The 121,269-nt window shown below is 49.9% G+C and overlaps 6 protein-coding genes across 9 annotated transcripts; 3 read left to right on the top strand and 3 right to left on the bottom strand.

The window, feature by feature from the left end:
• Positions 1-3,729: 3,729 nt before the first annotated feature.
• Positions 3,730-24,111, top strand: TRAM2 (translocation associated membrane protein 2). The gene is made up of 11 exons (XM_039569359.1): positions 3,730-3,948; positions 11,773-11,836; positions 14,036-14,145; positions 14,380-14,496; positions 16,073-16,131; positions 16,675-16,759; positions 16,854-16,924; positions 17,572-17,676; positions 17,803-17,961; positions 18,944-19,113; positions 19,664-24,111. Exons 1-11 carry the CDS (start codon positions 3,829-3,831, stop codon positions 19,735-19,737), a joined length of 1,134 nt encoding a protein of 377 aa, XP_039425293.1. The 5' UTR covers positions 3,730-3,828; the 3' UTR covers positions 19,738-24,111.
• A 1,200-nt stretch (positions 24,112-25,311) lies between these two features.
• Positions 25,312-42,092, bottom strand: EFHC1 (EF-hand domain containing 1). 3 transcript variants are annotated; one of them, XM_039570072.1, is made up of 11 exons: positions 41,966-42,092; positions 36,799-37,020; positions 34,939-35,226; positions 33,078-33,227; positions 31,843-32,035; positions 31,394-31,614; positions 30,593-30,733; positions 29,230-29,443; positions 28,770-28,917; positions 27,764-27,968; positions 25,312-25,829 (listed from the first exon to the last, which is right to left on the bottom strand). In XM_039570072.1, the coding sequence occupies exons 1-11, from the start codon at positions 42,080-42,082 to the stop codon at positions 25,704-25,706; spliced, it is 2,025 nt and encodes a 674-aa protein (XP_039426006.1). In that variant the 5' UTR covers positions 42,083-42,092; the 3' UTR covers positions 25,312-25,703. The 3 variants fall into 3 exon arrangements, with proteins under 3 accessions (XP_039426006.1, XP_039426007.1, XP_039426008.1); XM_039570073.1 differs by lacking the exon at positions 36,799-37,020; XM_039570074.1 differs by lacking the exon at positions 27,764-27,968 and having other exon boundaries at positions 25,753-25,829.
• Positions 42,093-46,591: 4,499 nt separating this feature from the next.
• PAQR8 (progestin and adipoQ receptor family member 8) lies at positions 46,592-61,096 on the bottom strand. 2 transcript variants are annotated; one of them, XM_039569616.1, is made up of 2 exons: positions 61,038-61,096; positions 46,592-51,456 (listed from the first exon to the last, which is right to left on the bottom strand). In XM_039569616.1, exon 2 carries the CDS (start codon positions 51,410-51,412, stop codon positions 50,354-50,356), a length of 1,059 nt encoding a protein of 352 aa, XP_039425550.1. In that variant the 5' UTR covers positions 51,413-51,456; positions 61,038-61,096; the 3' UTR covers positions 46,592-50,353. The 2 variants fall into 2 exon arrangements, with proteins under 2 accessions (XP_039425550.1, XP_039425551.1); XM_039569617.1 differs by lacking the exon at positions 61,038-61,096 and adding an exon at positions 60,898-61,023.
• Positions 61,097-69,529: 8,433 nt separating this feature from the next.
• Positions 69,530-80,097, top strand: MCM3 (minichromosome maintenance complex component 3). Its single transcript, XM_039569941.1, has 17 exons — positions 69,530-69,768; positions 70,236-70,348; positions 70,946-71,154; positions 71,744-71,874; positions 72,094-72,332; positions 73,007-73,115; positions 73,711-73,864; positions 74,929-75,060; positions 75,549-75,757; positions 76,234-76,408; positions 76,534-76,660; positions 76,922-77,072; positions 77,219-77,359; positions 77,578-77,684; positions 78,065-78,147; positions 78,662-78,737; positions 78,953-80,097. Exons 1-17 carry the CDS (start codon positions 69,688-69,690, stop codon positions 79,149-79,151), a joined length of 2,436 nt encoding a protein of 811 aa, XP_039425875.1. The 5' UTR covers positions 69,530-69,687; the 3' UTR covers positions 79,152-80,097.
• A 6,432-nt stretch (positions 80,098-86,529) lies between these two features.
• Positions 86,530-90,199, top strand: LOC104685363 (interleukin-17F-like). Its single transcript, XM_010393185.4, has 3 exons — positions 86,530-87,006; positions 87,906-88,126; positions 89,198-90,199. Exons 1-3 carry the CDS (start codon positions 86,983-86,985, stop codon positions 89,433-89,435), a joined length of 483 nt encoding a protein of 160 aa, XP_010391487.1. The 5' UTR covers positions 86,530-86,982; the 3' UTR covers positions 89,436-90,199.
• A 6,984-nt stretch (positions 90,200-97,183) lies between these two features.
• On the bottom strand, positions 97,184-98,899 carry IL17A (interleukin 17A). The gene is made up of 3 exons (XM_010393186.3): positions 98,873-98,899; positions 98,116-98,360; positions 97,184-97,435 (listed from the first exon to the last, which is right to left on the bottom strand). Exons 1-3 carry the CDS (start codon positions 98,897-98,899, stop codon positions 97,198-97,200), a joined length of 510 nt encoding a protein of 169 aa, XP_010391488.3. The 3' UTR covers positions 97,184-97,197.
• Between the last annotated feature and the right edge of the window lie 22,370 nt (positions 98,900-121,269).

Raw genomic sequence — 121,269 nt, 5'->3', positions numbered from 1 at the left:
AGAACCATTTAGGTTAGAAAAGCCCTTTAAGCTCATCGAGTCCAACCATCCCCCAGCACTGCCAAGGCCACCACTGACCCATGTCCCCACGTGCCACATCCACACGACTTTTAAATCCCTCCAGGGATGGGGACTGGAGAGGAGAGGGACATACAGGACTGATGCTGCTGTGGCATTGCACTAGGAGCCAGTGGGAATGAAATGGGAGCTCTGGGATACTGGAGGTGGAGTGCACAGAGAGTGCCCAGAGGAATGAGACCCTGGCTGTGGCATCTCGTTTTACTTCCCAGGCGTCACCGGGCAATGGGGAATGTTTGAAAATCACTGGCAGGGTCTTGCCAAGCTGGTATTCAGGAAGAGTCATCCACGTGTAAATATTCCATGGTGCCTTCAGGTCCAAAGGTGTGTGTGTGAGGGGAGATGCCCCAGATCACACTGGATGCAGGATGGGACCCTGGCGGTTTGGTAGAACTGGCTCCAGCTGTCCCCACCATGGTGCTGAGTCCTGATTTTGGCACTGTTTCCCTGGAGCTGTGCCCAGGTGGGTGATCTGGTCACTCCCCACTCTGGTCTGTCCTCACATCAACCCATGGAGTGCAGAAATCCCACAAATTCCAGGTCACTGCTCTGTGTGGAGCAACGTGGAGGCCTGGGCCAGTCCAATCCCAGGATGGAAAACTGCAGCTGGCAGAGGGGCAATGGCCCAACTCCTCCAGGGAACCTGCTGGTGTATCTTCCAAATGCCCCAAATGCTTGAGGAGACCCGGCCAGACCCTCTGCTCCTTCTGCAGCATCTCCCATAAAGCTTTTTTTGGATGAGGAATGTTATCCTGAGCTAGACCAGGATCTGCCCAGCTTTTGGGGGTGCTCATCACCAACGTTTGGGCTTCAGCCACCCACAGAAGGGCTGGAGCAAGGGGATATCTCCATCCCACTACACTCAGACAGATTGTCCAGTGCTTTTGCCTGCTCTAGAATAGAAAATTTCTGCTCATTTGCCTCCTGTGAACCTTTTCTTTTCCATTTTGTTTCTTAAGGAAACCCTCTCCCTCCCTTTAGAGAGGTGGAGGGTCATGCCCCAGCCCAGGAGAGCTCAATGCTACAGGTGAGAGGAGCTCTCCAGGGAAACACAGGAGCAGGAACCGAGCATGAATTTTGACAATGCAGGGAGTGACCCACGGCTCCCCAGGAGAACTGGCCGTGCCACTCTCTGGTGATCTGGAAAAAGGAGCAAACAGGCAGGAACAAAGGCTATGTCCCTAAGAAATGAAACAATACCCAGGTGACTGCCTGGGTTTGGGAATGTGGGAATGTGGCTGTCCTGACCGCTGGCGCCGTCCCCTCGGCTTGTTATTTTTAATGGGTCACTCTCGTCCCTCTTTCAAGGTGAAATAAAGCAGGATGGAGTTGTACCAACAGGGCTCGAGGGTGGCAGCAGCCCTGCCCCGGCCCTGCTGCAATCTCACCTTCCAGCAGCCCAGTTTCTGAGTACTGTCCCTGGGTGCCAGGTTTTGGGCTGGATGAAAAACATTCCCTCCAGCTCCAAGATGATGTAACACCCCCCACCCCACCCCAAAACTAGCTCAAGAAAGATTTCCCCAGAAAAAAACAAACATCTTTTCACTTCCAACAACATTGAAACACAATACTTGGACATTACAGAAAACAGAATTATTTGCCCTGGGGCTGTTGTTATTTGTTTGTTTTTTCCGAGCTGGAACTTTGGATATTTTTTCCCCCTTTAATTAAATTTGGTTTGCTGCAAATCCCTTTCTGGTGCCTTCAGTGTTCCTGTAAAAGGCAGGGCCCAGGCTGCAGCTCTGTGCCCATGGCTCCAAGGCTAAACAATACCACGGAGGGGGGGAGCAGAGGGTAAGCCCAGCTAATCAGGACTTGCCTAATAGGACCGAGTGCTTAATGAGGACCCAGGGACTCTGCTTCCCGGGCTGGATTTGGCTGGAGGAAAATGCTTTGTGCTCTCAGCACCAGGTTTGAGATGGCTCAAGTTCCCTCAAATGTGCTGGAGTGGTGTTTTCCCCCTCCTGTGAATCCATCCTCACTGGACACAAGACGGATCTGTGAGGGATCCGTGGGGATCCAGAGATGTTTGGAGGAGCTGAACAAGACCCTGGAAGCAAAAGGATCCAGTGCTTGTTTTGCTTGAAGGGAGATCTTTCAAATCAAAACACTGTTTATAGCTTGATTTTCCTAAGCAAAGCCACCAAAGGGCCCTGCCCACTCCCCTAATGTCCTTGGAGCTCCCTGAGGAGCTTTGGGGAGGATTTTAGGGATTGACTTCAATAAATAACAGCAAATGTTCCACTGTTCTGCCCTGCAGACCTGTTTGGATTGTCCCCACTGCTACAGCCCAGGCAGAGCTGGGGTGTGGATTTGAGAAGGGGGTGGGATATGGAAGGCACCTCATGCCTCAGGCCTTTCCGTGGTTAATGAGGGAGATTTGGGATTCAGCACTGGGACTTTGGGTTGCAGAGCAAGGTGTCAGGGTGTGCACAAGGGGGTGGGTGCGGGGACACAGGTGGGTGCTGAATGCATGGAGAGGTGGGTCCAGATGTGGGTGGGAGCCCAGATGTGCATGGCAGGTGGGGGCAGAGGTGGGTGCAGAGGTGGGAGGCTGTCTGCACACAAACAGTCGGTGGGTGCAGGTGCAGGTGGGCATCCACACACGCACAATAGGTGGGTTCAAGCGTGGGTGGGTGTCCAGATGTGCACAGTACTGCGGTGCAGATGTGAGGTGGGTGCTGAGGCCAGGGGGTGCCTCCACCCGCCATGGAGTGCCAAGGTGTGCATGGGGCAAAGCAGGAGCCCAGACTGGAGCCGGGTTCTCTGTCTGGTGCTGGGCCAGGTCCTGGGTCCTGGTTCGGTGCTGGGTCCAGGGCTGTGCCAAGCGGGGACAGGAGCTGGATCCAAGCCCGGCGCTGGGACTTGGTCCAGGGCAGGGTCCGTGTCCGTAGAGGGTGCCAGGTCTCGGCTCTCGGTCTGGGTCCGCATCTGAGCTTTCCGTCCCGTGCTGGGTCCAGGTCCCGGCTCTTGGACCGGTGCCGCGGCTGTGCCAGTGCCGGGTCCGTGTCCAGGGCTGTGGTGAGGTCTGGTGCCAGTACTGGGGCTGGGTCCAGGTCCGTGCCAGTGCCGGGTCCTGATCCGGGTCCAGGGCCGTGTCCGTGCCCAGATCCGGGTCCAGCTCCGGGGCGGGGTCGGGTGCTGGTCCCGGTTTGGGTCCGGCTCCGTGGCCGGGTCACGGTGCGGGCGGGGTCGGTGCCGGTGCTGGTGCGGGTCGGGGCGGTGCCAGTGCCGGTGCCGGTGCCGGTGCTGGTGCGGTCGGGGCGGTGCCGGTGCCGGTGCCCGTGCCGGTGCGGGCCGTGGCGGTGCCGGTGCCGGTCCCAGTGCGGGTCGGGGCGGTGCCAGTGCCGGTGCCGGTGCCGGTCCCGGTGCGGGTCGGGGCGGTGCCGGTGCCGGTGCCGGTGCCGGTGCGGGTCGGGGCGGTGCCGGTGCCGGTGCTGGTGCGGGTCGGGGCGGTGCCGGTGCCGGTCCCAGTGCGGGTCGGGGCGGTGCCAGTGCCGGTGCCGGTCCCAGTGCGGGTCGGGGCGGTGCCGGTGCCGGTCCCGGTGCGGGTCGGGGCGGGGCCGGGTCCCTGTGCCGGTGCCGGTCCCGGTGCGGGTCGGGGCGGGGTCGGTGCCGGGGCCGAGCGGAGCCGGGCGGGCTCAGGCGGGGAGGGCTCAGGCGGCGGCGCCTGCGCGGGGCCATCGCGGCGCTCCGCGAAGTTCCGCGGGGCCCGGGGAAGTTTGGGCTCGGCTCGGCTCGGCCCCGGCCATGGCCTTCCGCCGGCGGGCCAAGAGCCACCCGCTCTTCAGCCAGGAATTCCTCATCCACAACCACGCCGACATCGGCTTCTGCCTGGTGCTCAGCGTCCTCATCGCCCTCATGTTCGAGGTGAGACCCCCCCCCGCCATCGCCCCCCCGCCGGGACCGGCTGGCTGTGTGTCCCCACCCCGTGGACGCGGTGACCACCGCCTTGCCCTGCATGGGGTGTCCCCCCTGGGGCTGTCTCGGCTCGGGGGGGGCCGCACCCGGGCCGGTGCCCCCATCCCGCACGGGGAGGGGGCTGTGGGGTGCGGGACTCCTCGGTCTGGGGGTCAAAGTGCCGCCCCATTCATTCCCCATCTCTCACCCACCGCCCCAGAGGTTCCCCACATTCCCACGGGGACCCAGCCTGGTGCTGGCTTTGGGGGTGGCACATCCTTCTCCCCCCGCTCCAGCTCTGCCGGGGGTCTCTGGCTGGGGAAGGGGGAGCACAGGGGGTGTCAAGCCCCCTGCCCCAAACCCACCGCAGCTGCCGGGGTGTCCCAAGCACTGAGGGGCACATCAGCCCCACGCAGCGAGAAGCCAAGCCTTGTCTGATATTCCCAGCTCTTGGAAATGGAAAGAATATTTTTTTTTGGGCCTTTTTTTCCGCCTTTTTTTTTTCCTTTAACAATAGCCCTTTTCCAGGTGTTTTCTCCGCAGCCCGCTGACCCCGCGCCGTGGGACGAGCACCGGCGGCTGCTGGGCCTGGGGCAGGCGCTCCCCGGCCTTTCCCCACCCCGGCCATCCCGCTGTGCTGCGGGCCATGGGAAGGCATCCCTGCTCCTCCACGGGATACCTTCACCCTGCCGGGGTGGCCGCAGAACCCCGCAAGGCCGCTGTCCCACCACCGCCATGCCGGGAACGCCGCTCTCTCCCGCTGCTCCGGCTGCTTCCCTCTCCGCCTGCTTTCCCTTTCCGTGCGGCTTCGCTTGGCTCCGGGCATCCCACGCCGAGGCACCGGGCCGTGGTCAGCGGCACCGCCGGCTGGGACCCCCCCGCCTCCCCCGCTGAACCCTCCCCTTCGGCAGTGCCACGTTTCAAAGCAAATCCGGATGGGAAAGGGGTGGCCGGGGGGCCTGGCGAGGGAGGAAAGGCTCCTTCTGGAGCAAATCGCAGCAGGAGGAAATCCATTTCCTTAATTTCTCCCCGCTGGAATCCCCTGCTTTTCTATCCCCCTCTTTTTTTACTACGAACTCATTGAATGAACGAGTCTCTTCCAGCGCTCGAACCCCTTTCAATGTCCTTGTGTATGTATATATGTATTTATTTAAGGGTTTCAAAACCGACCCAGGAGGGCCAGCTGTATTTCAAAGCCACATGCAAATGCTGCAAAGTTGGGCTGCAAGTTTTGTATTCGTACTTTAAAAAGAAAATGCCACAGAGGTTGCATCTCTCTCTCAGGGTTTCTCCCTGCAGATGGTTTTCTATGTTGGAAGCCCCGTCCTGGAGAGGTGGTACCTGGGCTTGCTGCTGTGGTGCTTTAGGTTGATACGGTGCTGTGAGATTTTGAAACGTGATGAACGCCCCTGTGGAGGTGGCAGCAGGGAGGGGTTTGTGGTGTTTCTGGGTTTTTTAAATGTCTTTTAATTAAATCTCCCTCGGATGCTGAAGGCAGCAGTTTGCTGCTCTCCCAGCAGATCTCAGGGAGACAATGCTTGCCATGCCAGGGTGGCTTCCAATGCTCCCTGTGCCCGGCAGCATCATCCCTGCCTTCCCCTTGGCATGGGCTTTGGGACAGCTCTTGCTCCTTGTGTGTATTGTGGTTTATTTTTATTTTATTATTACTTTTATTCCTTCTGCTTTCTTTTCCCTTGGAGGAGAAATCAGGCTCTGCTCTTGCCCAGCCCTCCAACCCTTCTGTGCCCGTTTGTGCCACCTCTGTTGTGAGTTTTCGTGGCAGCTGAGATTCCTTGTCGTGGTGAGGAGTACCTGTCACTGTCCCTTCTCCTGGCATCCCTGCTTCCCACCCTGCAGCCGGGCTTCCACCTTCCCCAGTGCCTGTGGCCACAGCCAAGCTCAGGCTCAGCGGAAAAGGCCGAATCCTGCTCACAATAGGCCGTTTCCTGCAGGGAAGGTTTTCTTGGGAAGACACAAATAAGGTTTTTAACCTTTTCCCAGGCATCCCTCAGGAGCTGAGTGCTTTCTTGCTCTGGCACCCTGCTCGGGGGGTGCCATGGGTCTCCTGCTCCTCAAGCACAGCACAAGCTACACCTTGAGCATCTTTTTGGGTGCACAACCTTTCCCCGTCCAAATGGGTTCACCAAGCTGGTAATTCCTCCGTGGCAGGGAGCAGGTACTGGTCATGATGGGATTTGGTGGCATGAGGCTGCTCCTTGGTGTTACAGGTGTGTTGGATTTGATTATTCCAGTGCTGTGTGTGTTTTTGAGGATCATTGAGTTATGCAGGGAGGGAAGCCCCAGGCTTGGAGGGAGTTTCCCCAAAAAGAGCTGTCCTGAGCTGGGCACTACAAAGTGTTTTTCCTTCTCGGCCAGCCTAAGCCTTCAGGGTGGGAAAACACACCTGGTGTGCATCTGCCTGGTGCCAGAGAGGGATTTTGCCGTGTGTGCGTGGTTGCTGGAGCCCAGAAAGAAAAACCTCCCCCTTTTTTTTTTGGTGAAAAACTATTTTGAGTAAGTCTGTACAGAAACACGAAACAGGTGCTTCCCATCCTCATGCAGAAATCACTTTGCATATCTTTTTCCACCCTGCTTTGCAGAAAAATGAAGCCAAGACCAGGCTGGGTTTAACCTGTGTCCCACCAGGGGTGGCTCCTGTGAGCGGTGTCGGGTCGAGTTTGGGGGAGACTTTGCTGATTTTGGAGAAGCTTCTATGTTAGATGGGGGCTGCTATCGTAATCTCTGAGGTGGGGAAACTGACGCTCAGTCTTATGTGTGGGGTGATGAAATAAAGTTATAAACTATTGTTTTAAAAGTGGTTCCATGGCCTTGCTGGGCTTCCCCCTGTGTGCAGATCGTGGGACGTGAGTCACGGGCTCCCAAACTCTGGGTTGTGACACTGTCAGAAGAAGGCGGCTGACGAATGAGCTGCTATTTCCAGGCTTCCTGCTAAATATACTTTCCCCTTCCCGGTCCCCTCCGTAGTACTCTAAAAATTAAGGCCTTCCCGTTGTTAATGAGGGAAAACAAAATGCGTTCCTGCCTCCCCTGATCTTTGCCAGATGTGGGAACTGAGGCACGCGGGCGGCGTAAGGGTTGAGTAGCGGGGGAAGAAGGGAAAACGGGGGAAAAAAAAGCAGTATTTAGGTTTACTTTTAAAAGGGGATAAACAGGAGGGAGGGTGAGGCAGTAGAAATCATGTGCTGGGGGATGAGTTTGTCTGTGGGGGCAGAGGGGCTGCACCGCCCTTGGGAAGGGCTTTTTGTCAAAGCCAGATGTTGACTTTGAAAGGCTTTGGTCCAAAGTTTGGGCTTCAGTTTACATATAGAGCCTGTGTCAATCCATGCTGTGGATCAGCAAGTTTGTCTTTCAATAAACTCTGTCTGGTGGGGGAAAAAGAAACCCAAAGTTGTGAGAAAAGCCTTTGGACAGCATTTTGTCTGTAATTAGTTTGAGTTGTTTTTCAAGCTCTGGAAATATTTTCCCAGCTCTGACTGCAGGAACTCCCCCAGCCTCCCCTGCCAGAGTTTTGGAGCTGCTTCCTGCCTCCAGAGTAGCTTTAACTCAAGCAGGACCATGGGGATGGTGGTGTGCCTGGGGGCTCCTGGCTGGGGTGAAGACAAATCCTGCTGGGATGAGGCTTTGGAGAAGGGAAGTGAGTTTCAGAGAATCCTGGAAGGGTGTAGGTTGGAAAGGACCTTAAAACTCATCTCATTCCAACCCTCTGCCATGGGCAGGGACACCTTCCACTAGACCAGATTGCTCAGAGCCCTGTCCAAACATGGCCTTGCACACTTCCAGGGATGGGGAGTCCACAGCCAATCTGGGCCAGCTGCTCCTAGAGTTCACAGAGTGTCCTGGGGAACGATGCTCAAAAATTATCCCTCATTCCTGAAAATACTAATGTTTGAGAGTTGCAGTGGGTAGATTTTGGGAGAGGTGCTAAACTGCCTGGATGTGTGTGCTTAGACACCTTTTTAAAAGCCACCTGCACGTCTGCACAAGTGGAGTTGGGATTTTGATGTGGAGCATTTCATGGCAGGGAATAAAGAGCATCTTCTAAATTTCTGGATGGGGCTCAGAGCACCCTGGTCTGTGAAAGGTGTCCCTTCCCATGTCAGGGGGTTGGAACATGATCTTTAAGGTCCCTTCCAACCCAAACCATTCTGGGATTCTAAAAAAGGATAGGGGGAGCTTTGCTGCTCTGCATTAGGCAGCAATCTCCAGGCTAGTCAGGGTGTGGATTTTTCCAATCACCACATTATCAGGAAGTAAATGCCTGGTGGGAGATAGTGAATGTTGGTAGTGCTGGGATTGCTTGGCTTTATCTATTGCTCTGCCACCCAGGGCTGCAAGGTGGATGTGCTGATTTGATTTCTGGTCATGAGAAGCAGCCTCATCCCTGTCCTGGCTGATCCAGGCATCTCAGGAAACTCTGGTCTTGGTGGACACGTTGAGTTTTGCCTCTTCACCATCCATCTGCACTTTGGTCTGTGAGTTAGTGGCTTTAACCACCAGAAACCCACTTGGCTGCTGAGGATGTGGTTTCTTCTTCATGGTTGTAGAGAGCTATCAGGACAACTACTTCCCAGATTTCCCTGGTTCGGCCACACAGAATCATCAAATCGTTAATGCAGGGAAAGCCCTCCAAGGTCATCAAGTCCAACCAATCCCCCAGCACTGCCAAGGCCACCACTGCCCCATGCTCCAGGTGCCACATCCCTCATGTAAGGCAGGATGAGGCTGGGATGAGGAACATCTCCCTCTGCGTGGAGGTGCTCTTAATGCAGGTCAGAGAGTGAATGAGAAATAAATCCACAGCCTTTGCTACATGGTCCCTGCTCTGTGTGTCCCATGGAGACAAATCCTTCTCCCACCCTCTAAAAAGTTGTGCCAGGAGAGGGTTAGGTTGGATGTGAGGAATAATTTCTTTGTTGAAAAGGCATTGGAACAGGCTGCCCAGGGAAGTGATGGAGTCACCGGACTGGGAAGTGTTCAGAAATTGTGTAGCCTGCCCTTGCAGACATGGTTTTGTGGTGAGCTTGGCAGTGCTGGGGGAATGGTTGGACTTTGTGATCTTAGAGGGCATTTCCAACCTAAATTATTCGGTGATTCCATGAATTCTGCCCCTGCCAGCAGCAGTTTAGCGGCAGCTCTGGCTTTACTCGCTGCCCTGCAGGGCAGAAGCGTGCCCAGCACTTCCTTTCCCATACCAGCATCTTGTTTCAGAGCAAACAGGCAGCGAGTCTTGTGCCTCTGAATAATCCTCACATTGCTGTTCTCACTCTGAACTTCTGCTTTCCCTGGCTGCCTGTGAAATGCTCAAGGCAGGCTCTAAAGAGTTTTGCCATCCCTGGTGCTCATCCCTATTTCCCAAGCCAAGGAAACTTGGTTTTTGCCGTGCAGGGGAGCTGGAGGTGGCATTGCTGGGGATCGTGGCTCAGGTGTTCCCTGTTTTCCAGGAGGCTTAAACTGCTCATTCTGTCTACTCAGGGCTGCATAGCAATGGGTGCTGATGTGGTGGAAGGGATATTGGGAGGGTTATGGGGGATTTTGGAGCCTGATGTTCACTTGGTGGAGCTCAGCTGTGACTTCATTCGAGTCACCTGTCCCTCTGTGCCCACCGGTAAAGGGTTGTGCTGTGAGCAATGGTCAGTCTGATCACTTCCCAGCTGGTTGCAGGAGACAGAAATGCCTTTGGTGCCTGAGAGGAGACTTTCCCTCTATGTAGGTTCTGTGGGATGGGAAGGATGCCAGGAGTTCAAGTTTTGCCACGGTGGCGTTAGTGAGTGGCTGCAGGTGTGTGCCTGACCTCCCCATCTGTCCCATGGAGCAGAGAGGCTGTTTGTCCGTGGAAATCAGTCTGTCAGGAGCCTGCCTGCATCCCGGGGGCTACATCTTTGGCTGTTCAAATATTTCACTCAGACTTTAGGAAACAACCTGCTGCCCCTCTGTAAGGAGGGGTGGAGAGGTGCTGAGGTGGCTGCAAAGCTGCTGGTGGTTCTTCAGCCCTGCTTCAGGAAGCAAAGGGACGTGTGGATATGGGACAAAGCATTGCTTGATGCTGGATTGGATGGAGGAACCTTCCTACCAGGCCCTCTGGGAAAGAAGATAAGGAGAATCTGTGGAAACTGTGTTGGGGCTGAGCTCTGTGTGGGCATTGCTCCCCACCCTGGGACACTCCAGAGTAATTTCCTTGGACTCACAGCTCTGGCCTGTGTCCTCTCCAGCAGGTTAGGAGGCTTCACCTGGAGTTGATGTCTTGTTCCCAGCTGTTTACAGCAATGGATGTCAGCCAGGTGCTCGGGGAGCTGTAAATCCATCAGTGCCTGCAGCTGTTGGCACATCCATGCCATAGCCACCCATCTCTGCAGCATCACAGCCACCACTGGCTCCATGCCTTTGTTTCGTGCCCTGTGCCAGCCTGTGGCAAGGTTTGGTTGTAAACTCCAAGTCCTGGATGTGCTCTGGGATGAAGCAACTTGGCTTTCCCAGCCAGCAAGGTCTGTAGGAGCCAGAAGTGTCTCCCTCAGCCAGCTTGAGGCCAGGTGATGCACTTTTTCCATTCCCACCCCAAGCTCTGCCCGTGGTCTCCATCTCCTGCATCTACTCCTCCACAAACAGAGCACAACATGTGGATTTTCTTTTTTATTCCTTTCTTTTTTTTTTTTTTAAGTGGAAAAAGCAATGAAATCCCCAAACATCACGAAAACACGCTGTGGAGTTTGCTGTCCCCGAGCCGGGGCTGCCTGCGCCGGTTGCTCAATGCTGGTGGTAACAGGATGGGAACGCTTGGCAAAGTCCCCCTGTCTCCCCCACAAGCTGTGGAGCAATCTCCAGCTGGGATTTTTAATACCCTGCAGCTCTGAAGCAGTGGCAGCCATGTCTGTGTGAAATGCAGCTCGTCCCCATTGGCATTCGACAGGCACAGGATTTTTTGGGGCTGGTTGTGTTTTAGGGTGGGTGCTTGTGAAGCATTGGAGGGTTGGCTGGGAGCCAGTGGAAAGGGAAAATCTGGTGACCAGTGTGGGGTTGGATGGGATGAAGGCATGTTTGGTGTCTGATGTCTGTGCACTGGGTTTTGCTGTGGCCCCATCTCGAGGGTGCTTTGGTCATGGAGGTGCAGTGTTGGGGCATCCTGTGGGGTGGATACTCTGCCCCATTCCCACAAAGCCTCCTGCTTTGCTGCAGGGGAGGGTCATTCCTTTGAAATAAGTGCAATTTAGTCACTGGCCACCTCTCTGGCTGCCATGGGCAGGACCTGAGGGAATGGCTGGAGCTGTGTCAGGGCAGGTTTAGGCTGAATATTAAGAAAAGGTTCTTCCCCCAGAGAGTGGCTGGGCACTGAACAGGCTCCCCAGGGAATGGTCACGGCCCCAGGCCTGACAGAGCTCAAGAAGGGTTTTGACCATGCTCTCAGGCACAGGCTGGGATTGTTGGGGTGTCTTGTGCAGGGCCAGGAGTTGGACTTCAGTGATCCTTTTGGGTCCCTTCCAACTCAGGATATTCCGTGATTTTATTCTATGATTGAATAAACGAAGAGTAAGCATCACAGCCCTGGGTTTCAGGTGTCCTGATGTCTCATCCCAGGCTTTTTTTTCTCCTTTTGGACGTGCATCTGGGGCTTTGTGGGAGACCAGTGCAAGGTTCAGTGTTTCTGCAAGTGAAGCTGGTGCTGGCACATCTCCCTGGATGATTTGCCTTTCCCGTTGTGGTTGGAAAAAAATAAATGGGTCCAGAGGAATGGACTTAACAACTGATTTGCTTTTTCTGCCTTCTGTGTGTCTTTGACAGGTCACAGCCAAGACTGCCTTTCTGTTCATCTTACCTCAGTATAATGTCAGTGTGCCTACAGCAGGTGAGAGATGCCTCTGCTCCACATATCCCCAGGGGAAGTTGAGTCTGGTCTGCCCCAAATCCTCACTGCCAGCTGGCCTGGGCTCACCTTCTGCTGATTGACTGCCCAGGACCTTGTCTGGTACTAAAGGAGATGTCAAAAATAAGGTATTTTGGGAAGAAGCAAAGTTTGAGTGGCTCAGAGCACTCTGGTCACGTCTGTCAGCCCTCATGCTGCCAGAGTTGGAAAGAAACGCTTTCCAGGGAGTTCAGGGGCTTCCAACTCTCTCTCTCTGCCATGGCCAGGCCACTCAGTGCTCCCTGCAGGGTGAGGATCCTGCTCCAGGCCTGCTCAGGCAGGATCCAGCTGTGTGATTGCCTGTCTGGAGCAGCTTCTTGTTGCCCTGAGGAGCAGCAGAGATTTACCTCTTTGCCAAGCAGCAGGGGCTGGACATGTCATCCCTGTCCTGCTAATTTTTGGGGATGACACCTGGAGGGGAGGGTGTGGAGATGCAGGTGGTGCACAGCATCCCTGCTCCAGGCAGGTTCAGATTCACAGGGAGTAATTCCAGGTGGTTCTGAGCTGGTGTAGCTCGGAACCAAACAGCCCAGAAGAGGTGTCCCAGCTTCCAGCCTGGAAGCTCAGCCCCTGCTCCTATTTTGGCTGCTGGTTGCTGCCTTCCTGGCTCAGAGCCCCTCTGGATCTGGCAGGGATCTGGGCACTGGCGTGGAGACAGCAGGAGGTGGTTTGGGTAAAGCCCTGGGTTCGGGATGAGCCAAACGCCTGGGGCACAGAGCCTGGCCTGGTGGCAGAAAACTGCAGTTAATTGGGAGTGTTTGAGCAATCATCCACAGAAGGAGCAGGGTGTTGGGCTTAGTGGAGCTACAGCGACGCAGACATGCGGAAGATAAAAGCTCTGCCCTTAAAAGCTTTGAATGTTATGGCTGAAGGAATCATCCAGACTCCAGATTAAATTGTGGTCCCTGCTCCCCTGTGGCACAGTCCAGACAACTTCTGCTGCTGGTTTTTAAGGGATTTATTCTTTCCTGGTACCAGAAATCTCAGGGGGCACAGAAACACCTCCCCAGGACCAGGTATTGGGGTATCAATATAGGGCACGGGGTAGTGGGGAGAGAGACCTTGGTGTGCAGCAGCTTGTTGGGAGGAACCTAAATTTTTCCAAGGCTTTTCCGTGTCTCCCACAGCTCCTGCTAGAGCTTCTGAGGTGCCCTGGAGAGAGGAGGCAGAGCCATTGCATGTGTAAATGATACTATTTTCTTTGGCCTGGCAGTTCTGTCTTTTACCTTGCTCTGGGATACAGGCACCATTTTTACCTCCGGGTCTGCACAGCACTGGGGGCTCCTAAGGACAGGGTGTTTTCATATCCTTGTGCCAGGTGTCTTCGTAAATCCCGTTCAGATCTTAGAAATCTGGAATGAAGCTTTGTTTAGGGTAAAAAGGGCTGGTGACAGAGCAGTCTCTTCCCAGCATCGATCTCAGGAGAGAATGGACTGGATCGGGGTGAGGGGGAGCAGCAGCCAGGGGTGGGCTGAGCTTCGTGTGAGGATACTTCCTGCAGCATTCCCAACTCTGCTTCTTCCCATAAGCTGCAGGGCTGCAAATAGTCACCTAAATGCAGATGATGTCTGGGGTATTTTGGGTGCTGTTGGGTCTCCTGTTGCTCCAGAAGAGCACAGCCTCCCGTGGGTCCTATTTCTCATCCACCAGCCCTGTGCTGCTGCCTCAGATCTTTGAATAGCACAAGGCATCTGCATTTAGGCAGCTGAATCCCGCTCCAGCAGTTTCCAGGGAGGAGTGGGAGATCATGAAGGAATGGTGAATCCTAACTGAGGGGGTGGAAATCCCGTCCCAAGCCCTGATGTTCCTAGTGGGGCATCCCTGATCTTGTCACCTGCTTCAGCCTCCCAGCTCTTCATCCCTCCAGGTGATAAATTCCCATCTCCACAGCCGAGCTGTCCCCAGTGGCAGGGGGAAGCTTTAAGTGTCCCCAGTGTCCCCTCCCTTGAGGTACACACCCATGTTAAAGGGGCAACCACCCACCTCTGCCATGAACTAACCCCGGGTAGAGCCCTTTTTCCCAGGCACTGGCATAGTCATGACCCCTCTCTGGTGTCCCCATCCAAGCTGCTCCCCACTAAGGCCTTACCTGGAAATCCTTTGGGCCATGGGGCTCTGACCCACCCTTTGGTCTCTTTGCAGATGGGGAGCTGGTCCAGTATCACTATGGGCTGAAGGATCTGGTCACCATCCTCTTCTACATCTTCATCGCCATCATCCTGCACGCGGTGGTGCAGGAGTATGCCCTGGACGTGAGCGCCATTCCCTGTCTTGTGTCCTCATATTACCTCAAATCCCTCAAATCTCATGGAGGGAGGTGGTCCTGCTGCAGTTAAATGCTGTTCTGGGGGTGGTCTGGTGGTTAAGGTGGTGATGGGTGAGCCTTCATCTCTGGAGGCTGCTTGGGATGAGGAGGATGAGGATGAGGAGAGTTGATGGTGGCTCATGTTTTCTTGTTCTTTCTCTCTCCCTCTGCTCCTTCCCAGAAAATCAACAGGCGTCTGCATCTCTCCAAGGTCAAACACGGCAAGTTCAATGAGTCAGGGCAGCTGGTTGCCTTCCACCTCACCTCTGTCATCTGGTGCTTGTACGTCGTGGTGACGGTAAGGCATCGGGCTGGCCGGGATTTGAGTTCCCAGGGGGGAATTGTGGCTTCTGGAGCACAAAATCCCACTGGCAGCAGAGTCCCCAGCCAGCCCCTGGGCCAAAACAGGCACATTTCAGTCAGTTTAGCTTTCAGCTGTGATGGATCTTTGCAGCCACTGAGTGAGGGCAGTTTTGGGAGATGCTTCTCCTGTATTGTACAAAGCACAGGCAGATGGGCTGTGAATTATTTTCAGAGCTGGGCCCCAGAAATCCTGTCTGGCCCCATCATCTCCATCCTCTGCTCCAGGACCTGTTGCCTTTCTCAGCTTCTTATTTTCTTCCTTACTTCCTTCAGTGCCTTGAGGTTTTGGGGTCCCTTTTGCAGGGTCGTGAGGCTAATGGGCAGAATTTTGGGATCACTCCTTGTGGTTCCTTCCTTGGCAAGCTGATGGTGAGGGAGTCTTTGAAAACAGGGAAACCACGCTGTTCCTTGGGAATGTGTCAACCCAAAGAATTCAGAGGGAAAACTCATTTTGGGGAAGAAGGGGGAGGGAAGAACAGGGGGTGTGGGAGAGATCTGACTATTCTGGCAGTGTGAAGTGATGATGATGCTCTGCTACCTGCAGCCATTGGGGTCTGGCTGTGGTCTCCAGTGGCTCTGGGGAAGGATCTTTGGGGACAGATCCCCACTGTTTGGAGGGTCCTGCCAGTCTCCCTTAGGGAACCACTTTTCCCTTCAAGGCCAGCATTTTTAGAGATTTGCTGGCACTGCCTCTGCCCCATAGGGCTCTGAGGAAGGAAACTGGCAGAATTGTTTATGCTGCTGCTTTTGGGCTCCCCTTGCCCAGTGCCAGACCTGTCCCTCAGCAGCTGCTGGGCTGGAGCCTGCTGTGCAGCCCACGGTGCTGTGATGTGCTCCCCAAACACCCCAGTGTGCAGAGCAGGTCACCCTTGTGCTTCCCTGGCCTTCCCCAGCCAAAAAAAAAGGGCTTGAGACAGACAGGGAATGGGTGATGGTGACTGGGCAGGACAAATTTCCCATGCCAGCATCTTGCAAAGCCCAGGGCAGCATCCTTGTGGCAGGGGTGAGAAGGGAGTCCCACCCTGTAAAGCAAGAGGTGGAAAATGAAACTATCCAATTCGTATCCAGCTATTTTTGTTGGTGTTTTCTGTTCCTCTTTCCCTTCAGAAGCACTTCTGGTTGCTGAAGTGCTACTGGGGTTGGAAATGCCAGTGCGGAGGAAGCCTCCGGACCATGCACACGGCTGCTTGAGCCGTGCCACAGGAATCTCACTCCTACACCTCGAGAGCATTCCAAACCCCAGAATATCCTCTCCTGAACTTGGGACCCTCTGTGCAACTGAGCAAGCAGCCTTCAGCCCCCAAACAAGGGGCCTGGTGAAATTTTAGAAGGGTGCTAGAGACCTACAAATGCAGAGCTCAGCCTTGGCCCTCACGGGGAACGAGTTTTTTTCTGCAGGCTGTGACGAGACTCGGGTGTCATCCCCCGTTCCTCGTTTCACTGTACCATCAGCCCACCCTCTCAGAACCTGTTCTGTTTTGCTGAAGCCTTGCCTCTCTTCTCTTTTTCAGGAAGGATACATTTCAAACCCCCGGAGTCTGTGGGAAAACTACCCGCATGTTTATCTGCCGTAAGCACTCGTGAGGGCATTTTGTTCTGGGGCTGGCCCCTTCCTTCCTCTCCACAGTTTTGCCTGCTGGGAGTGGGGTGCTGACAGCACAGCACCCTCTGCATGCACCCTGCTGCAAGGATGCTGCAGTGAGACTATGGGGAAGGGGGGAATATCTCATTTGTGAGCCCGGGGAGGGTGTTCTGGAGGGTTTCCTTCATGAGGAAGGCCCGGTGGGCTTGGTTACTCATCCTGGCTGTTTCCTGCAGCACCTTGGGAAAGTCTCTTTGCTGTTAATTTTTCGCAGCAGAAATGTAGTGGGGGGTGATCCTCCCTCCCTTCTTGGGTTTTTACAAAAGTGAGGTTTTCTGAGAGCACAAGCATCTGGATAAACTCCATGTGCAGCTCTCTCAGCTCAACAAATAACTTCAGCCCACAAATGATTTCTCCTAAATCCCGTGGCTCCAAACAGTGGAGGGATTGCCCAGTGCTGCCCTGGCACTCGGGTTCTTGGGGTCCTGCCATGGCCTGGGCTGGCTCACGTGGCTCCTCCCTGCATTTCAGGTACCAGGTGAAGTTTTTCTACCTGTGCCAGCTGGCGTACTGGCTGCACGCCCTGCCCGAGCTCTACTTCCAGAAAGTCCGCAAGGTGAGAGCCAGGTGGAGGTTTTAGGAGAGGGAGCTCTGGGAGAGGGTGGGTGGAGAGGGCTGAGAGGTTGATTTGGCTTCTGTGCCCCTGCCAGGAGGAGATCCCCCGGCAGCTGCGCTGCATCGCGCTCTACCTGCTGCACATCGCCGGCGCCTACCTGCTCAAGTGAGTCACCTGCCTCAGCATCCCCTCCCACACCTGGGATGGGGCTGGGCAGCTCCTTCTGCACTGGCAGTCACCTGGGAATCCTCAGCGGGGTGAGGGGCTTAGAGGGAATAAATGGGATTGTTTCAGTGGAGAGCAGGTAGGCAGGTAGGTAGAACAAAGGGGGATGGTTTTAAACTGAAAGAGGAGAGATGTGGATATTGGGAAGAAATTCTTGCTTGTGAGGGTGGTGAGGCACTTGGCACAGGTTGCCCGGAGGGTTTCCTATCCCTGAAAGTGTCCAGGGCCAGGTTGGATGGGGTTTGGAGCAACCTGGGATAGTGGAAGATGTCCAGGGCAGGGGCTTGGAATGAGGTGATCTTTAAGGTCCTTTCCCACCCAACCCATTCTAAGATAAAAAGTGGAGCAACCTTCCCAGCCATAGGGTTTTGTGTTGGATACATCCCAGCTCCGCTGCTGTTTTGGGCTGTGTTGATGGTTTGGGGACAGGAATTTTGCCCATTGCAGTCCTATCCCCACTGCTGCAGAAAGGTCTGGCTTTGGGCTGGTGCTGCAGCTTGTGAACAGCAGCGCAGAGGCTGTAGCTGGGTTTGAAGGATGAAGGTTGACCAGCCCAGTGATGCTTTTTTCTTCCTCTTCCCTCCCAGCTTAACCCGCTTGGGGCTGATCCTCTTGCTGTTGCAGTACTTGGCTGAGTTCTTCTTCCACATGGCACGGCTGGTTTACTTCACGGACGAGAACAATGAGAAACTGTAAGCAGGGGAGCTGCCTGGGGCTCCTGTCTTCCTCCAGAGCCTGGGAGAGCCTGGATTTCTCTCTCACCTCCTGGGTCAGCACTGGGGCTGCTCCTGCCCACACCTCTGCTTGCCCTCATGCAGGTTTAATGTCTGGGCCGTGGTGTTCGTGGTCACCAGGCTCTTCACCCTCACCTTGTACATCCTGGTCATCGGCTTCGGGCTGCCGCGGGTGGAGAGCCAGGCCTTGGACCCCGAGAGAGGGAACTTCTTCAGCTTCCTCTTCAACAATATTCTTTTCAGGTAGGAATGTCTGCTGTGTCTTCCTTGGCTGTGTTACCCCAGCGTGGGTTTTGCTGAGTTTGGAAATCATGGAATCCCAGAATGGCTTCTGTTGGAAGGGACGTTAAAGATCGTCTCGTCCCAACCCCTGCCGTGGACATGGATGCCATCGCTAGGCCAGGTTGCTCCAAGCTCCGTCCAAATGGGATCCAGGCAGTGGGGATCTGATTTTGGTTCCATTTAGGGAAGGTCTTAGTGAGCTGAAGGGGGTGTGAAGGAAGCAAGGAGGGGTTTAAAGGCTGCACAGAGCCACAAAGGAGAGGAAAAGCCAGGAAATAAAGTGTAAATCAAGTGAAATTATAAAGTGCAAGCCTATCTTGGAGAAAGGCTTGCAGGCTTTCCCTGTTGTGCCTGTAAGTGCATTTACCCAGATGCGGTGAAGGAAAAGGTATTTTCCCTTCTGCTTGGACATGTTTGGCTGCCCGTTGATGTGGGAAGCAGAGGGTGGGATGGGCTCCTTATGCCTTGCAGTCAAGACTGGGAGCCTTTCTCACCCTTGCAGCAGCTGTGGGTTCAGTTCAGAATTTGCTAGGCCTGGTCCTTCCCAAGCTTTTTGAAGCCATGGACTGCTGGCACACCTGAGGGTTTGAGGGACTTTCTTAGCTCCCTTCCACCTTTTAGATGTACAGACCATCCGGGAACATCGTACCTTGACTGTGCCATGTTGTGGTTTGGGCAGTGCTGGTTGAGATGATCCTGTTCTTCCATTCCTGCCCTAAAGTTGAAAGACTCAATGAGGAACACCTGAGGGCTTTTTGGTGTGCAGGGAAAGGAAAGTGGCTGCTCTGGGCTCAGGCTTGGCAGAAAGGAGAGATGGTGGCTGGAAGGATGGCGTCTGCCATGCAGGGGGACCTCGGCCACCAGCCCCGGTGAGGGGGGAAGGCTGGGCTGGGGGTGGCCTCGCTGCTGTGTTCTCAGCCTGCCTCTTCTCCGCCCCTGGCAGAATGAGTGTGCTGCTGTTGGTGTGCCTCTTCCAGGCCTCGGTGATGTGGCGCTTCATCCACTTCCAGCTGCGGCGCTGGAGGGAGTACTGGAACGAGCAGAGCAGTCGGAAGCGAGCCGCCGCCGCCGCCGGCACCAAGCAGCAAACCAAGCTGCTCAAGAGGGACTCGGGTGAGTGTTGCAAGGGTGGCACCGTGGAGGCATCAGTCCTGTGGTTCAGTGTCCTGATGTTGTTGGGGTTTCCCTGTGTCTGTGGGCCAGTCCTGAGAGGAAAAAGGGTTTGGCTTGTGCAAGGGACCAACTTTCTTTCTCCGTAGAATCACAGAATGGTTTAGGTTGGAAAAGACCTCTGAGATCATGGGGTCCAGCCTTTGACCAGTCACCACCCAAGAGCACCAAGTGCCACATCCAGTCATTCCTTGGACACCTGCAGGGGTGGTGACTCCAAACCTCCCTGAGCAGCCCATTGCAAAGTTTAATCACCCTTTCTGTGAGAAAATTCCTTCTAATGTCCAATCTGAACCTCCCTCATGGCAGCTTGAGGCCATTTCCTCTTCTGTCCCTGTTCCCTGGGAGCAGAGCCCAACCTGGCTGCCCCCTCCTGTCACGGAGGTGAGGCAAGTGAGAAGGCCCCCCCTGAGCCTCCTTTTCTCCAGGTTAAACACCCCCAGCTCCCTCAGATGACCCTCTAGACCCCTCACAGCTCTGTTGCCATCCCCAGGTTACCATGAAAATGGAGTGGTGAAAGCGGAGAACGGAACCTCACCTCGCACCAAGAAGCTCAAGTCTCTGTAGAAGCCGAGGGTTGTCTCCTGGGGAGGAGGGCGAGATACCAGGACTGAGCAGCCCCTCCTCCTGCTCCTCAGGAGCAGCATCTTGAAAGGCTCGGAATCATCTTCCCAAGGTGTCTCTCGCTCTCCTCCCTTTCTTTCTTGCTCTCCTGATCCGTTTGCAATAAAACCAAAAAGGCCCCGTTCCCCTTCTCCCATCCCCCTCATAGGAACCTTTTCCAGCCCTCCTGGTTTTGCCTTCCTCTGTTTGGTTGTAAACCAATTTTTTTTTTTTTTTTTTTTCCTATTTTAGTGTTCGGTTATTTTGGTTAATGGTTACAAATGTATCATAGATGGTTCCAAACAATCCTTTTTTCTCCTACAGCATGTTCCTCCCCTCTCTTCATGGTGCTTTCCCGAGTTCCTGGGACAGGGCCAGGACAGCTTGAAGGCACCAAATGTGTGTTATGGGATCAGGTTCCTGGGGGAGCGTGCTGGGGCTGTGAGATCTGAGGCTCAGGGGTGCTCTCAGGTGAGATGGGGCACACCTGGCCAGCGCTCAGCAGGATGGTGATGCTGCAAAGAGAGACCAGGGTCTGATGGAGGAAGCTCAACCCTGTCTTGTCTCATGGTGGACCTCTGGTTAACCTCTGGGGTTTTCTGAACCCTGGTTTTGAGAATTTTGGAGAGCTGGGCAACAGGGAAGGGGGAGAACTTCCCTCTTCATATGGAAGGTCCACCTCCCAGCCTTTGCTTGCCCCAGCTGGGTTTCTCTTGGCTGCCCCATGGTTGTTCTTGGGCCTCCCAGCCACAAGAGCTGAGCCCAGGGCTCTGCAGCTCTCAGTGTTTTGTTGTGGGGCAGCAGCATCCTCAGGTCCATGTGAATCCTTGAGTCCTGCCCCGCTCTGAGTGCTGGCCTGGCTCCTGTCAGCCCAGGCCCTTTGCCAGCTTGTCTGTGCCTCATGGACCTGATGTTCTTGGGGCTTGTGACCACATCCAGGTGACAAACTGGCTGCTGCAAAGGGTTTTCGCATCAGTGGGACTGTGCCCCTCGTGCTGTCACCTCAGCCTTCCTCGTCCCTTCCGTACCAGTCCAGCCGTGCCATCGGCAGCCACCAGCTTCACTCTTCGTTTCCAAAGGATACAGCGCTTGTATCCACCCAAGGTGCTATCAAATCCAGGGTTTCTTCCAAAAATCCTAGCCCCTTCATCCCTTTCTGAGCTGTGAACGAGATGACAGGGAAGGAAGGGGAAGGAGGCCGGGGCTGCAAGGAGCAGCTTGCATTTTAGGAAAAGCCTGGCTTGTGACGCGTAGCTGTTGGCAGATGGAGTTGTCTCAAATCTACCTCAGAGGCCATCTGTTGCTGCAGACCACTTTCCCCTCTCGCTCCTGCCTGCTGCCACCTCCACGTGCTGGCAGGAGATTTTGTGGAAAGCCAGATCCCACCGGCTTGATCCCTCGCTGACTCCGCTGGGGAGCAGCATCTGCTTGGGGTTTTGCGGGTCAGTGCCATCTCACTGGGCTTCTTTTTGGGGTGCCACACTTCAGGCTAGGTTTGGCAGGTGAGCAGTAGTGGCACCTCTGTCCCCACACTGTCCTCTGGGGCGGTTCCTGAGCTGGGCTTTGCTGTTGGTGCCTCTTGTGCAGCAAAGTCGGCCGTAGCTTTAGTTCTGCTTCGCCACGGCAGGAACAGGGGACTCGTGGTGTGTTCCCTTGGCTGGGTGAGGAGAGGGACACCGAGCTGGGGGGAGCTGGGGTGCTCTTCCATGTGCAGTCCAGGATTGATCCTTGCTGTGCCCCCTGCTCAGCCCTTCAGGCAGCTGAACTCCGGCTCTCTCCGAGTGCAATTCCAGCTTGAGGCGGGTGCTGTTGTCCTTCGCGCCAGTCGTGTTTTGAGGAACGGGTGACAGTTGATTTTCTGCCCCTCTTTGAGTTGAGTTGGGTTTTTTCCCATTTATCTGAGTGTCTTTTGTCCTTTCCTCCCCCTCGTTGAGGAGGTGCTGGAGGGAGAAAACGTGCAGGGATATGAGGACAGTTGGTCAAATTTCACTTGTTCCTCAATCCCCACAAGGTCTGAGTGTCTGAGAGATACTGGCAGGAGAGGGCTTTCCCTTTTTTCAGGGGAGCTGGGGAAGGAGGCTGGAGCAGATCCCTTGGTGGTACCTTGCCATTGCTCCTTGTAGCCTGTGCCTGGAGGATAAATCACTTTTTGGCTCAGAGGCAGCGACAGGACCCGTGGTGCAGTGTGATCGGGGGGAAAAGAGCTTTATGTTGGGAAGACATGGAAAAGGTCTAGTGTGAGAGGGTTTTCCTTTCTCCTACCTCTTCCCATCCCCTGCCAGTGCCCTCCAGGACTGACTGCTGGCTGACACCTCCCCAGAGCCTCAGCCAGGCCTTTCCTTCTGCAGCACCGGTGCCTTGCAGCAGCCGAGCTGCTGACTCTGTTAACAGGTGACACATAGAGCCCCCCAAGAACCCGGCTGCTGAATGATTCCTCCTCCTGCCTGCTTGGCTTCAGGCAGCTTTTCCACTTGCACAATCCTGTCTCGTCGTACAGTAGCTGGTGATGCTTTGTATCCCAAGTGCCTTATGTTGTAGCCTCTGCACTACAGCAGTAGCTGAACGCTCTCCCTCGTTACTATGTCTGTACAACATATGCTACATTTATGTGTGTTTTTCGTTTACTTTTTGATAGAGCTACCAGGAGAAGGGACATTTGTTTTTGAAGCATTTCCATGTGCTCTTTTTATGGTTTTTTAAACCTATAGATGATGGGGCTTTTTTTTTTTTTTTTTGCCCTCCCTATATTTAGTCCTCAGAAATCCCCATCCTTCTGTTAGACCCAAACCTGGCAGGTTGGGTTTTTTTTGAGCTGAGCCTTTGTTGTGAGGTGATATCCACTGTCATCCTGGAGGTTTGCAATCCCCTCTCCATCAGAGGGGCTGCCATGGGCTCCTATCTCTGTGTTGTAGTGCGAGCACAATCCCTGGGCTGCAAGCCCGCAGTAACTGCTCCTGTGTCCGTGTCATTTCTCAGCAGATCCAGCCTTCTTTTCAGCCCAAAGAGCTTTTTCTTGGAGCATTTTCATTCCAAGCCCTTACTGGTCAGTCTGTCCTTGGCCACTGTGCCTATGAAATGCCATGAGCTCACTTCCCCTTAGTGGATGCTCTTCCCATGCCCCATCTTGTCAAGCCCTGTGTCATCTGCAGAAAACACCATGGAATTGTTGGGTGAGGTTGGAAAACACCTCCAAACTCATCCAAGTCCAGCCTTTAATCCAACACCAAGATCCAGCCCTGAACAGGAGCTCTTGTCCACCACAGTGCAGAAAGTGATGGAGATTATCCCAAACTTCCAGTGGGACACGATTCCTTGCACCCTTTCCCACGGGCTTGAGGTGCTTTAGTAGTCTGCATCCATTATCCAACCTAAGGAGGTCAGGAATTAGTAGCCTGTGGTTTTTGGGGTGAAGTGTAGTGTTTTCCTGTCCTAGCCTAGAAGAGCTGTGAAATACCAGCACTTGGTTCTCTCTTGTCTTAGGTGGTTGGAGAATGGGCTTGGGAAGAGAAAGGGGTGGAGGAAGAACAGATGTAGCATTTCACATACAGTTTTTGAGTGACTCTTACATTTTGGGGCATTACAGTCGCGTTTTGTCTTCTTCTTGTTGTTGTTTAGGATTCTTCTTACTCATCATGTTTGGGTTAGCAGTAGCCAAGTTCCAGTCTCCTGTAGGTCCCCTTACCCTCAACTTACTGTTTTAAAAGGTATTTTTGATAGGCTTCCTGGTAGGAGGGAAGAGTGGCCACTCTGGGATGTCTCTTCCTTGCCTCCAAGGAAGACTCTGGAAGCTTGGAACCACCCTGCCTTGGCTGCAGTGCCTGGGGGTTTACAGCAGCCTCAGCCTCTTGCCTTTGGTAGATGGACCCCAAATTGTGTCAACAGTGGATGGAGATGATGGGGGGTGGTTTGCAGCCTTCCAGGAAATTTCATGGGGCATGAAAGGTTGGTTTAGTACTTTTCATGCCCAGCAGTGAAGTATGATCCTCATCCTCGGGGCTGCGTGTGGAGTTTTTCTGGGAAGAACGGCTGTTGGAAAAGCCAGGCAGAGGTGTGCAGTTTTTCCTTGAAAATGTTGAACTCAACTGATCAAACTTCAGCAAAGGAACTCGAGGAGAATTTCTGTTCTTCCATAGTTATGCTTTAGTGCAAATTTCTTGATTTTGGAGGGGGTGGGGGGAATTAACAGTCTCTGGTATTTTTTCCCGGTTGTTTCATTCTTCTGTCACTTCAGTTTTTGTATGGATTTTGTTTGTTGTTGTTCGTTATTCAGTGACTTGTGATAAACTCAGCAGAAGTATTTTTCTGAAATAAATAAATAAAAGGCATAGATTCTTCCAGTGCTCTTTCCACTGATCCTTTATTATTGCTAAGCTGTGCATGTGGCAGGGACACCTTCCACTGTCCCAGCTTGCTCCAAGCCTCGTCCAGCCTGGCCTTGGACACTTCCAGGGATCCAGGGGCAGCCAGAGCTTCTCTGGGCAACCTCTGCCAGGGCCTCACCACCCTCACAGAGAAGGTTTTTTCCCCCACTATTCAATCTAAATCTACTCTCTTTCAGTTTAAAGCCATTCCCCCTTGTCCTGTCACCCCAAACCCTTGCAGCTGGGGTTCATCTTCCCATATTTCCCATGTCCACAGCATGGGCAGCTGCTCCAGAGTTCATTATTTGTGGCTGCTTTCATCAGAGGCAGTGGAGGATAAGGGTATTTGCAGGAGGTGATTTATCTGATGTGGTTTAGGCACATATTTTTGGTGAGCTATATTGTGTATTTTGTGCAGCTGGCTCCAGGCACACATCACTTGGCTGAGGGTTAGGTTACGGTTCTGTAGCCTGGGCAGAAAATAGTTTCTGTCTTTCTACAGCTCCAGTAATTTCATCTGTAAGTTCTTGGTCTCTTGAAATCCGAGGTGGACCAGAGATCCCTGGAATGATCCTTGGTCAGGGTGAGCAGCAGCAGAAAATAGGCCCAGAAGGGAAGAGCAGTGACCTTTCCACACAAAGGGAGACAGGAGGGAGCTGGCACGTGGAGACTCTCAGTTGTCTGAGGGGAAGTGGGAATTCACAGCACAAAAGCTATCTTAAAGCAGCATTTTGTTCCAAAGAGCTTTGTTCTCTGTGTGCATGACAGCTGCCTTTTGTAAGTGCTCCATGGCAACACCTGGCAGGTGTCACTTGGGGTGAGAAGGCTCCTGCCACGTTACCTTCATGGGGAGATGAGTAATGTGGCTCTGAGAGGAGCACGAGTGTCATAACTTCATTGCTATGCCAACTGCCTGTGTTCCCTTTTCCTTGGAGACCTGTCAGGTGAGATGACAAGTGGGTAAGGTGGGTTTAGATGGGATCTCAGTCCTAAAACCATTCCCCCTTTAACTTTTTGTTAAAAAATGCAGAGCTGCTGTCAGCAGGTTTGTGCCCAGACCCCTGTTACCTCCAGGTAACTGAACTCGCCACCCGATTTTGAGTAGACCTAGAATCACACTTTGTGGGTTTCCCCCCCACTTAGCTATTCCACCATTCTATTTAAAACAGACTTTTTAACACTTTTATAGTAACTACATTTTTATTGCAATTTTAATAACAATTTAAATTGGCAGTCCTCACTACTTGAACGTGAAAGGCCCATGTGAGAGAAACCTGGAGTGGTTTTCACTCCAGGCTCCAGAGAGCTTTAGCTCTCTAAAGTACTGCACTAAAAGGTTGAGAAAACAACAGAAGAACCTGACTTTGGTTCTCAGAATTATTTTTTTTCCTCCTTTAAATTTCATTTCAACATCCAGCAGTTGTGAGATTGAGTTTTGTGGTGGCTAAAAGGGCAGGGAGAAGTTAGGAAGGGAAAAAAAGTTAAAGTGAGGGTGGAATCAGCTGGGTCTGAAAGGGTGAGAGAGTGAAGCAAGAGTGAAAACAGGAACATCCTTTTTGAAGTACGTCTTCAAGTCAGCTGAGAATTCAATTGCTGGTCCTGTCCTTCGGCTTCTGGGAAAAGATTACTAGGGAAGGCTAGAAGGAAGTCACGGTAGTTTACCTTGTCTTCTCCACAGGAACAGTAGTCAATCAGCTGTGGGGACAAAAAACACAGCAAACACCATAAAGAGTTGGAAAAAGCTGCAAAATTGGGGTTGTTTTTGGGGGAGAGTGCCCAGAGGTACTCCTTGTGTGACAGAGCAGGAGATCTTATTCCCCCATGTGGATTCCCCGATCCTGGTAGTCCTGAATCACAGGTAAACTTAGAATTATAGAACCATTAAGGGTGGAAAAGGCCTGCAAGATCATCAAGTCCAACCTTCAGATCATCGAGTCCAACTATTTAAGGGTTCAACTTGATGCTCTAAAGGTTCAAGTCCAACCCTGAATGCCTATAGATCACACTAATCTATGCAAGGAGAAGAGTTTTAATGTTTGAGTTCAATCCTGCTTTCCTTCTGGGCCTCACCAGGCAACAGAGCCACAAAAATACAAAGCATGGCCACAGACTGAGATGGGCACAGGAAATCTTGCAGAAATCCCTGCCCAAAAGTGGGGTGGGGGCACTGTATGTGAACAGTTACTGTCCCCTGGTGTCACTCTGCTGTGCACACATGGCATAAAGGGGAGACACAGATAATTGAGCTCGGTGACAGCCCCACTAATGAACCAGTTCTGGTGTCCCGTGCCTGACCCTGCATTGTGTTACAGAGCCACAGCCTTTGTGTGCTTCAGGGGAAGAAAGAAGGCTTTTGTTTCTTTAATTGCATAACTAATCTCCTTCTGACACCCAGCGAGATGGAAAAGGTCTAATATCAAAATTCCTTGAAAGGATTCTTCTTCCCCTTGTCGCCTGGAGACAGATTCACTGGGGTTTGCCCTGTGACTGACAGCTGTGCTCCTCTCCAAGCAGTGAACTCTCTGCCCTATGTTTAATTTATAGCCCTGCCACGCTTCCCAGGGCTCTGGGAACACTGGGATTAAGATTTCAGGAGAGAAGATGGATGTTTTTAGTGCATAGGTCCTAGACTGGGGCTCAAACTTGGGAGTTTAGCTTCAATTGTCACAGGTTCTCCACATAATTTTAGGAATGTTACTTCTCTCCCATTCTCAGAGTGGACAGGGACTGTCACCACTCCATAAATTCCTCAGGACAGAGTGAGCTCTGATGAACTCTGGTACAGCAAAACCCTGGGTGCTGGTCAGGGCCTTCATTCATCCCACATTCTGAGACACAAACCCCCTGCCCCTGCACCTTTCTAACCATGGCTGTGATGCTCACAGTTGGCTGCTTTAGAAAAGTTTTTATTTTAGCCAAGGAAATACTCCCTCTGCATTTGAGATTTCTCTAAAGTCTGAGTCCCCCTTTATTGGCCACTAATCTACTGCCAGTCATATGATGCTGAGGAAACATCCTTGCCAGTCATATTCCTGAAAGGATCCTCCTCCATCCTCACTGCAGGAATTTTTCCCTCAGTTTCCCTCCCATTTTCTGCTGTGCAGACTGCGATCTCCATGTGCTGCTTGTTGTTCATAGTGCCCAGCAAGTGTTAGCCAGGGGCTTATGATTCTAACTTATCTTTTGATTATTATTATTATTATTATTATTATTATTGTTTTATGTCACCTCTACTCAATCCCAGCTGTGCTTAAGCCATGACAGACACTCCAAGCTCTGCAGGAGCCTGTCCCTGATCTCTATCATGATTCCTGACCTTTATCATGTTATACAACCTCTTCTACTCATCCAAGACCTGAACCAGCAGGAATTCTCACACATAACAGTGCAGCCAAACACAGGGGGAAACCTGGATAACATCTCTTCCCTTTCCTTAGAGGACAGCAATTATTATCTCCTCTAAGACACAGGCTCAGAAATTTTTCTGAACTGGGCCTCTCTTGCTCTTTTCTTGAAGTTGTTCCCCTTCGTAGGCTAGAGCAGCTGGTTAGGGTTGGTTTTTAGAGATCTTTTGGAAGAGCTACGGGAGGGGAATTCCACATGCACAGCACCCCTTCCTTCCATCTGACCTTTTTAAGAAGAATGGTGCTGGTTGGCACATGGAACCTGTCACAAACATTTAAAAATCTTGTTTTATCCAGGAAGCCAGAGCCTTCTGTGTCAAAATGATGAAATGCCTCATGAAACTTCCTGGTGTTGAAGGGCTCGTGGTGGAGCTTCAGCTCTTTCTGAACCTCTACAATTAAATCATCCAGGTCCTTCTTGGGGAAGCCACTGCAGAAGGAAGGAATAACAGGATTTCATGTAAAAACTCATTCTGGCAGTCTGGCTGTGACACTTGTGTGAACAAGGAGCATTTCCTTGTGTGCTCCACAGTGTCAGAAACTGTGGGAAACTTGACTTTCAACCAGAGCCATGACATAAGTGCCTCCAAACCATGTTCTGAGGTAACAGGGTTGTTACTGCATCACACAAACTGGGTCCAGACAGCTAAAAAGGAGGATGTGGTCTAGGCTCTGATGAGCTGATAAGCAAAGAAGGAACAAATGCCCAAAAAAAGACTCCCCTCACCACCTGCTGAACCTGTAACCATCGAGCAGCTCAAGTTGGCAGCATCTGTTACAGTGAACTGATGCCTCTTGGGAAAAGATGTGTCCCCTATCCCTGGAAGTGTTTAAGATCAGGTTGGACAGGGCTTGGAAGGTCTGGTGGAAGGTGTTCCTGCCCCTGGCAGGGGCTGGAATGAGATGATCTTTAAAGTCCTTCCAACCCAAACCATTTTGTGATTCTGTGATTGGCTGAAAGTCCAAACACTTCTTGAACTCAGGCTTGGTGCTGTGACCACTTCTCTGACTCTGCTGCTGAGCCAGAGCTGTCCCACGAGGTTTTGGGGCCAGCAGCAGCCACGACATTTTACTTTACACATTTCACACCCTCTGAATGTGCCAAACACAGCCTCTTGGAGCTGAACCACCAGCAGAGCAGGAGGCTGGAGCCCAGGGAGGCTGGTGAAAATGCGTTAGCAGTCAATCCTGAGTCTTATTCAGCCCCACCACCCCCTTCTTTGTAGCCTACCTGCTGGCAGTCTCCACTACCACCTGCCGTGGGTGGAAATGGTCCCTTATGGATTGCAGTGTTGCTGCAGGGAAACTCTCTGCATTTCTCTCCAAATAATTCAGCACATATTCATCAGCATCAGTGATGACAAACCTGTGGCCAAACACTGGGGAAGAAACATTAAAGTGTTACCTGTGTTTTAGCATGGGTTAAAATGATTTCTTCACCCAGGAGGAAGCAGGATTCCTCCCCTGTGGCTGGGCTCAGCTTTGAGCCAGCTCTGCTACTTGTTTCACTGATTCAAAGGTTCAGACATTGACAGTAACAAAGTTGTATCAATGTACACCAGCTGCTGATCTGGAAACTCAAATGTGACGAGACCCAGAAGCAGCAGATCTTTCAAGTGAGGGGATACACACTGTCCGTGCAATAAATGACATCTCAGAGCAGAGAGTTATAAATCCAGTCTGGATTTTACCTTCAACTGTAGAACCGATGGTGAAGTCAGAGGGCTCATAGTATATGGGATTCTCAGGAGTAGACCCTGGCTTGGTAACTCTGGTTCTTTTTAAGTATTTCCCTCCAGGGATGCCAGAGTTTCTGACTGGAGGTTCATAGATGCCAATCGTGTCATCAGAGAGGAAATAAGAGAGGATGAAACGACGGTTTTTGTCCTCAGGCACTGGTGATTCCTAGAGGAAAGGTAGTGGGTTTGGAACAGAGCATTTGAACCAGGTTTTCTTTTCCTGGGGTACTTAGGAGTACCTAATAACCCACTCATAAGCACCCAGAGCCCAGAGATTTTTTTAATAGGTGACTAAACAAAGCACTTGGTGTGCTGACATAATGTCACAAAGCCCTAGACAACACTAAGGATCAGAATTTCAAAGGTTACTCGCTTTACTCAAGCCACTGAAGCAGAATCTGGGCTGAAGTTACCAAATATATTCAGTGTTTCCACAGCCTGAGTAATCCAAGAGAAAGGAATATCCTATATGGAATGATTCATCCCGGAGTGGTTGTAAAATTCAGATTGAAAATTACATTTTTCATTATGCTGAGTGCCTGAGAGAGGCTGGTGCTGCTTCAGCTCTTAGTCACAGGAAGTCACTCCCCTGACACACCAGTGGGTTTACTTACTTAGTTTAAAGCTAAGTGGATCTTAACTCCTCAGCTGTGACCTTTAGGGAACTCCTGCACAATAGGGAAAAGAAACCAGCCCTTATTCACCTGGAATGTTTGGAGAGGGCAGGCACCAGGCAGCACAGGAAATGCCATCGCTGCTGCTGGATGTGCCAGAGGCTCCTTGCATAAACCAGCTGGAAAGCTGGCACGAAGGCCAGGGCCTGGGTGCTGTTGTGGGTGGAAAACACCATTTCTGTGGATTTTCCACCTTCTACACTGACACTTGGCTGCTCTGCTAGGACAGCTCCTTGCTGGCTGCTGCATCCAGGACCAGCCTGGAGAAGGACATGTGCTGGAGCCAGCAGCAGAGACATCAGGCCCTGGCTGGTGGCAGTGGTGGCAGGCAGGCACAGTGCCCAGTGCTTCAGTCAGGGCCATCTGTCATGTAGCAGCGGCAGAGGGAGTTTTTCCATAAATGGCTGTGGGTTTGTAGCAGGTCTGGTTTGTACTTTCTGGCCTTGTTTTCTTTCTTCTAGTTTTGTGAGGTGCCAATTGTCACAGCAAGCACACAATAACCCCACGGCATCCCCCCAACTCGTGTTGGCTCGGGGACCGCTCTTGTCTCACTGGCACAAAGGAGAATTTGCCAACAGCCTTGTCTGGGCAGGCTGCTTCTCCCATCCTCCTGGCACTGTTCCACCAAGGAAAGCACTTACCAGGGCCACCTGGTACCGCAGGATCTTGAGGTTATTCTCCAGCATCTTAATGATATCTTTCCGTGGAGGCTTTGGAAACAGACTGAGACAGTTCTGAAGAGAGTCTTCAGGGATGCCAAAACCATTATAGGGAGGAATTACCTGCGTCCAGAGGAGGTATCAACCATCAACAAGACAAAGTTTACAAGACTTATCAAAGCGCATCAGATTTGGAAGGAAATATTCTGCCACCAGGTAGCAAGAGCTGTGACATCCTGCCCAGTAGAGATGATACCAGCCTGGCCATGTGTTGGACTTCATGAAAATATAAGAGGATTAAGGAAGTCTGAAACTCAGAAAACCAGGTAATTTCTCTGAATAAAGAGGTTATGGCTCTGTTAAAGAATCATAGAATAGCTTGGGTTGAGAAGGACCTTAAAATCACCTAGTTCCAACTAAACATTCCTGTGCACAGGATCTCAGCTATCAAATGGTTACACTGGTAGCCTAATCCCCATCATGTCTGTCGTCTAAGCCACAACTCCAAAGCATTCCTGGGCTCATTTTGGGAGGTAACACAGCAAGGGCTGTGACCATCCCCAGTAGGCAGTTTGGACTTGGCAACACTGTTTTGGAGAGTGAGGGAGAGTTCTGTAGTATAAGAGCAGCCATTCTTATATTGATTATGGCCATTCTTGCCTTATCTTTTTCAAATTACTTTTTTCTTTAAGCTGAACTTGTTTCCCACAGGTTCTTACTAAGCTGAGAGCTTACACCAGCTGCTTCCTTTCCTCCCTTCATTTGAGAAATTGTTTGCAGTACCTGTGGAGCTTTTTCAATTGGTTTCTTATTCACATCCACTGGCTGGAAGTCTGTGATGCCATATTTTTCGCGATAAAAGTCCTGCGTGAACTTGTCACAATCATAGATTAAGAAGGTGCGTCCAAGGAGGGTGACACTTTTGCCAACAGCAAAATCTTTAGGTGAGTACCACTCTTGTACCTCGTGGTCAGTGATCTCCAGCACACAGCTTGGGAAGTTCTCTAAGGACAAGGGAGCAGAAGGGAAAATAAATTAATCATGGAGATGTTAATATTTCCTAGTGAAAAGGGATATAAAAGCAAAGTGTATAAATAGCTCCAGGGAGATGTTGGCACTGCTGTCCTGCCACTGTTTCCCAAACAATAAAGAATTTAGTGATCATTTAAATAACTTTTTTTTGTCCATGAAATGACACTTTAGCACAGACAGATGTGTCAATCTAAACTTACTGTTCTTGTCCACAAAGATTTTGGGCAAGCGCTGGCGTCTCATCAGTACCGGGAATGGGTCTCTCCCATCATTTCTCCTGTGGACTTCCCGAACCTCCACTGTGTCATCTGCCAAGAAGTAATGGATGACACAAGGATGGTGATCACCAAAGGCACAGTTGGTGTCATCCCATATGGCATAGAAGCGAAGCACCTGGGGTGGAGAGAAAAGAAGCAAACATGGATCAGAATCATCTTCTGATGCCACAGAAATCAAACTCATCACACCGAGATGCTCAGGAGTTCCCCAAGGTTCAGCTCCTGAAGAGGCAAGAGAGACACAGGGAGAATTTAGTCAGAGCAAGGGGCATTTGTGTTTGTCTGAAATTTTCTGCTCTGGCACCTGGAATCAATATTTTGGTGTAGGAGAGGAGTGGATGCAGCAAGACCATTCCTAACAGAACTGCATCTGGCTGCTAAATTCCAGAGGCAGGTGGCTTATCTCATCCCAACAGAAAGCAAGAGAGCAATGGATGATATTGAGCACAGGCTCTGCAATACAAAGAGGAGCTGCTTACGAAGCACAAAGCCCAGAAAAAAAACATAAAAGGTTTTGTTTCTCACTAATGCCAAGAAAGAAGCAAATCTGGAGTCTGTTCAGCAGACTGAGATGATTTAGAATGAGTGAGGTTGCAGGCACTCACAGGACCTGGGTTTCAATAGCACATATTCACTGTAATCACAGGATCTTCTAGGTTGGAAGATTACTGAGTCCAACCTCTGACTGACCCCCACCTTGTCACCCAGCCCAGAGCACTGAGTGCCACATCCAGTCATTCCTTGGACACCTCCAGGGATGGTGACCCCACCACCTCCCTGGGCAGCCCCTTCCAATCACCCTTTCTGTGGACAAATTCTTCCTAATTCAACCTAAACCTTCCCTTGCAGAACTTGAGGCCATTTCCAGTCCTTTTGCTGGTTGCCTGGGAGAAGATACTGACCCCCCCCGGCTGCCCCCTCCTGTCAGGGAGTTGTGCAGAGCCACAAGGTCCCCGCTGAGCCCCTTTCCCAGCTCCCTCAGCCACTCCTGGTGCTCCAGCCCCATCCCCAGCTCTGTTCCCTTCCCTGGACATGCTCCAGCCCCTCAATGTCTTTCCTAAAGTGAAGGGCCCAGACCAGGACACAGGACTGAAGGTGCCTTACCAGTATGATGTGGGTAATTATACAATAATTTGGGTAATCCCCAGCTCTCTCACCTTTGTGTCATAGGTCAGAAACTGCCTGAAGGGGTCGGGACCTGCGGGCACGATGGGTTTTTGCACAGGTGTCCGACGCTGTTCTGTGTAAGGATCCGAAACCATTTCCTCTGGAGGGTTCACTTCAATTCCTTGGCTCTCCAGGAACACCTAGGAAGGCCATCTGAGCTGTTAGTGCTGCCAGGAGTTCTGAAGGTAAGAGGTGACTAGAGGTTACAAGTGGGCTGCAATGAGTGAGGTCAGAATGCTGCAAGTTCATTCCTCACAGAGAACTCTACTGCAACAGCAAAATACAGCAGATGATAAATGTATTTGTTTAAGCTGCTTCTTGGCTTTGCTTACCCTTCAATTAGTCAGAGTAGTCCTGTCCTCAACATCCTAACTCAGATGTCACTTGAGCACAGTTCTCCTTGGCCTTAGGGCTTTAAATGGAAGATAACTGTCAGTTATCTCTTTTATGTAAATGAAAAAGATTAAATTGGTGTATAAACACAGATGTTGTCAGCCTGAATTTGCAAGAACTTAGGTCTGTGTCAGACAGTAAGTTAGTGTCACCCACACCAGGCACACCAAGACCCTTCAGGCACGAGGATATGTGTCAGTGGCAGCTTCGTTCCATCTTTCAGGAGTACTTTTCCCACAGAAAAGGTGCAAACTACTTGTTTACAAAGGGATTTTTTGCTTACCTTGGATGATGAACAAAATCCAGGGTGTTACTCGTGGACTTGTATCAGTCACCCAAAACAACCTCTGAAGTCAAGGGACTTGTTCCCTTTTTAGCTTTGGGAAGTGGCCCATGAAACCATTCAGCCCAGGAAGCACCCGTGCAAACATCTCCCACAGGAATATGAGATCCCTCTGGAGACTCACAAAGCAGGTTCACACTTTCAGACTCACTATTTTCTGGTCTAGAAGATGTCAATAACTGATAAATAGACTGTTGGTCTTGAGATGTAGACCCACATAGCTCATTCCATGTTTTCCATCAATATTAACATGAGGACCAGCTCTTCATTTGATGTGAACTGACTTTAACAGTCATCCAGTTCCAACAGAGCTGGTCCCACGGCCACATTTACACCAATATATTGTACATGCTTGGGAACATTCCTGGGCACTGAGGCCAACTGGCAAGGAAAAGCCTGGGTCTAAACTCTCCCAGCCTCCAGGACAGGTTGACTGCATGTAACTCACCTATTGGGAATGGCTCCCTGGCCTGGAAGAATAGGAGCTGACCAGGGCTGAGATTATACTGGGGATGATATAGCAGGATACCAGTGTACTGGTGATTCTTATTTCGTTATTGGATTGTTATTATCTCATTTACTGGCACAAAAATAGCCAGAAATAGAAAAGCAGGCAATGAGTAAGCTCTCTTAGAAAGGTCAGTTCATACCATGATTCTCAACCCATGGATCATGGCTCGACTGTGCATGTGTGCAGAGTTACTGCTTGTATTTATTCCCTTCCACTGTTCTTAATGGAGGAATATTAAATCAGAAAAGAGTCAGGATCACTAATTTCCCTCTCATGTATGAACAATATTTCATCTGGACTCCAAGCAGTTAAACTGGCCAGACATAAACTTAGAATTTGTGTTGTAAAAAAAAGCCCTGAGGACAAAGGATAAACTCCCAGCAGTCCTGGAGCAAAAACACTGAGCAGTTAACTTGCCCTCAACAGATGTCATACCCTGAACTCCCCGCTGGCCTGAAGAAAGAAAACTACACAAAAAGCAAAATGAAAGACTGCAAGCACCTATATCACAAAAGCTACAGCTGCAAACTGCTGCACTCTAACAGGTAATTAAAATCCTGTGATTCCCAGGAGTCTTTCTGTCAGTGTTCTCCCCACAACACACCTTGGTGAAGGAGTCACAGTTGACCAGGCGGTAGGTCCTGCCATACATGGTGAGGTCGATGCCCAGGTTCAGATCCTTCCAGTGGTAATAATCCCCCTGCTCATTCTTGGGCACCCGGTGGCGTCTCATGAGTTTGCCTTGAACCAGACCTGAGTTCTTCACCTTAGGCTCAATGACACACATGCTGTCATCTTCCAGGTAGTAGTAGATGCCCACTTGGCGGATCCGGTAATGCTCCTCTGCAGAGATAGCAACTTCCTCCTGGAAGTAGGCATCAAACTTCAAAACCTGCCCAAGGGACAACAAAACAAAGGGAGAGAGAAAGAAACAAACTGAACACTGTGATTAGTCTATCAAGGCCAAAAATTTATTTGTAATTTTCTTTGATGGTGTAAAATTACTGGATTAGATTCTACAAAATCTTCAAAGACAACAGTGGCCTAATCTGTGAGTGACAGCAGAGGCACCAGGAGGGCTTTTATTAAGATGTGCCTTTTGCAAATTTGGTGTGCATGAGACAAGTGTAAAAATACAGCCTTTTCCCTACTTATTGATCACCTGCTGTTTCACATACAGCCAGGTGCTTGGCTGCTGGCAGTAATCTACTTTACTGACACACATGGCTCTTTATGTGTCAGCTTTACAGTCCTGATTGAGGGAAGTTATCAAGAGATTTTAGTAAAGAGTTCAACCACATCTGAGGATTTTAAAATCTGAATAGGTCATTATTTTAAGGCCAGGCTGAAGGGGCTCTGAGCAACCTGGTCTAGTGGAAGGTGTCCCTGCCAGACAGGGAGGCTGGAACAAGATGATCTTTAAGGTCCCTTCCAAACCAAACCTTTCCATGATGTGAAGTCACATCTATTCAGCACTGACAGCAAAAGCTGATTTGTGCTGGGGAAACAAGGGAACTAATCAGCCAGTCCCTCTGCTTGGCAGAAGTAGGAGGAATACTCCCTCCAAGATCATTCAATGCCCCTAAGAAGGTGTAGGTGGCCAATCAGGCCTTGCATACCCAGCCTACATCAGCCCAGAGGACTGGATAATTAAGGGATGATAAAGCCAGCAAGTTCCTACCAGTCAGCAAAGTGCCCCACAAGGGACTGAGACATCCCCAGCAGCACTGGGGCCCCTGCTGCTCCTGCAGCTTGAAGGAAGGGGCAGAGAAGAACCCGACAGATTAAACAGCAACATCTACATTACTCTGAAGGAACAGCCTCAGTAATTAACAGAGCACATCTGTTCCCCAGCCTGTGTGACAGCCGGGCCGAGGGCTGGCTGGCTGCAGACGGCTCTGGCAGGGCTGGCAGCGTGCGCAGCCCGCACATGCTGAGCTCCCCAGCCCTGCAGCTCCCACTGCAGCAGCTGCTCCATCCACGGCTGCGGGTTGCAGCCTGGGACTCTGGCACCCTGAAAACCAAGGGTCAGCTCAGGACTGCTCGGAGCAGACACAGAGCCACCTCCCAGTCTGATACGATCACCAAGATGTAACACGGGAAGCACTAATGGAGCAGTTCAGGCTGTGACACGCTGTGGTGACCAACACAGTCAGATGGACCACAGTCAAAGAGGCTGCCAGGGTTCTCTTATAAACTGGAGCTTTCCAGAGCTAATCAAACCTCTTTTCCAAAGCCTGCTGGAAATGCTCGAGTGTAACTTGCAGGGAATGTCTTACATCGTTTACGTATTATAATCCTCCTCCCGAGCAAAGAAAGCCTCTTTCAGTCTGGGATTCAGCTGTCTCTGACTAAGGGCACTGGCATCTGAAAACTGCTGTAACGCAGTCCCGTGAACCCTGGAGCTGACTGTTTATGTCTCCGAATTTGGCCAGCGATATTCCTGGAATCAGCTTCTTTATACCTTTTTGTCATAAGCCACGAATGCTGGAGTGAAGCTGGAAGGTGCAGACCTCCTGACTTGCCCATAGGTCAGTGTGGATCCCTTGGTGCATAAATCATCTAATTCATCTTGAGAGAGCTGATTTGCAAAGAGTGGGTCCCCGCCAACCCCCTCTCTTGGCAGCCGGGAAAAGGCATATCCATTTTTGTAGCCCAGTGTCTGCGACCGATGAAAAGATGTTTTCTGTTGGAAGGAAATCCAGCTATCAAAATACTGCATGAATTTAGTAGATACAGCTACTGGAAGCACAAAAATAACCCAGTAAGAGAGTGCAATATCAAGAATGTCTCCCCCCACACACATGCCCAGCATTTTATTATAAACTACTGCAGCAGTTATTTAAAATCACATTTTGCACTTAGATTGAGGAAGTGGAAAAACAGTGTGTGGTGGATGTATGACACACGAGAGTGAACTCAGATCCTCGCACTGCCACAGACTCCGGAAGAACTTAAATCACTGAATTTCCTGACTGCCACCATATTCAATGCCTAGAACAGTGCGTTAGCACTTTATCTGCCCTGGTATTTATCTCACCAGCTCTTTGTTCCCTACCCTGTTTGTCAGCAGTACAGAGCACCATGGGACCTCAGTTACTGCCTTATGGTGCTGCCTTGACTGTTGTGCACCCTCTGTGTGTTCCATTGTTATCTATTTTCTTAATTCTCCCCTGGGCATGATATAGGATTTTCTTTGCTGGGTTAAATCAAGGCATGTCATGCTCACAGAACTGCAGTTATGAAATGTACAAAAGCGCATCAGTTGTTTTATCACCTCTCTGCACAGTCATAGAATCATACAACAGTTTGGGTTGGAAAGGACATTAAAGATTATCTTGTTCCACCCCATGCCATGGGCAGGGACACCTTCCACTGTCCCAGGTTGCTCCAAGCCCTGTCCAACCTGGCCTTGGACACTTGCAGGGATGAAGCAGCCACAACTTCTCTGGGCACCCTGTGCCAGGCCTCACCACACTTTGTAAAAAACTTCTTCCTTGCATCTAATCTAAGTTAAGCCTCTTTGAGTTTAAAACCATCATCCCTTGTCCTATTGCTACAGGCCCTGCTAAAAAGTTTGTCCCATCTTTCATGGAGCCTCTTTAGGCACTGGAAGAGGCTCTGAGGTCTCCCTGGATCCTTCTCTTCTCCAGGTGAACACCCCCAGCTCTCCCAGCCTGCCTCCAGAGCAGAGGGGCTCCAGCCCTTGGAGCATCTCCGGGGCCTCCTCTGGATTTGCTCCAGCAGCTCCACGTCCTTCTGCTGTTGGACCCCAGGGCTGGAGGCAGCTCTGCAGGTGGAGTCTCACCTGAGCAGGGCAGAGGGGCAGAATCGCCCCCTCTCCTGCTGCCCACGCTGGGGGATCAGCCCAGCACAGGGGTTTCTGGGTCCCAGCCTCTCATCCATCAGCAGCCCCAAGTCCTTCTCCCAGGGTTGCATTCGATCAGAGCCATGAACAGGACCCGATCTCTGTCAGCAAGTCCTGTTCTTCACCACTGAAGAGCAGGGTCAGACTTGAGTGACATCAAACTACTCCACTTGCTGCAAGCTCCACCACACGAGGTACCTCACCTGCACTATGAGAGCCTGCCTGGTCCCATTGGGCTTTCAACACTTAATGCTCCAGAGAAAGCAGGGGAAATTATGAGTCCTTGATAATAAAACCTCTTGACTTTTGCCAAGTAAAACAGAGTTGTATGCATTTCTAGTGCTGAGAGAACCAAGCTTCAGCTCCTTTTCCAGCCCCAGACTTGCAGTCAGTGCAACCTCAGGCATGCAAATCGCTTCTTCTCCACCCCCTCCCTCGCCCCTCATGGTTAAGTCTCTAATCATACCTTCAAGGCCCCACTTGAATTCCACATAATTCCCCGTTTTCTATTTACATTGCTACTGTAGATCTTGCAATGGAGGAAAACAGTTGAAAACAAGATTTGTCTGAAGACACATTAGCAGAACATCTTATAAACTGCCACAGAACTGTCACTTCCTTCTGTTAAATAAATACCAAGGGAAAGCTGTGGGAAAAATATGCAAGAAAAACCAGGAAGTTTGTCTTTAATTTGAGGAGTATCAGTATTTGTCAGAAGTGTACAAGCTTTTAAGAGCCCACATTTGCCTAAAGAAAGCACCTCATTGCTTCATAAGGCTCATGAGTGGATAAGCTCTCCCAAAGTGAGCCTGGATGCCAGATAACACCTCACGGGATCAGGTGACCAATGCAAATTTAAAAAGGAAAGCCCAGAATGTAAACTCCTAATCTCAGTTGCTGCCAGTGTTTATCTGAAGAAATTCCACTGAATTAAGTCCTTCTTTTTGCCAAGTCTGTAACACTTCACACAAGCACCATTCCCTCTCCCAGTGTCTGTTCCCCTGTCCCGTAAGCAATAAGCAGTAACAACACTTTATTTGAACAGAGGTTTTGTTCAGAACTTCTCAGCATATACAGAGAAAACAAGTATTGTGATGCCAATTTTATAGAGTGGAAACTTTCAGATTTCCAAGATGTTAAAAATTATTTCAAGGAAATATTATTATCTGATAGTAACTCTGAGATAACCTTTATTACTGCATGATTGTCTGTTATGAGTAATTTACTCTATTTACTATTGGAGAACTCATTTGTCACTGATTTAGGCCAGGTTGGATGGGGCTTGGAGCAACCTGGTGTATGGAAAGTGTCCCTGCCCCTGGCAGGGGGGTGGAACAAGATGATCTTTAAGGTCCCTTCCAACCCAAACCATTCCATGATTCTGTGACAAGTAATTTTTACGTATGGAGCTGAATGCAGCCAGGAATGTTTTCTGTTAAAGATGCTCTCCAGGGAGGCTGTAAATCCCTAGTGTGCCCAAAGCAGGCATGAAACAACCCCTTTTTTGGCTTTTCATGGGATTGTTTTAGTATATCAGAGAAATAAAAGGAAGCATCGGTTCTCTGTGGTACCACTTCCTCAAGAGGACATCGAGAGGATTTGGGGTTATCAGGTCCTTAGCACCTGGACCATCCGATGGGGAAAAGGAGAGGCTGCTTCCTCATTTAGGTATCAGGTGCAGAGGATAAGGATGAAACTTCTTCTTCCAGGGAACCTGGGAGCAGCTAAGAGTGTGTCACTCCCTGGGGATGATCCTGGAAGCTGTGGTGGTACCAGTTCTGTGGTGGGATACCAGTTCTCCCATCACATTATCAGGTTCCAGACCTAGACTGTCATGGATTCGGTTCTCCAGGCAACACCAGGAGAGCAGTTTTGAAAGTATCAGAGCTTTGGAGGAAGGGGTATCAGGAAGGTGTTGATTGTAATGAGACTGGTGACTTCGAGGTGTTTCTATCTAACAGATAAATTATGTCCAAGAAATAATTATATTGGGTTGATTTAGGGGATTAATTCCTAGTGGAGGAATGCTCCAGGTTTGATCAATATTGCTTCTCCTGTGTATATCCAGTTGAGGAGGTATCAGGTGAGTTTAAGGAACTCGGTTCAGGACGGTATGAGAATGAGTTGAAGGTGCAGAACACTTTGCTTTGGGAAAACTCAGATGGTTCAGAGAAACAGCAGTTTTCCTGAGGGAATCAGGTTTCAGGACTGTAAAGTGAGTTTGGGGATTTCCCTTGGGGTATCTCATGAACCGGTGGGGGAATTATTGGATGGATTCAGGGGAACTGGATATCCAAAGGGGTGAGTTTGCAGATAGTAGTTCTGCAGTTATGGAAAAAGCTTTTGGACTTTCAAATGAGGCTCACAAATGAGGGGGAGCAGGGGTGTGTGTGTCTTTCTCTCCAAAGCTATCAGGACAAATTCAGGGTTACAAGATGGGTACATGATATAATGGATTCCTTGGGGAGAAAATTAAAAGCACCAAGTGCCCTTGAAGGTTGATTTAGGGATACTTGGTCCCTTGGGAACAGATTGCAATGTTCAATAACACTGGAAGAATTTAGGGAGTACCAGGTCTGCTGTGGGTGGGATCAGGGGATACCAGATAGGTACAGAGCAATCAGATCCCCCAGAAGTGAGTCCAGCAGGTATTTGGTGGCTTTGGGAAACACCAAGTCCCTGGGGGAGAGTTTAGTGGATATTAAATCTGCTGGGGAGCATCAAGTGAGTTTACAGAGCACCAGGTTCTTTGGGGGTCATGTCCAGGGTACCAGGGTCTGGTGAGTTTGAAGTTTCCAGGACATGGGTTCAAAGGACATCAAGTTGTCTCAGGGATATCTGGGGAATTCAGGAGGTACCAGGTGTCTTGGGGGAGTTAGAGGATGGTCTGAGGGAACACAAGGTTCCCTCGGGGTGGGTTCAGGGGGTAACATGTTCCCAGGAGGAATTGTCTCTCCCTTTACTCTGCTCTTGTGAAACCCCACCTTCAGTGCTGCATCCAGGTCTGGACCCACCCAAAGCACAAGAAACGCATGGATCCATTGGAGCGAGTCCAGAGGAAACCATGGAGATGCTCCAAGGCTGGAGCCCCTCTGCTCTGGAGCCAGGCTGGGGGAGCTGGGGGTGTTCACCTGGAGAAGAGAAGGATCCAGGGAGACCTCAGAGCCCCTTCCAGTGCCTAAAGGGGCTCCAGGAGAGCTGGAGAGGGACTTGGGACAAGGCATAGAGGGACAGGACACAGGGAATGGCTTCCCACTGCCAGAGGGCAGGGATAGATGGGATATTGGGAAGGAATTCTTCCCTGTGAGGGTGGTGAGGCCCTGGTCCAGGGTGCCCAGAGAAGCTGTGGCTGCCCCTGGATCCCTGGAAATGTCCAAGGCCAGGCTGGACAGGGCTTGGAGCAACCTGGGCGAGTGGAAGGTGTCCCTGCCCATGGCAGGGGGTGTAATGAGATGGTCTTTAAGGTCTTCTAACCCAAACCATTTGTCTTCTAGCCCAAACTATTCCACAATTCTACGAATATTGCCGAGTTTAGGGGTCCCAGGTCTCCCGTGGATTTAGAGGAATGTCTGAGGGAGTACCAGATTCCCAGAGAGTGTCTTCAGGGGGTACCAGCTACCACCTGGAGCGGCTGTGGGGAGGTGCAGAGGCCCATTCTGAGGGCACCTCTCAGGGGGACACCTGCTAGGCCAGCCCACCTTGATGCCGGGGGACTCCCGTGGGAAGGGGGTACGGCAGGGGTACAGTGGGCGGGCGCGCTCACCGTGGGGTCCTTGATGGCGCAGCCGGGGAGGAAGGGCAGCCCCGGCCCGGGTCCGATCCCGAGCCCTGTCCCTGTCCCCGGCCGTGTCCGCGGCCCCGGCTCCGGCCCTGAGCTCATGGCGGCGGCGGCGGCGCTCCGGGCCCGGCCCCGCGGACGCGTCTCCACGGCAACCCCCCCGCGCGCTCGGTGCGCATGCGCGGAGCCCTGCGCGCCTCCGTCTCTGCGCCTGCGCAGGGAGCGCCTCGCGCCGCGGCAGCGGGGAGGGCTTAGAGGGGCCGAACCGCCCCCCCCCCACCCCCGTGAGGGGAGTCCGGCCCCCGGAGCGTGAGAAAAGACGTGGAAAGCGTTATTCCTGTTTTATTAAGGATTTCCCCCTCACAGCCCCTCATAGTCCGCTCGTATCCCACTCACAGCCTTTCATATCCCCCTCAGAGCTGCCTCACAGCTCCTCCTATCTCCCTCGTAGCCCCTCAGAACCCCCTCACATTAAAATATCTTGGCCTCCAAAGTGGGTGGTGGCATCTGGACGGGTTATTTTTGGGGAGTTTTCTCTGCCCTGTGCAGTGCCCACAGTGATTTGTGGCTGTGAAGCCACAAATCCATACCTGGAGCGATTGGAATGTTTTAACATAAGTGGTTGTGCTGGTTTATGATGTATATATACATGTATAACAAGGTATATAGTTGTGAAATAGTGTATTTTTCATATGTAGCACTGATATAATCCCTCTCTTTCAAACATGGAATTTATTTCTGGAGGAAGGGGCAAAAAGAAGCATCAGGGATGCCATCAAGGGAAAGGTGACTGTTCAAAAGTCACTCCTAAATGTAAGAGAGAGCTAAATCCATCACCATGGAAAATAGAAGTTGTTTGTTGCCTACAGAAGTTGTGGATTCCCCAAAAGAAGTGGATTCCCCATCCCTGCAAGTGTTCAGGGCCAGGTTGGACAGGATTTGGGAGAAACCTGGTCTAGTGGAAGGTGACCCTGCCCAAGGCAGGGGGGTTGGAACAAGATCCTGAAGGTCCCTTCCAACCCAAACCTTCTAGGATTCTATGAAAAAAAAAATAGTTTTTTGTGCGTCTTTGCTTTGTTCTCTTTATCAGCAGTACACCAGCCAAGCCAGTCTGTGATCCAAGGGCAGGCAGCAGATCCGAGGGTTTTGTAAGCAGAAGTTAAGCAGAGAGAAATGCAGCCAGACCGTCTGTCTGAGCATGGTGTGGGAGAATGAAGAAAGCCAGACGGTGGGAGATAAAGAATGAGGCTGATGAGCTTAGAAAGGAAAATAATGGACTGAAGGCCAAGCAAGGCTGGAAGAGCTGGATCTGGAAGACAGCAAAGCTGCTGCTGTGAGGTCTTACCCAGGTGCAGGTCTCTGATGAAGCACTCGCTCTGATTTTTCAAGCTGCAATCCAGGCAGCATTTAACAGGGAACGGGGCCTGTTTCAGAGAAGGAAATTTGCCTCCGTGTGCCAAGGATTATCCCTGAGGAAAGTGACAGCAAATTTGTGACAAGGCTGTGTGGCAGAGTGCCTGCCACAGCCTGTAAAGATAACAGGCTGGGAGAGCCGGGGATGTTCAGCCTGGAGAAGAGAAGGCTCCCAGAAGTCCTTGAAGCCCCTTCCGGTGCCTAAAGGGGCTCCAAGAGAGCCAAAAAGGGATTATTTACAAGGGTATGCAGTGACAGGACAAGGGGCAGTGGTTTTAAAGTGCCAGAGGGCAGGGTTAGATGGGATATTGGGAAGGAATTCTTCCCTGTGAGGGTGGGGAGGCCCTGGCACAGGTTGCCCAGAAAAGCTGTGTTTGTGCCATCCCTTCAAGTGTCCAAGGCCAGGCTGAGCAGCCTGGTTTAATGGAAGGTGTCCCTGCCCATGGCAGGGGCTTGGAACAAGGTGGTCTTTAATGTCCCTTCCAACCCAAACCATTCTGAGATTCCACAGAAGCAAGCAGAAGAAAAGCCAGAGCAGAATAGTGACTGTAAAGCAGGAGAGAGGAGAAATGAGGAATAAGGAACTGGAGTGGAACTAAGAAGATCTGGATTAAGCTGCATCCGTGACAACTTCTGTACAGACAAGTCTGACTTGCCAAGGTCAAGATCAGCCTTTTTAGCTTCCCACATCCCTGCTATTACTCCTGAAAGGGAAAAGGAATTCCTTATCGGGCTCTGCTTTCGTGGCACTGGAGGACACAGATGGAGACAACTCGCCCTCTGGTGGGTAAAAACACAACCTGCAGAAGCCTTGGTCTGTGTGTTACATTAAGAAAAAATAATTAAAATGATTGGCTATTGGAAGGAAAAATAGAGGATATTCTAGAGGTTTTAAGTGCTGGAATTCAGGAAAAATTGACGACTTATGTATGTGATCACACACAATCCTCCCAGACAAGGCTGATGAGCTGAGGACACGGAGGATGTGACAGAAAGGGATCAGAAAATCAACAAAACACCGTGATGGAGAAATCCCTAAAACTGGGATCCCTGAATCTGGGAAGTTGGTGTGCTGGGGTGTCTCGCTGAAGTGTGCATAGAGAACACCAGCAGTGTGGGGACTGGGCATGACAAGTCAGAGACCTGGGTGCATCCGCAGGGCTATGATCTTGTTGGGAATCAGGAAAGCGTGGTGTGATGGCTCCCATGACCCGAGTGTTGCAATGGAGGGATACAGACACGCCAAGAAGGTGAGGAGAGGGAGCTGCCCTTTAGTGAGAGAACAGCTGGAGTGCCTGGAATTCTGCGTGGATGATGAGCCAACGGAGCTTACAGGGAAGGGTTCAAGGCATAACCAGAATGGGTGACACCGTACTGGGCAGCTACCTCTTTGCAGGCCCTGGTCTTCATGAAAGACTTCATCCACCCTGGTACCTGCTGGAAGGACAACACAAGAGGGATGGAGCACCTCTCCTAAGAGGAAACACCAAGAGAATTTGGATTATTCATCCTGGAGAAAAGAAGGCTTTGGGGTGACCTAACTGTGGCCTTCCAGTACCTGAAGGGAGCTGCCATGAAAGATGGAGATGGACTATTTATGTAGTGGCGGGACAAAGGGGAATGGCTTCAAAGTGAAGACAGAGAGTAGATTTAGATTTGATTTCACGAAGAAATTGTTTACTGTGAGGGTGGTGAGGCCCTGGCACTGGTTGTTCAGAGCAGCTGTGGATGCCCTACCTGTGGAAACATTCAAGGTCAGGTTGGATGGAGCCCTGAGAAACCTGGTCTAGTGGAAGGTGTCCCTGGCCATGCCAGGGTGGATGATCTTTAAGGTCCCTTCCAACCCAAACCCTTCTATGGTTCAATGATTTGCAATCCAGGAGGGTTGTGGAATGCAGTGCTGGTAACTCTCTCCTCCAAATGATGGAGGAGCCAACAAGGAGAACTGCTTTGCTGGACGTCAGACTCACCAGCCATGGTTTGCTGGGGATGTGGGAGTCAAAGGCAGACGTGGCTGGTGGAGTTCAGGATCCTGAGGGAAGGGAGGAAGGTAAACATCAAACACCTCTAGACTTCAGACTCTGGCGTCTTCAAAGGCCTCTGCCTCCTTGGTAGAGTGTCTTGGGATAAGGAGGCCTGGGAGGAGTAATCTCCAAGCTCAAGAACAGTCCATTCCAATGAGCAGGAAGCTGGGCAAAAATGCCAGCATGCCTGCATGGATAAGCAGGGAGGTCCTGGCAAAACTCAAACACAGAAGCAGCAGAGGGGTGAAAGCAAGGACATGGACAGAAAGGAACACAGAGACATTATCTGAGTGTGCAGGGATGAGGAAAGGCAAAGTCCAACTGGAATCTGTTCGGGAATGTCAAAGACAACCAGAAGGGTTCCTATAGGGTGACAAAAGGGAGAGTAGGGAAAATGTTGTGGGCCCATTGCTCAGTAAGATGTGGGAGCTGGCTACAGAGAACATGGAAGAGCCTTCTTCCCCTCAGTCTTTACCAACAAGACCAGCCTTCAGGAATCCCTGGTCCCTGAGACCAGGGCGAAGGGCTGGAGCAAGGAATATGCACCTTGGTGGAAGAGGATCTGGTCAGGTAATATTTAAGATTTTATAGGTTTATATGAATCCCTGAAGGGAGGGTGCAAATAGGACAGGGCAAGGCTCTGTGCCAGGTCCTAGTGCCAGGACCACAGGCCACGGGCACACACTGGAACATAGGAGGTTCCTCTGAACATCAGGAAACACGTTTTTACTGTAAGGGTGGCCATGCACTGGCCCAGTTACCCAGAGAGGCAAAAGAGTCTTCATCCTCAGAGATAATCAAAATCCATCTCGACATGGACCTGAACAACCAGCTCTGGGGGGCCCTGCTTGAGCTGAGGGTTGGACCAAGTGGCCCCCAGAGATCTTTTCCAAACTCAACCCTTCTGTGATTGTGGATGATGAACTAAAATTTCTCTAGTCAGTGTCAGGGCAGCCATTCTGCACTTCCCTTGTGGAAAGGGAATGAAATCCAATAGGTATCGTGAAACCTGGAAAGTACTTTGAGATGCACAGATAAAACCACACCCTATTGTTCATTATTGTAATTATTATCACTCTAATATATCCCCTCTGTAATTATTATCCCCTTTCCTTTCTAATGACTCGTAACCTTCTGTAGTTGTGCACTTGGAAATTTCACACCACACCACTTGTTTTGCTTTCACAGATCTTTTTTTTCCACTAAAGTTTTTAAATAAAGATCAGTACAGTACAAAGCTTAAAATATTGTCAATGTTTTCAACAATACAAAGTCAGCAGATGGGAGTTGGGAAGGGGATGGTTAATAAGGAACACTCATACCCTTCCCTGTTTCCCAAAGGAAAAGAATACAAACTCTTTTGTACTTCTGTTTAGTAACAAACAGTGCTTAAAAATAATCTTGTCAGTAAAAGATGTAAATTGCAAGGCACATGAGGAACCTGTCCTTGCCTCCTTACACAAATTAGGCATAAATACAAATTGAAGGCACCTGTCTCCATCCTCCCCTCCTCCATACACTGAGCAAATCCTGTCAGTGGGAACTGGCTGTTAAGAGCAACCAGGGACCAGCAGACAGAAAAGAGGTTGCCCCTGATCTTCAGATTCCTTCAGGATTAAGCCCAAAAAGGAATAGCACAAGGCACACTGGCATGAATTCTTAGGAGTTGTCATGGTTTGCAAGATCTGCAAGAATACTGCCTCAGCACCAGAGATTCCTGAGGGAGAGGACGGTGACCTTGATCCCTTTGGGATCTTAGGTGTGCTCAGCCTTTGGTGGTCAGCTCTTCACCAAGCCTGGCCACTGGTGCATCCTTCCCAGCCATGCCTCCTTAGGAACACCAGGATGGAGGAGACCTGCTCCAAGCAGTGAGCCCAAGGAGAAGGTCCTGGGGAGCTCTCAGGCGAACTGAGCATTTATCACAGAGGCACTTTGGCTCTTTCCAGATCCAGCCCGGGTCTCCTCTGGATCGCTGGCAAAGCTTCCACAGCCACTTCCCAGCTGAAGTCCAGCAGACTGCAGCATGTGTAGTCTGCCCAGGAAGGCAGCCAGGTGCATAAGGCACAAGGATGAAGTCTGGAGATGAAGGAAAGAAGGAAGCTGGTTGGAGGAAGAGGAGGAGGATGGAGACAGGAATGAAGGAAGCTCCAGTGTTGGTGAGCCCCTTGTGACACAAGGGCGCATCCTCACAGCAGCACAGATCAGTATGGGAGGTCCCCGCTCACTCCACCCATCATCGTAACCAGGAGGTCAGCTCCAGGTGGGAGTGCAGGGCACGCGGAGACCGGAGCGGCGTCACCTGAGGGGAAACGTGGGAGTGCGCAAAAACACCTCCACTGTCACACCACTGCTCCAGAGAAATGTCACTTCTGCTCAGCCAGGGAGGAGAAGATATGATCCAAAGTACCTTGGAAGAGCCGCGTGGGCTCCTCTCCCTGTCCCTGAACGAGATGGCATTACCGAACTCACCCTCCTTCGACAAGGACAGGGCATGTAATCTGTTTTCAAACCCTCAGAGAAGGGGACACCTGGGTGATCCCTTCCTTTGGTACCAGTATAACTCCAGGTAGCAGCAGAGCAGGTTTGCTATTATCAGCCATGCCCAATCCTTCTCCATTTTTTCCCAGAAATGAGCTCTGGACCAGCCTGATTTCCCTCTGTTTCTGCACAGGAACCCACTGATACCATCCAGCCAGTTCCACACCCACTGTCTTATTCTGCCTTGCCTACCCCAAAACCAAGGCAAATTAGGCTGTAAGAAAAAGCTGCTCCCACTGGAAGCCCTTCTTCAAACTGGGAGGAGACCCACAAACAAAGCCAGAGGCCATGGAAGGAGCAGTCCATCAGTGCAACTGAGTGAGTTGAGCAGCCAGCTGCCATGCAAGGAGGAACTGCTGCTGGCCTCCACTCCAGCCCTTCCCTGCAGGCAGCCACGTTGTCCAAGTGAGCTGGCTCAGAGTTAAAACCAGCCAAAAATTACTGACATTTTTTCAGTAGGATTGGTTTCCTGATGGTCCCTCTCCCAGCACTGGCGTGCTCCATGGGGAGATGAGCTTCTGTGCATGGGAAGGGGTTCAGTGAGGTGGAAGTGGGACCATCCCTGCTTGGCATCTCCCCTGAGGCAGATTTTCTGCTAGATCAGCATGGCTGTACCATCAATAACACCCTAAGAAATGAAGTAATTAATTTCTAAGCTGGACTGGATGTAAACCAGGAGGCCAGGACTGATGAGAAAGGGTGGACTTGATGACCTCCTGAAGACTTTCCTATGATTTCTTCTCCTACACTCCAAACTTACTTCCCTCTCCCTTTGTATTTAATTTTCTATAGGGCCATGAGTTCCAAATTTACCCACAAAATACGGGACCAGTAAAGTACCTATTTACAGGTCTCTTTTCCACCACCTATTAACAAATCTGTTGTCTGGCCCACCTTGCTCCTCCAGCAGGACAGCACTGTTTCCTTTGGGTTAATCTTACCCCAGCTAGAAGGCTCTGGAGATATAAAATCCCAAGGTGAAGCCTTTCTGGATAACAAATCCCATGCACACGCATGGAACATGAACACACATGCACACCTCAAGAGCTAAAACACAGATGAAGTGCAGAAATCAGTGCTTGTCCTCACCAACCATATCCCCAACCCTACACTCTGCCTGCTCAGAACCAGCAATCACAATTCATTTGCCTGCCCTTGGGTTCAGTGAGACAAATCCATGGCTGGGACAGATCCCATGGATTCCTTGGTTTCAGCAAGGATTTAAACCTCCTTGGTGGCTTCATATTCAATATTCCCCCCAGGCAAGCACAGAAGAGACTCCTCTAGTGTGGGACACAGTAACCCAGCCTTTGTTACCTTGGACACGAGAGACTCATGGACATTAAGTGACCCTGATGACTATCTTTTCTACTCCACACAGGAATCACCAAGTCCCAAGGATAAACCCATCCTGAGGTTGTGCAGGACCCTTATGTTGGCACCCTGCTCCTGGCTTTTGCTGTTCCACCTTCATCTAATACTGATAAAAACATGCCAGAGTCACAACCCCACTGGTCGCAGAAAAGCAACCCTGCAGCTTCAAGGTCAGCTTTCCCACAAGGCTCACCAAGGACATGAAGCACCATTAAGAGGGGAATAAAGACTCCTTCACCTTCATACCTTTTTGGCCGCGAGCACAGTAGTGCTGTTGGAGGAGCAGAGCCTTTCCTGTATCAAACAGATCACATCCAGGTTATTCCACATTTCATGGACATTGCTAGAGGTTGGTCAGACTCTCTAGATGACACAGACCCAGTTTGTCCCAGAGGACCCCAGGTCAAGCCTGGATCTCCAAAGATGTTTTCCCAAAGCCACCTAAGCGACCTGGCATTGACACACTTGATAAGTGGAGCATACAGAGAACCTCTGGCTGGAACAAGAAAAGGATTCTGCCAGCCACTGTGCCACATATGCCCTCACACCTGAACCCTGGAAACACAGACTTCCCAAAACCTTCCTAGTGCCTTTGACAGGAACAGTTCTGCCACAGATATGGCAAAACCCAAAGAGGTCATCACATCCAGCTGTGGTACTCATGGTTTTGTGAGCCCTGGCACACCCTTCTACAGTCCCACTGCCTCCAGGCCGCCCTCCCTGACCTTCAGCAAGGTCTCACCCACAGCTCTACCAGGATGAACAAGGAACCTCTGCCTATTCCAGCATCCTTGGTTCAGTGACTTGTTCTGGCTTAAAACACTCCATGTCCCCCTCTTGGATAGCAAAAGGTAATCCCTGCTGTGAAAATGCATCCAGCATGACGTGTCCAGCCCTCCATCTGAGTCCAGGGTCCTGGTTAGTCACGGCGTGTTAGGCAAATAAGACAGTCATGTCTCTAGTATGTTATGCCCCCTTTTCTTGATTTTCTCTGGTGATGTCATGCCCGTCACATCCGTGACTTTCAGGAGTCCTTTTTAGCCAGGCTGGCCTTGATCCTGCGTCGCAGGATGTAAGCTGTGATGGCACTACAGGCCACCAAGCCAAAAAAAGAGATGCAGGAGAGATAAACGGTGAAAGGCCCGTGTCTCTTCAGGAAAATCTCCTGCCTGCTCTTGTAATCCAAAAGAATGGCCTCCAGCTGTGACAGGGTGCAGATGGCCAGGAAGGTGTGGAAGATCTGGTGGGCATGGCCAACGATATCGCAGGAGCCAGGGAAGTACTTTTCAGGGACAGGGCAGGAAAAGAAATAAGCACTGATAAGGAAAAACAGTATCTGGTACGTGTGGTACCAAGCAGCATCTTCCTCACAGCCCCCCAGGTGACACACGAACACCCGGTGAGCCACGGGGCTGATATCCAGGATGAAAGCCAGCCCTGCTGGGATGACCTGGCACATCTTCCTCATGATGGGATAAGGCCGTCGGTACCGGTATTTGGCGTAGCAGCAGCCGGCACAGGACAACCAGCCACAGAAAGCTGCTGCTGGAAGGAAGAAAAGCCAGAACTTGTCATACCAGGCTTGGTCAGAGCTGTAGTAGAAATGAGCCAGGGCACTGCCATACTGGTAGATGCTGACTCCAACATAGTCCACGAAGTAGAAGGTGTAGTGGTACAGCTCTGACTTGGACTGCAGCAGGTGGGCCAAGAGGCTGCAGGTCAGGTAGGTGACAGAGGAGAGGACAAAGATGAGCAACGGCAAGGACCACGCGTCCACAGGCAACTGCTCGGCCTCCACAAACGTTTTGAACCTCAGCAGCACGGCCAGAGCTGCCAGGAGATGAGTCCACACGTTGACCACCTCGTTGTGCTTCTGGAAGAGGCTGAGGAAGTAGTAGCGCCAGTCCTGGCCGGTGGGCCGGTAGCCGCTGTGGATGTAGGGCTCCCGGAAGAGCTGTGGCACCTCGCACTCCTTCACCGTGCAGGGCATCTTGGGGAAGCCGTCCTCCAGCAGCCGGGGCAGCCGGCTGAGGTGCTGCCCACTGAGGGACAGCGTGCTGAGCCGCTCCAGGATGGCTGTCATCCTGCTGCCTTCAGCCCCGCACCACAGAACGTCGTCTTCCTGCCCTGTGGGGACGGGAGAAAGAGGAAATGTTAATGGTGGTGCACTGCGGAGAAGAGCATGCTGCCATTCCCAGTGCGATAAACCATGGCACTAGCGAGATACTGGCCCTTAGAGCACCTTCCAGTGCCTGAAGAGGCTCCAAGAGAGCTGGAGAGGGACTTGGGACAAGGGCCTGGAAGGACAGGACAAGGGGAAATGGCTTCTCACTGCCAGAGCGCAGGGATGGATGGGATATTGGGAAGGAATTGTTCCCTGTGAGGGTGGCAAGGCCCTGGCACAGGTTGCCCAGAGAAGCTGGGGCTGCCCCATCACCAGAACTGTTCAGGCTGGACAGAGCTTGGAGCAACCTGGGATAGCAGAAGGTGTCCCTGCTCAGGGGACTGCAGGGGGTTGGCATAAGATGATCTTTAAGGTCCCTTTCAGTCTGAACCATTCCATGATTCTATGAATATTGTCTAGTTTAGAGGTACCAGATCTCCTGAGGAGTTAGGGAAGGGTCTGAGGGAGTACCAGATTCCCAGGGGTATCTGTTCCCTGACCTAAATTCAGCACAGAGGAGGATGGCAGAGCCCTGTCCCTGCAGCTCAGCCTGCATCAGATGGGCACAGCAATGTCACAAGCCTGCCCTTCCTCCCCACTTCCTCAGGCACTCAGCTTGGAGTGTGTTCAGTAGCCACAAGCTGCCAACAAGGGAGTGCAGGAAGCAGTTCGTTGGCAAGAAAGCATCTGATGATTTATGAAAGTGATTTTTCACCCCTTAACCCGTAACAAAATGCTCAGGGACAACTGGGATGTAAATTACTCATCTAAGGGATAACCTGCCTGTGTGCACATGAGTTAGGAGGTTCCCAACCAAATCATGGAGGTTGCAAAGAAACTCAAGCTTCCCTGTCACACAACTTGTCCATGGGTTACTGTAGTGAGTATGGCAGAGGGAGAAGCGGAAAAATCCACAGTCCCAAACCCACAGCCCTCATGCCTCCACAAGTAAGAAGCATCAGGACTGAGAGGGAATGAAGAAATGAGAGGCTTTGCATCCAAGCTGCCTGCAGTTCGGGTACAGCATCAGAGCTTTGGGAGCATCCATGGAACCAATGTTGAGGGACTGCCAGAGATGTCCCTGGCTGCTCAGAGCAGCCAAACCCAGTGCTGGGCACTCCTCTGCCTGCTCTGCTCCTTGGTAACCTCCAGACTTGCTAAGCTCTGGCTGGCAAGATTCAGATTCAGGGCACAGAAGGATCCTAATGTGTGGAGAACAACTCCTGGCATTAAATTAATTCCCAATACCCCCTGTTTCCCAACAACCTAGATACTTCTCTTCCCTGCTGGTGTTTGTGTCACACAAAATAGAAGAGAATTCATCACACATGCCTGTATTTGAACGGAACTGAAATTGGTGCTGGTGGGGCCCCACCAGACTGTGCAGGGCTGTGGCTACTCCTGTGAAACCAACACACACAGGTTTGCAGGAGCAGAATTTGTCTCCTAAGCTTATACACACACAACTGGAGCTGCAGGGGATGGAGGTGGCAGGAAAAAAGTAAACGCAAGTAATTATTTTGCCTGAGTGTGGGAAACAGTGAATTTTTCTCCTGTTACATGAGATCCCAGCTGTGTCCAGAGGTGAGACAGAAATAGTTTGTGTGGGCACCTGGTCTAGTGCCTGCCTGTGGGAGGGGGTTGGAACTAGAGGAGCTTTAAAATCCCTTCCAACCCAAACCATTCTGCGATTCTGTGATGGGAGACCCCTGCTAGGCCGACGATACAGAGGACAGAAAAGTGTTAAACACCATGAGAGAGTTTCGGAAAGCAGAAAGCAGTCTGAAAGCAGTCCCAGGGTGAGACAGCACACAGAGCAAAGTCAGAGCAGTCTCTCAAACAGGTAGCAAGTCTCACTTCCTGTAGGAACCCAAAGCATCTGATAAGAGACAAAATATTTTCATGTTGCCTCCATATTCTAGCAGAGGGGAGCTGTCATCATTAAGCTTCATTTTCCAGAAAAGTCTTTCTGCCCTACACTGCCTAGGCTTTTCTCCCTTAGCATCTCTCAAGGCTGGGTTTTTTTCCCCATTTGCCACAGTGTAATTTGTCTGCTGCATTCAATAGAGCTGCCTTAGCCACAGAAGGCAGAATGGTCCCTGGAAATGCTGTTTTAGTTTCACAGATGTATAATGCTGAAGAGAGCACACTTGCTGGGGAGTTAATGTTGTGCACACTCATAAAGACTTTGCTTCTCTCTGAAGGGTCTGCAGGGTCCTAATCTGTGATGGGACACGCAGTTCATTCAGCAGCTTGTGTATCCCCGTGGTGTTACGTGCCAAAATTTAGGGAGGCAAGGCAAATTTTGACTTTGGGGCACTCCTATGAGGGCACAGTGTGAACAGAAGGCAACACTCACTCTGCCCTGCTCCAATGTACAGCCAGACTATTCTGGCCCCTCGTAGCTAATGGAGTTCATTCACAAATCATGGAACTGTGGAGTGGTTTGGGATGGAAGGGATGTTGAAGGTCATCTCATTCTGTCTCTGCCATGGGCAGGGACATCTTCCACTATCCCAGGCTGCTCCAAGCCCAGTCCAACCTGGCCAGAACACTTCCAGGGATGGAGCAGCCACAGCTTCTCGGGAACCTGTGCCAGGGCCTCACCAACCTACAGGAAAGAATTTTTTCCTTCCCATGGCAGAGGGGTTGGAAAAAAATGATCTTTCCAACCCAGATCATTCTGGGATTTTATGATTCGATGACGATGGTGGTGAGGCAGAAGAAGAAAGGACATGATTAAGTTCCTTAAATCTTGGAGAACACAGACTAGTGCCAGAGTGAACCCCAGGACTTTGGGAACTGAAATCCAGCTCCAAGAGGGCACAGACCTGCAGAGAGCAGAGTCAGTGCTCATCTCCTGCAGAGAAACCTGCTGAAAACTGCCCGTAAAGAGCAAAGGCAACACATGGGAAGGTGGCAATTGACCCTGGGAATAGGAATGCATGGGAATGCAGTCCATGGCCTGCCTGCTTTGCATGCTGACAAGGGTGTGAGAGAGACAGGCAGCTTTTGTCCCAGGCACAGCCTGGCTCCGGCTTGCACCACTTGTGCTCATGCCAGGATTTTGCCACTGCCTCTCATCCCCAGAGCTCAGTGCATGCAGCGAGCATCGCCTCGGAGAGCCTGGGCACTGCACACCTCCCTGACAGCACAGATGATTCCAGGCAGGTTTTCAGAGCTGGAAAATGCCAGTTTTAAACAGGCTGTGAGGGGCAGAGATTTTTAAAATAATAGTCTGAAATCACAAGAAACACATCTGATACTGGGCTGAACAGCACTAAATCAGGAACCTGGTAGCCTGCTTATTTCAAACCTTGTGATATGAGCGAGCGAGAACAAGTTGGCAGTTTCCAGCGATCATGTGATGGGACAAAGTGACGAGCAATTAAGGTTAGAAGAGAGAAAGAGGCAAAAAAAAAAAAAACAACAACAACAACAAAAAACCACCAACCCAGAAACCCAAGGTCAGCACTGGCTGTTTCACAGAGCCCCTATTCTTCTCCCTTCACGGGGGCGTAGGAGCCAGCTGAAAGCCACATTCATCGGCGGGGTGTCTCGTTGAGATTCCGTCCTCACCCCCATCTCCGGGGGATTCAGTTATTTTGGCTGCTGCCAATTAACAGCAACCAAGTATCGTTTGTTCAGGGAGGGAGCTGCAAGGCGAGAAGGAGGGCGTGGATGATGGCCAGGCTGGATCATTACATCCACAATAAAAACTCCCGGCACAGGAGGAGAACGATCCTGTTCCAATTTTTCTCTCCCTTTTGAAGAGGGTAATTGGAAACCCGAGCTTCTTCCCAGCTCTTTTGCTTTTTGGTCACAGTCTGATGGAAGGGTTTGAATGAGAAAATTTCCTACAGAGTACGGTTGATTTTCCCACCACTCCAGCCCCCGGAGTTCACTGTCTGGGATTGAGGCTACACTAATGTGATAGATTTGCTTGCAGACTGGTATTCAGGCATCAGAGGTTTACACAGGCTTGCAAAAAGGCAGTAGTTCCTGGTAAACAAAGAAGGGAGGACCGGGGGTACTCAGCTTTGGGAAGTCTTTAATAAATGCATTGCATTTAAACAGAAAAAAAAAAAAAAGAAGTGGTTGTGGACAGCATGAAAATAACAGCAGTGGCCAACAGACTGGTTTGGAGAGCTGCAGGTGATTAATTCCTGAATTCCTCTCTTCTGGCAGTTGAGCAAAAGTCCCCGGGGGGACTCCATGTCCTTCTGAAGCTTGGGGTTTTATTGTGACCCCTTCCTACATGGGGTTAACTTTGGTGTCAGAGCTCCCACAGCACCAGGATGGCAGGGAGCAGTTCGGCTCTGGGAGAGGCTGCACCAGGGCTGCACCCAGCTCAGATGCACTGGGTAAGCCCCATCCCAAATCCTGTTGTCTGAAGGCTGGTCCTCCCTAAGCACAAACATCTCCTGTAATTAAATTGTGAAGAGTTGGAGAAAACTTTGCAAGATCATCCAGGGAGCACAGTGCCAGCTTCTGCATCCCATTCTGCCCGGTGTTTTGGAAAGGCCCCTCCAGAGATGAGAAAATAAGAGACCATGGACTGGCTCAAGCAGCAGTTCCTGTGCAGTCTTGGTATTACCTGCTTCCTTCTCCTGCCACACATTTAGGTGCCAACATTCCTCCAGACTGCAGCAGGAACACCCAGAGCTCAGATCCCTTCTGCAGGGAGCTGCTGGGATTTACACGGGATTTACAACAGGCACAGGGTGCCCAGAGAAACTGTGGCTGCTCCTGGATCCCTGGAAGTGTCCAAGGCCAGGCTGGACAGGGCTTGGAGCAACCTGGGATAGGGGAAGTTATCCCTGCCCATGGCAGGAAGGTGGAACTGGATGAGCTTTAATGTCTCCCCACCCCAACCATTCTATGATTCCATGATTTGATGGTTTGAGCCAGGGACCAGCCCTTCCAGGGCAGGCAGCAGGGTATGAAGGACTGATCTGCACTCCAGCATCAAAGAAGTGGAAATCCCCACCACCAGAGAGGGGCCAGGTACTTGGGGCTTCTGTAAACTGGGCTTACACTTCCTTGTCTATGAAATGGGGAGATCAGTCCTTATCTGCCTGATGGAAACGAGATACTGTGCTCCTAATGCACTGGGCAGTGCTGGGACTACTCAACAGTGCATTGCACAGAAGGTTTTATTTCCCTCAAGGCACTTAGGTACCCTGTTAAATCTACATCAGCCCAATTCCCATCACTCCTCCAACAGGGACCTGCACAGACTGGGATGCTCTGGCAGGTAAAAGGTGATGTCATGTGATTTACTGAAGGCCATGACATAAAACAACCCGATCTGCTACGAAAAAAGGTCAAAATAACCTTGTGGAAAATTTCAAATAAAAGAAGATGGCTCAAATTCTCCCTTTCTCTACACACACACACAGCGTGCAACCCAAGCAGGGTTTGTCCAAGCTTGTATCCCTCAGGAAACGAACGTCCTGTGATGCTGGGAGATGAGCCATGAAAGCCGGCGGGAGGTGGCAGGATCCCCCACGGAAGCCATGGCAGTGTCAGCTCCCCTGCAATTCCTGGCCTGGAAGCGAGCTGGGCCAGCAGCCAGCTCAGCCGTGCTGAGCAGCAAGTGCCTCTTGACATGGGCTCAGCATTGCCCGAGTTTTGGGATGGGGCCAGGGGATGAGAGCAGTGGAGCCAGTGCAGGGAACGCTGTGCTCAGACGGCACAGAGCAAAACAAAGCTGCTGGCAAACGCCACGTCCCTGCAGCAAAACATCCCAACAAGGGGGGCACCCCCAAGGCCCTGCGGTGTTTGGGGGAGCAAAGCAGGGGAATGGAAGCCCAAAGTTAGGAAACCAAAGGTTGGATGAGGCTGGTGGATTTTTTGTGGGAGTCCAAGCATCACGTGCAGGGGGGGTTGATTTTCACAACATCAGGTGCTCAGAGATCAGCTGGGCTGGCTTGGCCATTCCTGTGCTGCTGCACTCCTCAAATGGGTGGCCACACACAAACTGTCAGCTAGGAACAACTCCTGGACTGTGCTATCTCCCAAACCATGTTAGGGAACGGCACATTTCTGGTTTGCCGTGATAGTACAGCTGCAGTTTCCTCATGCCTAACCCGGGTTAGAGCTTGGTGATGCTGCTGATAACACAGCCAATAATTCCTTAAAAAAAAAAAAAAAGAAACCCACCTGCAGCACCAGTTAATATTCACTAATTCTACTCACAGACCTTGGCTGAGAATTCCCTCCTCTGCAAATCCACTCCCCCCCCCGTATCAAAAATTGCTCAAGGGCGAGGTAATATTCCCCAGCTTTTCTTCCTGATCTCACGAATCCTCTGCTGTTTGTGCTTTCCTGATCTGCTCACCACTTTTCCCACACACAACCAACACAACACCTGATGCTTTGGGGCTGGATTTCAGGTGGCTCTGAAATCCCTGGATGAGTACACCAGGAATCAAACCAGACCAGGACACAGTCCCAAACTATGACCATCAGGCTGCTGAAGTGTCAACGCACTCCTGGGCATGGTTTTGGTCCTGCCACCCCCATCAGTCCCTGCCTGCTGTATTCAGCCATGCAGGGATCACTGATGGATTGGGACTGACCATTTCCAGAAACTGGAGTAGTGCCAACGAAGTGCCTGGGGGTTTTCCTCCTGCACTGACTGACAAAGGAGCCTGGATTTGTCACAGCAGCATCCCACTTTCACCTCCTAAATTTCCTTCAGCACTAATCTTCCTTCAGTGCAGGTCTGCTAGAACTGGGAACTCCTGCTAGCACAGGGAGACCTCGAAAAGCCAGCAAATCCCTCCCTGCTCAGATCCATCTGCTGATGGGACAACCCCGGAACCATCTGCCTGCAGGCAGAGCGACCAAACCAAACTGGCCATGTGCTGTTTGGGGGCTCAAATCGCCCCGAGAAGAACCTTCTCAGCTTTGCTGTCATCCACAAAAACCTCTTGCACAAAAACATTATTATTCTTTTTTTAAGGTTGAGGATTTTAGAGCTTTGGTCACTCAAAAAAAATGTACATAAATCATGCAGAGCCCTGCGGCTGCTGTGGGCAGAGAGGAGGCTGCCAGGGACAGACTGCAGCCCTGTGCCAACTTCGTGGAGCCACGAGCTCTCCTCTCCCCTGCACTAAAAGTCTTCGTCCCCATCCAGGACCTCATCCTATTTAGCCCTATGGCCTCTCCCAGCCAGGTTCCAGGTTTGCAGTGATGGAAGTGATGCCTTTCCTGGGGCTACAAAGCCCCAGGTAAGAGCCAGATGGCAGACTTCTCCCCCAAAAGGCATGCCGGCCGTGCTGCATCCACATGCTTACAACCCTACTCAATCCCAAGGATTTGGTGGGGCTTGAAGGGTGGGAAGGAGGTGGGAGCAAGCTTCCCCTTAATATCTGGAACTGTTCAAGGTCACGTTGGATAGGGCTTGGAGCAACCTGATCTACTGGAAGGTGTCCCTGCCCACGGCAGGGGGTTGAAACTGGATGATCTTTAATGCCCCTTCCAACCCAAACCATTCCATGATTCTGTGAAGGATGGAGCTCATAAGGTATGGCCACATCTGTACAGCTGCAGCCTCCAGCAACCTCCTTGGGTATTTCTTCTTCTGGAATTTATTAATGAATGTTTATGCAATTAAAGAGCCACTGGTCTTACCCCAGGAGCAAGAGTTACCCCGTAAACTAGCAGATAAAAAATTAAGCTGGTGCCTGACTCAAGATGTGCAAGTAGCTGCAAGCTCACGCACGTGACCCGGCAGTGGCACCTCCCTTGTTCCCTGCCTCGCTGGCATGGCCATCCCTCCCTGCCATTGCTCCCTGCACCCACAGGGACACAGCCCTCTGCTCGGCCACAGGCTGCAGCTTCAGCGTAAACAAATACAAGCAATTAATGCCCAGGAAACAGAAAATCCTGCAGGGTGCAGGGCTGTTAACCCACACCTTCCCCGGCTGCGTGGGAGGAAACGTGCAACTGTGTGGTTTGGCCTGATGAGCCTCGTGTGGGTTTCTAGGAATTGTTTGCAGCACATGTCACCACGGCACCCCAAGGCAGGAGCAAAGTCTGTTGCTAGAATTCAGAATTCATGGCTGGCTGTCCCCTCCCTGCCCTGGCAGAGGGCAAAACCAGAATTCAGACCTGCTGGATTCATCCTTTTTCATGACCTTTTCACGACTTTGCTCTTTTTCAACGACTGCTGCCAGGGCAGCATCACATTCCTCCTCATCCTAATCCCCAGTGAGCAATCCTAGAATCCTAAAATGTTTTGGGTTGGAAAGGACCTTAACGCTCATCTTGTTCCAACCCCTCTGCCATGGGCAGGGACACCTTCCACTGGCTGGTTGCTCCAATCCCCACACCACCCAAAAATCCCCCAACTAGTGATACCTGAATCATTTCCCAGCTCTGAACCCACGATCCCACAGCATCTCAGCATCCCACAACAAGTGTACCTCTCCATCCCAGTAAAAACTGGTGTGCTCCAGTCAAAGCCACCTCAGCACAGCTCCTGGGATGCTCCATACCTAACCCTGCTCATGCCAGAGAGGAATTGGTTTGACACCAAACAAACAACTGTTAAAATGTTCACTCAAACTTATATATCTATGTATTTGTGCTGAAGAAAACCAGAACACTTAAAGACGGTCCACAATATTTCCCTCCCCCCACTCCCCCTCCCCCCCCAAAAAATGAGATGCTTGTGGTGTTTTCAGCCAGGAAAAAATCCGGATGGGATACAGGGGGAACATGACCCCGAAGTGTCCTGGAGAAGATCAGCAGGGAACAACCCTTCGGTGACCCTTTGGAGACGCGCCCCAGCTCCTGTCTGCGCAAGGAGCAGGCGGCAGCTCCAAGGCAAACACCGGGAGCTGGTTCTTCTCCCAGCTCACGGCTGAGCTATGCATCTCCTTCCCGTGGCCTCCAGAGCTCCCCGGGTGTCAAAGTCATTCAAGGAAAATCCGCCCACAGCCACTTCAAACAAACACAGAGGAAAACCACTGCCCACCTCTCTCCTTCAGGAAGCCCTTGAGATACCGGTAACGGGGGAATTTAAGGCAAAATCCATGTTTCCCTGCACATCCCTCCCCTCCTCAAGCTCTTCCCCAGCACCCACCTGACCACTGGACCAACCCCGGCTTGATGAACCACAGTTGTGCGCGGCGCAGAGGGAAAGATCCCGCATTCCCCGGCACTCCGGGAGTGTCTGCAAGCACTAGGCACCGCACACCGACCACCCCCGGCATCCCGCTGCCCCCGCGGGGAAGGATGCTCCCGGCGCGGCGGGGATGCAGGAGCGGCGGTACCCGCGCGGGGCCGCCGGAGCGCACCGGGAGCTCGCTGGGGACCCTCGGCGGGGTGCCCCGGGGGGAGAGAAGGGGACCGCGGCGAGGGGATCGCCCGCACTCACCGTCTGCACTCACCCTTCGCACTCACCGCCCGCAGCGTCCGCTCTCGGTGCCCGCATTCACCTCCCGCACTCAGTGCCTGCTCTCCATCTCCCGCACTCAGTGGCGGCACTCACATCCCGCACTCAGTGGCCGCTGTCCCCTCCGGCACTCACCGCTCTCAGTGTCCGCTCTGCCGTCCGCTCTGCCGTCCGCTCTGCTGTCCGCTCTGCCGTCCGCTCTGCTGTCCGCTCTGCCGTCCGCTCTGCCGTCCGCTCCGTCCTCCCCTCTCCCGCTGCCGCCGCCGAGTCCCGGGGCCGCCGCCTCCGGGAGCCCCCGCGGCCGCCCCGCGCATGCGCGCCCCGCCCCGCCCCGGGCTGGCCCCGCGGACCGAGCCCAGCCCAGCCCAGCCCGGGCCGGGCCGGGCCGGACAAAGCGCGGCTCAAACCCACGGCAGCACGCAGATCACCCCAGTTCTGGGTGCAGAGGGGAGCCCAGTGATACATCGGAAAGGGAAGTAAAGTCACGGAATCACAGAATCGTTTAGGTTGGGAGAGATTACCCAAGGTCATCGAGTCCAACCTGTGACCGGTCCCCACCTTGTCACCCAGCCCAGAGCACTGAGTGCCACGTCCAGTTGTTCCGTGGAGACCTCCAGGGATGGGGACTCCACCACCTCCCTGGGCAGCCCCTTCCAATGCCTGAGCACCCTTTCCATGAAGAAATTCCTCCTGATGTTCAACCTGAACTTCCCTTGTCCATAGATTGAAGTTCTGTCCTCTCATCCTGTCCCTGTTCCGTGGGAGCAGAGCCCGACCCCGACGTGGCTGCCCCCTCCTGTCAGGGAGTTGTGCAGAGCCAGAAGGTCCCCCCTGAGCCTCCTTTTCTCCAGGCTGAGCCCCTTTCCCAACTCCCTCAGCCGGTCCTCATAGGATTTACAAGTCACTGCAAGGTGGCTGGGGATGGAAAGGGAACTCCGGAGGTGACCTGGTTCAGCCCCCTGCTAAAGCAGGGCCACCCAGAGCCAGTTGCCCAGGACTGTGTCCAGATGGGTTCTGAAGATCTCCAAGGATGAAAATCACTCTCAAAGATGGAGATTCTACATTTAAAGTAAAATACACAGGACCAGGGGCCATGGGCACCCACTGAAGCACAGGAGGTTGCTCTGAACGCCAGGAAACACTTTTTTACTGTGAGGGTGGCCGAGAACTGGCACAGGCTGCCCAGAGAGAGATGTCTCCATCCTTTGAGACATTTAAAATCCATCTGGACATGGACCTGGGTAACCTCCTCTGTGTGGCCCTATATGAGCAAGAGGGCTCAGACCAGATGACTTCCATGGAGTGGGGGATCCCCCTGATTTTTGTGCTGTGGACATGCAAGTGTGGAGGAGCAGATGATTTTCCACAAGATTTCCAGGCTAAAGGCAGTATGGCCTCGAGCCCGCTGCCGGAAACAAAATCTCTGGGCTCCAGAAAACAGGCATTTGCACCCAAATGGCCTTTCAGGAGTGGACTCTGGGCCCCTGAGCTATGCCTGGGAAATGTCTGGGAGAGGCTGATGCATCCTGGACGGAGCTGTGCCAAAGCCACAGTGGTGGGTTCAGCTGTAGAGTCACCATGACCCCAGGAGCAGGTTAATTTATAAGTACAGGGTACCCGTTTGCCCTCTCCAGGCTCTGCCTCAGCAGGTTCATGCGGGTTTTGCTGCTCCAGCCTGTCAGAACTGCTGGTTTTTGATGGGTTTACGAGAGAAACAGAAGGACTGCTTGTTCTGCAGGGAGAGGATACATGGAGAGGCAGCCCAGGAATGCGACTTTGTGGCTCTGATAAGATCTCTGCAGCCTGGGTGAAGGTTCAGCACATCCCAGCACAAATCTCACAGCACGTGGGAGAGCCAGTGCCCCCAAAGTGAGGAGGGAAAGCATCCAGGCTGAAGAAGGTGGGTAGGGGACCTCAATATTTCCCTGTCATCACACTCAAGGATGTGGATGGGATACAACTGGCAGCTCCCATCCCCCTCAGTCACATCTTGCACTCACTTTCTGTCCCTCGAAGACATCTGAAAGACCCGGAATACTGCACCATCCTCCTCCTCTGCTCCTTAAACTGGGAGGGGATTCTGCCCCTCTGCTTCATTCTGGTGAGACCCCACGTGCAGAGCTGCCTCCAGCTCTGGGACCATCAACATCAGAGGGATCTGGAGCTGCTGGAGTAAGTCTAGAGGATGCCATGGAGCTGCTCCAAGGGCTGGAGCTCCTCTGCTCTGGAGCCAGGCTGGGGGAACTGGGGGTGTTCACCTGGAGAAGAGAAGGATCCAGGGAGACCTGGGAGCCCTTCCAGTGCCTAAATGGGCTCCAAAAAAGCTGGAGAGGGACTTGGGACAAGGGATGGAGGGACAGGACACAGGGAATAGGTGATCGAGGGCATAGGAGGTGGGACATAAAATACAACCCAGACAAATGGGGATGGTGGGGAGTGACATCCCTGCTGCAACGTGGACATTGCAATCCTGCCTGGCCACCTGCAGGTCTGTCTTGCTCCAGTAAAAGGCTTTTCCCTCATTTAACTTCAAGATACGCCCCAGGGCAGCCTTGGGAGGGGCAAAGGGCAGCTCTGTGTGGGATAACTGCTCTCCTGGGTGGGTGCTGACAGCCTGTTTTGCACCCCAGGCCTAGCAGATGCTGTGCAGTGAGATCTCTTTGATCCCTGGCTCTCAGGTGAGTGGTACCAAGCGACGCTCTGTAGTTCATCTCAGATTTACCCTGCTGTGCTGCAGTCTGTTACTCCCTACCACTGACATTTTAAACCCTGAAATGAATCACTCAGCTCCCTGCAAGTCAAAACCCAGGTGTGGTTGTGTTTGCCCGGGAGATTAGTCCCAGAGTTAAGACTGGGTCGTACCAGGCTGGGCTCTCCCTACCCTCTACAGTCATCTGATAGGATTTAAACACACTTTGTGCCTTCAAACAGGTCCTGAATGCTTTAATTTCCCCACCCAAATGTGCATTGTAGAGAGCTTTGGGTTGGAAGGGACCTGCAAAAGGCTGTTCTGTTATTTTTAGGTGCTTTGAGTTACTACACAAAAAAAGGAGCTTCTTTTGTGGATCAGGGTCTCCTTCCACCAAGAAGCATCCAAACACTCGGTGTCCTCACTGTGCTGCTGAGGAGCAACGTAGCAGCTTTGCACCAAAGACAACTGAGGTATTCCAAGCACCAAATGTGATCCAGAAAGTAGGATGAGTTACCTTTTCCCTGTAATAAAGAATATTGAAATGTTGTTATTGTAGTTGGCTAAAAGAGAAATTTTTTTGCCCTGTCTGTGTCCACGTGGAACTCCTTCCCACTGGGCAAGGACTGGTGCTCATGGTTCAGCAAGTTTTAAATAAAAATTCTGCAGATGCAGAATTAGAACACTAAGAACACATTAGAACACTAAGGCTTTCTTTAACTAATAATTCAGAAAAAAACCCCGTAAAAGCCCTGGGTTACCAAGTTCAGCCTCTGCAGTCAGAAAGAAGCACTCGATACAGTTAATTTTGGCACCATCAGCTGTTCCCCACGTGTTGCACAAGGACTGTGTGGCAATTTGGGGTCAGGACTTTCCTGCCTCCTCGTGGTTTGCCCGCAGCAGTGACAGCCCATTGTGACAGTCTGACAGGGGTTACTAATGCGCCTTACACGGAGTGCTGCAGCTTCCCAGCTTCCCATCAGGGCAGGGAATGGATTGAGAGCAGCCCTGAGGAGAAGGACTTGGGGTGCTGGTGGTGATAGCTGGACATGACCCATCCCTGAAACCCCCATGTCCTGAGCTGATCCCCCAGTGTGGGAATTCTGCCCCTCTGCGCTGCTCAGGTGAGACCCCACCTGCAGAGCTGCCTCCAGCCCTGGGATCCAACAGCAGAAGGACGTGGAGCTGCTGGAGCGAGTCCAGAGGAGGCCATGGAGATGCTCCAAGGGCTGGAGCTCCTCTGCTCTGGAGCCAGGCTGGGAGAGCTGGGGGTGTTCACCTGGAGAAGAGAAGGATCCAGGGAGAGCTCAGAGCCTCTTCCAGAGCCTAAAGGGGCTCCAGGAGAGCTGCAGAGGGACTTGGGCCAAGGGCTGGAGGGACAGGACACAGGGAATGGGTGATCGAGGGCAGGGTTAGACTTAGATACTTGGAATAAGTTCTTTATAATGAGGGTGATGTACACTTCCCTGGAATTGTCCAGGGCCAAGTTAGACAGGGCTTGGAGCAACCTGGGCTGGTGGAAGGTGTCCCTGCCCATGGCAGGGGATGGAACTGGATGATCTTTAAGGTCCCTTCCAAACAGTTCCGTGGTTCTGTGATTCTAAAGCTGGACATCACTTGCTGAATTGACCAGTGGATCCTGCCCCAGGGCTGAAAGCAGCTCTCAGAGATGCTTAGGAAGAGGCAGGGATGTTTTGCATACAGATGGGTGATTTCCAGGCTTGAGGGTGGAGAAAATGAGAGAATAGGAAAAAAAAAAAGGAACCAGCTGTCACTGTCTTTAGTAACAGCCAGAAGTCATGAGAGCAGATGAGAAGACTGAAATAGCAACACCAAACCTCAGCTCTGTGTCTGGGCCCTTTGGACTTCCCTGGAAATGTGGTTGGGTTTCCCTATTCCACAGCCAGGCTCTCCAGAGCTTCGTTGTTGATTCAGCCACTCCTCTGGTTTCATTTGGAATTCAGTTTTCCTTATGCCCGCAGGCATGGCCTGTGTGGGTTTGTTTTGGTTTTCTATTAATTGCTGTGTTTTCCTCCTGCACAGCAGGAAAACAGGATGAATCCCCGTGGGATCTCGAGTAGTTGTGCATCAGGAGCAGGACCACAACAAGATTTTTTATGTTCCCATCACTGTGCTAAGGCCATGCTAGAGGCATCTGGGAGGAAAAACAAATCCATATGCTCTGGTCTCCTACTCTGGGAAGCAAGAAGGTGGTTACAGCCTATCCAAACACACTGAAGGTCAGGGCTTTAACTCCTTACCCACTTTCCTGTCCCCTCTCCTGGTGAGATACCAGCAGCTCCCCATGCCTTTAAGTAAAGAAATTCCATTCATACACACTGATAGTAGCTTTCCACGTTTCTCTCCTCCACAACTAGGGAAAAAACCAGGAGCTAGAGCCATTTAAAGATTTACCAGAGTGCGTGGGAATAACAAACACTTCAAGAAAATGATGTCAGAAATGCCTGAGCTGGGTGCAGATGCAATGGGGTGAGATTCTCCAGCCTATGTTAGGGAAAAGGTCAGGACAGAGGATTAAGGGCTCCTTCTGCATTCAATTATTTGTCTTCCACATGTGTGGAAGTGATGAGAGTCAGGACAACACTCTGCTTGTGAGAGTGAATTCACCCCCGGTAGGGTTCAGCTCCTGCAACTGCAGCTTCAGGAGAGCCTTTAATCCCTTGGAAAACGTAAAATATACCCTGATAAAAACATCTCATAGGTGGTCTCACTTCTTCACATCATTTCAGTTCTAAAAAGTGACTTTTTTTCATGCCTGACACTGTATTCCATGTTATTGTCCTTCTTATTTTGTTACAAATAGATTTGGAATCTCCACTGCAATGTGTTGCTTGATGATCAGGTGACACTCCATCGACTTTGGGATACTCTCCCCCTGTTTTTGGAGCTGTGAATGAGCCACAAGCCTCTCCCCTGCCCTTCGTGGGTGAGGCAAGGCTGCTCAGCAGCCAGGACAGCGAATAGATGGCAACTTGAAAATTGAACTGTGGCTTGAAAATTGACATTTAGTTGAACTAAGGGGAAAAAAATAGCAACAAAAACCAACAACAAAAATGACAGCAACAACAACAAAACCCCACAACACCCCAGAATCCTGGAAGGATCACAGAGTACCCTTAAACTTCAGAAACCAAGCGTACAGGTGGATGCTTACACACAGAGGTGTGAGGAAGGGATGAGAAAATCCACACTGAGAGCTGTTGGGGTGTTCTGGCCAACACCCCTCGTGTGCAATTCACCCATGGAAATTGCTCCTGCATCCACCCTTGGTCCTTCTGTTTCTCTGCAAGCCCTGCAGACACGGCCCTCTGCGTGCTAAGCGCTTAATTCCTGTTTTTTTCAGTGTGTAGGAAGTGCTAAATGTCCCAGTGAGCTTGTGCTGCCTTTTCACCCCGCAGCCTCCGGAATGTGGCGGGGAGGTGAACCCAGGGAGACCTTGGGCGCAATCCTGGGGAGTCCCAAAAGGCAGGGAAGGCGTCTGCCTTCTTCCCAGCCTTCTCCACCTCTCCGTCCCTGTGTCCTCCTCGGCCTGCCCTGCTCCGATGAATTATTCAGGCACGCAGCAGTTGCTATAGGGCGCTGTCATGAATAACAACAGCGGCTATTTTTATCCCTAACTCCTGTTACCTTGCGGCCAGGAGCGGTGGGGCCCTGCCAGCTCCTGGCAGGAGGAAAACTGCAGCGATCCACAACGTCTCCGTGGGCTGGGATTCGTTTTGACCACCCAAATGTAGGTGAGACCTTGTGCAATCCGCATAGATGTGCCTGAATCCCACCCTAGTAATGCTCTGCGTTGTACTCACGGGGTGCTTTGCACCCGTATTTTGTTTTTTCCACTCATATCTTATCTGCAGTGGAGCACACAGACTGGCCATGGCTGGATTTAACATTCTGTCTGCTGCAGAGGGAGAAAAAGCATCTCAGAAGTGAAATCTCACATGGGGTTCTGGCACTTTGTATGGGATAATTCATATTTCCTTTGGGGACTTACACAGATTCCTCCAGCCGGTTTACATCCTCATGGATGATGTTCCCACTTAAATGCCTTTATGTTATCTTTATATATAGAAAAATATATTAAAAATATAAAAATATATATTAATAAATAAATATATTTTATATATAAATATATATATGTGTGATGGGGGCACACCAAAATTCTTTTCTGTTCGCTCTTTGTGCATCCCCTACTCATGATAACAAGAAATGTCCAGCAAATCAGAGGGAAGAGGTGGATTTCAGGAGCAGCTGGAGGGAAATGAATCCTGCTGAGTGTGCAGAAGCAGGGAGGGTATTCCAGCTGCAAGGAGCATCTCTGGAACTAGCAGGGCAACCTGGAAGATTAAAGGGGGGGGGAAAGGGGGAAAATGAAAAGGAAAAATAAAAGGAAAAGAAGAAGGGAAGGGAAAAGGAAAAGAAGAAAAAAAGGAGGGAAGCAGCAACAGATGATAATATTCTTTATTCCAGCCGACCTGCCAAGCGGAATACTCCATCAAATTATTCCAGAGGAGGGCTAAAAGGCCTAAAAAGGAAACGCCGAACTTTCACTTTGACACAGAGCAATGTGAAAAAATCTCTCAGGAGCAGGACAAATATCCAGGACTTGGGCTATGCATATCCCAAACCGGTCACAGTGTTCCCAGCATCATTTCCAGTGATTGATCTGATCCAGGCGCACAAACAGAAAATGGGAAGCGGGGCAAAGGCTGTTTCCTGCTCCTCTTCCGAAACACGAATCGCAGCTGCTCCCTCTGGAGAGATCAGGCAGCGGGAATTATCTTCCTCAGCGTTTGCACAGCCCAGCAGACCCCGGGGTGAATATTCATTCCCAGGATTACCCTGGAAAAACTGCTGTTAGCTACAATATCCAGGGGACAAGGCCAAGTTTGGGTGCCCGGTATGCCTTTGCTAATGTTTTTGTCATGCTTTATATTCTTTTCCTATTTTTAAACAGAGTTTAGATTAAGATTTTTAAGGGATTTTTAAGGGGGAGCAGCAGGTTTCCCTGTGGGCAGCGACACCTTTTGATTCCTGCCTAAAACAGCCTCTTAGAAGACTTAAAGGAGGCTTGGAAAAAGGAGGGAAAGGGAGTTTTTACACAAGCAGATAGTGATAGGACAAGGGGAACTGGTTTTTAAATTGCCAGAGGGCAGGGTTAGATGGGATATTGGGAAGAAATTTCTCCCTGTGAGGGTGGTGAGGTCCTGGCCCAGGGTGCCCAGAGAAGCTGTGACTGCCCCTGGATCCCTGGAAGTGTCCAAGGCCAGGTTGGACGGGGCTTGGAGCAGCCTGGGCTAGTGGAAGGTGTCCCTGCCCATGGCAGGAGCAGTGGATGATCCTTAAGGTCCCTTCCAACCCAAAGCATCCTGTGGTTCTGAGACACATCAAAATCACCATTTCCATTCCAAATACCACGGGACCTGTCCCTTTTGTGTGTTCATCCCCAAACTGCTGGAGTCACACCGAGGCCACGTTAAGGGAGAAAGCAACGCCCACCCAGCCTTTACGGGGTGAAAACACCCGGAAACGGGACTCCCCAAAATACAATATAAAAAACAAAACCCCAAACTATTTCTCATTGGTTTTTTTTTTTTTCGTTTGGGACTCCATTTGAGTGTTTTAGTTGTTGTCGGGTTTACGCTTTTTAATATTTTTTTCCCCCTAAAGCGGCATTTTCAGCCGCTCGGTGACTTCCAAGAGCCGGAGCCGGGATCGAATCCGATCCCCCACAGCCTCTGGCTCCGCCCCCAACCGCCCCCGCTCTTTGATAGGCTGAAGCTCTTGTCCATCACTGCATCGCCGCTCCATTGGCTGGCGCCGGGCAGTGCCGACCAATCAGCAGCGCCACGGGGCGGGCCGGGGGTGGATTTCCCGCGCGGTGGCGGGAAAGGAGCCGCGTTTGGCGCGAAACGGGAGCGCGGCGGGGGCGGATCGCGGGGTCTGATCGCGGGGTCTGATCGCGGGGTCTGATCGCGGGGTCTGATCGCGGGGCCAGCCCGGCTCTCCTCGGCTCTCACCGCCTTCCCCGGCAGCAGCAGGAGCGGCGGCGGGATCCGTCCCAGGGCAGCCGGCAGCATGGCGGCGCCGGCGGGCGGGCTGGAGGATGCGGAGCTGCGGGAGGCGCAGCGCGACTACCTCGATTTCCTGGATGATGAGGTGAGACGAGCTGGGAGGCGCGGGTGCTGCCTCCCCTCTATGCGCCCTGGTGTTGGGGACCACCTGGTCCGTGTCACCGTGTCCCCTCCTCCCCCTATGCTCGGGGATTTGGGTGCATCTCATCCCTGTGCGCCCCCGCCCCTTGTGTACCCCCGAGGTTCGGGAACACCTGGTCCATGTGCCCGTCCGTCCCCCCCAAATCCACGTCCCCGGGAGTTGGGAACCACGTGATCCCTCTCACCATGTACCCCACGGGTTGGGAGACCGTGGTCCCTGTGTCCTCCCATTCCTCCCAGCGGTTAGGGACCACCTCGTTCCTCCTTCCTGGTTCCTACCCCTTCCTGCTTAGGTCGTGGGATAAAGGGAGTGAAGCTCTGCAGGAACGAGTTCCTGAGGGGTGTCTCACACAGATGGACATGCAAAGTGAGTTGGTTTTTTGGGTGTCTTTCCTCCACTCGCTCTTGCAGGAAGACCAGGGAATTTACCAGAGTAAGGTCCGGGACATGATCAGTGACAACCAGTATCGGCTCATCGTCAACATCAACGACCTACGGCGCAAGAACGAGAAGAGAGCCAGCAGGTGGGTCTGGGGCATGGGGGTCACCTGCGGTACTGGGCCTGAGAGGGGTTTTAAAGGTCCATCCCTGGTTCAGCAGGTCATTTGTCCCAAGAAAGCGCCAAACATTGTCCTGTGGCGAAAGCCAGGGCCTCACCACCCTCACAGGGAACAATTCCTTCCCAATATCCTGCCTAACCCTGCCCTTTGTCAGTATGAAGCCATTCTCCCTTATCCTATCACCCCAGCCCTTGTCCCAAGTCCCTCTCCAGCTCTCCTGGAGCTCCTTTAGGCACTGGAAGGGGCTCTAAGGTCCCCATGGACCCTTCTCTTCCCCTGGCTGATCAACCTCAACTATCTCAGTCATTTTTAGGATGCTCAGGCATATTTTGGACCATGCTTGCCAACCTGCCCTCAGCCATGTGAGCTTTTCTAGATACGCTTGGAATTGTTCTCCTCCTGGCTGTTGGTGCTGGAGGACCTCACACAGAGCTGTGATGGACTTTAGTTTTTTTTTTCACTTACTGCTCCTGGCAAACTTGTGGAGCAAGCAGGGGTGTGGGAAAAGTGTTGAGGAGGAAGGGGTTGACCCATCTGCTTTGTCACCTCCCTGTGCTGCAGGCTCCTGAGCAATGCCTTCGAGGAGCTGATTGCCTTCCAGCGCGCCCTGAAGGATTTCGTCGCCTCCATCGATGCCACCTACGCCAAGCAGTATGAGGACTTCTACATCGGGCTGGAGGGCAGCTTTGGCTCCAAGCACGTGTCCCCACGGACACTGACAGCCTGTTTCCTCAGCTGCATCGTCTGCGTGGAGGGCATCGTGACAAAGTGTGAGACTGGGGACACCCAGGGGCTGCGGGCGTGGAGGGACCAGGGGTTGGCTGTGAAGGATCTGGACCCCTCCAGGAGCTGTGGCATGGAGAGGGACTTGGGAAAAGGACCTGGAAGAACAGGACAAGGGGGAATGACTACAGACAGACAGAGGGTAGGATTAGATGGGATCTTGGGAAGGAATTGTTCCCTGTGAGGGTGGGGAGGCCCTGGCACAGGTTGCCCAGAGAAGCTGTGGCTACCTCATCCCTGGAAGCATCCCAGGCCAGGTTGGATGGGGCTTGGAGCAACGTGGGATAGTGGAAGACACCCTGCCCATGGCAGGGGGGCTGGAACTAGTTGATCTTTAATGTTCCTTCCAACCAAACCATCATATGATTCTGTGTCCTGGCAACCTGAATCAGGGAATAGGGAGCTTGGCTGAAGGTCTTGAGTGTTGGGATGGTCTTTAAAATCAGCCAGTCCTGTCCATGTTTGGCAGTGAGTTGGGACCCAAATAATTTTAATGTTGGAGACTCTGTTGAGGGCCCTCTGCTGACAGAGGGGTGGGACATCCCAGCCCCTCACTCCTCTCTTTTCCAACTCCAGGCTCTCTGGTGTGTCCAAAAGTCGTCCGGAGCGTCCATTATTGCCCAGCTACCAAGAAAACAATTGAGCGCCGATACACGGACATGACCTCCCTGAATGCTTTCCCATCCAGCTCCATCTACCCTACAAAGGTGAGGTGAAGCAGCAGCAGCTTCCTTTAGGGAGAATGTGCCAGCTTCAGTATGGATCTGGTGAAACCCAGCCTCCATTCCTGCTGAAAAAACCCTTTCCAGCAGCCACGTGCAGGTTGGATGATGCAGCCTGTGTTTCCCCTGCTCAGCTGACCTTACCTCTCCTCCCTGCTCTCCTGAAAAATGGTGCTGGTCTTTTAATTTGGGTTCCTGCTTTAGGATGAAGAGAACAACCCGCTGGAGACAGAGTTTGGCCTCTCGGTCTACAAGGACCACCAGACCATCACCATCCAGGAGATGCCCGAGAAGGCCCCAGCGGGGCAGCTGCCACGCTCGGTGGACGTGGTTCTGGATGATGACCTGGTGGACAGGGTGAAGCCTGGGGACCGAATCCAGGTGGTGGGGACGTACCGCTGCCTGCCAGGGAAGAAAGGGGGCTACACTTCGGGCACTTTCAGGTCAGTCTGCTTTGGGTTTCAGCCCTCTCACCCTATTTGGTCAGGTCATGTCTCTGGAAGGTGAGATCTGGCAGGTGGCCATCGCACAGCTGGGTCAAACAGTGGTTTAAATCCCTTGGAAGCGGTTTGCACCTTGATCCTAATCACCAAATATGCTGAGTTGGAAAGGGCCCACAAGGATCATCAAGTCCAACTCCTGGCCCTGAACAGGCACCCCAACACTGCACCCTGTGCCTGGGAGCATTGTTCAAATGCTCTTGGAGCTCTGTGAACCTTGGGGCCATGCCTATTCCCTGGGGAGCCTGTCAGTGCCCTACCACCCCTGGGGGAAGAACCTGTTCCTGATATCCAACCTCACCCTCCTGTGACACAGCTCCAGCCATTCCCAGGTCTCAGAAGAGATTGGTGCCACTTTTCCACTTCCCTTTGTGAGGAAGCTGTAGACTGTGGTGATGTCTCCCCTCAAAATGTGCAGTTGTGACTGCCCAGAAGGGTTTGGATGTTCTTAAAAGATGCTCCATTGATGGCCCAGCACAGTCAGATGGAGGGTGCTACAGCTGTTGAAGCTTCCCACCTCCTTCCAGGGCTTCCTAGAGCAAGTGATGACCTGTGGAAGTTTCTGCTGTGTCTCTGTGGGGTTTGCAGAGCTGACCACGGCTGTGTCCCTTCTCCAGGACCATCCTCATTGCCTGCCATGTGAAGCAGATGAGCAAAGACATCCGGCCGCTCTACTCTGCTTCTGACGTGGCCAAGATCAAGAGGTTCAGCAAGAGCCGCTCCAAGGTACTTAAGTCTTCTGGCCAGGGATGAAGTTTCAGCTTGGCATGTGGCTAAGGACATTCTTGTTGGGTTGCAAGTAACTCTTCAACCCTCTTAGCACATTGTCAGATTTTCCAACTCATTTTCTTTGAATTTTCTGCTTAGACTGTGATCAGGCCCTGTTGGGTTTTTTTTTTGCTGCTTCTGTACTGCTTGCAGAGCATCCTTCTGCTGTGTCCTGACCCTGCCAGCGGGTTTCCAGGAAGTTTCCTCTGCAGGAGAAACACGTCTTTTCTCACCCCAGACTGAGATAATGGGGTTCTGCTCCAGCCTCTTATGCTCAGAGCTTTTCCTCTGTAGCACAGAGAGGAGCAAGCCTTGCTCTCACTGCTTCCAGTGCTTGTTTGGGTGTCAGTGACAAGATGGTCCAGGTGTTCATATAAATCCCACTGAAAGAAAACTCTGGCCAACAGTTTTCTCCTTTCCAAATAATTTTTATCCATGTGGCTCTGTGATAAGAATAAGCTGAAATTTGGGCTGAAATGGTCTTTTGAAGTATTGCTTGTTCTTTCTTACTCCAGTCCACGTGACAGGCCATGCTCTGCCTCTTCTGCTTTAGGATATCTTTGACCAGCTGGCCAGATCCCTGGCTCCCAGCATCCACGGGCATGAGTACATCAAGAAGGCCATTCTCTGCATGCTGCTGGGAGGGGTAGAGAAGATCCTGGAGAACGGGAGCCGCATCCGAGGAGACATCAACATCTTGCTGATAGGTCTGGGAGGGCTGGGCAGAGGCACCCTCAGTTGGTGTTGTTGGGGGTGGGGTGAAGGAGTCTGGATTTAGTTTTGTGGAGTAACTGATGTTAGACAGGACATCTGGAGGTGCCTGGTCCAGGGATGTGTGCAGGTGTCACTGGTAGGTCAGGTTGCTTTGTGACTTGTCTGGTTGGTTTTGAACACCTCCAGGGATGGAGATGTGTGCAGAAGTGGAGTCATCAGTGCAAGAAAGATGTGGACCTGTTAGAGTGAGTCGAGAGGAGACCTTGGACAGGAGTCCAAGGGCTGGAGCTCCTCTGCTCTAGAGCCAGGCTGGGAGAGCTGGGGGTGTTCAGCCTGGAGAAATCTCCAGGGACACCTTGGAGCCCCTTCCGGTGCCTAAAGGGGCTCCAGGAGAGCTGGAGAGGGACTTGGGACAAGGCATGGGGTGATAGGACAGGACAAGGAGGAATGGCTTCCCACTGTCAGAGGGCTGGGATAGATGGGATATTGGGAAGGAATTGTTTCCTATGAGGGTGGTGAGGCTTCTCTGGCTCTGATTGGCCAGAGAAGCTGGGGCAGCCCCTGGATCCCTGGAAGTGTCCAAAGCCAGGTTGGATGGGGCTTGGAGGAATCTGGGATAGTGGAAGATGTCCCTGCCCATGGTAGGGGGTTGGAGTGAGATGAGCTTTAAGGTCTCTTTCATCTGAAACCATTTTGTGATTCTAGGGGATCCCATGACCACTATCCCAGTGTTTGCCCACTGTCAAGGTGGTGTTTTTTTTCTTTCCACTTGGGATCTTCTGTGTTTCAGATTGTCCCCATTGCCTCTTGTCCCATCCTCATCACCTCTTAAATCTCTTACCTTCATCCTCTCTATTTCCTCCCATGGGATCACTGATGATGGTGGGAAGATCACATGCTCACCTTATTTTCCAAAGTTTGAACAAAACCCTTCTGTCCCCTTTCCCCTCTACCTGCCCCTGCTCTGAGCACCCCAAACCAGACACAGCACCAGGGTGATGGTGGTATTGATATCCAGGTGATGCATGGTTCCTAAACGTGCTGTTCTCCATACTAGGAGACCCTTCTGTGGCCAAATCCCAGCTGCTGAGGTACGTGCTGAGCACGGCACCCCGGGCCATCCCCACCACTGGCAGGGGCTCCTCTGGCGTTGGTCTCACCGCTGCCATCACCACGGACCAAGAGACTGGTGAGGAGCATCGGGGTGATGGTTGTTAACCCCTGGGAGGGACTCTGTGACATCCAGGGCTGCTGCTTTTGATGATCTGAAAGGTCTTTTCCAACCTTAAATTTGTAATGTTTGTTCTGCAGTGACACTTGCAGGGCTTGCTCCACCAGAAGCTTTATGGTAATGATCATTCGGGACCATGGGATCCCATGTTTTGGGATATTTTCTCCAGTTAGGTGGTGGTCTTCTTTACTCCTCTTCCACTTGGTGCCATATCTGAGGGCTAGCAGCAGCGTGGATTTTTGTCTTCCTCTTGGGAAGGCATTCCTAATCCTGATCCATGTCCTGAGTGTTCCCTCTGCTGTCATGTTCGGTCAGAGAGCAACCCAAAAGGACGCTGCTGCTCCTTGAGGCTCACCCTCATCCCAGGGGTGATGGGGATGGCAGGGCAGGAGGTGTGTAGGGCCAGTGGGTGGTGGTTGACCCTGTTTTCCCCCACCCTATCCCAGGGGAGCGGCGCCTGGAAGCGGGAGCCATGGTGTTGGCCGACCGGGGCGTGGTGTGCATCGACGAGTTCGACAAGATGTCCGACATCGACCGCACGGCCATCCACGAGGTGATGGAGCAGGGACGGGTCACCATCGCCAAGGCAGGCATCCAGGCCCGCCTCAACTCCCGCTGCAGCGTCCTGGCTGCTGCCAACCCTGTCTATGGTCGGGTGAGTGCTGGTGTTACCCTTCCCTGGAGAAGGCTGGGTGCTGGGAGGAGGCAGCTGGTGAATCCCAAAAGATCCCCCAAATCAGTGACTTGGATCCATGGCACAGCAAAGACCTGGTTGGTTTGGGGTCTGTTGTGGTCATGGCTTTCCTGGAGGAGAGAGGGGCTCCTGGTGTTTCTCACCCTGTTTTGGTTCTGTCTGGGTGTTGGGGCAGCCCAATGGACCCTCATGCTGGTGGTGAGCCTCAGTCTTGGTATCTGATTAGGGATTGCAAAAAATACTTGTTTTTCTTGGAAGTAAGAGCTTTGCAGGATGGGGAAAAGTGGCTGTACTGCTGCAGCAGGCTGGGTTTGGTGTGGTGTCCATCCATCCATCCATCCTTTCAGCCCTGGCCCAAGGAAATCCCCCCAACCTCCCTGGCAGCCAGGACTGGCCCATGAGTGTCTCCTGTAACCCCTCACCTCGTCCTTCCCCAGTATGACCAGTACAAGACGCCCATGGAGAACATCGGCCTGCAGGACTCCCTGCTCTCCCGCTTCGACCTCCTCTTCATCGTGCTGGACCAGATGGACCCTGAGCAGGACAGGGAGATCTCGGACCACGTCCTGCGGATGCACCGCTACCGCAACCCCAACGAGCAGGACGGCGATGGTGAGGCCCATCCCTCCTCAGCCAGGCGTCACCCCTTGGTGGCAGCTCTTGGGGACTATTTATGGGGACTATTAGAAGTTGCTCCAGAGGGTAAAATCCTATTCTCTGTACGTTCCCCTCTCCAGCCATGCCCCTGGGCAGCGCTGTGGAGATGCTGGCTACGGATGACCCTGACTTCATGCAGGAGGAGGAGCAGGAGCTGCAGGTGTATGAGAAACATGACGACCTCCTGCACGGGCCCAACCGCCGCAAGTGAGTCCATCATGCCCTGGAGCTCCCTCAGGGTGTCCAGCACTGTGGGTTTGTGGGTTTGGCCCGAGTATCCAGCCAGTGCCAGCCATGCTCCAGGTGGTCCATGGGTAGGATGAAGGAGCCTTGCGTGATCTCTTATGCCCGGCAGGTGGGGAACATCTGGAGCCAAATTCCCTGCACACCTGGATGCCCCTGAAGGGATATAAATGGATGGGAAGCCCATCCCCACTGTGGATAACGTGTGGATGTGCATTCCCACAGGGAGAAGGTCGTCAGCATGGAGTTCATGAGGAAGTACATCCACGTAGCAAAGATGATCAAGCCCGTGCTGACCGAGGAGTCGGCGAGCTACATCGCTGAGGAGTATTCCCGCCTGCGCAGCCAGAGCCAGATGAACTCGGACGTGGCCAGGGTGAGCCCTGGGAGCAGCTCCCACTTGGGCCAGGAGGAGGGGAACTGAGGCACAGGCTCCCCTCTCTCCATATGGGTGTTTTCCACCTTGGATGTGACACTTCTCAGTGAGGGTCACGTGGAGACCCCCTCTCTCTGTCCCCCCAGACCTCCCCCATCACAGCCCGGACCCTGGAGACCCTGATCCGCCTCTCCACGGCCCACGCCAAGGCCAGGATGAACAAGACTGTGGATCTGCAGGATGCTGAGGCAGCTCTGGAGCTGGTGCAGTTCGCCTACTTCAAAAAGGTGGGGGGAAGGTGTCTCTCTGTTCCCAGGGGATCCCAAGATTGTCATAGGAAGGGGTGGGCTTGGTGCAGGCTGAGCACCCTGGGCTGCTGGTGGGACCTTTCCTGGACATACTAAGGGATCAGGCCACCACTGTGGGATCTTGGATGCTTGGGGTTGGTCCCTAAAAGCAGCTTGAGTGGAAATGGCTCTGAGTCCATCCTGCCTTTGCCACACAGGTGCTGGAGAAGGAGAAGAAGCGCAGGAAGCCAGTGGAGGATGACTCTGAGACTGAGAAGGAGGAAGATCAGGAGTCACAGCCCAAGGAGGAGCGCAGGACAAGGAGGTAGGAGCCAGGGCAAGGGAGTGAGAGGGACATGGTGCAAAGGGCACCAGCTTCTTCTGAGGCTGCCACAGGCTTTGGGGAAATACTCCATGTTTTGCTCAGCCAGGTCGTTTGTCCCACCCCATTTGTAGTAGAGGGACATCATATTTTCATGGATAAGGAACTGGCTGGATGGCCACATCCAAAGATGTAAAGCACTGGCACAGGTTGCCCAGAGAAGGAAGCTGTGGCTGCCCCTGGATCCCTGGAAGTGTTCTAGGCCAGGCTGGAAGGGGCTTGGAGCAGCCTGGGATAGTGCCCATGGCAGGGGGCGGAACAGGATGATCCTTAAGGTCCCTTCCAACCCAAACCCTTGGGTGACCCCTCCTCCCTGCTCCCAGAAGGAAGAAGGCGCGCACAGAAGGCGAGGAGGGCTCCTACGACCCGTACGACTTCAGTGACGCTGAGGAGGAGATGCCACAGGGTGAGTCCCTGGGTTTGGTGACACCTGGCTCCTGAGGGTGCTGCTGGGTCAGCATAGCCTGGGGAGCAGCAATGCTGCTGTTACCTGTGGTCCCTGGTGTGATGCAGCACCATCCAGAACCAATCCATGTAGGACAGGGTTAGATGGGATACTAGGAAGGAATTCTTGGCTGTGAGGGTGGTGAGGCACAGGTTCCCAGAGAAGCTGTGGCTGCCCCATCCCTGGAAATGTCCAAGGCCAGGCTGGATGGGGCTTGGAGCAACCTGGGCGAGTGGAAGGTGTCCCTGACCATGGCAGGGGGTGGCACTGGATGAGCTTTAATGTCCCTTCCAACCCAAACCATTTTGTGATTCTGTTGCTGATTAATTTTTTTCCGTCCACCTCCAAACTGCACCATAAATAACAAAATTGGGAGGCAGTTTGGAATCACCCCCCAGTCCTGAGCCCAGTACTTTTGCTCTCTGGGTGCTTGGACACCAGGCACAGGGTGAAGGTAACTCTTCTTCTGCTCCAGTTCAGGCACACCCTCCAAAAACACCCGAAGCCTCTGGAGCTGGCGAAGGGAAGAAGCTGGAGTTGGCTGAGCCAAGGTGAGTGGGGGCTGTCCCTGTGTGTCCACCTCCCTCAGCGGCTCCAGGCTGTTGTCCCATGCTGGAGGTGCATCTGTGATGCTCCCAGCTCTGGTTTTTGGCTTTCCTGCTGAATGCTGCTGCTGGAATGGGGAAGAGCTGAGGCATCCTGGGCTGGGAACAAGGGGAAGGATTTGTGTGTGGTCTCCAAGGGTGATTCCCTTTCCCCTGACCAGGTTGAAAGCATTCAAGGCTGCTCTCCTGGAGGTGTTCAAAGCTTCCCACGCCCAGTCTGTGGGCCTGAAGAACATGATGGAATCCATCAACCACGACAACCCCGAGCCCTTCTCGGCGGCCGAGGTGAAGGTGGCCCTGGCCCACATGCAGGATGACAACCAGATCATGGTGTCTGATGACATTATCTTCTTGATCTGAGCCTCTGCATGGAGGAGCCCGAGTTCTTGTGTTCTCTCAGCCTGGAGACTCCTTGTGTTTGAATGCTTCATGTGGCTGAGCTGGATTTTGGGGGAGCTGAAGTCTCTGCGCTTCCTTCCTGTGCGTTGCTGGCACCAAAAAAAAAGAGCCAGGAGCTCTGGAAGTTGTTGCTGTCTCCAAAGTGGAGTATTTGGGAAGAGGTTTCTGCAAGGAGACGAAGGGAAAAACCTAGGAGCAAATATTTCAGTGTTTTTAATGTATTGTTCTTAGCTTTGGTGGTAAGAGTTCCAGCTTTTAAATAAAAAAATCCAGATTTAGAAATCTGACATTTGAGGGTGGTGATGGGGAGCAATATGAGAGCTCCACTATTAGCGAAGCTTTTATTTTTCCCTTTATTTTCCATTTTCCCCCCAATTCTATAGCCTAGATCTACTTGTCTCACAGGGAAGGGTGCCTAAAGCCTGTCCTGTTGGTTCTGCTCTTCCCACCCATCAGGTGGAGGATGATTCCTGGCAATGGAGGGGCAGGTGTAGTCTGACCTGCTCCACTGCCCATGGGTCAGCCTGGATTTCCAGATTCCCTTATGGGGGTTTTACCCCCAGGGAAGAACCTGGAATGCTCAGAGCTGCTCCCTGGCACAGATGGATTCCATCTCCTGCTCCTGCCTTTAGCCTGGGATCATGCCCTGGGGATGGCTTTCAAGGAAAGCTGAAAGCACAGTCAGACCAGTTCTGGCTGGTTGTGATCAGAGTTGCTGAAGGTTTGGGTTTTTCTTTAATTTCTTTTTCTTTTGTCCTGGTGAGTTTGAGGTTAAGCTTTGGAGAAACCCCTGAACAGGTTTGCTGTTGTCCCTGCCCATCTCCAGACACCCACAGAGCTCCTGCTCCCTTCTTTCTGGGTGCCATAAATCTTTATTTGGGTAATAAAAATGGGTAATAAAAATGTCTATACTGTTCACCCCATGCATGGCTGCTTAGGTGGATGTAAAATTCCCACTTGTGGGGATGCAGCTGCAGTTACACAGGTGGGATTTGTGCTGCTGTGGAAGGACTTCAGCTGCCTGGTGAGCTCTGAAAGCCAGATTTCGGAGCTCCTCTCCTCCAACACAGCCATGACAGCAGGGTTGGAGGGGATTTTGTGTGTTTGCAGCCTCCTAAAGATCTCTGGGTGGGTGTATTGTGTGGGTATGAAGCTGTAAGAGATGGTCCGAAGATCCCTCATCTGCCTCACGATCATTGCCAAGGATAGAGACTGAACACAGGAGTCCTGGCCTGGCTGAGGTGGGATGTCTGCCAAGTGTTGCCTGCAGGTGTGCCCGCTGGGAACTGGTACGCATTCCTGAGGAAAATTAGTGGAACTGGTACGCATTCCTGAGGAAAATTAGTGCAGGTCACAATGGACTGCGCCGTTCTTGCTGCCCAGGTGGGAGGGACTGCGCTGAAGTGGAAAGGAATGACTTGTCCTGTACGTCTGTCCTGTACCTGCTTCCCAAAGCAACGAGCCTCATAACAACGGCTGTAGATTTCCCCACCTCTTGGCCAGTTGCCTCTCGCTTCTGAAAAGGACTATAAAGGGACTTTCTAAATTAGAGAAGAGATCTCCCCACGGAAAGAAGGCGAATCTATTGGCGGAAGACCACGAGGACTTCGTCTCATCTGTTGGTAGCTATTTCCTCCCCTTTTCTTCCTCTCTACCCTTTTACTTTGTTTTCTTTATCTCTCTTTCTCTTCTCTATCACATTACCGTGTTGTGGGTACTTAATAAAGGTGCACTGTTCTGATTAAAACTGAAATCCCTTGTGCCCTTTTGCACTCTGAGATCTATAAAGGAACCATCACGACCCTCGCTTGCATTAGCGGATCGTGACAGAAGCGACCTCGGACCTACAGGCATGGTCTGGCTCATAAAGCTGCTAAGATTGGTGAAAGTTAAACACACAAATCCTCTGCTCTGGATGGGAGGGGAGAGCTGGGGTTGGTCAGCCTGGAGAAGAGAAGGCTCTGGAGAGACCTTGGAACCTCTTCCAGTGCCTAAAGAGAATCCAGGAGAGTTGGAGAGGGACTTGGGCCAAGGGATGGAGGCACAGGACACAGGGAATGTCTTCCCACTGTCAGAGGGCAGGGATGGATGGGATATTGGGAAGGAATTGTTCCCTGGGAGGGTGGTGAGTCCCTGGCCCAGGTTGCCCAGAGCAGCTGTGGCAGCCCCTGGATCCCTGGAAGCGTCCAAGGCCAGGCTGGATGGGGCTTGGAGCAACCTGGGCGAGTAGAAGCTGTCCTGGCCCATTCCGTAATTCCATGATTTGTTTTCCCTGCCCTATAGCTGGGGAACCGCTAATGCTGAATTTCCCATCACAGGACACCAGGAGGAGCTCCAGGGTAGATAAAGCAGGTTTTTTTCCTTACCCTGTAGTCCGGGGCTGCAGGATACGGGTGACTACATCCCCGTTATCCTGGTGGCCACCTCGGTACCTCCTTCACAACTGGGAGAGGGGTCTTTGGTGACAAGCGAAAAAACTGCCAAAGGTGGAGAGGTTTGTGGGGATCAGCTGAATCTGACCGTCTGAGACCAACTGAGGGATCATCCAGTGCCTGGATGCTCAACCATGTGGGCAGCAGAGCTATAAATTTTATATATATTAAAAATATTTATCTATTATATAATATTTATATGTTATAAAACGATATTTCAGTTTTAGGCCCCTCATGACGAGAGGGACCTTGAGGGGCTGGAGCATGTCCAGGGAAGGGAACAGAGCTGGGGAAGGGGCTGGAGCACCAGGAACGGCTGAGGGAGCTGGGAAAGGGGCTCAGCCTGGAGAAAAGGAGGCTCAGCGGGCACCTTGTGGCTCTGCACAACTCCCTGACAGGAGGGTAGAGCCAGAGTCATGTAGGAATTGATCTTCCAAGTAAAAAGGTAACACTTGCTACCTGTTAATATTTATATATTATTATTTCCTATTATATTTAATTTTCAGGCTTTGTTCTTGCTGATGGAAAAAACCTAAAAATTTCATAGTGGATGAAAATTGTGATGGGGTTTGTGATACTGAAAACTAAGAGTGAGGAGGCAATAGAATGAAGATTGCAATTCTCAAGAAACCTGATTAATGTCAGGGGTTCAGTAGGGAAGATCCTGTGGGAAGTGTGCAACCTCTACTGAGTGGCATTATGCTCCTTTTGAGATTGAAGATCACAGGTTATAAAAGTAACCATTCAGGAAGCTCAACAGAGGCAACCAAAAAGTTGGTTTCGTACGTTGGTTTTGTATGTCACCTTCTCTCAAGCCGTGTTCCTAATAATTTCCCAGGCCATGAGCAGCCACACCTTCCACTAGCCCAGGTTGCTCCAAGCCCCGTCCAGCCTGGCCTTGGACACTTCCAGGGATCCAGGGGCAGCCACAGCTTCTCTGGGCACCGTGTGCCAGGGCCTCCCCACCCTGACAGCCAGGAATTCCTTCCCAATATCCCATCTATCCCTGCCCTCTGGCACTGGGAAGCCATTCCCTGTGTCCTGTCCCTCCATGCCTTGTCCCAAGTCCCTCTCCAGCTCTTCTGGAGCCCCTTTAGGCACTGGAAGAGGCTCTGAGGTCTCCCTGGATCCTTCTCTTCTCCAGGTGAACACCCCCAGCTCTCCCATCCCATCTCCAGAGCAGAAGGGCTCCAGCCCTTGGAGCATCGCCTTCGCTCTTAATACACTGCACCACAGAATTGTACTTCTTAAGCTCTTAGTCCACCCCCTCTTTGAAGGGTTATTGATCCTAGAAATCACTCCCCCCTACCTACATCCCTGCTGGGGGACAGGTGAGCACCCAGACTTGCAGGAATTAGGGGCAAAATCCCCACACAGCACCTTCAGCATCATCCCATCCCTGCCTTCCGCTCATCCCTCTCATCCCACTCCTCTGGGCAAACCAGGAAGCTGTGCCAGGGGTGACAGCCATAAATGAGGTTTGTCTGTAACCCGTAGAGGGAGCCCAGAAGTGCCACCAGTCCCCTCTGAGGGCCAGCAGTTGTGACACAGAACCATGGTCACTGTCATGCTGGAGCAGCACCTGCTGGTGTTCCTAGGCAGAAGTTTCTGCTGCTGGTATCTGTGGCGTTTCCCCTTAAATTTTGGTGTTCCCAGTTATCATCTCTCGGCTGTGGTCTGCACTTGGCCAAGGGTCCTGCTGGTGTGACAAAGCACTGCCAGCACACGCTGCCCAGGGTAACCTGTGAGGGTGTGGACAGGCTGTGCTCTAAACCAAGCATGGGTGAGCTTGCGGTGTCACCTGTCAGGAGGGAAAATCCTGGGGTGGCTGGATGTCTTAGGTTACAATGCAAGATGTGACCAAAAATATGCATTCTATCACCATCTTCATAAGCTGTTAAAGCAGGTGGGGCAGTATTCCTTATCTCCTTCATGACTCACCCCTGGTAACTCCCTCCAGAGAGATATCTTCTGTTAATGGGCCACCAAGCCTCACTGCATGACTCATAAAATTATATCATTCCATTGTGAGATGCTCTGCCCAGGGGGAGGAACCAAGCATTCCTACCTGGATATTATCTGAGGTTTGGAACACCACAGCCAGCTTTTCCTAGTGGATTCCCAGAGGACAAGAGCTACATAACCACCACTGGACCTTCCGAGGAGGACCAGACCCTTCTACAGGATCACTGCTTCAACAGAACCACATCTATCACTTCAGGAGGGCTGCAGCCACCATTTAATGGGACTGCCACCACCACCCTGCCCAGCAGGGTGTCAGGTTGTATCCTGGCTCTGTCAGGTTAAGCCAGTGTTTCTGTATTATTGCCTTTATCTTCATTTTCATATTAAATTGTAATTTTGACTTGGGATCTCCCACTGCTTTGCTTTCAAACTGGTACACTGGAGAGGCAGGAGCAAGCTGCTGGAGGTACAAGCCCCATTCTCTGCTGCAGCTGAAATATTTATTATTTGACCCTAATATCTGGAGATTTCGGAGGCTGCAGTTTCAGCCCTTTGCTGCTGCAGGCTGTGGAAGGTCCTCTGAGCAACCTGGGATAGTGGAAGGCAGCCCTGCAGGGTGTGGATGGTCTTTGAGGTCCTTTCCAACCCAAACCATTCTGTGATTCTATGATCTGTGAAAACCTGAACCTAAGTGTGTAACATATCCTGCACTGCAAACAGTGCTGTTTCTTTATAGTAACTCAAGAGTAGAAGAATCCTTGTAAGCAGAATTAAAATACTCTCTTTTATTTCCATGTCCCCATCCCTGCTCCAAGCCCTTAATGTGTGAGAGGGAAAAGCTTTTTGAGATAACTTTATATTAGTATATATAAGGGAAAAAAAGTCTTCCCTGTGGTGAGGCCCTGGCACAGGGTGCCCAGCGAAGCTGATGCTGCCCCATCCCTGGAAGTGTCCAAGAACAGGGCTTGGAGCAACCTGGGATGGTGGAAGGTGTTCCTGCCCATGGCAGGGGATTGGAACAAGATGATCTTTAATGTCCCTTCCCACCCAAGCCATTCTGTGATTCTATGAATAAAAGTATTTTTCCTCCCTTATGATGATTCACGTTTGGTGGCCTCTTTTAGATTAAATTTTTAGTGAACTTCAACTCAAGACAAGTTCAGTTGTAGGAAATTCCAGGTCAAAGAGGGAATCCCTGCTGAAGTTGCAAGCTGCTGAAGACACAAGAAGTGAGTGGAAAGCGGTGGTGGGAGTTCATAACCCGGTATTTGGCGTGATAACGTCATTGCTTCATCGCACGTAACTGTTTCCACTCAACCCCATTCCTGCACAATCCAACCCATTTTCATGGTAGGGCCCTTTCCTTTCATGGCGAGTGCTCAGGGGGAAAAAAAAGCAGGTCAGTTTCTGGGCTAAAAAAGGGGTTTCTGGTAATTTTACCCTCTCTTGCTCTTCCACGCTCCGTGTCGCATCTCAGTAGATGCGCTGGTGAATATATGGGACAGTCAGAGTAGGAACGTGTCACAGCACTGGTGTTGCCTCAGGTGAACTTGGTTACCTGAAATGTGACAAATGTACATGAGGAGAGTCGCTGGGCTCTGAGCTGTGGGTTGAGCCAGACCACAGAGTCATCACAACATCCTGCAGTGATGTAAAGCATCAGTGGATGGAGATTTCTGCTGGTGTGATTCGAGAGAGGTGGCAGCAGCAATCAGTTTAGTCCTTCTTTGTTGGAAAGTTCTATGAATTTGTAAGAGGTTTCTGATTTATTGTAGGACTGAAAATGTCATGAATCTGTTGATTTCCTGGGTGACTGAAGATGAATTTGTGTGAAGAGTCCTACCTTTCAATCCTCTGCTTCCAGCTTGGCTACATGGCTTTTTGAAAAGTTTCTCTCAGGGCTTTTCTCCACCAATAAGCTCCATAAAGTGGTTACATGGGAGTTTTTTTCTGCCATAAAAATAGCTTTTACTTCCAAAGAGACCTGCTGGTGCTCCAGGGGAAAGAGCACATGCACTGTTCTTTCTCCTCCAGTTGGTGGCTGGTCCTTTCTGGACCGCAGGATGCAGAATCCTGTTTCCACTTTTATTTTCACACGTCTCTCCTGTTAGTTATTAAGTGAGGATTGTATGATGGAGAGGGATTAAAGCTTCCATGAACACAAAGGAGCAGGACCAGGTGGAGGAATTCAAAGGAAGCTCCTGACCCAGCTCTTTCAGGGTTGTCTGAGGAGGATGGTCAACCCAAGCCCACATGTAAGTCCCACCAAAGTCAATGGGAGAGGCTTTCCTCATATCACCTTGCTGGCTACAGAACCACGGGACTCATTAGAGTATTTTGGGCTCGTGCAAGACTTATGGGGTGTACAGGAAAGTTGGGCAAAGGAAAGGATAAGGTGGATCAATAAGAAACAGTGTGTGTGGGAGTGCTAAAGACATTGAGATGGACTAGCTCCAGATTATTCCATAAGTCTGGGCCCCTCCCAGTGCTCCAGCCCCTTCCCCAGCTCATTTCCCCAGCTTTATTCCCCACCATGTGTATCCAAGGAGTCCATCTGGGGGAAATGCTGCTCCAAGGTCTACCCAGTTTACAGCTCAGGCAGGGACTGGGAGTGAAAGCTGAGCTGGAATGGGGCTCCTGGTGATGGTGGCCAAGGCCAGTGAAGGTGGTCAGGGCCCTCACAGGGCGTGTATGAGTTTTCAGAATTCTGCACAATGTGTCACCCCAGTGGGGAAGGCATCCCAGCTCCTGGTGCCCTGAGATTTCCCAGGAGGAGTTCCCCATGGCACCTATTCTTCCCCTGCCTGGTCCCTGCAGGACACAGGGATCCCTAAGATGAGGTGGGGGTGGATTGTGCAGTTGAAGGGAGGTTAAATGGTGAAGTTCCATGTCCTGCCCTCATTTTGAAGCCCTTGTTGGGTGCCTGAATTGCAGCTAGCTGATCTCTGCTGTTGGGTTTGTTTGAGGCACGTGGTAGTGCATCCACACTTGTTTGTGGTGAAAGAACACTATAATTAGAAAGAGGGGGTGGGAAGGAGTAAAAAAAACCAACTCCCTGAATAGTTTGGGGTTTTCTTCTATTTTTCTTTCCTTATCTCTTGATCTGCCTGAATAAATGGTATTGGCTGATTTGGGATGCTGGTAGTAGCATCTGCCCTTCCCTTTTTTGGAGGTAGATGGGAGGAAGTGGGCTAAAAATTGCAATATCAGCTCCTAACCTTGGGTCAGGTAAGCCAGCTGTGCTGCAATGGAAAGGGTGGCAGTGCCTGAGCTTTGCTATAAAATGGAGAGCACAACTAGCTCTGAGACACAAGCAGGGTTGAAAGGGTCTCAGAGAAGGAGAACTCTCGTGTCCTGTCGCCCTGACATCCACCCAAAGCAGCAGGGAGGTTACCATGGCTTTCACCAGCTCTGCTTTGGTAAGTAATTATATTCAATATAAAGGAATAAGATGGATTTGCAGCATGAGAGAAAGCAGAATGCAGATCCCCTGATTTGTACAGAAAACCCTTTTGGTCTTGCTGGGAGATGACTGGGATGCTGGGTGTGTCTGATGCAGCTGCTTGGTGATTGAGTGACAAGGGTGTGGTGGACTATCCATTATTTATTTATCTCTTGTTCATCAGCACTGCTGATGTGGGATTGGCAGAGCCCTTTTTGCAGACAGCATGTTATCAAAATTGTTGAAATTTTACTGTGGGTATCTATGCGTTTGAATTTCAACCTGGGTAGCATTTGCAGCACTGTCAGCTCCTGACTTCCTTAAAAACCCTGCTTTTATTTTGTCTTCTTTTGAGGAGCTGGGCTTGACAAATCCTCGTGGTTCCCTTTCTGTTTAGGATATTCTGTGACTCTATTATTTACTAAAACTCTGCCTACTGCAAATGGCTCAAGAACCCCAGATTTTCTTGGGAAAAGGGGTATTTCCAGCAGATGGCTGTGGGTGGCCAATTTTTATGGTCCTGAGGAAGCTGTGGCTGGGCAAGGTTTTAAGCCTAAGCAGAGTCAGCTGAGTCCCTACCCCAGTTTTTAGACGATAAGACGGTGCTGTGTGACTGCAGAGCAGGATCTTCATAGCTTGTTGGAGAGATGCTCTTCTTGGTGCAGAATCAATGATGAATCAGAATTTAAATCGGGGTTTAGCATCTGTTATGATGAGTTTCATTAGCACCATTGTGCTATTTGCTCATCTTGGCCCATTTCACACAAATGTAAGTATGAAGACGGTCCATTGGCGGTCCAGTCTAACCAAGACTTGGCTCTTTGTGCTCTCTCATTCCTGACTGGGCAGAATTAATGACACCTTTCTCTCTCCCAGTTCAGATCACTGGTTTTGGTGCTGGTTTTAGCCCTCACTGTGAAGAGCTTACCCCACAGAAACGCTGGTGCCTCTGCGAGGCTGAGTGAAGGTTGCCTGAACCAAAAGGATCCCAAATACCCCACAACAGTGAAAGTTGACATTCGTATCAGCAGCTCAGACCCTGCCTTTAGGATGGTCCATGACATCAGGAACCGGTCCCTCGCTCCTTGGGATTACAGGTAACTGCTCAGTTATTCTCTAAATTGTGAGGGCAGTGTCACAGATGGTTTTGTGTGGTGGTTTGTTCTCAGCATATGCCCAGAGTCCCGTGAATATTGCAAACATTTCTTGACACACGCTGATGTTTCGATGTTGGGTGGGATTTCTCCAAGAGAAACTGTTTGCAGTGCAAAGGGATGTCATTGGAATGGTTTCTAATTATCTTGTCACTTTATCAATCACAGAATCATTTAGGTTGGAAAAGCCCTCTAAGGTCATTGAGCCCAACCATTCCCCCAGCACTGCCAAGGCCACCACTGACCCATGTCCCCAAGTGCCACATCCACACAGCTTTTAAATCCCTCCAGGGATGGTGATTCTACCATCTCCCTGAGCAGCTGTGCCAGGCCTTAATAACCCTTTCAGGGAAGAAATTTTTCTTAATATCCAATCTAAACCTCCCCTGGGGCAACTTGAGGCCATTTTCTCTTGTCCCTGTTCCCTGGGAGCAGAGCCTGACTCCCCCCACCCCCGGCTGTCCCCTCCTGTCAGGGAGTTGTGCAGAGCCAGAAGTTCCCCCTGAGCCTCCTTTTCTCCAGGCTGAGCCCCTTTCTCAGCTCCCTCAGCCTCTCCTGGTGCTCCAGACCCTTCCCCAGCTCCTATGAGCAGCTTTCCAACCCCTCTGCCCCAAGCCTGTAGCATTGCATGGGGTTGAAATAATTATGAAATTAATTATTCCTCTAGAAAAAGAATGATGGGAGCATATTGTAATTTCACATTTTCCTAACAGAAAGAAACTTCCAAATGCTGAAATTAAAACCAAACAAAAATTAATAGGCCAGTAGTGGGTTCTATATTATTTAACCCAGCCCACTCCATTCATCAGCTCCTAAAGAATGATACAGCAATATTACCCTCCAGTGCTGATTCCATTTCTGGGAAATCATTGTGAAAACGTTGAGGACAGGGAAATCCTTTGTGTCTCATAGTGAGGACGCACAGGTAAATAAGATGATGGAGATATAAACAAGGAGATCCTGCCAAATGATGCTGTCCAAGTGCATAAATCAGTCTTGTGTCCCCATTCCCAGCCTGGATGACGATCCCAACCGCTTCCCGCGCGTGATTGCCGATGCCCGGTGCCGCCTGTCCGGCTGTGTGAGCCCCCTGGGGCAGGAGGACCACAGCCTCAACTCCGTGCCCATCAAGCAGGAGATCCTGGTGCTGCGGCGGGAGCAGCGCGGCTGCCTCCCCTCCTACCGCCTGGAGAAGAGGGTCATCACCGTGGGCTGCACCTGTGTCACTCCGGTCATCCAGCACCAGTCCTAGGAGGAATGTCTAGGGAAGGCAACATTGGGAAGAGGAAGTATCTCCCATAAACATCCCGCTGGTGAAATCCCACAGCCGCCCACCTCGCGTCCCCGGAATTCCACACACCATTCTCCTTCCAATTCTGAGCAAATTGTCTCCTGAAAGTCGTGATTCTTGCTGTTGTTCATGTATGGATTTTAGGATGGGAATCACCGGTAGCTGGTGATGGAGGGGAGGAAGAGTTCTGTTTGTGGCCCCAAGCAGTGAGAGGGTAAACAGTGCTGTTTAAAATTTATTTTTCATTGTGGTTTATATCAGTTTGGTGAATCAAATTAATTATAGTTTCCAAAGTTGTTCTTGGCAGTAAATTGCCCTAATTGAACATATGCCCACCACCACTGCCATAAAAAATGCCTCCTCTCTCCTTTCCTCTCTTCCTCCCTCCCTCCCTCCCTTCCTCATCCCTGTCTCCTTTCCCTCTCTGGCCATCCCTGCTCGCTGGGATATTACTGGTGTCAGTCAGACATTGGTGCCACCAGGCCTGCTTGTCAGCACACTCTGGGTTTGTGTCACTGCTTGTCCGTGGGAACAGAGATTGATTTATTGCAGAACATTTTGGGAGATACTTGAGTCCACTTTGTTGAGTGTTAAAATGTTAAAGACCCAACAGATATCTATATTTCTATTTATGTCTTCTATTTATGGCGGTATTTATGGATCTGTGTGCGCTCAGAGTATAAAAAAGATTGATACATTTAATCTGTATTTATTAAATAACTTATCTGCTGAATAAAAATAATATTTTATTTTAAAAGATGTTTTTTTATGATAGCTCAGAACGACAGCAGACACAGAGAATGGGTTTGTGCTGTGGTAGCACTGAGAGATTTTGGCACAGATCGGGCGTTTTCCGGTGCAGTGAAATGAGTAAGAGGGAGCAGAAGAGAACTTGCAGCCTAAACAGATGAAAAGACGCAAAGAAGAGGCTGAAAGCAGCGAAGGGGCATTCTGCAGGCAGTAGTGGCAATGGAACAAGGTTCTCTAGACCTTTGGGGTTGTCTCTAGGGATGGTGGGGAAAAAAGACAGGAGATATCACATTCCAGGGCTGCAGCTGGAATTTGGGATGGTTCACGAGAGCTCGGAAAGGCCTGTTCTATCCTGTTCCAGGCAAGGTAACATCCCTATAAGCAACCTTCTCCTCCCCCAGCTGAATAGTTGGCTGAGCAGGAATGCAGGGAGATGTGAGATGGCTTCATCTCACTGCCCCTTAGCCAGGTAATTCACAGGTGCTGGGATTAAAGTGGTGGATAAGGATCGCTGGACACCAAGGAACCAGGAGCTGTGCCTGCAGGGTGTGGTTTCCCGCTGAGCTGAGCTGTCCTGCCTTAGGAACGGAGGAATTGCCCTTTCCTTGCCTTAGCTGCACAAGGAGCACAGCCTGGCACAGCTCACTGTTTAGGAGTTGGACTGGATGATCCCTGTGTGTCCCTCAGGATGTTCCATGATTCTATAACTATTTACTGTTTTATCAAACTACTGCAATGTTGCTTTCTTTGACATTGCTCCTCTTTCACCCAGAACTGGGGCAGGCTCTCAGACCTCTGACTTTGGTTTCTTCCGGGGGAGGTTTTAAGCCTGTATTTCCTTTTTCATTTAAATCAGGACAAACCTGTGCAAGCATTCTTGTATTTCATTTTGACTGCACAGAAACCACTTTAAGTTAGATCCACCTGGTGCAGGTAGACCTTGGTTTCCTCCCCAGCGTGGGCCAGGCGAGTTGTTGGGCCTAAATGATTCAAGGCCAGGTTGGATGGGGCTTTGGGACACCGGGGATAGTGGAAGGTATCCCTCTGCCCATGGCAGGGGGTGGAATGAGATGGTCTTTGAGTTCCCTTCCAACCCAAACCATTCCATGATTCTATGACTCTGTGATGACTCTTCTGGTGCTTTTTGTGGAGTCAGGTGTGTTTTGTGCCCCGTGGGACACTGGGAGTCACTTCAACAATCCGTGGGTACCTTTCTCATTCAGTTGCAAACATCTGCACTCATTTGTGGCAGCAGCTGTTTCGTTATGACCACTGAGCTCTTCATGTGGTGCGGAGCAAGCCCAGGGAGGCGTCTCCTGCTTTCCTCTTACAGTAACCGCTGACCAGGAAATCGCAACCTGCTTCTTACTCCTGACCTACTTCTCTCCACAAACCTGCCTTGTGGGGCTGCCCTCACTTGTTTTTCAGGGAGAAAACTGCCCTGCGTTTCTCCTCTCAGTCATAATTAGTTGGACACTGGGTTCATGGCAGTGTATGCCCTGTGCTGATGCTCCTAAACACCCACCAGCTTACCCTAAGAGTGGTCCTAACTGGACGGATAACGAAGTAGCTAATTAGGAAAATACACAGGCTAATTAAGGAAGTCTCGCCCATGGGTCATAAGGTTTTGCAGGCAGAGCTCTCAGCTGCAAACCACACACCACTCAGGGAGGCATTGCCCGTACCTGGGGTTTGTTTCCTCCTAATGGCATCGTTCTTAGAGTGCAGCTGCTTGTAAATACAAGCCTGGTTATTTTTTGGGTGCTGGCTTTCACTACCAGCAATCTATTAATTTGGGGGCTGGAACTAGATGATCTTTAAGGTCCCTTCTAACATAAACCATCCTGTGATTCTGTGAATCGGAGACCACGACAAACAAATTTATGCTTCTTGTAAAGAGTACAGTCATATCACCACTGAGAGCAAGAGCAGTTCACAGCCTTTGCTAAAGGCTTTGCTTGGTTTGTTCCCTCTGCAGCAATGGACCCAGATTGTGCGTGCCCAGCTGGGCATCTCTGGCTCTGAAATGTGGCTTGGAGCAGCCTCCAGGGACTGTGTTGTTTTACCAGGAGGAGAGGACACAGCTGGAGGTGTAGCAACAGTGCCCAGTGCCTTCTTGTAACCTGCTGGGCTAAGCAGCCTCCAGTAACAGGTTGGTATCTGAGCCTTTTGGCCTTTCCTATTCCTTTTCTCTTCTGATTTCCTCTCACTAACCTCCTACCTTTGTTCCTTGCTTACTGCTCCCCTTGGCTGTGTGTTCTGGCAGCTGATCCTGTTGTAGCAGCTCCCACGGGATGCTGGATGGAGCACAGTTCAGACCCCTGTTGCATTACCATGGGCTGGGGGGCACAGCAGTGATGTCAGCACAGGTAGATGCCTCCTCCCAGACCCATGCTGTGACCTGTGAATGTATTGGCCAGAAGGTATCTCTGCCCTCTTTGGACCACTGACCACAGGCAGGTGCTCCTGGGAGTGTTAAAAGGGACTCCGGGTCACGGCAGCCTGTTCCACAAAAACCATTGCTTTGGAAAGTGTGCAAAATTAAATGCATAAAGAATGCAAAGGTTGCAAGCTAAAAGGTTGAAAAACCCCAAGAATTTTCTTTTTGGTAAGTCAGAGGGTTAATGGGTGGAAAGACTGGAAGCTGACATGGTTTATTGGGAGCTTGATATTACAGACAAAATTTTGAGGTGCTGAGCAATTTTCTGATCAGTCCAGAAATTCTCTGGAAGAACAATTTTCTGGTCAGTCCTGTGGGGATCTGTGGGTTGGTGCCAACATGATGGGTATATATGATGGGGTGAGTTCCTCTATCAGCTGCAAGTTCTGGATATGGCCTGAGAGACCAGACCAGAAACCTGCTCCCATGTCACCATCACCTCCAAAACAGGAGCCTTGCCTTGATCTTCCCTGTGAGGGTGGTGAGGCACTGGCAGAGAGAAGCTGTGGCTGTTCCATCCCTAGAAGTGTCCAAGGCCGGGTTGGACAGGGCTTGGAGCAACCTGAGATAGAGGAAGGTGTCCAGATCATCCATAGAACTGGATGATCTTTAACGTCTTTTCCAACCCAATCCATTCTATAATTCCACAATCTCCTTTTATCTCCATGCCCTTCTTCCTTTTACTTCTTTGATATTATTTTTAACCTTGTGCTCAAGAAGAATGAGTGGGCTGATTCTGCATTTTCTACAGCACTGTTGCAAGGCAGTGACAAAAACCCCAAAACCTGCTTAAAATGTCTGTGATTGTCTGGTACTGCTTGGCAGAGCCAGAGCTGTTGGTGGGCATGGGACATGTGCTGGTGCTGGATGTCAGGAGCTGAGAAGATGCCAGCCAGGCTCAGCACCAGACATAAACTGCATTTCCTGCCTTTGCTGCTCACAAAGAGGAGTTCCAGGAGCTGGACTTTGATGATCCTTGTGGGTGCCTTCCAACTCAGGGTATTCTAGGATTAAAAATGTTTTTCATATTTTCTAATTATTCCCCATACTTCCAGGACTAGATAGCGGAAGCAGGTTCAGGTCCTCATCTCTTCAGAGAAATCCCTTCTTGCTTTTGGTGTAACTTTTTATTTATTCTTCCTCCAGAAAAATTGCTCAGCTTTTCTACCTTTTTCTATAACTTTAACAAAATATTAAAAATATGTTTGATTCTCCTTGGGGCTTATGGACTGACAGAATACTGTTTTCTGGGCACACCTTTCTATGAGTAAAATCAGTACAAACCATCATGTTTTGTGTTTTATCTGCATTCTCAGTAAGCACAATATATTTGTATCATGATAAAGGTTCCCTGTTCTGGTAAATGAACACATATGGTTTATCTCCTCTCTAACTTGACCTCATAATTTTTCAGAGTGGCTTTTTATTTCAGACTTCTGAAACTTGTGTTCTTGGCCTTGTTACAGCTGAATCTGCAGCACCTTTTACAAGCATCTGGTTTCTACCCAGATTGCTTTGATAAGTGGCAACGATGAGCATGATTATCTGCAAAAATCCAATCTCAAACTTCCCTTTCTGGTGCGTTTTACTCACAGGTTGCCAAGACACTGCTGCTCAGATTCTGCAAACTGACATGAAATAGAGATGGGGAGCAGTGCTGGACTGGAAACTTTTATGTTGGAGAGGGTTTTGCAGCAATTCCGCCCCCCTCCCTCCAATGACAATATCATTTAAAAGCAGCAAATTAGCAGAAATTTTCACTGAAACTCTTGAAAACAAGGAGGAACAAACTTTACCTGTTAAACCTCAAACAGATAAGAGCTGTGCATGGGTGAAAGAGGAGCTCTACTCTCTTTGGTCTCTCATTGTGATCATTATTGATTGTAGAAAAATAAGGACACTGATGAGGTGACCCTTGTCAGGGTGCATTGGTTTGGGATTATTCTACACTTTTCCAAGTGAACACAGCAGTGTGAAGGGAAATCTCTTGGCTCACGGTGCCAGGAGTTAGGAGAGAACTTGCAGTAGTAAAGAAAACAGTCTTCTGGCCCCATCAATCTGGGTGATAAATTAACCTATTAAATGCTTCTGCAGGAGCATGTAGAACACCCAGGCAGCCTGTAGGTGTGAGCACAAAGTTGTTCAAATAAATAAAAATTGGTTCTGTCCTAAGGCACAGATTTAGCTGGGTTGGTAAATGGTTGAACAAAAACCATGCTGGTGGAAGGGAGACTGGGGAATCTTCACTAAGGCCAGGTTGGATGGGGCTTGGAGCAACCTGGGGTAGTGGAAAGTGTCCCTGCTCATGGCAGGGGATGGAACTAAATGACCTTTAAGGTCCTTCCAACCCAAACTATTCCATGATGATGCTCTGTGAAGTCAGTCAGCAGAAAACTGTTGGCTTTTCAACTCTCCAGCTGTGTCAGCTCTTTCTGATCTGGTTCTGAGTTTTTCCACCTCAGCATAGCTCTCTCAGCACTTTCCAGTCCCCACTATACATGTGCCAACTCCAGCTAGTGGCACATGACTTCCAGGGAAGAAAGGGTTGGACTTTTGGTGATTTTAACTGTTAGAAGTTACTTGGGCTAATTGCAGACAATTTGACAAAACTCCTTCTAGGAGTGGTAGGACAGTGAGAGATTATCTAAACATCAAAGAAATCAGTTCTGTTTCAATCTTTCTAGACTGATATTTATATAAATCTTTGAAAACCTCGAAGGATGACCATTCCTTGATGGTTTTTGGTTTGGGTGTTTTTTTGGGTTTTTTTTTTGAAATCTGTTCACATGCTTAATACTTGTGGGATAGTCAGCTGGGTTAAACTTCAAGACCTGCAGGAGAAGAAAGGGGCTTCCTTAAGGAAGAATAACTGGAGATAAGATCAGAAACTAGCTAAATTAGGATCATACGCACTCCTAGATTCCTATGTTTGGGCAAAGCTATATCAATGTTTGAAGGTAACTAAAGGTGTGGGCAGGAGCTCATTGTTGTGATTACAGGTACTGTGATCAGTTTGAGTTAATCAGTGTTTCCTTGGTCCGCTGCTTATCTGCCAGGTCAAGGAATGGTGTGGCCGTGCTGTGGGTTTAGATTACAGGCTGACTCACCTGGAGTAGGTTAGGGAGGGTTTCGGCTCGCTGGAACAGCCAGAGGGAATAAGCCCCAGTAGCAAAAGTTGGGATGGTCACAGCTGGATCTGGAGAAGATGCTTTCACCTGAGAGGACTCTCCCACTCATTAGGGACTCTCAGCCCCGAGCTCTGCATCTCTACAAGTTCCGTATTTGCTGTTGCATTTGCCAGTGGCACTTTGCCACTGCCTGAGCAGGGCCACACCTCCCTGAGACAGCAGCAAACAAAACGCCCACATCTTCACCAGCCAGCCTTGCCCTCTGAAACATGGAACATGTTCATTGGAGCGCTTTTAACCCAAGTGTGCTTTAAATAAACCCACCTGCTCTGCCAGACACCCACCCACGCAAACCCCATCTGACCGCAGCTGAAGTGCAATGTCAGGGTGCTCCACATTTGAAGCTCTGAAAACATACTGGAAGGACATGAACACAGAGAAAATTATGATTGCAATCAGCAAGAGGTGGTTAATTGCTTCAGTCACCTGCTTGACTCTCGTGAGCTTCCCCAGGTGTACCCAGGTGGTGTCTCTGCTCCACAGGAAATAGGCTGAAACGCGCTGGGCTGAGATTCACAGATAATGCTGGAGCAAAGTTAAAGCTCAGCAGTGGAAATGCAATCGCTGTTTTAGGAGAGGGAGCTTCTTGGAGTTTCTTCCCCCCAAAGAAGTATTGTGTTGAATCCATCTTTAAAAATCCTTTTCCAGTCGGATAATTTGGTGGATAAGTGGGTAGTTACCCAGTAGAAATTTTTTTGCTTGTCTGTCCTTAACGTGAATCTCCTGGGTGCCACTTTATAAATTATTTTCCTCCAGGTATCTTAGCTTCTCTATTGGTAAAATGGTGTTTTCCCTAATTTTTTTTCCGTGGGGTTTACGTTCTACTGCTGCAGAGGTAGATGTTACCAAGAGAATTTGAGGCTTTAGCATCATGTAAATCTCTTTATGGTCATGATTAAGTGATTTCTTGCCTTATCAAGAAGACTTCTTTAGAAAGAAAGGAGAATACCAAAGAATTTTTCCACTTATTTTTTATTACACAAAGATAAATAAACATTACCTTAATACTTTAAAAAAATATATTAGGATAATACATTATTACCATTTTTTCCACCAGAATAAATAGATTTATATAAATAGACATTTCAAAGTGTAAACTAAAGATGGGTAGAGTTCCCATTACTTTGCAGCCCAGCACGTAGAGGTGTCACGATTCTGAATTTGTGGAGTTCAAGATTTTTGGGGGAAAACATTAAATTTTTTAACCAAGACGCCTATTTTTCAGTACATTCTGATGTATTCTAGTTAATTTTTATGGCTTGATTCAGCTTTTTGGAGGCTGGATCAGCCTTTTTCATTTCCATGCAAGGAAATTCTCTGTAGTTCCTTGCCCCTCTGGCTCCCTTCAGGCCTGGTGCTGGATCAAGGGGGTGACACACGTGCAGCCCACGGTGATTATTTTCTTCTCCAGCCTGTAGGATTGCTGGCAGCCCTTCTGCTCCCTGCGGAGGACCAGGATCTCCTGCTTGATGGGGACGGAATTGAGGCTGTGGTCCAGCTGCCCCTCCGGAGTCACGCACCGCGAGTGGCGGCACTCGGCGTCCGCGATCAGCCGGGGGAAGCGGTCGTGGTCCTCGTCGATCCTGGGGGTTGGCAGGAAAGGGAGTATTTGAATCCAAAGGCATGATAGTCTGGATAACTATGGGCTCCCAGCTCGGGAACCTGTGCATCCTGGGGTATATTTCCCACGGAGGGACAGCAGATTCTCCAAAACCCCAGGTTTTTCAGAAATAAAATGTAAGTAACTAAATACTGGATGTTTTTAAATGCATGGCTGCATGCAACTGCCTTTGCAAAGGACTTGCTTCAAGAAGGCACTGATTTTGAAAGACTGATCAGAAACAATTTGAGCTTCCCAATGTGTCACTGCAACTAACAGAGCCCAAAGCCTTCAGTTCCTCCCCAAAATGTGAAATGTTGGTGTTATTAAGCCACCATTGAATTTGGTGCAATATTAACCCCCTGAGGTATTTTTTTGTGATGTTTCAGGTAAAGAATGCTTTTGAAGATAAAGCTTGCCCCAGTACACAAATTAATTAAATTACAGAAGTCATTTGCTTTTCCTTCTATATATTGCCTAGGCTGTGTGTTTGTTTTGTGCTGCTTTTTGTACTGGTTCTCTTTCAAAGAGGATTACAGGGACTGTGGACACCCTCATATTTCCAAAATCTCTCGACTGTGAAGCACTGAAAATAGAGATGAAACCATTTTTCTTGTCCAGGGCTTCCAGTGTTTTTCCAGGCTGTAAGGACAGGGATCATACCTGTAATCCCACGGAGCCAGAGAGCGGCTGCTGACATCCGGACTGGCTTTGGTGTCCTGGTTCATGTTGCTCATGCTGAGGTTGACTCTCACAGTTTGGGGGAATTTTGAGTCTGTTTGGGTCAGGCATCCAGCAGATGCTTGCTTGAAGATGTTCTCTGGCTTGAGCCCAGGCTTGATCACCTTCCCATGGGCAGGAATGCTGGCTGACAGCATGGCCAGCAGCATGAGGAGCAGGGGTCTGAGCTGAAGAAAATTGGTACATTTAGGGCACAAGACAGGTGTGAAATTCATCCACAGTCAGCCTAACTGGTAGTTAAAGCTTATACTGCAGGTTGGAATAATGATAGGAAAATGTGCTGTACGTCACATCAATGTTCTCATTAACTGATTCTCACAGTGCTGACAGGTATAGCATACACCCCGTTGTAATTTGGCAATTAAAAAATGTTAAATTATAGAAAATAATATAATACAGACGATAGAAGAAAGGATATAACAAGAAGAAAAACACTCTAAGGTTGAGTTTTCAATGTATTTCTTGCCTCAGAGAATGCTGTGGTAGCCCATGTCACTAATGTACAGTCTCATTGCTGCCCCATGAGCATTCTCACATTTTAGTTTTTTTTAATTATGAATGATTTAAACAAGCATTTTAAAGGTGGGTGCAGATCCCTATTCAATCTACTAGAATTTAAATCTTAAATTAAATCTCTGTCAAACTGGGGGGGAAATAAATCCAGAATTTAAGTTCTTACCAGAGAAGCGCAAAGAGTTGGAGACATCTTCGTTCCCTTACTGCTTCTGATGCTTGTGCTGGGCTCTGCTGAACTGAAGGTGTCTGGGTACATCTGATGCTGGACCTTTTATAAGGGTTTCTGGGCTGTGCTAAATAATTTGGAGTAGGTGTTTTTTTCCCCAACCTTCACTGTGGTTCTGACCATAACCTAAATTAAGACGTGTATGTATATAGGTTCCATTAACACAGGTGGCATACAGGATATATCTTAGATCTGTAGATGCATTCCTTCAGCCATGTCACTGAAACACCAAAAAAACCCAGATGATTTTAGGAAACCACAAACATTACAAATTCGTGGGTGCAAAGTATTCAGTTTGAAATCGGGATGCTGTAAGTATCAAACCCAAATGTTGCTGGCACAGGTTTGGATCTGTTCGCTCCTAGGTCTGTCTGATGTCTTTTCATCCCAAATTGGGCAGATGTTGGACAGCTGGCCACCATCGAATTGCTCTCTTATTCTTCCCATGGGCTGTAATTTGTCTTGATGTCTGAGGAGCAATGTCCCTGCTCAAGCTCAGTTCTTCTCTGAACTGGGCTATTTTTATTCATGGTTAAACCTCAGGTGTGATATCTCAGTGTTGATCAGAATGTTTCGCGATAGTGAGTTCCCAAAAGTCAGTCATTCTCCACATGGGAAATAGAGTGAGTGAGCTTTGTTTTGAGCTTGCCACTTTTTCATTTTGCTTTCATTTTGCTTCTCTTGTGTTATGAGACACTGTTTTGTTCCTAAGGAAAGGAGTTTGGGAAGTGTGATGGATATAGTTAAACTTCCAGTTCCTAAGTTACAGGGAGGACAGGGGCTCCAGAGAAACTTTGTAAAGGCTGAGAGATGCAAAATGACACCCCGGCACAGGGTGTCCAGAGAAGCTGTGGCTGCCCCTGGATCCCTGGAAGTGTCCAAGGCCGGGTTGAATGGGGCTTGGAGCAACCTGGGATAGTGGAAGGTGTCCCTGCCCATGACAGGGGGTGGAACTGGATAATATTCAAGGTCCCTTTCAACCCAAACCATTCTAGGATTCTATGATGTCGAGTCTGTTCTCTGATATTTCTTTTTTAGGAAATACTCCCATCACTTTGCTCTGACAGTGGGTTACGAGTAGCTCAGATGTGCCCTATAAAGTGACACTCAGTGTAACAGCCTTGAGCCGCTGATCAGAACTTTTCCCAGGCCTAATTTTGGTGGTTTTTCCATGAAAATGATGAGGAGAAGGTACGGATTTTTTACATTTGCTTAATATTTATGCTTAAGTCCAAATTTTACTCACCTTGTTCCATCCAAAGGAGGATGCAAATAAGGGTAGAATTTAGTTTGCGGTTTCTGGGATATCCATGACCTACATCCGCTTGTTTAAAAGACGTTGATGCTTCAGAAATTAAACGTGTATTTCAGTTTCCCTCTTCAAGCTAGAGGTGCACAGGTTAAAGGAAATGGTTCCCTCAGAAGGGGTTTTCTCTACTGCCATTTACTGAAATATCCTTTCAAAGTGGGTCAGTTAAATTGCCAATTTTAGAAGCAAAATACGTTTTTGAAAGCCTACAAGGTAGTGGAAGGTCAGATTCAACCAGCCTGACCCTAAATTGTCTACCCTAAATGCGTCAGTGGTTTGGGTTACCTAGGTACTTGAAAGGTGAATAGTTAAGCATTCAAACATGGCTGATCCACCACAACATTGCAATGGCGAAAGAAAAAATTTCCTTGGTTTATATCAAGGTGTAAACGTGTTTGTTGGCAGTTGTCATAGGCAAGATGTGAAGGTCTGAGGAGAACACGTGTGTCTTGAAATGCTTCTACCAGGTCTGAATTATACAAAGGAAACTCTTGCATTTCTGGTTTCAAGATTTTTCCGAGTGCAAAATAATCGTTTTGTAATTTTTAACGCTCTGAAGTGAAAAAAAAAAAAGATTAATATGATTTTCCCCATGAGATTAGAGTTAACCCTGTAAGATTTGTTTTATTCTGACACATTGTTTTCTCTTAGCTAGAGATCTGGAAACTGGGACACTAACAAAGGCTTATTGAAACAAACAAAAAATTAAAGATTATCAAAAGCCTTTTGAATTGGAACCTACCCCTTCTCTTGGCTCTGGTGAAAGCTTTCTTGAGATTAAGTTTCTGTTGAAGTACTTTGCCCAGCTGAGATTCTTCAGATGAAATCTGAGTGTGTTGGCATGGATGACACTTTCTCCCCTCAAATAGTATCTTAGAATCACAGAATGGTTTGGGTTGGAAGGGACCTCAAAGACCATCCTGTTCCACTCCCTGCCATGGGCAGGGACACCTTCCACTATCCCAGGCTGCTCCAAGCCCCATCCAACCTGGCCTTGGACATCTCCAGGGATGGGGCAGCCACAGAGACCCTACAAGTGCTGAAGCTCTGGAGTCCTGACTGAACTTGCTGTAAATTAAAAGAGAACTTCCAGGGAACTCCAAATACTTTACACTTTTTTTTTTTTTTTTATTGCTATCAGTTAAGTTTATGATATTTCTGTAAAATAAGATTTTTTTATTATTATTTGCAAGTATGAAGACATTTACTTTTTGGTTTTTTCTTGCTGAAGAGAATATTTTTCAGTACCTATTATAAACCCCTGTAAATACAGCAGCACTCTCCTTCCTACATACAAGCATTGCATGACCCACTCTGTATTGTGGAGGTAATTTCTAGGGTTAGACTGAGCCTGAGACCAGTGGTGATGTGTGGGAAACTCAGAATTTGATAGGACAAGGCTCTGAGCACTCTGGTTAAACACTGACGTTTAATTTTAGTTCAATTTAATTAAATCATCCTATGAGTGGATGGTTGGGTCAGACGCATTCAGAGGTCCCCTTCAAATTGGTTAAATCCAGAGAAGGGCCAGGAAAATGCTTGGAGGGCTGAAGCACCTCTGCCCTGGAGCCAGGTTGGGAGAGCTGGGGGTGTCCAACCCTGTGTTGGGTCTGGCTGAGCTGCAGTTCATTTTCCCACAGCAGCTTTCCCAGTGCTGGGCTTTGCATTGGGAGCTGGAAAGGTTTTGGGAACACCCCAGTGTTTTGGCTACTTCTGGGCAGGGCTGGCACAGCACCAGCTCTGTCTCTCCATTTCCCCCATTGAGGGGCTGGAAGTGGCCAAGATCCTGGGAGGGCACACAACTGAGGTAGCTGACCCAAATTATCCAAAGGGATATTCCATACCATAGGATGTCATCTCAGGTAAAAGCTAAGAAAAGGAGGAAGGGGGTGCATTTGTTGTTTACAATGTTTGCCTTCCAGAGAAACTGCTCTGTGTGCTGAAGCCCTGCTTCCCAGGAAGTGGCTGGACATTGCTCACTGATGGGAAGTAGAGAATAAAATTATTGGTTTTTCTCTTTGCTTGTGCACGAGCAAACTTTTGCTTTTGCTTTAGTAAACTGCCTTGTCTCGACCTATGAGTTGTTTCCCTTCTTATTTTCTCTCCCCTGTCCAGCTGGAAAGGGGGAGTGATAGAGTGGCTTGGTGTCCAGGCAAGATCCATCTGCCACATGCCTGGAGAAGAGAAGAGACTTTAGAGCCCCTTCCAAGGCCTAAAGGGGCTCCAGGAGAGCTGCAGAGGGACTTGGGACAAGGGGATGGAGGGACAGGACACAGGGAATGGCTTCCCACTGTCAGAGGGCAGGGATAGATGGGAATGTTGGGGAGAAATTCTCCCCTGTGAGGGTGGTGAGGCCCAGAGAAGCTGTGGCTGCCCCTGGATCCCTGGAAGTGTCCAAGGCCAGGCTGGATGGGGCTTGGAGCAACCTGGGCTAGTGGAAGATGTCCCTGCCCATGGCAGGGGGTGGAATGGGATGATCTTTAAAGGTCCCTTCCAATCCCAGCCATACCATGGTTCTATGAAGTCACTGCACCAGTCTCCTACCCCTTGATTTTTACACAGGAGACACAGCAGAAGAGCTAAAGTAACATTTTTCCTCTATTAAACACCTGTATTTTTCCTCCCCAGCCACTGCAGTAGAAATGATCATCTCCTACTTCATGCCTAAATTTTGCATAACTAATATCTTATAGATACTCAGTATCTGGGAAGTCAGCTTCAAGAAAATGAGCTGCAAAATGTCATTTTAGGAAAGGGACACTTGTGGAGCATTGAGAGGTCAGTGCTGTGTGCCCAAAATCCAGCCCTTAGTTCATGCTCCACCACTTTTAAACCAAATTAAATTCAGAAAACTTGTTTTCTCACCAGTATATCCCTGTATCCCAGAGTTTATCAGAGTTGCCAGGCAGGTCTGATAGGGCAGCTTGCAGAAATAAACTAATTTCTACTGTAGCCATTTGCCTGCTCCCAGGAAAAATCTGAAAATCTTGGTCATTCATCATGGAATCAAAAGATCATAGAATCATGGAGTAGTTTGGGTTGGAAAGGACCTTTTAAATGTCATGTAGTCCAACACCCTGCAATGAGCAGCATCTTCTACTACATCAGCTTGTTCAGAGCCCCATCCAACCTGATCTTGAATTTCCAGAAGCATCTCTTTTTAAGAAGGGAAGTTCCTATTGTTCTGTTTTATCTTGCAGAGCAATCACTCCTGGCCACAACATTTGGTGTGCAAGAAACGCTCAGAATACAGAGGTTTTATGGAATAAGTGAGTCAGAGTGGTTTTGGTGAGAGCTGTAAAAGCACCAGTAGGATCCTAATTTTTGAGCCCTTTCACCTCACTGCGGTTCAGTCTGACTTGTTTTATATTTTTTATTTTTTCTTTAAATAAGTAATGGAAATTCATCCCTTTTCCAATCATATGCTAATTCTGACCATGGTTCAGTGAAGTTTCCAGAACTATCCCAGGGAGGGATTTCAGAGAATAAGCACTGCTGAAGGCTTCCTACTCAGAGATGTGGCCTTGTGAAGGTGGGGTGTGGACCATGGGTGGGTGACAAAAGCTCCGTGTCCTGTTCTAACCCAAAAAATGTCTCTTAACCAGACCTGGTCCTTCTGTGCTGATGCCATGGATACACAGGCAAAGTGAATAGGTGTATGCCAGGTAGAATGGAGCATCCCTGATCTTTCTTTCCTGGCTGAACTGAATGTGCTGAGCCCAGTTGGGCTAGAAAAGGAATTGTGGTTCTTTGTTTCAACCAATGCACAATTCTGAGAAGGAATTTTAATTTCTGTCTTGTTTTACACGTTTTATTTTCCTCATGTAATTGAGCAAATAGACATGGGTACTTTTTCCCCACTCATGTTTTTGACAAGATTTCTCTGGGGTACTTGGCAGGGCAGTTGGCTGAAATCTCTTTTAAAGTTGTGGGACTATTTCCGCTTATGTCCTGGTTCTCCAGGATTTTCTTTTTTGGGGTTTGCTTTGCCCACTGTTGGGAGGCTCTGGGGATCCACAGCCCAGTGCTGTGCTCCACAGGTGTCCCTTGCATTGATGTGGTGCTGAGCAAACCCAGCTTGTGTGGAGGGGAGGTGCAGTGAGCTATGAGGTGTTAAAAAATCCCCTTTTGACTCATTCCCAGGTAAAACCGAGAACAGTTTGCATTAAATGCTCAGAAATCCCCAGGGATTTAGGACTGTGAAATGGGGCATCTCGGTGGTTACGATCCATGAACTGTCAGGGATGACACAGTCCTTGCTCAGGATGAATTAATTGTGCATCTGGAGTGAGAGGGAACCTGGGGATAGAATAATGGAATGGTTTGGATTGGAAAGGACCTTGAAACCCATCTCATTCCAACCCCCTGCCATGGGCAGGAACACCTTCCACTAGCCCAGGTTGCTCCAAGTCCCATCCAGCCTGGTCTTGGACACTTCCAGGGATCCAGGGGCAGCCACAGCTTCTCTGGACACCCTGTGCCAGGGCCTCACCACCCTTAGGATCAATTTGTCTTTTAACTCGAATTTCATAACCTTCCTAGACTCAGGAGTGCCAGCAAACCCATACAATGTGTACAATCCTTCCTGCCCCTCAGAACCCTCCCCATGGGGACTTAAAGCCTGGTGTCCTTTGCTCTGTCACACACATGATCCTGGCCAGACTGTCCCCCCACACACTGCTGCCTTTTGTGTGTCTGGGTCTTCCAAGGGACATTGTCCATGGAGACCTGACAAAAATGAAGCTATGCTCCGTTGCATCCGGGAAGATGTGTCATTTCTGTTCTCAGCAGAGATTCAAACTGCTTTGGAACAGACTGGTGCCACTGCTCATTCTGCTGCATCCATGCTCCCTCCTCCCCATCCATCCAGCAAAATATAAGGGCGTCATGGATGATGCACGTAATGAACTTGATATACCTTTGTTCATTTATTTATTGACAGCTTTGAAATTTTTTTGGTGGGGTGAAGATGGGGAACAACCGGCTGAGCTGAATGTCTGAAGTTAGACATCCGAGTTCATAGCCTGGCTCAGAGAAAAGGTCAGCAAAGCCATTTTCAAGTTTTTTGGCTGTTTTTCTTCATTAGCTGCAGTGTGGTGGGGGTGGGAAGATTCAGAGATACCTCACAGGGAGATGTGTGATCTGGTGTGTGTGTTGTGGCTAAGTTGATATGGGATAACTGATGTCAAAAACCTTTGCCATGCAGATTATTGTTATTTATAGCTCCTTTTTGCATTAAATAAGTAAGAAAAACATGGACACAGAGTGTTTTCAAGAATATGTTGCTCTTGTTCTTTATGTGTTTTTTTTAATAATTTACTTACAGATTACTTGGTCTGGCAGTGCTCAGCAAAAGGGGGTGTGTGGATGCAAGTTTGATTGATAGGGAAAGGAAATTAAGATGGTTGTGTCTCTGCAGATCCACATTGATTTAGGAACCTGCTGAATGTTCCAGAGCCAACAGCTTTGTGTGTGATATTCTGGGCCTCTGGTAATCATGGAATGGTTTGGGTTGAAAAGGACCTTAAAGCACATCTCATTCCAACCCTCCTGCTGTGGGCAGGGACACCTTCCACTGGACCAGGTTGCTCAGAGCCCCATCCAGCCTGGCCTTGGACACTTCCAGGGATGAAGGAAATGCTGGAGTAGCCCTGCCTGCAGTGATGCTTATGAAAACCAAAAGCCTATCCCAAACCTTTCCAGGTGCCTCATCCCCAGATGCACCTCTGGAGATGTTCGGAGGAGTAGCAGATCCATCCGGGAGGAAGGGCTGGTGAGGCTGAGCTGAGGCAGAGGCAGGCAAACCTTCCTGGCTTGGTGTTTTCCACACTGCTATAGCTGGTTGAAGGGGACCAAACCTCCGAGGAAGACGGGCTTGGTTCCGTTTGACCAGCCAGAGCAGAGCATAGCTCCGGACCACAGCACGCCCTTGGCTCCGCTGCTCCTGACCTGCAATGGGAATGGGACACATGAGACAGGGGACACAAGGACTGACCTCTGCTCAGAGGGAGAGGAGGATGGTGCAGCACTTATGACACCAGCTTAGGAGACCTCACCATTCTCCACAGAATCATAGAATGGTTTGGGTTGGAAGTACCTTAAAGATCACCTCATTCACCCCCTGCCATGGGCAGGGACACCTTCCACTATCCCAGGTTTCTCCAAGCCCCATCCATCCTGGCGTTGGACACTTCCAGGGATGGGGCAGCCACAGCTGCTCTCGGAAACCTGTGCCAGGGCCTTATGACCCTAATAGGGAAGAATCTCATCCTAATATCTAACTCTACTGTCTTTTGGTTTGTCCTATCACTCCGGGCTCTTGTAAATGGTCTCTCTCCATCTCTCCTGTAGTCTCCTTCAAGCACTGAAAGGCCACAATTAAGTCACCCTAAAGCTTCTCTCTTCCAGCCTGAGCAACCACAATTCTCTCATCCTTTCCTGATAGCAGAGAGGAAATCAACATAGTGGCCTCATCTTGGACTTGCTCCAACAGCCCCATGTCCTTCCTGTGCTGGGACCCCAGAGCAGCAGGCAGCTCTGCAGTCGAGGTGCTGGTACATCCATTTTGGCTGGGAACTGGTCTGTGCATGGGGCCATTGTAGATACAAAAATGCTGCTAGCAAGGATTTTCTTGCTATTTTCAAAGTCCATGAGAGACTTTTCTCTCTCACAGAAGAGGTAGCAGGGAATGTAAACAACCAAACACCTGCAGCCTTGAAAAGTCTTGTTTATAGTACAGTAGAAAAATATTTTGACAATGGATGTTTTAGGATTTTAGCCAATCACCCCAAGGGGTGGCTGATCCTTTGTCCAATTAGACTATGAAGAAAAAAGTCATAAAAGAGTTTGTAAAATGATTAAATAAATCAATCTTGCTGCACAGTTCCTGCCTGCTGGATCTTCTCTCCTCCTCCCTATGGCTGTGATATACCCTAGGATTGCAGTAATAGGCCATTGATGCCCTGACTCCTGGGGGGTTTTCAGGACTGGGGTAATTTTCTTGCTAATGCATAAATCAACAGTACTGAAGTGTGGGGATATGCCTCAGGAGGCAAATTCTGCATCCCTGTCTCGATGTTTCATAGATTTTGGGCTTGATTTGGTATCTGGTCCCAGCTCATGAGCCTGGGCACGGGTAAGGAACAAAGTCTTGTGTAGCTTAGAGAATTGGCCCATCCTGAGCCACAGCAGCAAATGTATGGAGATTTATCTTAGAACCCTAGAATCACAGAATAGTTTGGGTTGGAAAGTGTTGGAGTGAAAGCTTCTCTGGACTGAGGCCCAGAGGGAAGCCAAAGCACAAGGGTTGAATTAAAACCTTTGGATAGGCTGAGATACATGAAGTCACACTAAAGTGAAATAGAAATACAGAATTTTAACTTTTAGTAGAAATATATGCTAAGTGCCTTAAACATTAAAAAGCTGTAGCAGAGACCTTAAACACAGTTCTTGCTGCAGCAATGTTGCCTTTTCACAGAATTTCTTTACTTTAGACAAAATATAGATAGAACTATACTGTTCCCATTTTTAGATAGAGTGTTCACATAAACAATAAGAGCTGATAGAAACTGTACACACAAATCTGTGTAATACCTGTGTAACACTTGTGTAAGGCTTAGGACTGTTAGAATTAGACCAGGATAGGCTAAGAAAAGAAAAACTAGAATGGTGTGTTAATCTTATTGGTCAATTAGCAAATATAATCCACACTTCTGTGAGAAAAAATTATAGAAGAAACTAGAATTAGAAGAAGCAGCTGTTTTCTGCCTGCTGTTTGCTGTTGCTGCTTGGCTTTATCATGTAACCCCCTTGAACTCTGCCTTCAAGAAAGCTATGAGACAATGAAATACAGAACTTAGCAGAACAGCAGTCTCCTCTGCTCTCTTACCCTGGTCTGAGAAGGAAGGGTATCCCATCGAAAGCTCAACAGAAAGGATCTTAAAAATGATCTTGTTCCAACCCCCCTGCCATGGGGGCACCTTCATGCAGCTCTTTCCTCCCCACTTCTTCCTCCGTCTGTATTTTTCCACTCTTTCTTTTTCTTATTTTTCTTATTTTTATTTTTGTTTTTTAATAGTGAAAAAAGGGAAAAGTGGGAGGGAGGAAAGACACCTCCTTTGTCCATTGAAGGGAAGTCACCTGCCAGTTGTCAGTCAGGCATCACTTTTCAGAGCCACCCTGAGCCCTCCAGCTGTACCTGGAGCCTCAGTGAGGAGACAGCTGCCAGAGACCACGAGCAGCAGGGCACGGGGCAGCTTCCAAACAGGACAAAAGCAGCATTTTTCCAGGCCTGTACATAGGCCCCTTTCCATGTGCATGTGGTTTTTCGGGGACTTAGAGTCATAGGATCATTAAGGTCAGAAAAGGCCTCTAAGATCATCAAGCCCAAGTGACTTGAAACATTTTTCTCTGATAAACATTTTGATTAGGAGGGGTTTTTCCCTTGGTTTTTGTTGTTGTTTTTGTTTTAGTTTTTTTTGTGTTTTTTTTTAAATTTCTTTTTTATTCCCTTTGTCTTCTCACTGCTCAGTGTTGGGAGAAATATTAATTTGAGTAACCTCTGGACTCCCCTTCTTGCTTCCTACTTTCTCTTTGTTCATTGGGGTATTCATTAACAAGGGAAGCTTCAGCAACTTAAATTCTATATCCCCTATGGAAACATCTACCTTACTGCCAAAGAAACACCTCCTGCCAGCCTCCAGTTGTAAAATTCGTTTCATACTCTGCCCCATCAGCACTAGAAGGTTTCAAACCTGACAGAATTTAGGTAGAATTAGAGTTTTTACCTTCTGTCATGGTCTGGGTGTGGATACACAACCAGAGGATGGAGGAAAGAACAGAATTAAAACAGGGGCCTTGACCCCCCCAGACAGGCAATAAGTTTTCCCAAACCTTAGCCCCATGTGGAGGTTATTTCTTCTCCTGTGTCCTTGCCAGTGTGTGTGTGCCTGTAACTCAATCCTGGCCCGTGCTGTGCAGGAAGAGTCACTGCTGATCCCGGGCTCCAGCGGAACAGGCTGGGAACAGCTGCAGAAAGTAAATAAGGGATGGGATTCCACTCCAGTGTTAAACCCCAAATTCATGCAGTCAGTCAAGGCTAGGGACAGGCTCAGCTGGCCAGCCAGAAGGTTTGGCTTCATTTGCCAACACCTGAGCCTCTGGCACCATCCAAGGAACCACAGGTTGTTTGGGACAGCCACATGTGATGTGCAGGTGTGGCACAGCACAGAGCTGAAGAAAAGCTAGAAGCCATTGGACTATTCTTAGGCAGACTCCAAAGGCACTGGGAACATCTTTTTTGGCAACTAAATAAAGTCCACAGCTCCATAGACTGCAACAGGTTTTCATTACCATAGAGATGAAGACATCACCAGATGCAGAGAGGAAGTGCTGGGCTTGAGACATGGACAGTGGGCTGATCAGCCAAGTCAGGTCAGGATTCGCACCCCTGCCTGCTCATTCCACTGGGTGCCTTTTTGTCTTGCCTAGTTTTTATGATTAGAACCACAGAATTGTTTGGTTAGAGGGGGCATTAAACACCATTCCAACCCCCTGCCATGGCCCAGGACACCTTCCTCTAGCCCAGGTTGCTCCAAGCCCCGTCCAGCCTGGCCTTGGACACTTCCAGGGATCCAGAGGCAGCCACAGCTTCTCTGGCACCCTGTGCCAGGGCCTCACTACCCTCACAGGGAAGAATTCCTTCCCAATATCCCATCCATCCCTACCCTCAGTGAGAAGCCATTCCCTGTGTCCTGTCCCTCCATCCCTTGGCCCAAGTCCCTCTCCAGCTCTCCTGGAGCCCCTTTAGGCACTGGAAGGGGCTCTGAGGTCTCCCTGGGTCCTTCTCTTCTCCAGGTGAACACCCCCAGCTCTCCCAGCCTGGCTCCAGAGCAGAAGGGCTCCAGCCCTTGGAGCATCTCCGGGGCCTCCTCTGGACTTGCTCCAGCAGCTCCATGTCCTTCTGCTGTTGGACCCCAGATCTGGAGGCAGCTCTGCAGGTGGATTCTCACCTGAGAGGGGCAGAGGGGCAGAACTGCCTCCCTTGGCCTGCTGGCCATTCTTCCTTTAATGCAGCCCAGAAAGAAAAAAAAAGATAATTTTTCTCTGCTCAGTTTCTCTTCGGAGTTTACATAACCTAAGAGTTGGTTCTGTACAAGAAAGGGTGAAATAATGGTTTGACAAGCGCTTTCCTGGATTACATCAAGGAGACCACAGGGCCTGGGTCAGATGAAGAAGCCTTGGCTTTGATGCAGACTGAAATTTTGCAAATCATCTTGGTGGCTAAGGAACATAAATGTCATTGGTTTCAGGGTCTATATTGGTGCCTTATAAAGTGCTGAGGTGCAGGCACAGGAACTCAGTGGTTGCTGCTGTGTTTAGCACAGTTGCTGGCACAGTTTTGACCTGTGTCTACTGGGGCTCACTCTAACAATTCCTAAGCTCAGCTTTGCACTTAGAGCTGGTCAAGGGCCATTCCCAGTCAGGAGTTTGAAGATGATCAAGTTGTGAACATTAATGACTGAAACATATGTATGGTTTTTAAGCTTCTAACTAGATCAGGTTTGTTGAGGGCAATTTGGAGTGGAATTCCAAAAATTTCCCATGGGAAATGAAGGCCTGAAAACCTTTCAGACCTAGGCCACAATGGCAACAACAGTTGTTTGAAAAAATTTCCTAAATTCTTTCTTAAAATAAATTAAGACTGACTGAAAACTGCCTTAAGTTTGAATATTTGACCTATAGTGGAAGAAGGTAATGTGTAAGAAATGGTTTGAACGCTTCAGCTCCATGTAACAGGATCTTGAAGATATCCAGGATATCTCCAGGCTGTCCTAGAGGGGTTAAAGGCAACTGGTCCACTGTTTGCAAAAAAAATACACTGAGCTCATTGCTACACAATATTAGAGCACAGAATTAAACAGTGCTCAGAGGAGGAAGAGACATTTGTGACATGGCAGGACTGTCCTGAGTTATGATAACACAGATTTAGGAAAAAAAATCTCATTGTTTTTGATAAGGCTGTGTGCCTGCTTAGCTCCACAGTGTCATATTAATTAGGAGGTGACTTCCTGCAACTTGTCCTGTTCCTGTACTGAGACAGTGCAATGAATTAACCTTCAACAATCCACTACAGCAATTTCTGTACCTGTAGCATTCATTTTAATCCCATTAAAGAAGATCCTGTTAGGAATTACTGGGAGTAAAGAGAAGAATTTTGTGACATCTGGATCATACTCAGTTTTGCTCCTCACAAGTCAACCCTACCCAGTGCTATTTAATTCTTCCTCTGTGTCACTTAATCCGAAGCGTTTTCCACCTGAGAATGGATGGCAACATGAAATAGGGTAGATTTAGATAAGATATTGGGAAGAAACTCTTTGCTGCAAGGGCGGCGAGGCCCTGGCACAGGTTGCCCAGAGAAGCTGTGGCTGCCCCTCCCCTGGAAGTGTCCCAGGCCAGGTTGGACAGGTCTTGGAGCAACCTGGGATAGAGGGAAGTTTTGGAAGTAGATTCTGAACCATTCTGTGACTCCATGAATTATTGATGCTCTCTGGGATGTAGTGATTTTCAGAAAGCCCTTGAAGAGCACTTTCAGGACAGTGTGAATATTATTTGGATTAGGTGAAACCTATAGTCTACTTACTGCGTGCTTTTTCAAGAGAAAGATGTACAGAATACATTCTAGTTATCAAATTTGCATGGATTCAGGAGTTTGCAATCTTTTTAGATGTTCAGATCCCTATGCACTGCTCTCTGTGGGTGGTGAGGGCACTGTAAAATGAATATAAACTGCCTGGCTCTATTTGACAAAGTCAAATTCAAATAAAATGCAGTTACAGGAAATCTTTGGACTCCTTGCAGTCGCTGGGAGCAGAGGACACAGGCGATGTCTCCCTGAAACCACACACTTCCTTACATTCCATAGCAGCCTAATCCATATGGGGATATAAAGAAGCATGTCATCTCACAAGAGAAGTCCGGATTGTGCCTTCTGGCCAGCAGGACAGCTCTGCACCCTGCACTCCTGAAGGGGTAGTGTTGCTCCTCAGACGTGTTTCAGAGCCAACAGTCTGCTTCCTCCTTGGTAAAGCAGTGACAGCACAACCCTTGTAACTTCCCTGGTGCCCTGGAGCATTTTGGGATGTTTTGGAGGGATACTTCCAGGTGGTTCAGATTTTTCCAGAGTGTCAGCAAGCATTCCTGTGTGTGCCTCTGCACAATGCTCAAGCCTGGAATCTCCTGGAAGTGCATGTTGGAGAAGGTCTTGGACTTGTTTTGACAGCCCTGAAATCCTCAAAAGCTAAAGTTTGCTGTAAAAAAAAGGTCACATGAGTGAGAGGTGATAGATTGTGTTCTTTCCTTTCACTTTGTTGTTATTATTGGTGTTGAGGCAGGGCCTTGAGGACCTGGCTGAGCAGAGGAGCTGCTCATACACACACAGGGATGTGGTCCTGGAGAGCTGCCTGGCCAAGCAGGCAGTGCCTTCAGAACCAGACAGCAGCTCACCAGAGCCTGGCCTGGCTGATCAGATATAAGCTTTAAGTCCAAGGGTCACAGAATGGTTTGGGTCAGAAGGATCTGGCAGGCTCAAAGGAGGAGCAGCTTAGATCAGGTTGCTCAGCACCATGTCTAGTCAAGCTTGAATCTCTCCAAGGATGGAGTTCCCTCAGTCTTTTGGGGTCTGTTTCCCAGAGTGTGACCATGCTGATGGTGAAAACCTGGTTGGTAATATCTAATTGGAATTTCCTGTGTTCCAACTTGAGCCAAGCCCTGGTGCACCTTTGGGAGGAGCCTGTCATGGCACAGAGGGCAGGACACATGGATGGATTTCTGCATTTCATGATAGAAATGATCATCAGAAGTGAAAAGCAAAGTACCCTGGTGTTCCTTCCTGTAGTAATCCTTGATTCAGGGTTGTTGCACACTCTCTTCCTCAGTAGGGCTGGCATGCTCAGGGATGCTCAAAGGGAGTTATGGCCATGTTTGGGAAACAGCTGGTTGGAATCGATTTGTTCATGGCACAGATTCACAAAGATGATTTATTTCTAAGTGGAAGCATCTCCAAGGATGGAAAAGGAGAGGGAATACCCAAGTTTCTAATACACAACCAGTCCACACAAATATATAGGACAGGAAAAAAAAAAAAAAAAGCTTTTCTCTCACGTTTTCTCTTCCAAAAGAGTCAAAAGACTAAGGAATGATCTCAGGTGATGAGAAGTACTAAAATCAGGGTGGGAATAACCCCAAGCTTTGAAGGAAACATAAATCCTCTTTGAAGGCAGGCCCTAGTGAGGCTCTGCTGGCCCAGCACAGACTCCAGGGTGCAGAGCAGCACTGCACACACTCCTCAGAGGCTCCAGCTCTCCCTGGAGCACGGCTCCCTCTCCTCAGCTTTGCTGTCACTCTCCAGACATTTTATTGTGTAGGAGAAGTTGGATCAGAGGCTCTCTCCATTCTTGCAGGGCTCTCCATCCTCCCCTGTGACAGAGGTGTTCCCCTGCATGATGGTACTTCAGGAAATACCACTTCTGCAATGTCCCCCAGTGTCTGACATTGCTGATTTTTCACATCTCACATGTAACCACCTCAGTTTTTCTGCCCCTCTATTTTCCCTCCTTGTCAGCCGTTCAAACCTGTGTCAGTACCTGATGTAATGATGTCTACAAAAGACAAAATCCATCCCATGGTGTTGCTCATCCTAATACTCAGCTGGGGCAATGGATTTACAGACTGAAGAGTGTACAAATGGCTCAAATTTATTTTCACTTAAAAACTTCATGATTTTGTACATGATGCTCTAAGTAATTTTGCTTGTACAAAAATCCCTATTGAGTGAAGTGAAGGGATGAGTGGCTTTTGGGAGAAATTGTTTGTTTTCTTTAAAGCCATATAAAGGCTTCTCTTCATGATTTCTAGAGAAATTCATGGCAGGGAATTTCACATAGTCATTATTTCAATCAGTACCTGATTGAACAAATGAATGCAAATTCTACAGAAAGAGATGAGTCATGCAGTGACCCAGGAAATTATATTGTTTAAAAGTTCCCAGAATCAGGAGTGGTGTCTGAATTTCCATTATTTAAGATTTTTACACAAAGCACAACAGAGGTGTTAAAAATACCCACAGCAAAACATTCCTGCTTTGTTTTTGTTTTTGTTTCAGTCAGATCAATGTTATAGGAGCATTCACTATACTTTAGACTAAGAACTCAATGTAATATTTACTTCCCAGTTAGATGAAGGCCTTTGACTCAGAGTAGGTGAGGAAGATGAGCCTTGCTGACATCAGGGTAAAACTCCCAGAGATTTCAGCAGAGCCATGACACAGGCTGTGGATTCCCAGACTTTTGAGTGCATAAATCTGTTTACATGAGCTATCAGCAATAATGAACGAAGAGATATTTCTTCCTAGCCTTGTTAGCCCTCAGTTTAAAACCATTATTGGTGCTTACTGGTAGCATTTTCTTAAGCTTCTCATAGGCCTGTGTCAAAGTACCATGGAAATTCTGGGATCAGAAAAGGGTTCAGAGTGATTAATGAGGAAACAGATGTAGTTACCTCGAAGATCCTTGATTCCAAGCATGTAGGTAGGTAAATATTCCTTATTTATATAAGCTCTTCTGGTCCAATTTGTGGACTGGGGTTTTAAAATCTTATGTTGGTATAAATGGGAATTTATTGATGATATTAAAACCTAATTGGATCAAGATTTGTATTAAATACATTGAGTGGAATTAACTGGGACTGTTGCAGTAAACACTCACTAGGTTGGATTTCCAGGCCACACTGTTCCAAGATTTACAAAACCCAAAACAGGCAGAATGAAGAAATGTGGATAAGGAAATTATAGCTAAATAGTTAGAAATTAAGGAGCTGACTGGGACAGATACTTGAGTACAAAAGATTGGCAGGAATGGCCATAAAAGCCAGGAAGGAAAAGAAGGAAATGAAGGAAGTCAATAGGATATAAGTAGATCCATTTACAGCCAGAATCTCTCTTTTTGCCCGCCCTGGGATATTATATTCCTTGTGAACAGCAGATATACAAACTAAGAGCAAACGGTCCATGCCTTTTGGAGCCACTTGGAATAATCATCTGAGGCATACCCAGAGCCACATCTGTCCCTGCCTGGTGTGAGGAAGAGAACGAGGAAAGAATGGGGCAGCTGTCCTCCAAGGGTCCCTGTGACTGGGAGGGTTTGTCACCGGGGCAAGATGGGAGGTGATACTCCCAAAATGGGCTTTCTGATACCCCTGGCATTCGGGCAGTCACTCTTCTGGGCTCTCTGGCAAGTTTCTTCTTCCACCCTGGATTGCAAGGATGAATGCTTTCCGGGGAGCAGTTGTTACTGGAAGGAGGGAGGCAGCTTAGCCTTTGGTTTTCCTGACTACACCCCCATGCACAGAGATGTGCATGGATGTGACAGCAGTGCAAAGAAGGGAAGCGGTACACAGGAGTCATCCCACTGATTTAAAAGGGGAACCCCCTTCCTAACACTCTGCCCTTCTCCCCAGTAAAGATTTGTCTGGATTTTACCACCTCATTGTCCCCTATCTGCACCAAAAGGCATCTCATATAAGGCAAAAGCTCATGTAGAGCCTTTTCTTGTCTCTTTTGCAATCTTCTGTGGGCAAGTCAGTCAGGTTAACATTTTAGCTTTGTGAGCCAAGTTAGTTATCTCAAGGTAGATTTTTGAAGCCTGTCCTAACCACAGCCTCCAGGAAGCTTAAAACTCAAGAAATCAAGTTTGCATCTGTCTGCAAAATATTGCCTACCTCTAACTAGAGACTATATTTAGGCCCTTGGGTTTTGGAGGTGTTTCAAGAGCCTGTTTTTCTTTAAACTCTGGTGGGGTTTCATGGGAGTGTCTCCAAGTTTAGTGAGTTTGCTCCATTAACTGTGGTGATCAGTTCCCTGTCTCAGTGGGAATAAGGCCTCAGCAAGCACCTCTGAAAAATCACTCAGTCCTAGTGTGCCTACATTTAATTCCTTAAAACAGGGAGGCACAAAGGAGAAAATAGATGAGTTGCCCAAGGTTATTTAGAGAGGTTGTGCCAGAATCACCGGCAGCCCTTGTAAGGTGCGTGCCCATCCTACTCATCTCCTTGTTAGAATTTCCACCATTTTTATCTCACTATAAAAAGATATTTATATTATGGCTCTCTAAGTTATATTTTCTGTTTTATCTGGTGATTTTAAACTGAGATCTTGAGTCTGGTTTAGCCCCATCGTGTTTTACTTAACCAGTCTTTTCACCAAAGCAGAGTAACTGCACTTGAGCAAAGTCCATCAACATTCCCAGATGGTGGGTGGGGAAACTGAGGCACAGAGGTGCAATAATTGGCCTGGAACAAGCTGGAGTGCCTGTAGCAATGCCCATACCTACTCAGCATGGCCTCCCTCGCTCTGTGGTTTTCCTTTTCCCCCCATAACTTGAATGCAAATTAATTTAATGATGTAATATATGGTAACTGTCCCTCAAGAAGCCCATTCGGATTTTTGCCACTGGCTTGAAAAAGAGGGGAATCATCCTTGCCTTTTTACTGCACCTAAGACTGTTTCACTGGGGGTTTCTGGGTCTCCTCATGTCACAAACCTTTCCCCAGGTTGGAGCTCCTGGAGGCCAGAGGCCTCTTGTACAGCCTTGGGAAAGAGGACAGTGCCCTTGTCCTCTAATTGGTTTTTTTTTTTTTTTGGCTAGTTCCTCTCCTTATAATCCAAAAACAGGGAAATGAGGGGATGAGCTGAGACTGGAGAAGGATAAATGCATGCTGGGCTTTGACAGCTTCAGTCATTCATTCCCAGTTAAATTAACCAATACTTCTAACAGGCTGGAAAAACAAGGAACAGCCACCCATGGAGAGCAAGGACCCACAGACAGGGCCCAGGAGTGTGTCCAGAGGGGGCTGCCTCTCTCTCTTGACTCCAGAAGGAGCCAGGGGTGACTGTGCTCATCATTTAAACTCCTCACTTAGCACCTCAGGTCAAGTGGGGATGAATTTGCACCTGTGGATGCCTGTACTCATGGTTTCCATTGGTGAAATGAAGAAAACACTTCACTGTCCAGTAACAATTCTGGAGCATTAAATGAATCAAAAAAAGAGTCGGGATAACATAATTTAACAGCTGGACATGGTGACAGGGAGGCACTAGTGGGAACCTGCTGGTCACCACTTATTCCAAGGTGAGAATTAAAAGTCAGAAGGTCACTTCCCCTGGAAGGTGTTCATCACCTGGGCTGTCACCCTTCGCTGTTAAAGGAGGCTCCTTGGGAGCCATCTGAGATTGCAGAGCTTCCCAGGGGATGAAACTGTTTCCCTCCCACCACCCTGCAGCCCGTCCTCAGCAGTCCCTGTACCCCCTGGGTCCCTGAAGGGTTGACTTTTGAGAGGAGAGACCTGGCCAACAGGACTCCAAACACCAACCCTGCTGCCCTTGAGAACAAAACCGTGCTTTTGGAGATGGTCTTGAAAATCAGACACATCCCTGGGGTTCATCTGTCCACAGCTAAGAGCCTGAACACACCCACTTGGAAAGGATACTTCGATGCCACAGCCATAGATCACACCCAGGCAGGGTGGTCTGATCCCTGGGAATTTGGTAATGAGTCCGTGGCCCTGTTTGAACCATGAGGACACCACCCCACCTCCTTTCCCTTTCCCATCCGTGGCATCTTTTGCCCTGCCCAGAGTTCCTTAGGATGCTTTCCACAACCCTGGATGTGAGGCACTGGCTGCTGCCTGTGCACTCCCAGCTTGGCCATAAATCTCACACACAGGAGGCATTACATTAAAAACCAATAAATTGCAGACATTACCTTCAGCAAAGGAGCAGTTGGTGCCTTCATCCTCCTCTCCTGGGTCCTTTGTGGCTTTGTGGCTCCCCAGGGGTGTTATCTGGGCTGGCATCTTCAGCGACAGGTGGGGTTCATCCTTTCCAAGGCTTCCCGAAGGAAGCAGGAGCTGGTGTGGTCAGAAGTGCTCTCCAGCAAGCAGCCTATGCCTGGGGCTGCCCACAAGTCTCTTGAAGCAGCTGATGCTACTGACCCCTCTGTGTGTGTGAGTGTGTTTGGGGATTTGGGCATTTCCCCCTCTCCCACTCTCCTCTAAAACCAATGCCTCCTTTTTTTTTATTTTTTCCCTCTTCCCTAGGGATAACCATGTTAAGTTCCTCACCTTTCCATCAACTTTCTACCACCTGGGCTCATTTCCCCCCGCCTCGCCTCAGTATCCTCTTAGCTCCCTTGCCGGCTCTGTGGCTAAACGTTTTCCATCAATATTCCTGTCTCATCCTGCTCAGGGCAGAGCAGCTTCCAGCCCCCCGGGCCTCGGGCTGGCTCTTCACTCTCCGCTGCCCCTTCCCACCTCGCTGTACCCCGAGGATGCTCCAGCCATCCCCGCATGGTCCCTGCCCTGCCCGGCTGTCACCGTCCCTTTTGTATCGCCCACCCCCAGGCCAGCCCACCCCACGGCCCCGTCCCCCCACCTGCCCGTGTCCTTTACAGCCCGTGGCCCTTCCCGGCCCCTCCTGTCCACCTCAATCACCCCGCTGACAGCGGCGTGTTGAGTGACACCGCTTCAGCTGTCCCGTGCCGGGACGGGCACATTTCGGCATTTTATCCCTTTTTTCTGATGCTGTAACTCAGTCCTGGCAGAAAAAACCCCACCAAAATTTCCAGACTAAAGCCACTTACTGCAGGTACAGCAGTTTAATGTTTTAATGGCCAGAGGGCTGCAGGAGGATGAGGAGGAGGAGGAGGAGGAGGAGGGAGTTGGATTTGGAGCTGGTCCAAAATCCTCATGGGCTCTTTGCTTAGTGGTGATCGGCAGGACAAGAGGAGCTGGGCTTTTGGGGTCATAAACAGGGGCTGAGCCCAACCAACTCCATGAATTCACACCAGTACAGCCTTTTCACCTCTTCTCCATCAAAGCTGTTTAAAAAACAGTGTCCCTGGAAGACTGGAAATGAATCCATTGGTGGGGGTAAAAGTTTGCAGAGAATTTTTGACTGGCAAATAATATTAACCACAGAATCACTGAGTCCTAGAATAGTTTGGCCTGGTATGGACCTTAATGATCATCTTGTTCCACCAATGGGCGGGGACACCTTGCACTAGACCAGGTTGGTCCAAACTCCATCCAACCTTGCCTTGAACACTTTCCCTTTTTTTTTTTCTTATGTTGGTATTTAAAAACATCTTCAGCTTTCTCAGAGCTAAAGAAGCAAATTGCAAGCAAACCTGTCACTCTGCTCCTTACCAGACTCCTACGAGTCATAAACCAAAATGCCCTCTTAAATTATACACCATTTCCTCTCCGTTTTCTGTCAAAATCTCAATGTTTAGTGTAATCTTACGTCATAGGGGAAAAATACTTTTGAAACATTCTCAGCATTTTTTGGGAAGGGAAATATTTTTGTGTTAAAATCAGAGTGGCCATACAACCCTGCAATCAATTCCAGACATTTGAATGCTCACCTAATAAGAATTATTAGGATGGGGACAAAAGCCAGGGAGCAGGACCTGTGGTGAAAGACAGACTGTAATAGGATTATCTGAGAGAGAAATGGCCAAAAGTAAATGAAAGAGGACCAGACAATGCTGCTGGGTGCAGGAACTCCACCATCCTCACCGCAGGAACATCCTCAGCATGGTTTTGACTGAGATGATTTCTCTCTCCCATCCTTTTCCAGGCACAGTTCAGGAGTTTGCGTGCAATAAGACACATCCCTACAGGCAGCTGCATGCAGCAATCCTGGTTTGGAGGTTAAAACGCTTCAGTAATACCAATGTGGGCCATTTGGCTTCATGGGCAGCCGTGCCAGTCATACTCAATTTACTGTTTCAGATGCAGAGGAAAGAATGTGATTTTTAAAAAAATACTTGCTGTGCCATAAACTTCTTCCAAGATCCTGAGCATATCATCCTGTGCCTCAGTTTCCCAACCATAAACAACATTTTGAGAGCACTGCCCTCTCCCCGGGTGGGATGAGGACCTAAGAGACCCCCTGGGGAATTCAGATATCCCATTAATTCTTCCCTGGGAGGGTGGGGAGGCCCTGGCACACGTTGCCCAGAGAAGCCGCGGCTGCCCCATCCCTGGAAGTGTCCCAGACAAACTGAGGCTGGCAGAGGGGTTTGGTGTCACTGGAATGTGCTGGTGCTCACAGGCAGTATCAGGTTTCACAAGGATGTGGAGATGGCAGCTGGGAACACACTGGGCACGTGGAAGCTGTAAAAAATTGACCTTTTCTATTTAGAGCTGCTGATACACCTTGTAAGGCTATTGGGAGCAGCAGTTTGGCTCAGGGACCCCACATGATCCCAGGCAGTCATGAGATGAACTCTGTATTTCCTATAAGGTATCACCCCGTTCCTTATGGAAAGAAAGGAGGTTGTCCCTCAAAATCCACCACCTTGGTCCATGGAACACATCTGGGAGCTGAAAATTTCAGCGCAAAATGGGTAGTCCTTTATATTTAATTTAAATTTAATTTAATTTAATTTAATTTTATTTTATTTTATTTTATTTAAAATTCTACTTGTCTGAAAAACCAAAAAACATTGATTATGCTGAATTATTATTTTCTTTTAATCCCAGTTAGTAACCCGTAGGACATAAACTGCATAAACTGCCCAAACTACATTTGTATCATTTTTAGTTTATTTTTATTCATTACTTTCAAATTCATTGGGATGTAGATAAACCCAGCCCTATACAGAGCTCCCTGCTGATTGTCATCCATAAAATTATGGCTATGCTGGATAACTATAAACTCACTACTGGAAGGAATTTCTGTACACTCTCTATTTCTATATTCTCTGGGTATTTCAGTGCCCAGAGAAGCTGTGGAAAAGTCCAAGGCCAGGTTGGATGGGATTTGGAGCAACCTGGGATAGTGGAAGGTGTCCCTGCCCATGGCAGGGGGGTAGGATGAGGTGGTTTTTGTGACTGTTGGTATAAAGTCCCTGTTAGAGTGAGGTAGAGAGGAATTATATTCAGACACTTAAATTCCATCTCTTCT

Source organism: Corvus cornix, chromosome 3 (assembly GCF_000738735.6).
Source record: "Corvus cornix cornix isolate S_Up_H32 chromosome 3, ASM73873v5, whole genome shotgun sequence".
NCBI classification, from domain to species: Eukaryota; Metazoa; Chordata; class Aves; order Passeriformes; family Corvidae; genus Corvus; species Corvus cornix.
Note: the sequence above shows the minus strand (reverse complement) of the source record. Positions and strands in the feature narration are given on the sequence as shown.

Bases quoted from the DNA above. Each gene is read 5' to 3' on its own strand.
- TRAM2 (XM_039569359.1), top strand. From the start codon at position 3,829: ATGGCCTTCCGCCGGCGGGCCAAGAGCCACCCGCTCTTCAGCCAGGAA. The intron at 17,677-17,802 runs GTAAGCAGGGGA...GCCCTCATGCAG, and splicing joins GACGAGAACAATGAGAAACT to GTTTAATGTCTGGGCCGTGG. The intron at 17,962-18,943 runs GTAGGAATGTCT...CGCCCCTGGCAG, and splicing joins TTCAACAATATTCTTTTCAG to AATGAGTGTGCTGCTGTTGG.
- EFHC1 (XM_039570072.1), bottom strand. From the start codon at position 42,082: ATGAGCTCAGGGCCGGAGCCGGGGCCGCGGACACGGCCGGGGACAGGG. The intron at 35,227-36,798 runs GTATAAAGAAGC...TCCCTTGGGCAG, and splicing joins TCGTGGCTTATGACAAAAAG to GTTTTGAAGTTTGATGCCTA. The intron at 29,444-30,592 runs GTAAGTGCTTTC...CCTTTCCTCTAG, and splicing joins TGCGGTACCAGGTGGCCCTG to GAATCACCAGTGCCTGAGGA.
- PAQR8 (XM_039569616.1), bottom strand. From the start codon at position 51,412: ATGACAGCCATCCTGGAGCGGCTCAGCACGCTGTCCCTCAGTGGGCAG.
- MCM3 (XM_039569941.1), top strand. From the start codon at position 69,688: ATGGCGGCGCCGGCGGGCGGGCTGGAGGATGCGGAGCTGCGGGAGGCG. The intron at 72,333-73,006 runs GTCAGTCTGCTT...TCCCTTCTCCAG, and splicing joins TACACTTCGGGCACTTTCAG to GACCATCCTCATTGCCTGCC. The intron at 76,661-76,921 runs GTGAGTCCATCA...GCATTCCCACAG, and splicing joins CACGGGCCCAACCGCCGCAA to GGAGAAGGTCGTCAGCATGG.
- LOC104685363 (XM_010393185.4), top strand. From the start codon at position 86,983: ATGGCTTTCACCAGCTCTGCTTTG. The intron at 87,007-87,905 runs GTAAGTAATTAT...TCTCTCTCCCAG, and splicing joins CTTTCACCAGCTCTGCTTTG to TTCAGATCACTGGTTTTGGT. The intron at 88,127-89,197 runs GTAACTGCTCAG...CCCCATTCCCAG, and splicing joins CTCGCTCCTTGGGATTACAG to CCTGGATGACGATCCCAACC.
- IL17A (XM_010393186.3), bottom strand. From the start codon at position 98,899: ATGTCTCCAACTCTTTGCGCTTCTCTG. The intron at 98,361-98,872 runs GTAAGAACTTAA...AATTTTCTTCAG, and splicing joins CAACTCTTTGCGCTTCTCTG to CTCAGACCCCTGCTCCTCAT. The intron at 97,436-98,115 runs GTATGATCCCTG...GCCAACCCCCAG, and splicing joins CTGGCTCCGTGGGATTACAG to GATCGACGAGGACCACGACC.